Source organism: Bufo bufo, chromosome 10 (genome assembly GCF_905171765.1).
Source record: "Bufo bufo chromosome 10, aBufBuf1.1, whole genome shotgun sequence".
Lineage (NCBI taxonomy): Eukaryota > Metazoa > Chordata > Amphibia > Anura > Bufonidae > Bufo > Bufo bufo.
In genome coordinates, this window is record NC_053398.1 from 139,646,523 (window position 1) to 139,790,701 (window position 144,179).

A 144,179-nucleotide genomic window follows, 5' to 3' on the forward strand; every position below is an offset into this window, starting at 1 on the left:
TGGATTAAAATAGAAAATCTGCCAAAAAAGTAAAATTTAAAAATTTGATCTCCATTTTCCTTTAATTCTTGTGAAACACCTAAAGGGTTAACAAAGTTAGTAAAAGCAGTTTTAAGTAACTTGAGGGGTGTAGTCTACAATGGGGTCATTTATGGGGGTATCCACTATGTAGGCCCCACAAATTGACTTCAGAACTGAAATGGTCCTTAAAAAGTGGGTTTTGGAAATTTTCTTAAAAGTTTCAAGATTTGCTTCTAAACTTCTAAGCCTTGTAACGTCCTAAAAAAATAAAATGACATTTACAAAATGATGCCAACATAAAGTAGACATATGGGGAATGTTAAGTAGTAAATATTTTATGAGGTATCACTTTCTGTTTTAAAAGCAGAGAAATCGAAATTTTGAAAATTGTGAATTTTTCTACATTTTTGGTAAATTTGGGATTTTTTCATAAATAATGGTGAAATATATTGACTCAAATTTATGACTATCATGAAGTACAATGTGTCACGAGAAAACAATCTCTGAATGGCTTGGATAAGTAAAAGCGTTCCAAAGTTATTACCACATAAAGTGACAGCTAAATTAGGCCTGGTCAGGAAGGGGGCAAATGGCCCGGATGTGAAGTGGTTAATATATGCAAATGAGCATCTAGGAGCAACGGGGGCGTTGCCGTTACACCTAGAGGCTCTGCTCTCTCTGCAGCTACTGTGCACTCTGCACTTTGATTGACAGGACCAGGTGTCATGATATTTTCACTTCCTGCTCCTGTCAAAGTGGAGAGGGTGCAGTAGTTGCAGAGAGAGCAGAGCCTCTAGGTGTATCGGTAACGCCCCTGTTGCTCCTAGAAGCTCATTTGCATATATTAAAGCATCATTTTTCTCATCGATGCGGACACATATGAACATGGGACCAACACAGATGTCTTCAGCTGCCAAGTGCACATGTAACAGGTCAGCCAGTGTCATAGGGACAAATCTACTGATAGATGCCCTACACGTTCTTATGGTAGGACAACCCCTTTAAGGCCCTTTAAAAACACCCACCACTGACATCTGAACCACCCAGACCAAAGAAATTCTATCTACAGGACATAGTCCATAAAATGGCTGATATATCCCTCCTTCACTTTGCCTCGGTCTCCATAAGGAACCATATTGTTGAAGACCACGACCTACGTCGATGGGCTTTGGTCTAACCAAACATGGCCGCTAGCTTCCGGCTTCACGGAGCGGCGATCACGTGACAGGCGACAAGGCTTGATCCAGCCGAGGCGTCCTATTGGCTGTCCGGGGAGCACGTGTAGGCGCGCCAGGTGGGCGTGTCCCCTCCCTCTGCCTGGACCTGTCATTGCCTATAAGAGGCGTAGTCTGTGCAGCGCCCGCTTGTCATCGCTCAGCAGCGGTCCTGCGTACTCCTCCGGCTCTCACTCTCCGCCATGTCGCTCACCAGTGACCCCGTCTACCAGAAGCTCGCCAAGTTCTACGAAGCCAACCATGGCTGCCTCAACCTGAGGAAGCTCTTCGAAGCCGACAAGGATCGGTTCAACAAGTTCAGGTGAGGGGGGGGGTCTTCTGTCATGGTTGCCCGTCACCAATACGTCATTTCACTGCCAGTGATGTCACCTGCACCATTGCATGCTATTAACCCTTATGATGCTGGAGGGGGGCGGGGCAGTGCACAGATTTTAGGCTGCATGGTCCTTTTTAAAGTTGCAAAATTTGGGTGATTGAGTGAAAAAAAAAAAAAAAAAAATTAACTGGGGTGTCGTGCAGAAAATTGCTGCTTATCCCTAGCCTAAAGGGTTAATGTATGATGTGGAGTGACTTTAAATTAACCCCTTGTGTTAGGGGAGGGGTGGGTTAAGGTGGGCATCCTGGCATTGGGCAGCGTCCTTTTGGTTTTCCTCCCTCTTCCTTGTGTAACTGACCCTCTTTAACCCCTTCACTGACACACTGTAACTAGCATGGCCGGCTGTAGTCAGTTCTCCCCGGCTTGTTAGAAGCAGAGCTTAAATCTAGGGCCCCCTGATAATTTGTACAAGGAGGGGGGTCCCCAATGCTCCAGTACTCCTGAGCACCCCAGCCCCATGCTTCAGTCCTCTTGGGTGACAGATGTGGAGGCTTTAGGACCCTGCAGACTACCAGTTGTGCTGTGGCTGCAGCGTGTTACTGAAAGGGTTAACTGGTACATTGCTGTATGACTTGGCTATGTGCTGGTAGCGGGGGCCACTTTGGGACAGGTGGGGGGGCCCTGAGGGACAAGTCAGCATCGGTGGCCGGGTCCTGTGTGCCCTTCATTCCTCCTTGCAGTCTGTACGTGCATCCTGACACATCTCGCTGGAGCAGCCGTCACTTGTAGAGGGGGGGGGGAGTGTAGGCCCGGCGTCTCCGCATGTTGCTAGGGGGATGCTGGGAGTTGTAGTTTTGCAGCAGCTGCAGAGCCGTTCTTGGTTCTGACTTTCTCGCTCGTGGTCAGTGGCTAATGAGAGGGCAGCAGTTTATTGATGGAAAATTCCTTTAAGGCAGTAAGAACGCTGGTGGGCTGCCTGGGACAGGGGGATTAGACTGTGAGCTCTTGGGGCCAGGCGTTCTGTAGTGCATTGTTCTCTATAGGAAGTGAAGAGGATACGTTGTAACACTTCTTGTCACAAGAGGTTCTTGCAGGGGCGTCTTGTGTCACCGCTGCTTTCCCCACGTCCCCTCCATCCTCTTCTGTGTGACATACCGCTTATGTAACATGCGGTTAATGTAACTGGGCTCTATGGGAAAAGCTCTGTGTAATGGCTGCTGGTGGCATGGTTTTGTAGGTAGCTCGGTCTGTGGCGGGGGACCCGTGGCCTTTTTGGTCCAAGGGCCACAGTGTCCGATATTTGCACTTAAAGGGGCAGGACCAAGATAAATGAAGAGGAAAATCTCTGAAGACCGAGAGGCTGAAATCATACACGCGATGCTCTGCAGTGTAGAATATGGGAGTTGGGGTAACAGCTGCGCTACTGTGGGGAGAGACGTAGGGCGGGGGCCACGCGGTGCAATACTCGTACTTGTCCATCTTTGCGCCCCCCCCCCCCCTGCTTTATGTGAGCAGCCACCAGGCCCATAGGAGTGGATTTGTCTAGATGGTTGGGGGACCCATAAAATGGTGCCATTGGCCAGGTGGAAACATAACCTCCCCCCCCCCCCAACCTCTCTAGGGGCACAGGTCGTGCTCCTCTGCATTGATTGGTCGCCGTTCCTCTATATTGCAGCTGGTTATCGGGGCGGAGTGACGTTCCGTATACAGCCCTTCTGCTTGGTTATATTTAGCGTAACCTTCACAGTTGCGGTCTCCTCACCCCGGCGGCCGGAGATCACTTGGCAGAGGGGGCGGCTGTGGGGAAAGCTGTGATCTCCTCCAGCGAGGCCGGACTGTCCTTCAGTATTATGTGAAGGATGGTGCACGGCTGGCATGGGGCACGGCTGGCATGGGGATGGGGGGTGGAGCGGGGCCTGATGGCTGATGTATCAGGTCTATAGGCATCCTCCAACCTAGCAAGTATGATCAGGCTCACCCTCCGACTTCTGGACGTTGGCAGACCCCTGTAATCTGCATATGTCATACCATGTCGGGCATAGGCGTGCCGGTTCACGCACCAGCGGTTTGCACGGCGAGTGTTTTTATGCTACTGGTCAAACACAAAAACCGCTCGCTCATCTGGAAACCTGCAGCATCATGTAACCGGCACGTGGCAGACAACGACTGCACGAGCGGGGTGCCGCCAGGTGCCCGCTTATAATGGAGAACAGCCCTGCATTTTTATTTTCAGTTCACTGACATTTAAAGGGGTATCCCATCTTATAAAGGGGAAGGGGGGGAGGATGCAGCGTCATAACTTTCTGTGTCCTTCCTTCACAGTAAGACCCTCAACACCGGAGAAGGAGAAATCTTGGTGGATTACTCCAAGAACCTGATCACTGAAGAGGTCCTCAAGCTGCTGATAGAACTGGTAAGGTCCAGACCCCCCAAATCTTCTCCTCACCGCTGCTGCCTGACTGGCTCTTGAGCTGAAATGCTCTGTGCTGCTCTTCCGTGTCTGACATTCTGCTCTCATTACACTGTTCTGTCCATGTTGCCCGGCCCTCTTCCTCTGTCAGTTCTGGTCTGTAATGCAATTGTTGCGACCGGAAGGAAAATGGAAGGTGAATTTCTTAATGTTGATGCAACAGAGAGGAACCTTACAAAAGAGCCACAGAGAAAAACAGGTGCATGGTGCCATACAGCGCGTGGAGACTCTTCCCTCCAGGACAGTGGTCTCTGACTTTTGCAAAACTGCCACTCCCATCATTGGTTAATGTTCCCCTTTAACATGCATCTCTGGAGTCCTGAAGTTCGGGGTTGTGTAGATTTTATTATTTTCCCTTATAACATGGTTATAAGGGAAAATAATAGCGTTTTTAATACAGAATGCTTAGTAAATTAAGGATGGAGGGGTTAAAAAAAATAAAAAAAATTAACTCCCCTCATGCACAAAAAAAAGTGCAAGTCAGAAAAGTTGCAGAAAGTGGTCCCCGTTCAGGTCTCTGCCTCTTTGGGCAGGTCGGATTCTGTCGGCCGATACTGCTGGCGGCTCTTCAGAAGTGATGCTGCAGAAGAACTAATGTCCTGCTTTTTCCAACAAGATGGGGCAGCATGCCGCACCTCGCGGAGCTCACTGGACGGGTTCATGAACGGTTTATGGAGGAGCGAACTGTGAGCGGGGGGTTATGGGGCCACCACGTTCCCCAGACTTGTCCACATAACCTTATCTGTGGGGAAACTTTAAATCAGAGTGTCCGCTAACAATCCACATCCCCGGGGGGAACTCGAGGAGAACATCACAAACCCCATCCACAGCATCACTAGCGGTATCAGCCAACAGAATCCGACCTGCCCAAAGATGCAGGGACCTGAACGGGGACCACTTTCAGTATCATTTGTCACTTGTGGGTAATTAAAAAAAAATAATAATCCACTTGCTCGTTAATTTTGTTATACTATCTCTGGAGGCGGCTACTTTTTCGTGGGTCGTCCTGTACAATGTAATTCTTTTGGTTCTATTGACAAACAACTACTTTTCCTCTTCCTGTTCTTGCAGTGGTTTTGATACATATTGGGTTGGGTTCACGTCTGCGGGCTGGTCTCCAGCAGCCTGTTCTGGAACAGACTGCCAGAGTTTACCGTGTCTGGCACAGCGGGATACCACCGCATGTCGCCGGATTCCCATTCACTAAGGGGATCCATTGGCGATCCAGCTGCTTACCGGCGTATGTGCCGGACGAAAAGATGCTGCATGTATTTATTTATTTTTCGGCCGAGGGTTGGCATGTACACCGGATACAGTGAATTCTGGCAGTGTTCCCCCAACAGAACAGACTGGTGAAATTAAGGACGTAGTTGTGGACCCAGGCTTGTATAAGATGTAGCCCTTGTAGTCTCCTGATTCTGCCTGTAATCAGACCTCGGATGTCAGATTAGGGAGTTCACCGTTTAGCTTTCCATTCTTCTGATCTGCCAGAAAAAAAAGTATCAGTTCCGTCAGAGATCCGTTATTTTTAAACTAAGAAAGTACTGCATGCAGGACTTAAAAAGAACTGATCTCTGACGGAACTGACACAAACTGACTGTTACTGTAAATGCGCACGTTCAGGTTTTGCGTGCGGACAATCTGCACTGAAATCCACAGGTGTTCGCTGGCAAATCATTGCAGTCAATCCGTTATCAACTGGTGTGGATTTGCATGTGGAAATTCCGCATGTGAATTTTACTGTCCCCGTTTAAGTGAATGGAGAAAATCCGGTCAGAAAAAATGAAATAAATCGACATGCTGCGGATTTTAAAATCTGCATCATAGGGTAAAATCCGCGTGGAAAAAAATCTGCATTGTGTGCATGAGCATTTCTAATTCTCATAGAATACAATATACATGACCTACGGTGCAGATTACATGGGAATCGAGGGCGCAGATGATTATTTAGAATTTTTTATTCAGTAATTTGCAGAGTATTTCATGATGCCTCCTATTCTGTCATTCTTGGCATTTGCCCCACTGCTACATCGCAGTCACACCGGGGACTACAGAGAAATACACAGGGGTAAGGACTGCTGTGTGCAGCTCGTGCATTACATGGATTCGGCTGTCGTTCAGTGAAAAACCGGAAGGAAAATCTGCCGCACGCGCTCCTCCAAAAAACTGAACCTACCCAAGCACACGACTATCCATTTTGCGGTCTGCAAATCGTGAATTTGAAAAACACTAATACCGGCTGTGTGCATCACGTTTTCCGTCCCACGTTTCCCTTTTTTTTTTTTTTGCAGACCAGATGCGGACGGTGCACAGTTCTTTTGCAATCCCATTGAATTAAACTGGTCTGCCTCCGAATGCAAAAATTTAGGACCAAAAATACAGTTGTGCATGCAGCCTTAAGGTGTTGCTGCTGCAGCGATCACCAGTCTGTTGTATCACAGGCGGATCCGCTACAAGCAGGATGATCCTTGATGCCAATGGGCGATCATTAGGATGGCAGAATCTCGATTGTGTCAGTGCCCTCTTCGTGTTGTGTTCTCCTGTACAATATCGTATATTTAACCTTTTTAGTTTGCCCTTCAGCGTTGTGCTAATCGGCCTTTCTCTGCGGAAGGGGGCACTTGGCTCAGACTAACGCTCTATTTTTACATCTTTCAGGCCCGGTCAAGAGGTGTGGAGGCCGCCAGAAAGCGCATGTTCTCTGCCGAGAAGATAAACTTCACTGAGGTACCAGCTGTAACCCATTCACTGCCATGTCCTACCCACTACACGCCTGCACAGCGACTGTCCCTACTGCGGGGTTTGTAGCAGAGTCGTAGCAAGGAGAATAAAGTGATCGGCGGCTGCATACCCAATCGTACACTCGCGGGCTGACTTGCGGTTGGGGATGGGCACCTTTCTGCCTCCGTATTCTTGGTAGAATTAGCAGGGTGTGGACTGATCGGTGTGTTTGGCAGGAGAAGTGCAATCTCACCTGAGGTTGCATTTTCAATGCACAGTGCGGGGCGTGGGGTTCGGCCTCTCCCCAGGTGTGCTCTGTTTGGTTTATTACACTCGACCCCGAGCCAGCACATTTTCTATCCTAGTAGATTGTAGGATTTGGCGTCGGCTTGTTTAAGTTGGCACCGTTCTCTTTTCAGGGCAAAATGACTATGGTCTGCAGCGTATGATGAAGCAGATCAGGAATGCGATGTGTATAGTGACTTAACGTTATCTCTGTAATCTTGGGCTGATTATAGCCCGACTGACCACATAAGTCAATAAGCGCCTTTTACACCGACCCATGCAGATTGTATTTGGGGATGACTATCCTAGTAGAGTCTGGGTGTTTGTCATCAGCAAATCTCCTGTTTCCACTGCAATAACTGCATAAGATGGGAACGTGATTATGAATTCTAGTTCAGCCGATTATCATGTCGTGTGCAAAGTCTATGGGGACCGAATAAACTGTTATCCCCATGCAGTTTGCATTGGGCAGTGTAAAACGCCCATTAAACAAGTACTGAACCCCCCCCCCCCCCCCCCTCTTATGATGTACTATACCACCTGTATGGTTCGCACTGATTTTTAAATATTCCATTACCTCTAGAACCGTGCTGTGCTACACATTGCCCTGCGCAACCGCTCAAACGTGCCTATCCAGGTGGACGGCAAGGATGTGATGCCAGAAGTCAATGCCGCCTTGGGGAAGATGAAGACGTTTTGTCAGGTACAGTGCCGATCCTGGCGTCTACCTCCCGTTTCCGCTCGTCTATCGCTGGCTGACGCGAGCTTCTTGTTCTTCTTCAGAAAGTGCGCAGCGGAGACTGGAAGGGTTACAGTGGGAAGGCCATCACTGACGTGGTGAATGTGGGAATCGGTGGCTCCGATCTGGTAAGGACTGAGCATGTATATCTAGGTACTTGATGATCTGGCCGGCAGAAGACCCTGACTGTCCACTGGTGTCCTTCCAGGGTCCACTGATGGTCACTGAGGCACTGAAGCCGTACTCTAAAGGTGGCCCCCGGGTCTGGTTTGTCTCCAACATCGATGGAACCCACATGGCCAAAACCCTGGCAGAACTGAACCCAGAGACCACGCTCTTCATTGTTGCATCCAAGGTAATGATTAATCTGCCCTCATGAACGCCTCGCTGTGGACCTTGCCCATATCGTACTGTAATGGCCATTTCGGAAAGCTTCTGATTACGTCACAGGGACGTTGCCGAGGTTTTCATCAGTGAGGTCTGGCTGCAGAAATATATAGACTTTCCATGAGCCTTCTGCCCCTTTTCAGACATTGATGGGAGTCTCGGCACTCATGGCCCCACGATCATACCTTTTGAAATGACTGACTTTAAAGGGTTAATCGCATCTTATAACGCAATGTTGTATCACTACTACTCCCACCAGTTCTGAGAATGCAGGTGTTCATCCAGCACTGCACCCCCTGCTTAGTGCGCTCCTGACCACCTGGCTGTAGGGAGGACTGTAGTTGGGCCAGTTCACTTAGAGTACCTAAACTTTTAACTAAACTTTATTAAATCTTCTTGTAAATGTGCAAAGTTTTTCTTGTAATACAAATATTTTATTTTTTTTCTCCCTTTTCAATGTGAAATAGGAGCCTGAAGTGTCAGGTGCCTTTAGCATTCAAGAATCCTTACTCCCATTCAGTGCTGAGCACAGTACAGGCCATCGCTGCTCCTGCCTGTGCCAGTGCTGCTCTCCTAAAGCCTGGCAGACATGGGTTGTGTCGGGCACAGGCAGGGGAGTAATGTCTGTGTGAGCTCCTGTGCCCGCTCTGTGAATAGTATGCAAGCTATTAGCAGAGCTGAGTGAGCGCAGGAGCTCGCCTAAGGCATCGCTCCTCTGTGTTCCCACTGGAACTTTGACGTAGCCCATCTGTGCCCGGCTTTAGGAGAGCAGCGCTGGTACAGGCAGGAGCAGCCATGGTCTGGGCTGTACAGCACCCAGTGGAATCTGTACCGCACTGTATAGGAGTACGGATTATCATGTGCCCATTTCGTATGGTTAAAAAAAAAAAAAGCCAAAAAGTTATCACACTTGAGAATAAGATTTATCTAAGTTGAATAGGGAAAGACTGAAGGAGGCTGAGTGTTGCATCACCCCTGTGGTAGGCCACGAGCATTGAAGCAGGGTTATCCATGTGGCAATATACTTCTGCAGACCTGTAATGACTTGGCAGATTTCTTCTAGCAGGGTGGGGTTCTTGGCATCCCGACATTCATGAAAAGATTTTTTATTTTTTTTTTTCCTCTCAGGTGATAGCATACATTTGCTTTGTGTATTCCTGTTCAGATTTCCACGCCTCCATTGATGAGATTGAAAGGACCTCATATGTCCTCGCTCGCCCCCTCTGTGGCCCCTGAGCTTAGACTCCGTATTCTTGATTTGCCTGAGTAGCTCGCTGCTATGTCCTGTCTATATAACCTCTGGATGGGGACAGTGGATTCTGCATGGGTGTCCCATCCACGGGCAATTAGTCCAGTTAAATACCAGAGGGGCCCATGCAGAACGCTCAAAGCCTCAGATGTCAGATATATAGCTCAATGTAAAATCTGTACCAGGACCCACACAGGCCATGTGCTTGTGCTTGCCCTCTGCATGCACTTGGCCCGTGTGGGTCCTGGTACAGAGTTTACATTGAGCTATATATCTGACATCTGAGGCTTTGAGCGTTCTGCATGGGCCCCTCTATGGTATTTCATTGGTGCCTCTGCTACCTCAGTACCTCATGTAGCTTTCAATTTGCCCCCAGCTTTAAATGCTGGTTCCTGGGGAAATCCATCCTGACCGATCTGGTAACCTAACCCTTCTAGAGCATCATCTCAGCAAGTCCTAACTTTATTTATTTTCCCCTTTTCAAGACCTTTACCACCCAGGAAACCATCACCAATGCCGAAACCGCCAAGGAGTGGTTCCTGATTGCTGCCAAAGATGTGAGTATGTGAGAAGGTGAAAACCGGAAAGCTGTGATACAGATGGGCAGGAACTGTGCCAGGACTTTAAAAGGGATTATCCAACCCCTATAATGACCTCCCCCACCCCAATGCCCAGGCACCTTATATAGATTATACCAGGGCTCGACAAATCCCAGGTCGCCATGGCGACCGGGAATTTAGTCCTGGCGCTTGGGTATTTGTCAGCCCGTTTTCAAAGGTGCCCGGGCGATGGGTGCGGAGCTGCCGTTCTGTCCGGAGGCCGCACCGTTTGAAACAGCTCCGTCACAGCACACAATAGCAGAGACGCTGGCAGCAGGGAGGGGAGGGGCTCGGGAGGAGTGTAATCTGATCCTAGAGTGGAAGCTGCTTCTGCTAGCCCCTCCCCTCCCCGCCCACCAACCAATCAGAGCTGAGGCAATGCAAGCACTAGCAGCTCTGAGCCGTCTGAGTAGTGCAGGGAGTTAGAATAGAAATGAATCGAATGAGTCTCAGGTTAAGAATCTAAAGATCCGATTAGTTAGAGACTCATTCGATTATATGAGTTAAAAGAACAGTCAGACTCTAGAACAGGTTACACTGAGGCTGTCTGCTGATGATTTTGCAGCAGTGATAAGATTAAGGGTCAGGAGCAGAGAGATAAGAGAAGTGACAGATGACACACAGTTTAGATTACAGTTTGAATTAACCCTTTAGGATCAAATTGGCTTCTCAAGGAGATCTATATGTTAAAGGCATCCCTTCTGTCTCATTCAGTAGCTATAGAACTAAGGGTACTTTCACACTTGCGGCAGGACGGATCAGGCAGGTTGTTCACCCTGTCGGATCCGTCCTTCCGCTGTTTCGCCGGACCACCGCTCCGTCCCCATTGACTATAATAGGGGTGGAGCTCCGGCGCAGCACGGCAGTGCATGGTGAAAGGCCGCCGGACTAAAAGTACTGCATGTCCAACTTTTTAGTCTAGCGGCCTCTCACCGCAAACTGCCGTGCTGCGCCGGAGCTCCACCCCCGTCCCCATTATAGTCAATAGGGTCCGGGGACGGAGCGGTGGTATATGTAAAATGGTATACAGCATTATTGGGGGGGGCTCTATGGAGAAGTGGGGGGGGGGGGGGGCACTATGGGGGCACCTACTAGGGGCTTTATGACGCGGCTCTGCCTGGCTCCTAACTTTTTTAGCTGGCTCCTAGATTTCAAGGAAATTTGTCAAGCCCTGGATTATACTTGCCCTGCTCCCTGGCATCCATGTCGCTCCTTCTCCCGTCGCGTGGATCAAAACATCTGGTGATGTGGGGAGCAGCCAATAGCTAGGGAGGCTCATTGCAGTCACGGCCTGGGCATTGGGGGTGGTCATTATAAGGGATAACCCCTTTAAACCAAGCGAGGCTTGACCCTAAAGCTGGCTATATGAAATCTAGCAGTCAACCAGATGCTCTCCAGCCCCTATCCCACCCTATACACATGCATACTTGGATGGTTGTTTCCCCCACAGGCCACTAGTGACTGCACTCGATCACTATGACCTCTTACAATAACCCGGTGTTAATGGCTGTGCCCTGGCATTAATGGCTCCCATATTAATCGAACCTCACATTCGTTCTATGGTAACATTTAGGGATTTTTTGGAGATTTGTGGTCAAATTAATAGCAGTGACTGTGATGTCACTGATCGTTAGTGACTTCATCAGCACCGTCCTGCCTGATCCTGTCCACCAATGAGAACTGTAGCTACATAGGATAATGAGCGCTCCCTACTGGACATTATAGGAATGTTACCTATTGTCAGAGTTGTGTATATTATATTTCTCATGGCATTTGATGTCTTCTCTCTTTCAGCCGTCTGCAGTGGCCAAGCACTTTGTTGCCCTCTCTACCAATGCTGTGAGTGCCCCTTTACGGTATTACTTGCGCCAGCGCTCTCCAGCTGTTCAAAAGTACAACTCCCAGCATGCCCTGATACCTGAAAGCTGTGGAGTCGTGCTGGGCGTTGTAGTTTTTCTAATGGTTGCAGAGCGCTGTGTTACTTTAACCCTTTTACTTACTGGTCCTGTCTGTTTTTTTTTCTTCACAGCCAAAAGTAAAAGACTTTGGGATTGACACGGCCAATATGTTTGAATTCTGGGATGTAAGTATCTGATGGGGGTAGTTGTACTATAAGCTTCTACAGCAGTAATCTCCAGTCTGATGCTGCTGTAAAACGATACGATATCGGAGCATAGTGGCGGTTATACGTTTGCAGTGCTGCCGCAGGTTGGAGAACACTTGTCTAGTGTCTGTTCCCTGCATAACCCCGGCTGTAACCTGACCTGCACCCGCAGGGTTATTCTGGGCTCTGACCTTTCCTGCCCTTTACAACGCGGCCATTCTGCTGTGCACCTAAAGGTCGTTCAGTTTTGCACTGGGGGGGGGGGGGGGGGTTGTATATGGTGACCTATAGTTATCATCTCTTCTTCCCCGTAGTGGGTCGGAGGTCGCTATTCTCTCTGGTCCGCCATTGGTCTCTCCATTGCCCTCCATGTCGGTAAGTCCTTTATTCATTCGGCAGTAGAGTTGTGTCATTTTCAAGAATATTACATTTTAATTTTTCCTTTTACCTTCAGGATTTGACAACTTTGAGAAACTTCTTGCTGGAGCTCACTGGATGGTACGTCTGCTCCTCATCTTGTGACCTTCATCCCTTATCCTATCCCCCATTGTACAAGGAAAAATGTACCCTTACCAAAAAACCACTAGTTACAGGGGATATGCAAACCAATCAATCCTGCACCGATGACATCACTTGGCACAGATTCTTCACATGACTTCTATGTGCCTGCTATATTTTTGTTATACACTATTGCCTACTTTTAACTACATCTCTTAAAACGTTAGTCACATGGCGTAGGAGTCAAAATCCTGGTGTCATGCTCCACCCCCATCGGGTCCTGCATAGTAGTTGATTGGTTTTAGCTGCAGAACTGCTATACCCTGCAGTGCAACCCCGTGGAATTTACAAGAATAACCCACTGTGTAAAATGACCTATTACTAATATTTGGCATTGTTTTATGATTGGGGGGTGATGATGCAATTTCTAGAGCGTGAAGGGGCTGCAGAGCTGATTCATTGGCACTGTATACTGTGCCCCTGTTACCCGGCTGTGCTGGTCCCATTGACTTGAATGAAGCTGTGCTGGGAGAGACCGAGGCGGGTCCCACAACATGAGCCCTGCACCCCTTCATCCTCCAGATTGGTGGGGGTCCCAGAAGTCCTATCCCCCACTGATCATAAAGTAATGGTGTATCCTTCAAGATGGGAATGCCCTTTTTAAAGGACTCCTTTCTAAGGGTACATCCTGCTTTTTAGTTTGGAGCCTGTAATGGAACTTTTTTTATTTGCCTTCCAGGACAATCATTTCAACAATTCTCCTCTGGAAAACAACATCCCAGTCATTCTGGCCATGCTGGGGGTCTGGTACATCAACTTCTACAGCTGTGAGACCCAGGCCCTGCTGCCCTATGACCAGTACATGCACCGATTCGCCGCCTATTTCCAGCAGGTCTGCGCCACTTTATATCCGCCTCCTGCAGAGCGCGCCTGGTCTCACTAGACAACACTTATCTGTTCTGTTTCTTGCAGGGAGACATGGAGTCCAATGGGAAATACATTACAAAGACCGGAGCTCGTGTCAACTACAACACCGGGCCTGTAGTCTGGGGGGAGCCTGGCACTAATGGGCAGCATGCCTTCTACCAGCTCATACACCAGGGTAGGTCCTACAGCCGGCTCGTGCATTGGAAAGAACTTTCATGTTGTGTGTGAGGCTACTTTCATACTAGCGTTTTATTGGAGCTGGCATCGATCGGCAAAAATGCTCCCATCATAATAAAACCGTCTGCATCTGTTTATGAACGGATCCGGTTGTATTATCTGTAACATGGCCAAGACGGATCCGTCATTAACTCCGTTGTGACTCAATGGTGGAACGGATCTGTTTTCTTGTGTCAGAGGAAACTGATCCGTCACCATTGACTGAGTCAATCTCCGCATCCCAGGACGCACTCAAATGCTGCTTGCAGTTCTTCTGTGTGAGTTATGGGAATGCATTTTGGAGCGCTCCGTTCTCAGGTCGGTTTTGTCCCCATTGATGATGAATGGGGACAAAACTGAAGCGCTTTCCTCCACTATTAAGACCCTATGACGGATCTCAATAGCAGAAAGGGAAAGCGCTGGGGTGAAAGTAGCCTAATGCTCCAGTGTATCCTGCCCCATAATATTGTATAATAATGGCGGCTGCTTGAAGGGGTTGGCCAGTCTATTCCTAGCTGTTAAAGGGATTCTGTCGGGCTGACTTTCGATACTGAGATTTTGGTATCGTCATATTAGTCTCCATTATCTCATTAAAAATATACTAGTTTTACCCCCACCTGTCATTTTAAAAAAAAATAAATAAATAGGTTTTATGTATATGGTAATTGCCTTAACATGCATAAGGGGCTGGCCGTTTGTGCCGCGCCGCTGATCTGAGCCTAGCGCCACCCCGCTGTCAATTTATTCACTCCTCGCTGGCTTTTTTTTTCCCTCTGTGCTGTAATCCCACGCATGCGCCGATCACTCTGAGGCTGCTGCCAGGACACCATGTGGGCCCGGACATGTGAGATTATGGCGCACTGAAAAATAAAAAGGCCGGAGAGGAGTGAATAAATTGACAGCTGGGCTCAGATCAGGGGCACAAATGGCCGGAGGGACAGCCCCCTGGGCACTTTAAGAAGGTAATTACCATATAGAACCTATATTTATCAAAAATGAAATGACAGGTGGGGGTAAAACTAGTGTCTTTGTAATGAGAGAATGGAGACTAATCTGATGCCAAAATCTCAGTATCTATAATCAGGTGGACAGAATCCCTTTTACAGTACATGCATGCAGCTCGGAATAAGCCTTATTAAACTCTGCACTGAAGTCTGATTCATTTACACCGGGGACGGACAGGGAAACCAGCGCATGCGCAGTCCATACCAAGTGTAAAAGTACAGAACCCTCGATCAGCAGCCATGCTCGCAGTGGACCTGCGTGTAAACAGGAATCAGACTTCAGTATCTTGTGCTTGTTCCCTGATACTTGTATGCTTATTACTAGCTTGTTACTAATCCATTTTGGCCAACCCCTTTAAAGGCGCATTCGATTTAGAAGAACTAGTCTCGCGCTTTCTGCATGTTCCTGAAAGACAGACTTATGGAAATCCCGCAGAGAACACGGGGGTGTAATCTTCTGCTGATCTGTAACCTTTTCAAATTGGGAAACATTGAAAAAGTGGAGTTTAGCCGAGCAACATTGGTCAAAGGGGTTGTGTATGTTCAAAGTGGGGAGGAAGTCAGCAGAACTCCAAAGAAGTAGAATTACCAGCTTCCTGCGCTCTGTGGCTAGACTCCTGGTTTCAATCTGCTGCAGCCAATTGCCCTCAAGGGGAGCAGGTCACCACTGCGGCTAGCGATTGGCTGCGGCAGATTGAAACCAGGAGTCTGGCTGCAGAGCGCAGGAGCCAGTGTCGGGACGCAGGAGAGTATGCTTCCCTTTGCACGCCTGCCCAAAACGTGCACAAACCTTTTAATCTTTCTGTCTTGGTGCAGACAGGGGAGGCAACTGCTGCAGCCAGTTTCTGTACAGCCAGACACAGGATAAGGGAGGGGGGAATAATATCTAGAGCTAAAGTGTGCGCACTTTGGTATAAAGCCTTTGACTAAGGACATATAGCAGTTATCGGTATATATTTTGAGTGTCTTCTCCTGCACAGTAAATGCATGAACAGGAGTCATTTGATTTGACTATAGTACGATGCAGCTGGTTTATGCTCAGATGTCGCCCTCTAGCGGCAGAATTGTAAATTGCTACATTTTAAGAAATTCTAATTTGCAAGAAGAATAAAATGATTGCCAGCCTGAATATTTTCAAGCACCTACAGATTTGTGTGCTGGGACTTGCAGACCTGCCTCGGGTTAGGTTTTGTCTTAATCTAACTTGAAATTCCTATCTCTACCCCCCCCCCCCCTTCCCCCCCCAGGCACCCGTATGATCCCCTGTGACTTCATGATTCCTGCACAGAGCCAAAATCCAATCCGTGATGGACTTCACCATAAGGTAAGACGTCGCTATACCTGGTAAAGGATATAGAAATAATCTGTGAACCACTGACCCTGGTGACATCATATTTCATGACTGATGGCCATTACATGCTGAATATGATCGGACTGGCCACGCTCATTGATATTTGATAGGGGTCAGTAATGATGGCTGTGTTTTGTAGTCCAGTGGGGAACCCTCTTGTAGCTAAATATGTGGACTGCTGTGAAGAACCCCTGTGACAATCTGGAGGGCTCTGCAGCAATGGTGTTTGACATGGTCAGCCACTGAATACAGCTGATAGAGCTGCAGTCCTATGAAGCATGGCAGCCTGTGCACCCGAGAGCAGAGGAGACCTGCCCTGCTATGGCCGCCTGGCACTTTATTGGGTCTGATTTTCTTATAGCACAGTATTTCTGCAGGTAAAGTTTAGGCTGGTGGACCCCTGTGATACAACCAGGTGGCTTTGCTTCAACCATGGCAGACTATAGTCTGTTCCTTAACTGCCGCCTAACTCTGATCAATAACGTTTTGAGGTTTTTATTTGGTCAGAGGAGATTGAGTTCTTCACTTTCTCTGCTAGATCCTCATGGCCAACTTCCTGGCTCAGACCGAGGCGCTCATGAAGGGGAAATCTACAGAAGAGGCAAAGACAGAGTTAAAAGCATCTGGACTGTCTGGAGAGGCGCTGGAGAAACTGCTGCCACACAAGGTACGTCTGTCCTGTGTATCCCGGGATGGGTTTTCCAGCGGATGTATAGATGCCAGTCACACTCCTAATCCCTCTCGACATGAGCTTTGTGGGATTTTATTGAATGGACTAAGGCATACCACTGACTGTGTAAGGTGACTGACTCATGTTCACCTTAAAGCCTGTCTGTCAGCAGATTTGTCCCTATGACACTGGCTGACCTGTTGCATGTGCCCTTGGCAGCTGAAGACATCTGTGTTGGTCCCATGTTCATATGTGCCCGCATTGCTGAGAAAAAGATGTTTTAATATATGCAAATGAGCCTCTAGGAGCAACAGGGGCGTCGCCATTACACCTAGAGGCTCTGCTCTCTGCAACTGCCGCGCCCTCTGCACTTTGACAGGACCAGGCAGTGTAAACGTGATCACCCCTGGCAATCAAAGTGCAGAGGATGCAGCAGTTGCAGAGAGCATAGTCTCTAGGTGTAACAGTAACTCCCCCGTTGCTCCTAGAGGCTCATTTGCATATATTAAAACATAATTTCTCTCAGCAATGCGGGCACATATGAACATGGGACCAACACAGACGTCTTCAGCTGCCAAGTGCACATGTAACAGGTCAGCCGGTTTCATAGGGACTAATCTGCGGACAGAGGCCCTTCAATTCTTTATTCAGACAGATATAATGTTGGTGTATTGCAGCAGTGTTTCCCAACCAGCGTGCCTCCAGCTGTTGCAAAACTACAACTCCCAGCATGCCCAGACAGCCTTTGGCTGGGCATGCTGGGAGTTGTAGTTTTGCAACAGCTGGAGGCACGCTGGTTGGGAAACACTGTATTAGTGTCCATATTACAGATGCAAATCATGACCCAATTGCAGGTCTAATGATCGGAACCTACAGCCTCCTCAGTCCTTGCAATGCTGGGTCATATCTGTGTTTGGGCCAGGATTTGTGGCTGTAACCTAGTATGAGGCCTCGGCATACGTTCACATGTGGCAGATTTGTTGTAGTAGTTCTGTGATTACTGATCGTTGTGTTGATTCTGCAGTATGTGGCTTTCTACTGCCCCTATCAGATCAGCGGGGCAGTCACAGACCTGTCTGCTGTGTGGCCCTTCCCAGTGTAATGTTACTTGTCATAATGGGACAAGCCCTTTAATAGGAGTCTGATTGCTGGGACCCTGCCAATCACCAGAACTAGGTCCTGTGCTCCCATTTGAAGGGAGCGATGATCACACGTGTGACGCTGCCGCATATAGCCAAGTACTTGTACTCCGCCATGGCTGCTTTCACCCGGGTGTATTCACAATCCGTATATGGCCCAGATTTTACGTACCGGAATCCGCTGCTAATGTGAATGATTAGAGCTATTCACATGAGTATATAATTTCCATCAGTATTTGAAATCTGCATGTCTAAGGTTTGTGCGTATTTGCTTCAAAGTAGGCATATTATAGCCTACGGAATGCATTAAAAATGCAATAAAAGTGTAAATCCTGAAGCAATACTGACGTCCATACGCTCTTGTGACAGTGGCCTTTCTCTGACGCCTGGAAGTCACACATGTGTCTCGGCCCCTCCATTCAGCTAGACCTGCACTGATCAAATACTGATGATGGGTTATTAATATTTTACACTCAGAAGACCCCTTTAATGTTCTGCTAAAGCTTCAACCCAGCATTTTATCACCTGCTTGTTCACGGTTTCAGGCTAAGTTTGTTTTTGTTTCTTTCCCCTTTTTATAGGTATTTGAAGGAAACCGACCAACCAATTCTATAGTGTTCAGCAAACTGAGCCCCTTCATCTTGGGCGCTTTAATCGGTGAGTGTCTTCAGTTATTGTGCAGTTTCAGGCCACGTCTAGCGGTGGCCTCAGGACTGGACACGGATCCCTCGGTCCTTGTTTTATCTGTGACTTAGACTTCATTTTTTGCCTCTTTGTAGCCATGTATGAACACAAGATCTTCGTTCAAGGAGTTGTGTGGGATATCAACAGTTACGACCAGTGGGGGTGAGTATCGCTTAAAGACATTTCACAAGCGTGTGTTCTACTAGAGAACATGGCTACTTTCTCCCAGAAGCAGCACCACTGATGGATTGAGTGTGGTATTGCATCCTGGCTGACTGTTACAGCCCCCAGTACCAGATAAAACTTGTGCTAGAGTGTGGTTTTTGGAAGAAGGCAGCCATGTTTTTCCTGTAAACAACCTATGGATGCCCAACCTGCGGCCCTCCAGCTGTTGTAAAATGACAACTTGCACCGTGCCCCGCTGTAGGCTTTCCAGGCATGGTGGAAGTTGTAGTTTTGCAACAGCTGGAGGGCCGCAGGTTGGGCATCCCTGATTTATGCCAAGGTAAAACTCTGGACATAAGGGCAGAGGCACCCGAGCGAGTTCCATGTGATAAGCTTGCAGCACGGGTCAGTGAGGTCTCACACAGCATTATACTGAATTATAAATGTGTAACCTTTAGTCCTGAAAGCTACTGAATTACACCGACCTAATGTTGTGCGATCCTGGTAAGGATGGGACCTCGGATATGCTGCAAGTAATGCATTGAACTCGCTCATGAGGCTCTGGCCTAATGGCGTCTGACTCTTCTCTGCAGGGTTGAACTGGGGAAACAACTGGCCAAGAAGATCGAGCCAGAACTGGAGTCCAATGCCCCCGTCACCTCTCACGACTCCTCTACAAATGGTCTCATTAATTTCTACAAGGCGCACAGATTGTAAACCTGGAGTCGGCACCAAGTCTTCAGCGGCCGCCATCCTGTGCCCCATTCTCGGCAAAAGGCACTTTCCTGAGCTTTGTCTGTCCTTGTATTTTGTGTCCTTGTGTGTCTTCCTATGGGGAGTAGCCCATGGGGATAATGGATTTGTCCTGTGTGCACCACCTAGATGTAACTGCACTGTTCTAATCACCACAGTAGGGGGCGCTCTGTAATAGCAGTCACCAGAGCCCAGGCTGTAGTGGAACAACATCTCCCCGGCGCTTGGGTCTTGTCCTGTGCAAATAACGGTTTACAGAATAAAAACCATCAAACAAACCAGACTTTGTCTTTGAAGTTCCAGTATCTCTGATCAATTGAGGGATTGGTTTCAGCTTTTGGTAAATAAAAACCACCCCAAAACTGCCAGGAACCTCCCATAAACCGCCAGTTAGTGGTAAAGTTTCATAAGTTACCCTCTGCTGGAGCTATTGGCAACTGCATTTGTAGAAGTTGTGCTACTGTAAAAAGGGCAATAAGACAGGCATTTAAAAAATACAAATCTGAGGGGTCAGCTGTAGCATTTAAGATTACAAAGGGCTTAATAAAATCTGTAAAGGAGATAAAATTGGCAAAAATACAAAAACAAAAGGTGGCAAAAGAGCAAAACAAATCCTAAATTATTTAAATATATAAAAGCTAAAAAAAAAAACACTGAGCAGGTAGGTCCCCTAAATGGTGTAAAGGGGTGGTAGTCACTGAAGATTAGGAAAAGGCAGAGTTACAAAATTATTTTTTAGCTCTGTATATACAAAAGAGAAAGGAGCTGATATCTGTGGCACCGGGGCTGTTAGTACATCCAGTAAATATACTCAATTGGCTAACTATAGATATGGTCCAAGATAAGTATGGTAAATGTGAACAAGGCTCCGGGTCCAGATGGATTACACCCAAGAGTGCTTAACCCCTTAGGGACTGGGCTCATTTTTCACCTTAAAGGGGTAGTCCCATCAGTTTTCATACTTGCCTTTGTCCAGGCTGGATTCGGCTGGGCTTGATTGAAGTTTTCTCCTGGCCAGGCTGCACTTGCGCAGAAGACTGAAGTTTTTATCCCGACTTATCCAGGCCATTCTGAGATGTGTGGTTTTGTTTTTTTGGTCACATATTGTACTTCATGACACTGGTAAAATGGAGTCAAATTTTTTTTTATTTATAAAAAAAAATACCAAATTTATCAAAAATTTGGAAAAATTTGCAAGTTTTTGAGTTTCAATTTCTCTACTTCTATAATACATAGTAATGCCTCCAAAAAATTACTTTACATTCCCCATATGTCTACTTCATGTTTGGATCATTTTGGGAATGTCACTTTATTTTTTTGGGGATGTTACAAGGCTTAGAAGTTTAGAAGCAAATCTTGAAATTTTCAAAAACCCACTTTAAGGACCAGTTCAGGTCTGAAGTCACTTTGTGAGGCTTGCATAATAGAAACCACCCAAAAATGAGCCCATTCTAGAAACTACCCTGTCGGTATTAAACTGATTTTACAAATGTCGTTAACCCTTTAGTTGTGCCATGAGTTATTGGCAAATGGAGATGAAATTTTAAGAATTTAAATTTTTGGGTTAATTTTCTATTTTAACCACTTAAGGACCACAGGTTTATACCCCCCTAGTGACCAGGACCTTTTTTACAAATCGGTCATGCAACTTACCACTCAAATTAATTTTACCTCCTTTTCTTCTCACTGATAGAGCTTTCATTTGGTGGTATTTCATTGCTGCTGACATTTTTACTTTTTTTGTTAATTGAAATTTAACATTTTTGCAAAAAAGACTTTACTTTCAGTTGTAAATTTTTTTTAAAAAAAACCTATATATAAATCTCTATTTATTGTTCTACATGTCTTTGATAAAAAAAAATGTTTGGGGGAAAAAAAATGGTTTGGGTAAAAGTTATAGCGTTTAAAAACTATGGTACAAAAATGTGAATTTCTGCTTTTTGAAGCAACTCTGACTTGTGAAATCTGAAAGGTGCTCTTTGGAATATGGGCCCCTTTGCCCACCTAGGCTGCAAAAAAGTGTCACATGTGGTATTGCCGTACTCAGGAGAAGTTGGGGAATGTGTTTTGGGGTGTCTTTTTACATATACCCATGCTGGGTGAGAAATATCTCGGCAAAAGACAACTTTTCCCTTTTTTTTTTATACAAAGTTGGCATTTGACCAAGATATTTATCGCACCCAGCATGGGTATATGTAAAATGACACCCCAAAACACATTCCCCAACCTCTCCTGAGTACGGCAATACCACATGTGTGACACTTTTTGCAGCCTAGGTGGGCAAAGGGGCCCACATTCCAAAGAGCACCTTTTGGATTTCACACTACTTTGCACGCATTTGGGCCCCTAAAATGCCAGGGCAGTATAACTACCCCACAAGTGACCCCATTTTGGAAAGAAGACACCCCAAGGTATTTCATGATTGGCATAGTAAGTTCATGGAAGTTTTTATTTTTTGTCATAAGTTAGTGGAATATGAGACTTTGTAAGGGGGAAAAAAAATAAAAATTTCCGCTAACTTGTGATAAAAAATTCTAGGAACTCACCATGCCCCTCACGGAATACCTTGGGGTGTCTTCTTTCCAAAATGGGGTCACTTGTGGGGTAGTTATACTGCCCTGGCATTTTAGGGGCCCTAATGCGTGCAAAGTAGTTTGAAATCAAAATCTGTAAAAAATGGCCTGTGAAATCCGGTGCTCTTTGGAATGTGACTTCTATGCATCAACTGGGAACTGGATTTATTGTCTTGGAAATGGGTGGTAAAATACTAGAATCCGAGACCATTTAAAGTGACGCCGGTCCTGCTGAACTCTACTCCCTGTTATCGGCCACTTCAGACTGGGGAGAAGCCAACTGCTCCCTGCGTTATGTGCCTGCAGTGCTGAAATCAGAGATGTAATGTGAAGCCCCTGGCACCCCCCAATCCGGTGCTCTTTGGAATGTGGGCCCATTTGCCCACCTTGGCTGCAAAAAAGTGTCACATCTGGTAACGCCGTACTCAGGAGAAGTTGGGCAATGTGTTTTGGGGTGTTTTTTTTTTTTTTTTACATATACCCATGCTGGGTGAGCGAAATATCTCGGCAAGACAACTTTGTATAAAAAAAAAAAGGGAAAAGTTGTCTTTTGCTGAGATATTTCTCACCCAGCATGGGTATATGTAAAATGACACCCCAAAACACATTCCCCAACTTCTCCTGAGTACGGAGATACCACATGTGTGACACTTTTTTGCAGCCTAGATGTGCAAAGGGGCCCACATTCCTTTTAGGAGGGCATTTTTAGACATTTGGATCCCAGACTTCTTTGCACGCTTTAGGGCCCCTAAAATGCCAGGGCAGTATAAATACACCACATGTGACCCCATTTTGGAAAGACACCCCAAGTTATTCAATGAGGGGCATGGCGAGTTCATAGAATTTTTTTTTTTTTTTTTTTTTTTTTTTGGTTTTTTTCTCAGTCTCCCTTTCCGCTAACTTGGGACAAAAACTTCCATTGACTCAATATGCCCCTCAGCGAATAACTTGGTGTCTTTCCAAAATGGGGTCATTTGTGGGGTGTTTGTACTGCCCTGGCATTTGAGGGTCTCCGCAATCATTACATGTATGGCCAGCATTAGGAGTTTCTGCTATTCTCCTTATATTTGAGCATACAGGTAATGATTTTTTTTTTTTTTTTTTTTCCGTTCAGCCTCTGGGGTGAAAAAAAATGAACGGCACAGATTTCTTTATTCACATCGATCAATGTGGATGAAAAAAGGGGAAAGGGCGTCTGCCAGGACATAGGAGCTCCGTCCAACATCCAAACCCACTTAGCTCGTATGCCCTGGCAAACCAGATTTCTCCAATCGATGTGGATGAATAAATCATTGCCGGGATTTTTTATTTATATATATATATATACACACAAAGTGTTTGCCGAAGTATATGAACACCGCCACCTCCTCAGCTCATATGTCTTGGCAAACGTATCTTTTACTGCAGAGGAGAAATCTCGTCTTGCAGCGCCGCATACACCGACTTGCGTGTAATCTGACAGCAGCGCAATGCTTCTGTCCGAATGCACATCAGTGCTGCAGCTAGTCGATCGGTTGGTCCACCTGGAAGGTAAAAAAAAAAAAACAGGCCGCAACGCAATAAGTTTATTAACATTAACTTTTATAAACTTTTGAAACAGAACAATAACTTTTTTGCTTACCGGTGATTTTTTTTACCTTTTTAGAGGACAAACTTCTTCCCCATGGGACAATGTGCAAAGCACCCAGAAATGTGGTGAAGTACATTATGCACTTTGTCCCAGGTGAAAGGGCCCTAAGACCCCTGTGTGCCTGTCCTGTGTAAGAAATCCCTATGCTAATAGTGTACCTGAGTGTGGAACTTGCGGAAACACTCTCCTATGCATAGGGCAGGCTGGTCAGGACAAAAAAAAGGTGGTGTCACGCCTTATTCCACCCCTGCTACAGACATGACATCTTTTTCTTGGGGTACCAGGATAGACAGACGGGAAGTGTCTGCCATGTAGCTGGCTCACTACATCAGGGACTTGGGGCACGGACCCTCCTGGATACAGGATTTCTAAAATGATCTCTTCCTGGAATTTTAGGAAGGATCCTGTTCTCCCAGCCTTACTGTAGAGAACAAAACTATTATATGCAGCCAATTGTGTTGGTGGTGTATGCATTCACTTGCTGTATTGCACTTGTGTGAAAGGTGCCTTACTGACTCTGCAGAAGTTTTGACCAGTGATGGATCCAGGTGCTGAAACCTTGCAAGAGGCTGTCCACAAATGGTTTTGCATTACATGCAGCTGAACAGGAAGAAAGGAGCACATCCGCTCAGGACTTCAGTGGAAGAGACTGCAGCACGAGGGAAAGAGAAGGTAACAGGTGTGAGGTGTAGAAGGAATGGCAAAAGAACTTTTTTTTTAGTCACTTAAAATAATCAAGTGAGTAAAAGTCTATACAGGAGTTTGGTAGGTACTTCTGCTGGGGTTGGCTAAACAATCCTCAATCTCAGCAGAAGTGCTTCACGCTCAATGGAAAGCGAAGCTGCATCTTCCTTCCATAAGTTATTTGAACCAGAGAACCCCTTTAACATTAGACAAGATGTGAACAGCTCTTAAGGGATGGAAGCTCATGGCTGGGTACTGTGCCCCTTCAATGGCTCTGCTCACATCTGTTGACAGCCAAACAGATCTCAACTGGAGATGGAAAAGTAGTTTTGGTGATGGGACTTCAGTTGCTGAGCCCCATCTCTAAACTTCTACCACCTTTTGCAGTTTTAGCTTCTACACCCAGCAATTTTCCACGGATCCGGTGTTGGTGGCCAGTTTCACCCTAGAGAAGCTCATGTAATTGCTTCCAGAAAGAGCTTCAGCAGAATGGTTTAGAGACTGGAGCAGAATAAACTTTACAGGAACCGAGCTGGTCATCAGTCAGGAGTTCTATTCTCTTTGCTGCCTTGTATTACCATTGTGCACACTGCCCTCTGCTGGACGCATCCTCACATGACACCACCTGCTCCTTCATAGTTTACTCTATGCTGTATGAGGACGTCTGACAAACGATGCTTAATGGACCCGTTAGGGCCCATGTAAAACTCGTCAGTGTTCTGTCCGCTACAAACTGACAATTTTCCTTCCGTGTTGAATCTGGTTTGGAGAAGGACTGTGTTCAGTCTGTTTGGTGACAGTAGGTGAATCTGGCTTAGAGTATGTGCACCTGTGGAAAGACTACTGGCGGACGGATCTATGTGATGGCTGAGGTTTTTACTGGACCCACCGACTCGAATGAGTGAGAAAACTAGCCAAAATAATGCACAAAGCGATTTCCTCCAAATGGACCAATAGTCCATGAAGATTGGACAGATGACCCGGCCCACTGACTTCAATGGGTCATTGTTCAGTCTGTTCTACAGACAAGCAAAGTAACAACCAAGATGAGCATTGAGCTCCCAGTGAGAGCGATATTCAACTTTCCCAGGAGAGGAGACTACAGCACCCGGTAGATTCACTGGGCGGCTACCCGATGGGAGTCATATTGGTTGTCACAGCACATTGCTGGCCGTTCTATTTGATTGCGACCTTTACAATGAGTATTATAACTCCCATCGTCTCTACAGTCACTGGGAACCTTTCCTGCTGGGGGTCACAGCCACAGGGTCTAATGAGCAGCTGATAAATGTCAGTGGCTTTCTGTCACGTGGCTGATTCAGAGAGGAGTCCGGCGGGTTATTTCTCTGACCACATCAAGGCACAACCCGTGTACAGCCATCTTTTCCCGAAGATGCAGGAAAGCACTCGAGATGTTCTAGCACAGGCATGCTCAACCTACGGCCCTCCAGCTGCTGCAAAACTACAACTCCCAGCATGCCTGAACAGCCTACAGCAGGGCATTGTGGGCGTTGTAGTTTTACAACAGCTGGAGGGCCGCAGGTTGAGCATGCCTGGTTTAGCATTAAAGGAGGGGGGGGGGGGGGGGTCACATCAAGATTTTTATTTTTTTTATTGTGGATTTCTTCCAGTATCAGCACCACCCGTGTGCACAGGCCATGTCTGGTATTGCAGCTGGTCTCTGTTTACATGAATAAGGACAGGCTGCAATACGCACTGAACAGACATGGCGGCTTGTTTTGGGAGATAAACAACTATTTTCTAATCCTGTATGGGCCCAGTCACCCAACATCAGTGCCCAGCCCCCTAACCTGTGCACTGGGGATTTACAGAGAGGGGAGAGGGGGGGCGGCTCAAAGGGCTGAAAAGGATGGATGATCGATCAGGACCATGGGCTTCACATGACATCTGATTTCAGCACTGGAGGAACATAACGCAGGGAGCAGTTGGCTTCTCCCCAGTCTGAAGTGGCCGATAACAGGGAGTAGAGTTCAGCAGGACCGGCGTCACTTTAAATGGTCTCGGATTCTAGTATTTTACCACCCATTTCCAAGACAATAAATCCAGTTCCCAGTTGATGCATAGAAGTCATTTAATAAAAGGTTTTATATAAAAAAATAACTATTTAAAAGTCCCGTCTATGTTTAATAACGCACGTAAGATACGCAGATAAAATGGAAACGGTAAAATCCCAACGAAAAGTCTGGTGCTCGGGTTCAGTGCCATTAAAACACGTCTTATAAATGCAGAGTAAAACCGAGCCTACGACTGGTCGATGGTCAGAAGTTGAAGTCCTTCTCAGTCATATGAACGGCCCAAGCAAACTTGTCCCGGTAGGTCTTATTGTAGATCTTCTCCAGGCCGACGTCCCACTTCTTACACCTGCAGGGAGAAAAGACAACGCGTTGTGTGTATAGGAGCGGGTCTAGTAGTGCGCAAGTTCCCTGCGGCGCCGCCACAGGGGAAGTGAAGTATTACGCCGTTCTCATCCAAATTAAAGGGGTTGTCCAGCTGGTCATTTGCAGGAACCGAGCAAGTGTCAGAATGGGATCGGTGAGGTTAGTGGGGGGTTTGAATGCCATTCAGACTGCTTTTTAAGAAAACGATTTACTGGTCAGCCTCCTTTGGGCGAGTTTGCTTCTGCATAGAAGACTATATAGACTCCCACAAGAATTAAGGACTCACCAAGCCACCGAAATCCTGGGGTCCAGATAGTTTAGCTTGGAGGTGCTCAAGGCGATCTGTTTGTTCTCCTCTTTGTCCGTCGCCTGCACCTCCAATCTCATCAGCTGCTCCTCCGCCCTCATGACCGCTTTCTTCTTGCTTTCCACAACTCTGAGATGAAGAGAAGATATGGCGGTCATATGTTCCAAAGGGGCCCCAAGGCACAGTTTTTTTTAGGTGGAGCTCAGCCTTATTTTTTAGAATTCATGCAGAACTCCAGGCCGCCATAAAAATATACCAAACCGTTATTTAAAGGGGCATTCCTGCAAAGAACAGGACGGAGCTAGCGCTCCTCTGTCGGCACTCCGGAAGAAGGTGGTGCTCGTATCCTGGGTTGCAGGCCCGTCCAAGTAGAAGTGGATCAGAACTGACTTTGATGCTCATAAATCTTCACTTTATTGCCATAAGCAGAATACAGGCAGATGTGACGCGTTTCGGCTAAATGGCCTTTTTCAAACGAAGCGAGTGCTGATCCACTTCTACGTAGTCCCAAAGTAGTGACCGGAGTGGTGGTCACCCATGCACACTAGCCCTCCATCTATACGAGGACCGAGTACTTCCATTCTCGTGTTTGCTGGGGGCCCAGCGACCACACACATCCCTTTAAGGGATAGTCCAGTGTTACTCAAGTAAAGTTTTCATATGGTAGAATTTAATCAACATTTCTCTGCCTGCTGACAGCAAATGGAAACGTTTCAGAGGCTGAAAACCGTGATGTACAAGTCACAGGACTACAGATGTCTGCATTTGAGGACTAGTTTTCAGCCACTAAATGTATGCAAGAATTTTCCGTTCACTGACAGCAAGACGGGATCCTGAAAGAGAGGAATAGAAACAAAGTAAACTTTAAAAATTGTATAAAGGGATTGTCCCATTATAAAAGACTTCCGCATACCAAGGTATATGTCTGATTTGGCGGCGGTCTGACCGTTGGGTCCCTCGCCATTCACAAGAACAGGGACCCAGAGTTCCCAGTTAGCTGCCGCCGCACATTCTATCTCCAGTAGCCCTTATTGCGGCGGCAGGTAACTGGGAACTCTGGGTCCCTGTTCTTGTGAATGGCGAGGGACCCAACGGTCAGACCGCCGCCAAATCAGACATATACCTTGGTATGCGGAAGTCTTTAAAAATTGTATAAAGGGATTGTCCCATTATAAAAGTTTACTTTGTTTCTATTCCTCTCTTTCAGGATCCCGTCTTGCTGTCAGTGAACTGAAAATTCTTGCAGCAGCCCCCCACTGCAGCGGCGGCAGCAGCTATCTCCAGTAGCCCCCACTGCAGCGGCGGCAGCAGCTATCTCCAGTAGCCCCCACTGCAGCGGCGGCAGCAGCTATCTCCAGTAGCCCCCACTGCAGCGGCGGCAGCAGCTATCTCCAGTAGCCCCCGATGGGGATCGATAGCAGTCGGCCGCACAAGCATTTGGTCGACAGCGGTAAGACAACCAACCCCCTGTCCTGTTAAGCCACGTGGACATCATAGTGACTGGTCTCCCACTCGGGACCCCTCTCCAAGCCGGAATGGATGAAGAGCCGCTTTATATGACCAGCTTCCATTCTGGTGGACCCGAGACACCCATTCGGTAATTCACCTGAATGGCCGCCATGTAATACTACGGTTTCCATGCAGGGTTTTCCATTTGGCCACACCCTGAGAATATACCCACGTAGTATTAGGTGCCATAAGAATCTATGGTGGCTCAACGGAAAAAGCGCAGTAGTTAGCCAGATTTCAGCTGCCTTCTGCTTGCACCAATTATGATCTAGTGCAAATATGTGGAGTCCAAAGGGTTAATACGCTCGGGGAACTGCAAATCTGCCAGCGAACCACCACCTACAAACTGCTGCAACGTGACCTTTACGTGGCTAATGTGCAGGGTGTTGGCGTCCATTTCGTGGCAGTGCGGGCGTATGACTTACTTCCGGAGCTTCTCGGTGTCATTGTCTTTAGCTTCTTTCTTGGCTTCCTTCAGCTCCTTCTTCACCAATGCAATCTGTTCTTTTTTGGCTTCAATCTGGAGAAACACAAGACATTAAATACATACATCTGGATTTTAAGTTAAAGGGGTTATGCCATAAACTACTTTTACTCTAGCTCCCATTTTTTTCTTTCACATATACCTCATTTGCAGTTTTCTTTTACCCCCCGTGCTTGACTCCTACTTCCTGGTTTGTCATGTGACTGCTGTCCTATCAGTGAGATGTGTCCTGACATCAGCAGATCATGTGACACTAACCACACCCCTTCCTACATCCTGCCATACAAAAGCTCCAATGCAGGACGTAACCAACAGCAACTGAATATCAAAATGGATTTGACCCAGGGTGCGATGGTAGGCGAATAAGGTTAGAATAAGGCAGTTTTGATAAATCGTGGGGCACTATGAGGACATTAGATCAACTGGGGGCACCAAGAGGGAGTATTTTTTTTGTACTGGCACACAAGGTGGAATTTTTCATACCAGTGCACATTATTGGGGGCATTTTTTGTACTGGCGCACATTATAAGGGGGCTTTTTTGTACTGGCGCACATTAGGGGGCAATTCTACTGTTACACGTTATCAGGAACATTATTACTACTGGGGGAACATTACTGGATGTAAGGAGGTATGTGGGGCTGTAAGTTGAGAATTTGGTGTGGGGGTTGGGGGGTGACATTTCAATTTTCCCCTCAGGCAGCAGAAAGGCTAGGTGCACCCCTGGCTGCTGCTCAACCTCATCCGAGCTCTGCTCCTGTTCTGACTGCTCTCTGCTCTCCCCCTCCCTTCTCTCAGTGTTAGGCCTCGTGCACACGAACATATTTTCTTTCCGTGTCCGATCAGTTTTTTTTGCTGCCTGTATGCAGAACCATTCACTTAAATAGGTCCGCAAAAAAAACAAACCATAAGTTACTCCATGTGCGTTCCGTTTCCGTATGTCCGTATTTCTGTTCCGCAAAAAAATAGAACATGTCCTATTATTGTCCGCATTACGGACGAGGATAGGACTGTTCTATTACTGGCTGTTCCGTTCCGCAAAATACGGAATGCACATGGATGTCATCCGTATTTTTTGCGGATCATTTTTTTTTGCAGACTGCAAAATACATAGTCGTGTGCGAGAGGCCTTAGCAGGAGGGAGGGGGAGAAGGTTGTTCACAGCAGATCAGGGTGTGAAAGGCAGATAATACAGGATGCATGGGGTGGCGTTTGTTCGCAATGTATTTTGTGACACAAAATGAATGTAGTAATCACAGGATTCATTTGGTATTTACAGAAATCTTTGTCGCACAAAATGTTATTTTGTGACAATTCATAATGTGACAATAGATTTTGCAACACAGACTTATTTTGTGACAGACTTTGTGACGAGATTTATTTCCATTATTTTGTCATACAGAATGATATTTTGTGATACAGAATTCATTCTGTGGCACGGAATTCATATTGTGACACTTATTTTGTGACATGAAATCAATTCTGTGGGACAAAATGAATTCTGTCACACAATGTTATGTTGTTACAGAATCACAAAATAAATCTGCACACAAAATTACATTTTGTAACAAAAGGCAGCATGTAGGCTGTCGTTTGTTCCCACTGAACTATTTGTTCACAGCGCATTTTATGACCAGGCATTTTGTAGAATTCTGTGTCACAAAAGGACATTCTGTGCGACAAAATGCACTGTGAACAAATGGCGCCCCATAAGGCAGTTTGCAGTGGAAGGCAGCAGCATCCTGGACACAGATCCAGCATGTATCACTGGGAGGACACATCCATATGGGAAAGGTCTGAAACTAGGTGCAGGTAATAAACAGAATATCAGCGGCTTGGAAAATGAAGGGCTGAAGACTGCAGACTTTTTTAAATATTTTTTTCATTTAAGGAAATCACTAAATCTCATACGTAAAAACATTTTTAAATGTAAAAAAAAATGTGTCCATATTTAATGCAAATGCGCTTCATTATTTCCATCAGTGATTGAAAGCCAGAAGCTGAGACCAGTCTACACATAATCCTTCCCGTAGCTGAGGGTTTGCTACATTTGTGTCAAGCCTCTGTTATCCAAGTCGAGACTTCACAGCCGTCCACTGTGGCAACATCAGGACCGGAGAGAAACTGATGCTACCGATTTATTTACCGCACAAGCGGGGGTGGAACTACCGCCGTAGCAGCCACTGCGGGGCCCTAAATGGCAGGAGGACCTGGGCTGTAATGAATGTCCGTCATCCCATTATGGCTCGGGCATCATTCCCCGGCCTGTGCTCCCCCGAGCAGGTGCAGTGACATTATACCGCCTGCTCTGCTGAGGGTCATCTCCCCAGCCTTTCCTCAGTCCGTTTCCTCTCCTACCCTGCAGATGCGATGACATCACTGCATTGCACCTGCTGGAGAGATCGAGATGTGATCCGTTCATTGAAGGAATGGGGCTTGGCGAGTATTACTGTTTTTTTACTTTATTAACACCATAGGGGCTTCACTAGTGTAAGGAGGCCACTACTGTGAGGTGGGACTAAGGGACCATAACTGTATGAGGGCACTTAGGGGCCATAACTACTGAGTGGGTGAGGGGGGGTTTATGGCGAGTGTGGGCGGTCTTTACTAGATGGGGTGTTTGCAGGGAAGTTGTTCAGAAAGGGGGGGGCTTCAAAACTTTGCTAAGGGACCCAGCCTTTTCTAGTTATGCCCCTGACACAAAGGATAGTGTAGACTGGATATACCAGTAAAAAAAAAAAAAAAAAAAAAAAAAACAGCTGCGGGAACTATTAGGTCTCTACAGGTTTGCAGTGATGTTCCCGTTCACTGCCAGCAAGCAGGGGACTTTAAATGATGAGGAATTAAGACCACATCATGCAATACATGAAACTGTAAAAATGTATTAAGACTAAGACATATCTGCAATGTATAACTGCCATCGTGCTGCAGTTACAGAACAGTCGGAGAGCCTCCAGCTGCAGATCACCGATTGGCTACCACAAGTCACAAGACATCGTGTCACATTTCCCCACCTTGGATCTCAGATTTGCCATGGATTGATCAAATGTTTTCGGTGCTGCCCGCTGATGGTTGCAAAGTATAGCAACCGCTCTGTTGGCTCGGTTGTAGGACAGGATCTTTCCCGGGCCGGTGTCCTCCCCTGGGGGGTGAAATAAACCATTAATAAGGCGGTCATAATCATTAGATCAGCATCCGATGCAGAGATCTCTTACCTGGGGCTCTCCGGCTGTTGCAAAACTACAATACCCATCAGGCCCCGATATTGCCGACATTTACCTAATATTTATTACCACTGAATGTGGGGTGCCTATTCTGCCCGGTGCAGTAAGATGGTTTATTTTGCAGCAAGGTTCCCTTCCTTCCGACAGCTGGAGAGGACCGAGGCTTAGAAATAATGTGAGGCCCTTGCTTTCCAGCTGGCACCTACATCATGGCTCTCCACACCACCAGTCACTGTATAGAACTAGCAAAACACGGCTACTTTCTTCCTGAAACAGCGCCACACATCACTAGTGGTTGTGTCTGGTATTGCAGCTCAGCTCCATTGAAGTGAATAGGGCTGAGCTGCAGTACCACACACAACCTCTAGGTGGGGGTGGTGCAGTTTTTGGTAGAAAGCGGCGTCAGAGAATTTCCTGCAGCACTAGGAGCTGTGTTCTGCAGTGCAGTCCCGCCGGCGGAGACCCCGTTTCCTATACGCTCCTGTATACTCCCGCCTCGGGCAGTTAAGTCTGAGTGGTATATATACTGCTTCACCCATGATGTGTTATACCCCTCGCCCGATCCGGGAATTTATGTAAGGCTACATGCACATGAACGTTGTTTGTTTCAGTGTCCGTTCCGTTTTTGTGGGCGGATAGGATGCAGACCCATTCATTTCAATGTGTGCTGTCCGCATCCGTATGTCCGTTCCGTAGCCCGGCAAAAAATAAATAAAACATGTCCTATTCTTGTTCGTTTTAGGCATTGTTACAATGGATCCATTTTTTTTTTTTGAGGATGGCATATGGATGTCATCCGTTTTTTTTTTTGCGGACCGCAAAACACATACAGTCGTGTGCATGTAGCCTAAATCTGGAAAGCGGTACCACTTTATGTTAACAACTAGCCATTAACAAAAGAAGGTTTTATTACAAAGCCCAGTTCTGGTTGTAGAACATGCCGGCGCAGCGCACACACGGGGCGACCGGGGCAGTGATGGAGTCTTACCGTCCGTCAGCTCCTGCAGCTGCTGTTGCAGCGTGACCGAGGCGTTGTACGTCCTGAAAACCTTGGCTGTCAGTCCTTCCATCAGGGACTGCAAGTGTTTGTTCAGCATTGGCGTCTGCAAAACGAGGCGCGAGAGGTTATTCCTTTGATAACTGTCCAACGGCTTCCTTTCACTAAAAGCAAGCAGAGATCTTGAAAACGGCGAAGAATTGATACAAAGTATATGAAAGTTGCATTATACAAATTAATTTATAAAAAAAGTAAAAAAAAAAAAAACAAACCTGTCCAGGATTAGAAAATCATGACTGGACTCTTCCAAAAACAGCGCCACACCTGTCCACAGGTTGTGTGTGGTATTGCAGCCCAGCCCCATCCTCTTCAATGGAGCTGAACTGCTATACCCCACACACACACACACACACACACACACACACACACAGGTGTGGCTCCATGTCTTGAAGAATGCAGCCATGTTTTTTTTTTGTTTTTTTTTAAAACTGTATTCAAGTCGATGTAGCTGGAACTACAACCCCCATGGTTTTGTTTCTGCTCTCTGGGCTCAAAATATTTAATTTCCTTATGTCAGGCACACGAATTGGAGCGGACATATGGCGGTCTGTGACGACGAATAGGAAATCCACCCACATAATATCCATGCCAGGTCAGATAAACCCATGGGCATAATGCTGCGGGGCACCAGTGCCAACCGATGGCTGACTCCATTACTACGGATACTTTACAGAGGAGCCGTCACAATTCTGGAGCAGCATCTATAGCAGCGCCATTCCTTTATTATTCCTATTAGAAGTTCTGAGTAAATTGCTAGCAGTTTGCAATGAAACTGTTACCAGCTGGGGGTGTCCTATGAGCGCTGCCAATGTCAGACTGTGCAGGGGTACCCCCCAGCTGGTAACACTTATCTGGACCTAAATTTACCGGATTTTGACCCGAAGTTCTTATATTACCTTGATCCATCACAGCTAATAAATGACCCATGTTTATGTAATAGATACAAAAGTTTAATAGGTTTTTTTGGGGAACCTAAAAATGATACAAGATCTCGGCCATTAATTGATAGCCCCTTCACCCACCAAGGGAAAGATTTGCATTGGGACCAATTGATGTTTGGATGTTGATTGCCACCAGGGTCAGGTAGCAGAGGTACTATAGGCTCCAGCATAAACCGGCTGCTGGACAAGAACCCAGCAAGGTTTATGCACAACATTGCAAATTGGATTTACACATGAAGGCCACCAGGGCCGGCGCCTCTCCCAGCATCCCCTGACAGCCGTCAACCATGCTGAGAGTTGTAGTTACAGCCACTAGTTGGGAAAAGCTCTCTTTCTATCGATTTGTTGTTCTCGCTCATCTCCTTGGTGCACGAACACTCAGGGAAGACAGGAGCGTGACAATTACACAGTAAAAAGGTCCATTCCACGCGTCACGCCAACTCATCCGCGCCTCCGGTGTGCGCGCCAGTTGTATATTTCTCGCACACCAGGATGGCAACTAAATTAATTTGCAGAGCAAAGTGTATTTCCCTGGATTTGGACGAGCGCCATGTGCGATTATCCCCGAGCAGCGATGACAAGGCTCCTTGCTCCCCAGTGAAGTCGTGGTTATTCTAGCTCTCGGGCGTACACAGGCAGCTCCTGCCCTTTTGCAGCCTCTCTAGGTTTTCTCATGGGCAAGGCATGGCTTTTGTGCACCATGCTGCCCACCAAATCTTCCAGGAGGTGGCCCGAGGGGGTGACTGCATCCTCTCTATGGGACGTCATCCACCAGCTGGTGACAAGGGAGCAGCCAGGAGCTGCCAGCTTTAATAAATCTCCGGTAATCAGCATCTGCAGAGGGTCTAGAAGGGTTAATCCACTCACATTCAGTCTGTCAAACAGATCGTCTCCTTCCTGCTTATTCTCCATGAACAGCTGCAGGTTTTTAAATACCTGAAAAACAAAAAATTATGGCAGAAAATCATTCAGAACAGTCTGATACAAAATGGGCCTGGGCCCCGAGCTGCCGTCTGCCATGCTTCTGGACACTTCTCAATTTACTAAATATAAATTACACAGTATATAAACATATCTACTTCATCCAAATATATGTAACAGAATGCTGCCACCCAGTGCCCTGTCCAGAATGCTGCCACCCAGTGCCCTGTCCAGAATGCTGCCACCCAGTGCCCTGTCCAGAATGCTGCCACCCAGTGCCCTGTCCAGAATGCTGCCACCCAGTGCCCTGTCCAGAATGCTGCCACCCAGTGCCCCCGCCGCCCAGAATGCTGCCACCCAGTGCCCCCGCCGCCCAGAATGCCTCCACCCAGTGCCCCACCCAAAGCGCCAATATCCACTGTCCTTCCACAGAACACCGCCACCTAGTGTCCTACCCGGAACGCTACTATCTAGTGTCCGTCCCCCCCACCGAACGCAACATCCAGAGTCGTCCCCCCCCCCCCCCCCGAACGCCACCGCCAAGTGCCCCACTCAGAAGGCTGCCACCTAGTGCCCCGCCCAGACCACCACCAGTATATATTTCCCCACAATATTGCTATTCAGAGCCCAATAAAAACAGCCACTCAGGGTTCAGTTAAAAAAAATAGCCGGAATTGTAAAGTCCCTTTTGTTGTAGGACAGGAAAGGTTTACATGCTCCTCTTAAAGGGGTTCTCCGGGTTTTTAATATTGATTAATTATCCCCTCAGGATAGGTCATCAATATCAGATTGGCGGGGGTCCGACACCTGGCACCCCCTGCTGATCAGCTGTACGGGGAGATAGCGCGCGCAGTGTGCACGTTGCGTCTACAGTCTCTCTTTCTGGTCACTGTTGGTTTGTCATAGACATAGCAGCTGGGAGAATGACGGGAGACCTGAGGATAGGTCATCAATATCAGATCGGCGGGGTCTGATCAGCTGTATGAGGTGATGGTGCGCGCAGTGTGCACGTGCCGTCTCCGTATGGACAGGTGACCGCACGTCCACACTGCGCGCGCGCGCCCGCCCCGTCTCCTCATACAGCTGATTGGTGGGGGTGCCAGGTGTCAGACCCCCACCGATCTGATATTTATGACTTATTCTGAGGATAGGTCATCAATATTAAAAGCCCAAAGACCCCCTTTAAGTTACTCCCGTCCTTGGGGGACCCAATAAGGAATGGGGGGTAACCTCCCAGTTTGCCGCCACTTAAAACCACATACAGGGAGAGATTTATCAAAACTGGTGTGAAGAAAACTGGCTTAGAGCCCATAGCGACCAATCGGATTCCAATTCTCATTTTGCAAAGGATCTCTAAGAAAATAAAAGATGGAATCTGACTGGTTGCTATGGGAAACCAAGCCAGTTTTCTTTACACCCGCTTTGATAAATCTCCTCCACGGTGTTCTCGGGTGACGGCGCGCCGGGCTGGTACGCGGTTCATAGTGATTTTTACAAAGACCTTAATCTCCAAGGACAACGTATCATCAGGTTTCATAGATGGAATCACTTACCTTCTTCTCTACCGGGACCTTGTTGTAATACCGGATGGAGTCTTTACCCAGAAAGTCGAACTCGACCACGTGCGTCTCTCCATCAAGTTCTGGGTAAAGTTTAATATGCTCGACTCTCAACGAGCAGCAACCTACGGTGTCGGCCGTCTCCCCTTCTTCCTTTTCGTTACCTGCTCTCAAAGCCAGCTGAGGGGGTGACAGTGCAAATCCATTACTATAAAATTAAAGGGGGACTCCATTCTGTCAATAGCCTAACCTCCAGATATTTTTTTTTTTAATCCAAGACCACGTGCAAAGTTCTACAGTTTAATATCGCACATTTCTGGGCCTTTTTGAAGCCTATTTTTTAAAGACCATAGCAGAGGTCACCGGTCATCTTACATGTATGCTTCACGCAGGACAACCTATGATGCTACATAATTGGGAGGGTAGTACGTCAGAAGAAGGGAGGTCTTCAGTAAGATCTATGGGTAAGTGGCACAGGGCTGGAGTTCTTCCAGCTACTCTGTGTAGACTGAATTTTTCGGAAGTCAGACCAAAATCTTCCTGCGCCCCCCTACCTTGTCAATAAAGTATAGCGCTACAGCTCTCTGTCGTATGCGCATCTCTTTGGATTTGAAGTCCTCCCGGTACGTTCTTCTAATTTTGTCGACATGGTTCTTCAGCTTTCTGGCCACTTCATATTTTTCCCAATCTTTTTCACCCTTGGGTTAAGAGAAATTTATAACAAATTTAACAAAGTTCTCCAAAAGGGTCATTAGTTTTATTGACCGTTTTCTTAAGGGGCTTTTATGCCTTTAATAAAATCGGTCCATAAAACTGTTTCTATAACTAAGCCTGGCTGGAGCCCCGGGGGGTTTGCGAGCTCCATCGACCAATCTGACCTCCATAGACAGCAGTGGTCCAGGACTCTCTATGGAGACAACCTGTAGATGGAGGGCAGACTGGCCAATGAGTCCATTGGATCTCTTGGCTGGACTAGTAACTGACGTAGATGCTGTGTCCATCCTGGGTCAGTGGAGGGGGGAAAGCAGGTCTTAGACTTTCCTATGTTGTTCTGCATGTGGAAGCCTTAGCCGATGGTAGCCATCTTGAAAGAAACAGACCGGGAACTATACATGTGCTATTTACAGACAAAGTTCTTGACTTGAGGTCGCCTTAAAAAGACTGATAAGTGTAACAAGAAATCACGGGGCCCCACAGCAAAAATAGTTATGGGGCCCTTGTCTGTCATACATGTGTTATGTAAGGGGCCCTAAACATGCCAATATATTTCAAGACGAGACCAAGCATCACCATCTTTCAAGAGCACCTCATTGCCTTTCAACTCTGAATCCTTAAAACGGGTTTTCTGAGACCTCCGGATAGGTCATCAGTATCTAATCAGTGGGGGGGGGGGGGGGGGGGGGTCTGACTCCCAAGACCCCTGCTGATCAGCTGTTTGAAGTCACAGATGATCGATTCTGGACGCTTAGCCTAGGCCAGTGACATCACGTTCATCGGTCACATGACCTAGGCGACCTTATTAAACAGCTGATTGGCAGGAGATCTGGTTGTTAGACCCCCACCGATCAGACACAGATAACCTGTCCAGAGGATAAGGCTATCAATATAAAAGTCTCGGAAAAGACCTTTTTCGGTTATGGCCACCTTCTGGGCAATTTTTTATTTTTTTTTACGAATGCAGTTTATGCAAAAATAAAAAAAATTCAATTAGTCTTTATTTAAAAATGTTGAGCCTTTTTCAGAGAAGGGTTAAAAAAACCAAAAACTTTTGTTTTCAGAGTATAACTTCTTAGTCCCTTCAGCTGACAGCTCATGTGAAGCCTCATCTTGGATCTCCTGACTTCATAACCACCCACTATAGCTAAACTCTTATCAAACTGATAAGAATATAGCTCAGATGAGTGTTTATCAGTTTGATAAGAGTTTAGCTATCAAGGTTATCAAGTCATTAGATCTGAGATGAGGCTTCACATGAGCTGTCAGCTGACGCCACAAAACAAAAAGGACCGATTTTTAACCCTTGTAACTCAAAAATGGCTTTACAGATTTAATACATAAATAGATTTTAGCCCAAAATTAGTAAAATGCAATAAATAATAAAAAAAAGAAGTCCGTAGCCTTTAAGGGTGAAGATGGGCCCCCTCAGCTCATAGGGTCCATAGTAGCAGCTTTGCTTGCTACAACCTTGTATGCCATGCGGTCCACCTACTCTGTCATGTGGTGAAATTATACACTCCCGGACCTAAACCCGGTCCCGGAGTCTAGAAGACCATAGTCAGTTCTGACTTTAATTCTCGTCAGGAAGGAAAACGGTGAATACTGTTACGATGAGCAATGGGCATCGGCGAACGGTCATAAAATGGCATCACACCGCCCCTCAAATTGGCACTGCTCGAACCATCCATCAGCGCAAGCCTTGGCATGGTCTAATCTGCTGCAGCGCCATGGTAGCGTGTCAGATGTATGGCACCTGCAGCCCTGTACAAAGCGGGAAGCCATTCATCAACTATTCAGAGGGGAAGGGGCCTCGGGCTGCAGCGTGCCAGTTCACATTAAACCCTGGAATCGGCTGTGCAGAGGAGGTTGGCATCCCAAGGAGAAGGATGTGGGACCCATGAGAAGAGTCTGCCCGCAGCATCTGATAACAGGGAGCAATAGATAGCTTCCAAGGGGATAGATGGTAACTTAGCATTTTTTATTGATGCAAACAACTTAAAAGTTAATATTTCAGAAAAATATAGCTGAAACGGTGTCCCTGGGGCCCCAAAGCAAGCACCGTGTGCAATACACAAAATGACACCTTCATTTCGATAGAGGTGCCGCCATCCAGTGCTTACTGCTTAGATCATTGAGTAATTACGTTACGCTCTCCTGGAAATTCTCTTATGTGGCACAGGGGTCACCAAGAGTAAGGGCCCTGTTTTGACTTGAAACCTCCTCCGTGCCAATAAACCAAAATGTATGCCATCTCCGCACCTTAAATACCCGCTTAGCAGGTCACACAAGTGTGCACGCTCCCGCTCTGCTGGCAAACGAGGCGATATTGGAGGTTATTTGACTGGGGAATATCTGAGGCCGTCTCTCTGCAAATGTTAGTGTTTGGCTGCAGATTGAAAATATGACTTCATTTTCATCTATAGATCCCAAGGGGCCCGGAAATGAAGCGAATGTGCTCTGCTGAGCATAGGAAGTGCCGATGTGTGTAGCGGGGCGCAGCAAAAGCCCTGGGTAATAGAATCTCATTTCTAGGAGGATATAAAACCCTAGGATAATATTTGAGGTTCGGTAAGAGTTAATGCCACTTGCCAAAGAAATTAAAGCAACCCCCCTCCCCCCAACTTACTATTTTTATCACCTACTTTTTCAGCACTATTTATTTGCTGCAGAGCTGCACTCCTGGCATTGTTAGAGTTTCACCTAGCTGAAGCAGAACCTGTTTCCAACTCTCTGCCCTTCTCTCATGTTAGAGATTGCAGCAGGGAGGGGGAGGAGGTTGCACATGGAAGATCGGAGTGTGGAGGAGGGGGAGGAGGTTGTACATGGAAGATCAGAGTGTGGAGGAGGGGGAGGAGGTTGTACATGGAAGATCGTAGTGTGGAGGAGAGGAGCATCCAAGGAGAGCAGACCACATAGGCTGTAGATAGTAAAGCGCACACACACAAGGCACATAAGCACACGTGATAAATTAAAACGGAACATGCAGAAACCGAGCTTTTACGGCCCGCTGGAAAGGGGCCATATTTTGGAAAAGGGCAGCCAGTAACCCATAGTACAGTATAAGGCTTTACACCACTTCATACCTTTAATTTGGAATTTGCATTCAGCATCACGTATTTCACCGATCCCTGCACGTTTTCAGTCCACGAAGCTAACCAGGTGACCGTATTGTCATGACGAACTTCTTTCCACTTACGGCCACTAGGGGGCACAGGAATTTTTGAATCTCTGGATGAAAAAGGAGGACAGAAAAAAAACAAAAAAAAAAAAAAATGTGAACAGTCATCGTTAAATAGAGGAATTCTATACATACATTCCGAATTGCAAAAGCTCTGAACTTCCAGCGACAGCCCCTGCAAATTTGGACTGTTCTAGGCCAAAAATGGCCAGTGCTCATGTGAACCCTACCCACACATGGGCATTCCCTTGGGATGGGCCCCGATGCAAGAGTTCAGCTTGGGCCCCCCTTCCCTCAGTGCTTTGTGGCCAGGGGCAGGGAAACACATAGCGTTTCTGCTGCCTGAAATTGAAACGACACACTAGCGCCCCCCCCCCCCCCCAATGAAAAGGCACACTAGCCCCCCCCCCCCTCCCCTTAACAAATTTTTGACCTTACCCCTTCCCTCCAGCCAGAGGTGTAACTTGACCAGCATGCACTTTCTATAATACCAGTGTCTTCGGGGCCCCTCAGGCTCCTGGGCCCGGTAGCGACTGCTACCTCTGCACCCCCTATAGCTACGCCCCTGGATGGGGCCTATTTGTCCCAAATTTACCAACTGCAAGTTAATAAGTATGGACATTTTCTGTAAGTATATCATAGATGGATGTGTTCTATACATGTGTAAAATATTTGAGGAATTTAGGAATATACCCAGTCCACACAATACACATTAGCCTCTGGCACTCCACCCGTTGTAAAACTACAACTCCCAGCATGCTCAGTTCACTTCTATTAGAAAAGCTGAGCATGTGTGCATGCTGGGAGCTGTAGTTGGCTCACCCTTACTTAGAGGGATGGCGGCCGAACCCATCGATTTCAGCAGGACCAGCTGCCTATGCAATCTGTATTGGGATGGATTGTCCCGACTTTCCCTTAGATTTTGGAGGAAGAAAGAGTTGAGCAGAGCTAGATTTCAACACGCCCGATCATTGTGCTCTTTAAGGGTGCAGCTTCCTATTGAGAACAAATGCACACTCGGCCAAAAGCTCTAGCTGTCAGGCACCTTGACAACCTGCACCAAAAACTTCTTCATCGTATAGAACATCGCCAGCATTATGCGGTTCTCTAGAGTGTTGTGGCCGGACTCCTACCCAAGGTCCGAGACGCAAGGAGACGTAATACGGCACCCAAGGCTCGTCCACACGACCATGTTCGAATTCGTGGTGGCCAGCGATGGATACGCGCGAGGTTTGTGCGTCAGTTTTTTTGCTGTCCGTGTGCCATCCATGTTTCACTGACCCTGCACAGCTAAAAAATAAAATTTTCGGAAAGCATCTCTTCCTAATGATCCGTGAAACACTGATCGCATCCGTGGCTTTCACTGACCCATAGACTATAAGTGGGCATGATGGATCCAGACAAAAAGCATACATCTGTGCTACAAACACGGACCCGCGGACCGTGCTAAAACACAGACGTGTGAATACACACATTAGAATTAATGGCGACGTGTGCCGTCCGTGGAACACCGACGTGTGAATGAGGCTGAGGTCTGGGATCCATATTGCCTCTGGTGGAGAATACCTCCATAACTATTATAGCATTAGGTACGTCGACTGCAGTGGTACTGGAAGTCACCATTAAAAAGACAAAAAAAAAAACAATATTCCGTTCCGTGGTGAACGTCTCCCCCATAAAGCCTCCTTATTGAGCGCGCAGGGAATGTAATACACATCGAGAGCGGAAAGAATTTTCCAAACGTTCACCTTCTCGCCGTAAAGATAAACATCCCCTTTATCTAAATGAAACAGGAGCGACGCTTCACACTCCATAATGTAATCTTTCAATCGTATCGCGGGTTATTAAATCTCCGCCGAACACAAGAGCCGCAATTTCAAACAAATTCAACCTTGCAGCTAGGAGCAATGTGTCGGAAGTTCAGACCCAGAAGCGAGTGAATTGGGAATTACCTGGAGGGTCACAAGTTCACGATCTGGTTGAAGGAGTAAGAAATGAGTTATAGAAAGAGGAAAATAAATAAATAAATAAAATATATATATGTGCTTGGCCTATTGTATAAAGACTTCATTGTCCTTTTCTGCTAAATAAAGTCCCCTGCAGGGGGCGCTGTTGTATAGGAAACGGCAGGCCGCGGTGTATTACTATTGCTGGAGGATTTTACACTTCTGATGGTCGGGCTGAAAGAAATGAAAATGCAAAATAAAATCAGAGGTAAAATAATTAGCGTGAAAAAATGTAACATTTTATGGCGTAAAAAAAAAAAAACAACAACTTGATTGTAAGCCTTTGGGATGCACTGGAATTCAAAATACCGTATGTTGTCACATAAGCTTGCAGTGTCATACCGAGCCACTGAGTAGTGGTAGAGAATCAACTGAATTGGGTCTATGAGAAGACCACCCAAAATCAAATCACTGACTTGGGGTCTTCGGAGGGGCTGGGGAGGGGGGGGGGGGGGGGGGGGGGGGGGGGGGGGGGGGGGGGGGGGGGCAGGGACCATTGGGGTTCTCAAAGAAGATGACCAGTATCTTATACTGCTACTGTGGTCTTCTCGAGGAACCCTATTCAGGTCCTAGGGAATCCTGGTCAAGAAACAGAATGAGTGTCTGGGTACAGGGGCGTAACTATAGGGGAAAGCGGCTGCTTTGGGGCCCTGACCCCGAAGGGGCCCATCCAGGATTACAAGATTTTGTCAGGGCCCCCTTAACAGTATTACACTATGAAATTATATACAATGGCAGTATAGAGAGTGTAGGAAACTCAGAGAGCGATCTTTACTAGCCACAGTAATGGGGGCGGCATGAAAGGAAGGGGTTGCAAAAAAATTACTGGGGGAGGGGGGCCCCATTCAAAAGTTTTCTGCGGGGCCCAGTCATTTCTAGCTACACCACCGACTGGGTGACAGAGCCACGTGAGCCAATATGGCTGCCAGTGCTACCTGTCAGATAGGTACTTCCGGTTCCTGAAACTGAAGATAGGATAAGTTAAAGGGGTATTCCGGTTATATAACGGTATAACTACTAAAGTATAGATCTGTGGGCAGGGGTGTAACTACCATAGTGGCCGCTATGGGGTCCAGGGCAAGAGGGGGCCCAGTTGGGATTCTCCCCTCTTCTTCTTGGGGGTGAAAACTTGGTCAGGACTCTTACCCTCTAAACGGAAAAACTTTTGGCAAATGAGACAAAAAATGGCCCAAGGGGGGTCATTGAAAGGAGTTTAGGCGGTAACCCTTCTGTCCTGTGTGGGGGGCCCGGTTTGATCCTTGCTATGGGGTCCTTACTTCTCTATGTACGCCGCTGTTTGTGGGGGTCCTACCTCTTCCAGATAACTATTAGATCTGTGGGGGTTTTACCTCTGGGAGTCCTGGGGCCCCTCACCTATCACAAGAATGGGGGGCCCTACACCCGGTTGGACATGCAAACTGCCGCTCCATTCATTTCTATGGGAGTTCTGGAGACGCGTGTCCTGTGTATGTCTCACATATAGGGTATCAGCGGTCATTTGTGTCTGGGGTTATAATTTAAAGGGCATTTCTACATATAACCCTCAGTCGTCAGAACTGCGGCACCAGACACAGCCGCATGCATGAATGCACTGCTATACCAGTATAACCAGTAGGTAGTGATGCCCTTGGGGTCCCGATCACCCCCTCACTGATCACACAATGACGACCCATCTTTGCAGCCTCTTATCGTACCGATGGAGACACAAGTCACTCATACAGGGATCGATTTGATTTTTGGACATCTGAATGAAAACGTTATGAGGCCTTACTGATCCCCCAGCCATCCCTGCTTAGTATTCCAGCGTTAAACCTGCAGTCTGGTTAATCTCGGCCATCAATACTTCCCTACGGTTTCTCCGCTCGCCTCCTCGCTGCATTTCCAGAGCATCAAAGCCGTAATGATTCTGCCTGGACGGGAAGGAACGCGGCAGCTGAATCATGGAATGGTATCGAGCCGCCCCCCCCCCCCCCCCCTCTGCGTTTTATCTTTGCAGCATTTATCAGCATTCCTTCCACCTTCTCCTCTGACAGCAAATGGTTAAAGGTTTCCGAGAGGAGCCACGACCACAAAATGTCCCAAGATGCCATAACCCCCCCCCCCCCACCCCTCTCACAACCCCCCTTAAAAACCAAAATGACAGGACAAGTGCACAATCCAGAAAACGCTGCAGGACTGTTAAAACTGACATTTAAAAAGGGGTTGTGCAGCACTATTTCATGGCTCACCGTGGGTTAAAAATAAGACGCCATACTCTCTCCCCCCCCCCCCCCCCCCCACTGCCGCTCCAGCCCCTGCGGTTCTCCACTTCCTGTCCCAACTCAACAGGTAGGAAATGCCTAAATCATTGGTGGAAGTGGTGAACTGCCTCTGATTGGCTGGGCATTTCCTGTGTGTCGAGCCAGGACCGGCAAACGGAGAGGAGTCAGGACCAGATCAGTGCTGGAACGGCGATGAAGAACATGGCTTCTTTTTTACATTAAAAACAACAAAATGTAACTGTGGGCAGCCCCTTTAAATCTCAGCTGAGGGATATGGCGCACTCGATAATGCATGCATGTAGTGTAAGGAATCTCCCCGTTCTTCACCTTTAACCTCTCAAGGAGGTATGGATTCCCCGATTCGATTCCCAGGTCAGGGTCACCAGAATGGTCACCAGTAGTAGTTTAGTCAGGAATGGAGCCAAGAGTCGTCACAAGGAGAAAGCGCAGGACACTTCTCTGACTGACTGCTCTCCTAACATACCCCAAAAAGGCACATGAACAGGAGGAGTCTAGACTTCCCTTTAAAGGGAATCTGTCAGCAGTTTTGTACCTATGACACTGGCTGACCTGTTACATGTGCGCTCGGCAGCTGAAGGCATCTGTGTTGGTCCCATGTTCATATGTCCCGGGCATTACTGAGAAAAATTATGTTTCAATATATGCAAATGATCCTCTAGGAGCAACGGGGGCGTTGCCATTGCACCTACAGCCTCTGCTCTCTCTGCAACTGCCGTGCCCTCTTCACCTTGATTGCTAGTGGTAATTATGTTTACACTGCCTGAATCTGTCAAAGTGCAGAGAGAGCAGAGCCTCTAGGTGCAACGGCAACGCCCCCGAAGCTCCTAGAGGCTCATTTGCATATAATAATTTTTCTCAGTTATGCGGGCACGTATGAACATGGGACCAGCACAGATGCCTTCAGCCGCCAGGAGCACACGCAACAGGTCAGCCAGTGTCATAGGGACAAATCTGCTGACTGATGGGCTTTAATTAAAGGGACTGTAAGAAATTCTAAAAAAAAAAATACTGATTTCTTCCAGAAACAGCGCCATTGTCCTGCACAGGCTGGGTCTGGTATTGCAGCTCTGCCCCAATAGTTGCAAAACCATACACAGCCCATGGACAAGAGTGGCGCCGTTTCTGGTAGAAAGCAACCTTTTTTCTTTTTTTACTAATCTCGTACACTGGCTTTAAGCAATCACATCCTGCCATAGGACGCTGCTGCGGAAGGATGCACATGGCGTATAGCTCCGTAACATTCACCCTCTGATAAGATTTTCATGTCATACATTCGTTTCAGTCGCCTTTTAAAAAATTCTTTCAAACGACAAACATGGTAAACCTGGCGGGAGTGCTGGACTGGATTCTATCCCTGCGGAGGAGGGAGCCGTCTCTGTGTAATCCCCTTGTCTGCAGTCTCTGCACCTTCCCGCTGCTCTCTGCATGCCACAACATCTTTCTAATTTGCCTAACTGTCCTGTCTTCTGGGTGAGATGTTTTGACATCGCGGGACGAGTAGACCGCTAATCCCATTTCAGACGTTGCTCAGCAGGCAGAGGAAAAGCACGCGGCGGGCGGAAAAGCGGCAATCACACACTCTGTCCTTGTGAGTTACCGGATGAAGAAAATGTATCACTAAAATTGTCATAGACATAGTTTTATGAAATTTTGTGCATCATTTTGTACAATGGGTTAAAAAACAAAAAAAAAACAAAAAAAAAAAACACACTCCCTTTCCCCACCATTGCCATTCTGGCGCTGCTCCGATTTCTACTGCGCTCAACATGCACAAAAGTGGAAATGAGCGGGGAGCAGAGCAACGCAGCGTCGCAACATATGCGAGAGGGGGCAGTAGGACTTTTCATACTCGCCGGGAAAACGCCTTACTCCTTTAAGTGACCCTTAGAGCATATTACTGTTCGGATTCCTACAGTGTGTAGGGATGAGCGCACCCGTGAAAGTTCGGGTCTCGAACTCAAACCCCATTGAAGTCAACAGGGACCTGAACTTCACTTTATATCGAAAAAGAACATAATCTTTAAGATGGAATGCAAAAGGGAAACCTTTAAAGGGATTCCGTCATAATAGAAGTCTATGGGAGCAGAACAGAAGGTCTCTAAAGGTGTCAGTTTTTGCATTCTGTCTTAAGAATTATGTTATAACGGAAAATAATAAATTCATAAATAGCTCGAACTTCAGTTAAAGTCTGAGTTTAGGACCTACGAACGCGACGTCCCTGGCTTAGGAATAAGGCAATGATCCGTACTGCACCAGAGCTCCGCAACCTCTTCAAACAGCTGATCAGCAGGGGTGCTGAAGCCCATTGATCACATACTGATGACCTATCCCGAGGACAGGTCAGTGGTAAACACTCAGACGATCCTTTTAAAAGGGTTGTGCAGGCTTATTCTTTTACAGGTCTGCGTAGGACCTGTGCATAATACTCAGTGGGCTTCAGACGACTGCCTGGGCAACCCGACCACCCAACGTGCAGACGCGTCCTCTCCACAGGTGATGTCCGACGGGTGGGAGAGCATGCTAGGCAACCCCTCAAAAAAGTTGTCTCGCCTCCGACATTGGGGGCATATCGCTAGGATATACAATGTCTGATAGGTGCAGGTTCCAGAGGTGGGACCCACACCCATCTTCAGAATGGCACAGCCACCCTCAGTTAATTCCTACGGGAGCGCTGGGTCATAGAAGTAAATGGAGCAGTGGCGCCCCTTGGACATTTTTGGCGCTCCCATGAGAATAAATGGAGGGCAGCCGCGCAAGCGAGTCCTTCACTTTACGGGCTCCGTTCCAAAGATAGGTGCGGGTCTCAGGGGTGGGACCCGCACCTTTCAGACATTGGATGGCGATATGCCTCCGCTGTCTGAGGCGAGACAACCTCTTTAAAGCATTTCCACAAAACCCGGAGGAGATCTTCTCCTCTAATGAGCTGGGAGCTGTCCTTGGTTCTGAAGTGGCCGGCTCTTTCCCTTCGACAAGCCATCGCCTTTTTGGAGGATTATGCAGACACCCAACGCGTTTGTCACTTTACCGTTCTGCGGGTCTATGGAGGTGGACAAGAATTTTCTTACTATTGTAGCATTATTGGCAATAATTCTTAAACCACTTAAGTGAATTCCAGGATTTCAAAAGCATCCAGCTGTGATTTTGTATTCCGAGGTCTCTGCTGCCTGCGCTCATACACTCAAGTTTCTTTGCAGTCTAATTTTAATTGCACTTTCTTCTCTCTCTGATAAATGGCTGAACTCCTCCAATTTTTAATAGTACATTTTCAAGATGACGGCTATTGCTTTCCACCCGCTGTCAAAAAACATTATTTTGAATTCCCTTCTAATTCGACCGGACTTTGCGCCTCACTAACCAAAAATATATTCATATTATGCAAAGTTTGTCTGAAAGTTTCAAATGGAAGGGGTGGCAGAGTGAAAGTTCAATCCATCCAGAAGTCTTTAGTGATTTTCTACCAGGTGGAGTCTTGGTGGAAGACACCTTCCAATGGCATTGAGATTGTCAGTTGAATACATATTGATCAGATTTGTACCGCCATCATGTTAGGGTTAGATACAGAGCCTAAACACCTCCGTCTTTCTGTTCAGTCCAACTCTGGGCAGGTCCGTGGCGGTCTCTGGTCAGCCTTACTACTGGCTTGTCTCATGGTGGCTGTACACAGGCCTGCTGCTCTGCAATGCAGGCAGCAGGTCCCTCTGGCTCTACATATGGTTACCCCCCATTCTCTGCCTCAATTCCTCCTCCTACAGTTCCCTCCCAGCACACCACTCGGCACTATCACACTGCCCCAACACAGCACCAATCCTGCACCCCTCCTCCTGATAGCTAGCAACCTTGACGCCATGTTTCCAAGTGACAATTGACCGGGTTTGGGGCCAATGCCAAACACGGCAACTCATCCGCCACAATTAACACAAAAGTTAAAACAGGCCACCAAAATGGAAGGGATAATCACAAAGTGACCATATGGGGACACAATGTACAGTATGAGGAAACCACAAAAATACCTTAAGGGACTCCTTACATGCATAACATACAAGGATGTAATACTTTGAGGGAAAGGGGCCACCAAACACACTCTGCCCTCATTAGTCTGGTATTAGGCCTTATGAGGTGGCCACGATGGGCTGTGCTACATAGTTTCACCTTAGAGATGTATGGGAGCTTTGGAGACCGTGTAGCTGCACAGGCATGCTCAACCTGCGGCCCTCCAGCTGTTGTAAAACTACAACTCCCACAATGCCATGCTATAGGCTGTCTGATAATTCTGGGAGTTGTAGTTTTGCAACAGCTGGAGGGCCGCAGGTTGAGCATGCCTGGCTGTAGCACATTCAGCTTGGCAGTTTCTATTCATCCAGCCACGCAAGATTGGTATACAGACAGTATGAAAATGCCCCTTTGAAGAAAGCCTAGCTATTCCCAGCTAAGATGATATAGGTCAGGGGTAGACAACCTGCAACACACCAGCTGTTGAGAAACTACAACTCCCAGCATGCATACTTGCTCTGCTCTTCTAAGAAGTCACATAGAAATGAATAGAAAAACCTGATGAAGGGGAACTGTTTGTCCCCGAAACGCGTTTTTTCTTCACGTGCCATCTTCAAATAAAGAAGAATTCGATTTGACATCAAGACCGCCTCTACCAGTGAATTTGCTCCATAGCAAAACCCTATTCATTATAGAAATGAATGGAGCATGCTGGGAATTGTAGTTTCACAACAGCTGGAGTGCCGAAGGTTGCCGATCACCGATACGGGTGGTTTGGTAAACGACAGAATGAACGTCTACCTTGGGTACGTGTTGGTTCTTACCAACAATCATTTGCTAAAATGCATTTGTGCAATGTTTGGTTGATCAGGCAGTAATAAACGAGTAAGACCCCGTGAAGCCCCTTATCCCCCCCCCTCCATAGTTTGTGGCAAGAGTTACAATGCCCGACAGTAACCTAAAGCAGGGCAAAAACACATTCTTAATATAGCCCTTGGTTTTACCCTTTGTTATTTTGCAGCCATTTTTTATTACCCTATTTCTTCATCACCTATGGTTTGGCAGCGCCCATTTTTTTTCTATGCAGAGTGGGCTCTACAAGGTGGTCTCCAAATGGATCCAGGGGGCTCAGAAAACCCCTGCAGCCTGGAAACCATTTCCGGAGAGGTGCTGTGGAGTGGGATACAACTGCAATCTCACTTCTCTTTGGCCTCATTCAGACGGCTATGTTTTAGGGACTGTATTACAGCCGGCCTAACTGACAACTAACTAAAGCCAATAAGACTCCCGGGTGAAAGGAGGCCGTCTGAATGAGGCTAAGGGAAGAAAGGTTGCCCATGCCAATCAACGGGTCAAAGCGTTGAGTGAATGAAAGGGGGGCAAAATGTGGGACTGATCTGTAGAGGGCTTCCAAGAGAAATCTGCAACTGCAGAAGAACCCTCTGGGGGTCTGACTGCTGGGACCCCCGCGACCAGGAGATTGGAGTTCAAGTATGCGCTTTGTTGTACCCTTCAACCCCATGACGATGACCGAGCTATACAATGATCCTCTTTCCCAGTCCCATAGAGATGAATGTAGCAGAGACGCACACACTGGACAAAGATTGGTCCTCCACGGTTTAGAGCCTGTGGATCGAGAAGTTGGATGGACAACCTTTGGCCTCCCTTACGCATATATATCTTAATAGAGCATACGGACATCACCAGGACCCCAATTACGAGGCAGATCAGAGCGTCAGAAACAGCCGTCTCCAGTTGGAAGACTTGACGGTGACCATCATTGCTCTACTCCACCGGAACCCACTTACCTGCTGCAGTTGATGATCACATCTTCAGGTAAAATGCGCTTCTTCAGCATACCCTGCTTAGGGTGGTCACCTCTCCCACGGAACAAACTTGGGGGCTCAATTTTAAAGTTTCCGATTTTTTCCCTGTGGTGATCCATGAGACAGAAGCCAAATTCCTCCACGATCTTGGCGTTTTCTTCCTTCAGTTTCTGCCAAGAGATTAAAAATAAAATAAGAGGAAGATTTGTAACTTTAATATCTAAAAGGGGGGGGGACATCTGAGCAACGTGCAGCATAGTCCAGTGATATATCACGGCACTGCATGAATATCCGGTCCCTAATATATATTTATTAGTGTAATCTCAGGATATAAGACTGCGGGTCCCAACTACCACACGTTATATATAGTACCTGCCTCCTCATATACAGCAGAAGGGTCTTCTGGGCGCCTTCGGGCTTGGATGCGACTTCTACCTCTGCACCCACTCTAGTTTGTCCTGTGAATTGATGGTTCTTTCAGGCACCAGGGCCCCGGATGAAACTGCAAGCTAATCTGCACTCGTTACATCCCTGGGCACGCTAGCATGCTGCAGAACATCTTTTAAAAGGAAATTTGAGGAAGGAGGAGCTGCATGCTAATCACTGTTGATGAAGCCTCATCCTAAAAAGTTGGGAGTACCCGCTGGGTCAGGGCAAAATGGTAGCCAGGCAGGGCGGAGGAGAACCGCACCAAGGCAGTAGGGAGGGAGAAACTGAGCCATAGTATGCCGATGCCAGACACTACACTGTATAGGGTTCGGTGCCAGCAGCTGCCCAAAACTTAGAAGCATAAAAAGTTTACTAAACTATGAAGATTTTATAATTCTAGACATCTTATCCAATCAATGTCAGAGGAGCTGAGCTGCAGAGATGTTTTCCAGCTTCCTGGCCTCTCCCGAAGGTCTTCAGTGTGCAGTACGCATACTCCGTTAAGGCTACTTTCACACTGGCGTTTTGGCTTTCCGTTTGCGAGGTCCGTTCGGGGATCTCACAATCGGTCCAAAACGGGTCAGTTTTGCCCTAATGCATTCTGAATGGAAAAGGATCCGCTCAGAATACATCACTTATTTTTCCGTACAGTATTACATATTCAGGAGTAGAAAAAAAATCTAGCCACATTGTATTCCCCGGACGTCTCAGCGGGATCTCATTGGTGGCAGAGGGTGAAGGCGATCCTGGACGCGATCTCTCCTGACATGTCAGTTTTATTAGCTACTTGCACTCCCCATGTAATAACAGTTCTGGAACATCTATTGTTATGACTGTGCTGTACCATTCCTTTATTATTCCTGCTAGAAGTGCTGAATGAATTACCAGAAGTCTGCAGTAAAGGTACTGCTGGGTGTTACCAGTAGCGGGTGTGTCTGACTCTGTCCAATCAGTGCTGCTGCTGTCAGAGTGGCAGGACACCCCCCCCCCCCCCCACTGGTAACACCCACCTGTACCTTTACTGCAAGCTGCTGACAATTCATAAACTTCTAGTAGACATAAAGGAATTGGCCAGCGTGGAGTCATAAGAACAGATGCTCCAGAAGCAGTACTAAAATAGACAATGTCAGGAGAGGCGACGGGTCCTCTTTAAAAAGGGAAGAATTAAAAGGAAAGAAACACTAAAAGTAAACCTTGCCACACAGAATCGGCCATTAATACCAATCATATCAGTAGGTCTTAATTTGTTGTAATTATAGGGAACCTGCAGCGTTTACAGAGCAGGAGGCGCTTAGCAGATTGAGGTACTGTGCACTCTTATGGGAAAAGATTCTGTAGCATTCTGGGCTTAGGAGTCCAGTGGGCGGTCCTCATCACGGATAGGACCACCCACTGGACTCAAGGTCAGAACCAGCAGAAATATTCATGAAGAAATGACAGCTTTTACAAAATCGTTCCCCACAAGCTAATATTTAAGTCTGCTCAGCGCTGCACGGATCAGGCTGGATTTTCATGGTGACGGGTTTGCTCTTAAAAGGGAACCCGTCATCTACTTTATGGTGCCCATACTGACGGCAGCATAAAGTAGAGACAGGCGAGTTGATTTCAGCGGTCGGTCATTTAAAAGTTAAAAGTAAGTGGTTGCCGAGAACCAACATCACAATCATTGCAGACTGGGCCTGGAAAAGAGTCACGGCCTCCTGAGAAGAGTCCTGGTTAATCATGAATTCCTGCTCTCCGGCCCACCTGCTGATGGCTGACAGTCTAATACCGAGTTTTCTCTCTTTCTCTCTAGGAGAGAACTGCCAATCATCAGCAGATGGACGGGGGGAGCAGGAGATTATAATAACCAGGACTCTTCTCAGGTAGATTTGACTCTTTTCAAGGCCTGGGCTGCAATGATTATGATGCTGGTTCTCGGCAACCACTTACCTTTAGCTGATGAGTGACACACCGCTGACATCAGCATTTCTGTCACTACTTTATGCTGCCCTCAAGTTGATGACCGGTTCCCTTTAAGTGCCATTTTCTTACTAATTCGTACTTGTGTAAAGAGCAGTTTCTTTTCCCATCAGGCACTGCACTGGCCACTGGATTTCGGAATTAAAGGGAACCTGTCACCGGGATTCTGTGTATAGAGCCGAGGACATGGGTTGCTAGATGGCCGCCAGCACATCCGCAATACCCAGTCCCCATAAATGTATCAGAGCTGATACATATGCAAATTAACCCTGTCCCCGACTCATCTCACGTACAGGACTCATCTCAGGGTAATTTGCATATCTATCAAATCGTTTTTTATACACAATAAAAGCACACAGAGCTATGGGGACTACTGGGTATTGCGGATGGGTTGCTAGATGGCTGCTAGCACATGTCCTCAGCTCTATACACAAAATCCCGGTGACAGGTTCCCTTTAAATATATAACTTTACAGTAAACATTGCCCCGAACCTTCAGCAGCGGGTGGAAGTTATTTATATTCCTCCACAAACAGCTAATCAGCCCCTGGTAGTGCAGGAACATAATGGGGGTTCTGATTATCCAGACCCCATAGGTGTAAAATCTGCGACTGTCCCGATATTCCGTAACTTTCTATTTACACAGATAAATCAGCAACGCTCAAGAAATGCTCCATGCACCCCCAGCCCTTCATTTCTCCAGAGCCCCCTCCCCACCATTGCTAACCATACAGTTGAATCATACCACTAAAAGATAAATCTACGGGAAACCTACTAAACAGTGGGATATTTTATTGATCCCTTCTCCACTCGCTTTCAAAGCACACGCACAATTCTGCAGCAGCTCAAATAACAGTGACACAATGAAGCTGTCGCATGTCTGACGGCAACCTGGTTCCTAAAGTAGGCTGGATTTTTAATGCAGCTCTGGATGTGACAAGAGCATAAGGCAAAATCCACACAGGACTGAAAAGCAGCAGATTTTTATCTGCAGATTTGCGCAGGGGTTCAACAACTGCAGGCCAGCAGATGGGATTTTTCATGGAAAAACTGAGCACCTGGGAGATTTTCAAATCCGAAGTGGAAAACTTCTGTGGGGTGTGGACTTGGCCTTCGAGGCAACACATAATTAAAATTTCAATTTTATGCAAGTTTACACAGTAAGGTCGGGGGTCAGCAACCAAAGTTGTGAAACTACAAGCCTCAACATGCACACTTGCTCTTAGAACGCCCATACAAGTGAATGTAGCCTGCTGGGAGTTGTAGTGTCTCAACAGCTGAAGCACTGGAGGTTGCCGACCCCTACAGTAAGGTATAGTAAAATCCAGTATCCAACAGATCACCTTGATTACAGACTAAGATTTTCTGGCTTTCTATAAGATTTTCTGGACCATCAACCGTAAATTTGGATTTAATGTGTCGAAACCCATAGGAGAAAATTTTAACACAGAAAGCTATATCAGCCTTTGAATAATTTTTTTTTTTTGGGGGGGTCATTTATTATACTGAAATACGCCTATATTGGGTGCATTTCAGGCGCAGCTGGCGGTGCTATCTGAGACTTCTCCCTGCTCACGCCAGGTCTAAAATTGTGGGCATGGCGTGGTAGGCCCGTCTCATTTACCATTTTCTACGCCCGTTTTAGGCATAGAAAATGGTCTAAATGTAAGACAGCTAGGAAGCAGCGCTGGATACGCCAAAGTTAGGAAGAAGCCGGCGCCTGTTCAAAACTTCAGCCGATCCTCCGCCAGCTATGGGGCTTTATTAAGGCCGGCGTCTAAACCGGCAGTCTTAATAAATGTGCCCCTTAGAGTAGAAATAATTAAAAAAAACATATAAAAAAAATCATATTGTTCTGAGCATGCAGCTCCTACGCAGACCTATCTGCCTTCATGGTTTTAGACCATTAAGATGTCCCTTTTGGCCATTAAGCATTCCAGAATGACACCTACAGCGCAGCGTCAATAGAAAAACGCCTGGCCTTGCCCTTTAATACCCTTGCCTTTTTGGAAATGGTCCTCCGCAGGCATTTGTCACCATCTGAGACTCATGGCTGAGGAATTGGGTGACAGGTGTTACTGTTCATCAGGTTTTAGCAACGCTGGCAAGAACGCGCACAGAGGCTGCCGATATCTGCTCTGCCCGAGATCCAAGCAATTAATCATCCCAGCGGAAATTCACAAATTCCAGGAGCTTTAAAACCGACCCTCATTTATCTTCATCTTCAGGAAGGGAAATAAAAGAAATCCCAACTTTTTGCTGGCAATTCTTTCCACCAGACGCTTAGAAATCGGCATAAAAACATTATTTTCTAATCTGAAGAGTCCATTAGAGTCTGCAATAAGTGATGGAGTATTGCCCCCTCCCCATAGAGACCAGGCAATTGGGGGAAGCTGCATATAGGGCCTTATTTCTGTACATAATGTAACAATGCTGCAGTTCAATATAGACATTATTTATCACCATCATTAGAGGACAGGAAATTAAATGAGACAACTCTGAAAACTCTGTCCCAGTCTACAGGGCAAAGCTGAAAAGTGATCTTCAGAACGGTTTAGGTCCCGTAATGCGAAAAGTGCTGCACTTCCAGTAGCTGTAGAGTTCTGCTGTGCAGTAGTGGTGGACATGGGTCCTGAGGCTCATTTGGTTGGGGGGAGCGGTTCTCCTAGGAGCCCATATATTCTAGGCACAATGCTTACATGAGCTTGTCATGCACTGCTGCCAATTGAGCTAGTTCAATGGGACTTCAAGTTTTAAGTGAACTATGTTAATTGTTATAGATATTTTCAATATCTCTGCTTGCTGTAAGCAATGGGAAAATTCTTGTTTAAATCCAAAGGCTAAAAAATAAAAATAAAAAAAATGTTCTTTATCCGGTCCAATGGACACTGGTGAGCAGCAAGGACATATTTTCAGGCTCAATGGGAAAGGAGTATTCATGGACAGCAAACAGAGATCCTGAAAATGCCTAGAAATTAAAGCTCAAGGTGTATTGGGAAGTCACAGAACTTTCCAGTGTACAATGGTTGCGGATACACCTCTGGTTACATTAATAAAAGGGCAAAGTCATCGATCTACATGTATTTTACCATTTTTTCTTCCTTGGTGCGATTTTTTCTTTCATCCGTTATCCTTTTGTGATAACCAAATATTTCGGTAAAGTCGCACTTTGCCAGATCGGTGATCGCCATTCGCTCCTCCAGGGTCATTTCCTATAAGACAAAACACAGTCATTTGGTTTTTTAATAATGTGCCATAGATATTGAAGTAATATCTGATCACAGGGCCTTTGACCTTAAAAAGGAGCCGCCGTCTCTCCTAACTTGTCCGTTTTAGTAGCTACTTGCGTTTGCAGCAAGACCCTGATGGGAGTGGTAGTGGCCCTGATGATGAGGAGCCACGGCGGACTCCCTCAGGCCGTCACTCCCTGGGGTCAGTGCAGTGAAGGGACACTCCCTGTAGCTGTGGGCCCTGTCTGATGGTAGTTCAGGGGTGCCCATAGGGTTAATGTCCATTTGGGTGCTAAGCAGGGCTCGTGCTGGAAATGCAATGGCCAGTGTGTGGTGTAGGGCTAGTTTCACACTAGCAGCAGGGGAGTACGGCAGACGAACAGCATGTCGGATCCGTCCTGCCGCTAGGTCAACTTGTGCCCCCGGACTGCTGCTCCGTCGCCATTGACTATAATGGGGCGCAGTTCTGGCGGCAGCACGGCAGTCCAAGCATAAGATAGGCAGTTAGATGCAGCAATGGCCCTCTGGTTACTCCTCTTGCTAAAATCTCTGTTACTAAGACCTCTGGCTTGCATGTACAATCTGTCAACAGTAGCTGTAGTGTCCACTAGTCTGGGGTGCATAGGGTGTCTTAACTTGTTTCACCTCTGCAGCAGCAGGGTCTGGATCACCTAGCACTCAGTTAGTTACTTTGCCATCTCTCTCTTGCTGCAGCCATGCAAATCCTCCTCTATTTCTTGCTTGCATCTCCTGGAGCTTTAGGATGTGGCAGAGACTCCAGGACTTGTACATGGAGTATATAGTAGAGGAGCACATTGACACTTCTCCTTCCAAGCTCTCTACAGTTACTCTGACTGGACACTTCTGGAGCTAAGGGGTGAAGCCAGCGCACTCCGTGAGCTTCAGAGAGTGCAGGGCCACGACTTGCCTGCGCAGTTCATAGCATTAACATTACAAAAAATTATATAACAAACCAAACTTTGCAGATACTCCCAGAACCGGGGTACTGCACATTCCCCATGTAATTATACCATTCCTTATTATTCTTGCTAGAAGTTATGAATGAGTTACTAGACATTTGCAATGAAGGTCCAGTTAGGCGTCTGACACTGGCTGCACCGATTAGATAGTGTCCGACTGTGCAGGGACACCCTCAATGTAACAGCCATCTGGACCTTCATTACGAGCAGCTAGTAATTCAGTCAAGTTCTAGTAGGATTTATAGAGGAATAGCACGATGGAGTCATAATTGTTATTACATGGCAAATGCAAGTAAAACATGTCCGGGAAGTTGAAAGGTCCGCTTAAAAAATGATGTTCTAAACTGCAACAAACGTGCTGGAAAACCATGTGTGTGAATATCGCTCTAGTTCAACTTTCAGGCTGAATTTTAGGGTCTGCATTATGACATCACTGGGAGCCCCCGCAGCTGTACGGCGATCTATGGTCATTTCATTAGAACAATTGCGACCGTAATAGAGACGCTAAAATGCGGTCACATTATGGCTGAAATGGTCCTTAAAGGGGTTGTACAAAAATAGAAACTTCTTTATTATTAATAACTAGCTGAAGGACGCGGCTTCGCTCGGGTATATTTAATCTATTTCATTTAATGTTTGTGTCGGTAAAAGATATCAACACTATCCACTATAACAGTGACACCCACAGCACCCCGCCCCCAAAACACTGACCTCCACCCCTTAACACTGAGTGACCCCCCCCCCCCCCAACGGTGCCCCGTCCCTTAAAATTGGACCCCCACAGGGGCCTGCCCCATTAACAGTGGCCTTTACTGGATCGGGGGCGTGTCCTTTTGAACAGCTCACTCTAAGGCTACATGCACATGACCGTATGTGTTTAGCGGTCTGCAAAAATAAAAAACGGATGAAATCCGTATGCCATCCATTTTTTTTTGCGGATCCATTGTAAATGCCTAAAATGGACAAGAATAGGACATGTTTTATTTTTTTTGCGGGGCTAAGGATCGGACATACTGATGCGGACAGCACACAGTGCTGTCAGCATTTTTTGCGGACCCATTGAAGTGAATAGGTCCACATCTTATCCGCAAAAAAACAACAAAAAAACGTAACTGACACGGAAACAAACAACGTTCGTGCGCATGTAGCCTAAGACAGCAGCACTGTGCTGTCTGAGTGCGTGCTGCAGGGAGAAAGTCAGCCTCCTCCCACCTCTGCAGCTGACGAAAGTCCATTTTTACCTTCATTTTTTGAATCCCCGTCGGCTGAGTGGAGGGGGTGTGGCCTAGCACAACCTAGAAGTTGATTTTTAACTTTATTTTTTCAATCAGTCGGCTGAGTGGGCGTGGTCTAACTGCATCTGGGGCGTGTCCTTTCGAACAGCTCACTCCAAGACTGTGCTGTCTGAGTGTAAGCTGCAGGGAGAAAGTCACCCTGCCTCCCATCCCTGCAGAAGTTGATTTTTACCTTCATTTTTTCAATCCCCCGTTGGCTCAGGAGTGGGAGGGGGCGTGACCTAACCAGATCAGGGGCATGGCTCAGCAGGACCTGGGGGCGGGGTTTTAAGTCTTGCAGGTGGACACATTGTGGAAGGGGGCGTGTCTTGGCCCTTTCCTGCAAGAGTGACGCCCCTCTGGGCAACTTACTGGCTCATTTGCATACCAAATAAACTGGATTTTCAGAGGATAAAAACATCTATTGCTGGAACAAAATCACATCTTGAAATAAGGCACTAAGTGCTATTAGGCCATGGCTTTACTTCAATAGCGATTATCCTGGTGACAGATTTCCTTTAAAGCGCTCCTACAGCAGTGAAGGGCTACAAGGCTATTTCTAAATGTTTTCAGGTTCCAGTGGCTACAGTGCAAAGTATTATTAAAAAATACAAGATGTTCCGCACTGTGGAAAATCTCAGAGGACTTGGTCGGAAGCCAAAAGTGACCTGTGCTGGCCAGGAGGATAGTTAGAGAGGTGAAAAAGAATCCAAGGATCACCACCAAGGCCGTCCTGGTGAATCTGGGCTCTGCTGGTGGCAATGTCTCAAGGCAGACAATCCAACGGACACTGCAGAACAAGGAGGACGCCACTTCTCCACATAAGGCACACAAAAGCTCGCTTGGCCTTTGCAAAAGCTCATCTGGACAAAGAAGACGACGTCTGGTCTTCTGTGTTATGGTCAAATGAAACAAAAATGTAATCGTTTGGTCACAATTAGGTTTCCTTCATTTGGCGTAAAAAAGGAGAAGCCTTCAACCCAAAGAACACCATCCCCACTGTCAAACATGGTGGTGGGAACCTAATGCTTTGGGGTGTTTTTCAGCCAATGGACCAGGGAACCCAATCACAGTAAACGGCACCATGAAAAAAGAGCAATACATGAGGATTCTCACCGACCACATCAGGCCGTCTGCAGAGAAACGTGGCCTTGGACACCAGTGGACATTTCAGCATGACAATGACCCAAAACACACAGCAAAAGTGCTGAAGAAACGGTTAGCAGACAACAACATTAACGTTTTGGAGTGGCCCGACCAGAGTCCAGACTTGGATCCAATTGAGAATCTGTGGAGGGAGCTAAAGATCAGGGTGATGGCAAGAAGACCCTCCAACCTGGAAGATTTGGAGCTCATTGCTAAAGATGAACGGGCAAAAATACCTGTGGAGACCTGCAAAAAGCTGGTCTGCAATTATAGGAAGCGTCTGATTGCTGTAATAGCCAATAAAGGCTTTTCTGTTGATTATTGTGAAGGGTATGAATCATTTCGAACTGGACACTTTTTGCTCAAATGTAAATAAAAGCTGAGAAATGTTTTTTTCCCACAATAATGCCTCTTGTACATCGTCGTATTATCTTTTGGGAGACACCTATGTCATTTCCCGTCAAAAAATTACTTGCTGGTTGAATAAAAGTAACTAAGTCAAAATTTGCCAGGGGTATGAATAATTATGGGCAGCACTGTACATACACACACACACCCAGCTTTATATATTAGATTCTGTTGGTCTTTATTGATCATGTCCTCAATGCTGAGAAATACAGACAGATACTTATCCATCAGACAATACCATCAGGGAGGCGTCCGATTGGCTTCAAATTTATTCTGCAGCAGAACAGCCACCCCAAATATCCAGCCAATGTCATTAAGGGCTCATGCATTTCCATGTCCGGTCATTTTTTTTTTTTTTGCGGACCGTATGCAGAACCATTCATTTCAACGGGTCCGCAAAAAAAATCTGAAGTTACTCCGCATGCATTCAGTTTCCGTTTGTCCGTTACGCAAAAAAAATATATATATAACAGGTCCTATTATTGTCCACATTACGGACAAGGATTGGACTGTTCTGTTAGGGGCCGGCTGTTCCGTTCCGCAAAATACGGAATGCACACGAACACGGATTGCAAAATACATACGGTCATGTGCATGAGCCCTAAGAACTATCTTCAGCGTAATGAAGAATAAGGAGCTTCCACAGAGCCCTGATCTCACCATCATCCGGTCTGTCTGGGATTACATGATGAGACAAAAGGATCTGAGCAAGCCTACATCTACAGAAGATCTGTGTTTAGTTCTCTATGCAGAGTTCCTTTAAAAAAAACACGGCGTGCCAGTGAACCTCGAAAAATGGACACCATTTTGAAGGCAAAGGGCGGTCACATCAAATACTGATCGGATTTAGGATTTCTCTTTCGTTTATTCCCTTTGTTTTTTGTTAATTAATGAAAATAAACTATTAACACTTCTATTTTTGAAAGCATTCCTACTTTACAACATTTTTTTCACACCTGACAAACTTTTGCACGGCAATAATATATATACACAAACAAAGCCATAAAAACAATATACTTTGGCAATCCAAAAATGTCCACATCTCCCTAATTATGCATCAATAATAAGATAATGCAAAGTGCTGGATGTGATAAATTAGTGCTAATTGTTACTGAGAAAGTAAAATTAACCAGGAATTAGAACCCGCTAAAAATCCAAGTGAGCGTCGGAAAACCAGAATAATTAAAAATCATAAAGCGAGATCAGACTCGCAGTCAAAAGGTCCTGTCCTCTATAAAGGTTTTAAAGGGTGCGCAATTCCATTTATTTCAAATTATTCCTCTTGGCCGGGAGTAAATGAGATTATAATTCTGAGCCGATGACTATTGTTAGGGCCAATTGATTAAGAAATGGGAAGGAGCACGAGGGGAATTAATGGAGCATTTTACACATGAATGCCACAAGGGCCGTACACATCGCTCCATTATAGTCAGTGCTAAGGAGGGTGTGAATAACTCTTCGCCAGGTCTCTGAGACTTCTATAGAGGAATGATATCTAATTTACATCGGCCACCCAATGAATATCAGGCTGAATATTTTAACTCCAAAAAACTAAAATAATTATAATAAAAAAAAATAAAAAAAAAGTGTGCTATGGTTACCTAAAGTAAGAAAACTTCCCGATTGCAACAGTCATTCACTCCTTTTCAGACCCCCTGATTTTCAGTTTACAACTTGCCCCTAGCTTTAGACTTCTCTCCCAGCTGGATCTGTGTGTCCAGGATGCTGCTGCCTTCCTCCTAAAAACCTATCCTGCATGTGCTTTCCGCCTAACCAAAGCCCATGTGATCTTCCCTCCTTAGACGCCCTCCCCCCATCCACTCTCTGATCTGCAGTGTGCAACCTTTTCCCCTCCTTGCTGCCATAAGCTGTAAGGGCCCTTTCATACGAGCGGGTGTCACGCTGCGGACTCGCAGCGCAGCACCCGGCCTGAACTTCCAGCACTGCCGGGGTCGCATAGGATTATATTGATTTATGATGCTATGTAACCCTTACAGTTCTGGAATGTGTTTGGGATAACAGTGACATATTGCAGTCACTGCTAGGCTACATGCACACGACCGTTGTTTTGGTCCGCATCCGAGCCGCATTTTTTGCGGCTCGGATGCGGACCCATTCACTTCAATGGGGCGGCAAAAGATGCGGACAGCACTACGTGTGCTGTCCCCATCCGTTGCTCCTTTCCGCGGTCCGCAAAAAAAATATAACCTGTCCTATTCTTGCCCATTTTGCGGACAAAAATAGGCAGTTATATTAATGGCTGTTTGTGCCGTTCTGCAAATTGCGGAACGCACACTGACGCCATCCGTGTTTTGCGGATCTGCAATTTGCAGACCGCAAAACACACAACGGTCGGGTGCATGTAGCCTTATCCAGTACATTCAAGACCTCTAAGGGTTTCACAGTCAGGAAGCAAAGGAAAACGACAAAATTTGGAGCAAAGGTGGCCATAGCATTCAAGGGTATGTTCACATGACGTTTTCAGAATCAGCGTGGAAAAAATAAAAAATAGTCTGCCTCCCATTTATTTTTTTTAAAGCATCTTGCCAACCTTGCCCATCGAAACAGTGCAAGGTGGTAACACATCGATTAACCCCATTCAATTAGCCCAGTGCAGACTTTGAGGTTCAGCCTCTTTTTTCTGGCATGGAGTCCACGGCAAACTACTTGTTAGATTCTTCTGCTGAGTATTTTGCCCATGTGAACATACCCCGACAGGCACTCTAAAATCTTGGCATGTATCATTGAGGCAACCCATGCAGCTACTATGGGACCCTAGGAGAGAGGGCATATTACGTTTGTAGTCACCCTCTTTGCTGTTGGGTGGTGAGAACCTGTGAAGGCACTGATGTTGGCAAGGTGAGGGTGAAATTGGCACAATGGTAACGGGCTGTTTTTTTTACCCATTATTTGTCCAAAGGTGGCAAAGGGCAATTTTGGTTACTGATATGGGGCACCATTCCTCTAAGTATACCCCTGTTGGCTATGAAGAGCTGCACAACTTTCAGACATCTAGTCATGGGTGACCAGTTCAACATCATTACAAGTCTATCAGTGTCCAAAAGTAGATTCCATTGGAACTGGTTTCCAGTTGCATCCATATAACGTTGACAAAATGAGGTCAGAAAAAGCCCCAAGGAGCAAAAACACATTGCGCCAAAATATGCCTCGGGACCGGTAGATTTTATGTATACTAAAAAGGCTTTACCGAGGGCAACAAGAAGTGCTAAGTGGATTGCACCAAGGACAGTAGGCATTATTCCACCATGTCAATCTATTATGATTTTGTTTCCTTTAATCTTAGAAAATGTTTCTCTCTTTAGAAATCCTGCTGTTTAAGCAATTGCTCTTCAGTTGTCTAACCAGGGTGACAAATCTGAGAAGTGTTTGACCGGGGCCCATGCTGTGCTGTAAATAAGGTTTAGTTAAGGATTAAGCGATCGGAAGAAGCCCTGACAATAGCAGGAGACATCACTTAACTCCATAGTGTAAATCCTGTAAAACGGTGAGTGCACACAGGACCGGAAAAAGTCCACAAAGGACCTTGAGTCGTGATGAAACCATTACAGAAAGCTTAAAGGGACACAGTCACATGAAATAAGCAGTCAGATCTTCCAGCATCATGTTCTGGAGGAGGAGGAGTTAAGCAGATTCTGTAAAACATGTCACTTATTTAAATCTCTAATGATTCTGGGTTTAAGAGTCCAGTGGGGGGGTCCTATTCGTGACTGGATGCCATCTTTTTATGTACTGTGATATATGGCAGGTTGTCCGCTCCTGGCCTGCGGGGGACACAGAGGGAAGCGCAGAGGCCTGCGAGAGACACACAGTCCGGCGAGGGACGTGCAGAGGCCGGCGAGGGACACCTAGGGAAGCGCAGAGGCTGGCGAGGGACACCTAGGGTGCGCAGAGGATGGGACCTGTCCTAGGTTGCTAATATAGCTTATATGTTTATACAGCTAGACCTGCCAATAACTTTAATACAGTTCCTATGTTTGTGTGTTAAAGACAAAAGCAGAGTTATTCACAGTGACTTCATGTTTGGATGTCATAACTGTTATATATTGTGTTCACAGAAGCAGAAAAGATAGTCTGCCTTTAAGATTCATTGTATGGATGTGAGGTAAGCTCAATGACACAGCAGAAACAGCAGAAACAACAGAAAGCATAGAGTTAAACTGTTGTTGCTGGGCAGCCGTTTTGACCAATCACAGCCAGCCTCCCACACAGCCCTTGTGGGAAATTCCCTAGCAGGAGCTGCTAGAATTATTCACCAGAGAGAAGCTGAACAGACATTCACTCCACTAAGAGCTGTGTTTTATGGAAGCAGAGAGGCCAAAATAGGCATTTAAAACAGTTATATAATGTTCCTACTGTTAATATAGTGATTAGAACTGTATACTGAACGAGTTATATGTGCGTTTACTTACAGTTCCACCAATTTCAAACTACAAAGTTCACAATCCAAATTCAAATTCCATATTGCAATCCAAATTGCATACAACCATACCACATCATATTCAACCAATCTGCAAATAGTTACTGCTAACTGCATATTGCGAATTGCGACCAAATTCAGCAAGTGAACTATTAGTTAGACCTCAGATATACCTCTCAGAGATCATAAAGTGCTTAAATAACTTTAAGTGAGAGTACATATACTCTAGAGAAATATATCCACCATTTTATATGTTGAATGACAAAATTGAACCACCGTCTTATGCATACCGCCATCTTGTGATATCTTTACAACACGTGTTATTCAAATGGACTATCTGCTGCGGAGGTGGCAGTGTTATATATGAAGAAAAGTTGACGTTAATAAAGAAGTTATTTCAAGCATTTGGTGTGCTCTTTAAACCTACTGTTTCCATAGAACGGTGCTAGAGGAATAACAGAGTAATAGACAGTCTGGTTAGACTAAAAGTCAGAGATATCAGAATTCTTCTAATGCCACAGCGCAAAAGGCACTTCATAGTGCCTGCCACAAGGGAAGCACAAGATAAAGACAGTTGGGTGGTACGAGAGATACCATGTGGAGGCACAGGAGACCGGGGCAGGGAGATGAGACATTTTATCTACTCATTTCCCCATCCTCCATCTTGATGTACTGAAATACATTCAGACATATGTTTTCCCATAAAAGAGGCAATAATGCAACCTGCTCAGTTCATCCTTTATAATGATTGCTTGCAGCGTAAAGAAACTTCATAATTACTTAAAAGGCAAAGCAGCAAGATATATGTTTGCCGAGGCAGGCGCATGGAGACTCTGGTGGCCTGGCTGAGATGAGCAGCATAAATCGTCTTGCGCTCACTATTTTATGATTTCCCAAGGAAAGCCGTGCAGCTAAGTCTGCAATTACAAATCTTTCATTTTGTACTGAACGTTCCTGCGGCTGACAGAGAAAAATAAAAAAATAAGTTTGTGCATTTGTGTTGAACACCGGTTTTGTGCCAGAGGTGATTCGATTCCTCATCTGAAGTTCCACCTCCAAGGTCTCTGTAGACCCGAACTCAATCACACTCCTCCGAACGCAGCTGTCCACATTACCCACAAGACTGATGGCTTTTGGACAGCCAGACCAGAGGTCATTAGTGTTTTGCCAATACCTGGACATAAATTTGAAGTACGCCACAATGAGAATGACTGTGGCAGCAAAACACCTGATGAGCGCTACAGGTGAGGGAGCTTCACAGCTGAACAATCCCCAGTGCAATATCCAACAGAAAACTTTTTACTGGGCAAAGTGGGGGACTGGGATACACCGAAAATGTACAGTACAGAACCACCAACGATAAAGGCCATTCCTGAACCTATAACTCCAGCAGCAAGTCATCTGTAGTAACGTGGTCTACAATGAACTTCATGGGGACTGTTACGGTTGGGCCTTGCTAAGTTTTAGGACCCGAGATACACAACTTAGGGCAATAGACCTATCAAAACTGTAAGGACGGGACAGTTCCCCAAATCTACCATATGCATTTGATGGAGTTGTGGTTGTAGGACGCCGACGGTCTCTGCAGTTAACTTTACTGCCAACATGGCAAAAATATATGGTCTCACCGGCGGCCCAGCCAACAGTTTGGGTTCACACAGCTATTTTCTCATGTAAGCAATCCCTTAAAAGTTGCACAACTATGGTACAACTCGCAGGGCAACAGTGGCAATAGTCACTCTTCAGTCTAGCCAAAATTACTCTTCCACTTCTTCATCCTCAGGCAAATGTCTACTGGACTTTCATGATTCAAGGGCAGTAATGCAAAAATTATGTCTCTGCAGGACCTCCTTAAGGTCTACCCATGTCACCAAAGAGTCCCTTCACAGCTTCAACCCATGCAAACCAGCACACCACCTTGGGCCTCCTGCTGCCGTATCCTGGCACCCTTGGCACTCCAGCTCACAAGTTAGTCTATGTCCAGTGCATACTCAACCACCTCTACATTCAAAACGGGGGAACACAAGATCCCTAATTCTTGTAATCAATAGCGGTCCCAGCAATCAGAGTCCCATCCAGTACCATTTGTAAGCAGAATACTCCTTTATGAGCTGCTGGTATCTCCCTTTGAATACTAAGGGGAATCTTCTCATCCTCCCAAACGGTAATCTGGGTATTTATGGCCAACTCATCTGCTATCTTCCTTTATGGTCCTTGAGGTCCCTGATTTTATATAATTTAAATTTTTGGGGCATTTTATTGCATTTAAGACCGTTGTACATAAATTTAACACATTTCATTTATTCCAAATGGTTTTGTTGGCAAGTCGTTATTGAAAGCCATGAAATATTTTGCAGATGTGACTAGGAGGAACTTCAAAGGCAAACATTCTTGGGCATTTAAGCCCCATCCCTAGGAAAGTGCCAAATTCGGTGGGAACACCCACTTCTGGGTGGGGCTTATACAAGCCCTATTGATTTCCAGCCAGGGAAAGTCCAAATTTACTGGGATCATCTCTGAAAACTAGACAGTCCCTGAAAATTTGAGACGGTTTACAACTATGCCATTTAATAGCTATACGGTTTAACCGCAAGATGTTCCTGAATGGGTCCGTGTGCAAATCTACACAAAATGCAGATCAGACACATGCAAAATACGGTTGTATGCCTGAGCCCTAAGAGGGAGTCGTCACTGATGAACCAAGCACCGTGCCTTGCAGGGCTAGCTCAGCCGAACATAATGATGCCTTTCACTTGGTGATCTGCTGCTCCTTTCGGGAGAAGTAGTTCTTTAAATCCACATGCAAATTAGCAGTTAAGTGCACAGAGGGCGAGACCACCCTTGCTCATCCTGCTTCCTCTGCCAGCCAGTCCCCCTCTTTCTTGATCGACAAGGCCAGGCAAGAGGACTATGTAGGAACCTGGTTATGTCAATGAGAGGGAGGAGCTGGCAAAGGAAGCAGGAAGAGCAAGGGGGTGCACCGAGTGGCTTGGTCTCTCAGTGCACTTAACTTTTTATTTACATATGGATTAAAAGCCCTTTTTCTGCAGAATGAAACAGTGGATGACTAAGTTAAAGATATCATTACATTCAGCCATGGGAGGACTGGGAACTTAAAGTGGCCGTCAGGGGTGCACCTACCCTTTCTGCTGCCTGAGGCGAAAACTGAAAAGCCCCCCCCCCATGCCAATTTCTTAACCTAACCCCTTGGCCACAATGAAAGCGCTCATTGCCCATGGCCCTTGCGCTTCCTCTCTCGCCCCTACCTGGTGCTGCCTGAGGTGATCGCCTCACCTGGCCTCATTAGTGGTGCACCCCTGGTGGCCGTGGAAAAAACCTAAAAGTAGCCCCATGTTGTAGGCCAGTCCAAGTTGACAGAAGGTAGGGCAATACAAATAGGCAGGGCCAGCAATACCACAGTGCAGCACAAAACACCCCCCCCCCCCAGTGTACCAAACGCCACAGTGCAGCATTAATTACTGCCCCAGCAGAACCAAATACCACAGTGCAGCCCAAACTACTGCCATCTTCGCCATAGTATTCAACAATATCACCATCCTGTGGAAGACAATACAGTTGAATTCAGTAAGGCACCTGCGCCTGATACTCCTGGCATTAACGCTTAGAGCACCAGACTGTAATGTACCCGGCTGGTGGCTTGAGGACCGCTTGGGTGGCTCCCTGTGCATCAGCCCACTGGGAAATTTCCCTGTAGGGTCTATGGCCAATACGCCCCTGCATTCAGCTGAGCATGGTGCCAGGTATAAGACTGAATTTCCTGCTGACAGACTCCCTTTAAATATTCATTTATTTTACGGTGAGCACGACCGCATTAGTTTTGCCGATCTGCAAAACACCAGTCGTATGCATGCCGCCATTTTATTTCCAGCTCCTGAAGAAATGTCCTATCCTTGTCTGCAAATCAGACAATAGGACATACTCAATCTTTTTTGCAGGGCCGTGACACAGACATACAGATCCGGACAGCACTCATTGTGCCATCTGCATTTTTGGCGACCCCATTAAAAAAAAAAAAAAATTATGGGTCCGCGTCCAATCCGCAAAAAATGCAGATCGGATGCGATCGAAAAACACAGTTCTGTGCATGGGGCCTAAGTTTGCACAGTCTAGGAACTGGACAGGATTAGTAAGATCTGCCCCACTGACTTCTCGCCAAGTGCACAAGTGTGGCCCTTCTACAAGAGCCCAGTAAACCCCACCGCGACTCACTGACTAAACACCATATTTCATCACTGTCCCTTTTGTGGTCTGCAGTTCCTAAACAGCTGACAATGTTTTATCATTGCCGTTTACAACAACCTCTACATTAATATACCAAAGCCATCTGCTGCATGCCGACAGGTCAACCGTCCTGGAGCCTCGGCACATGGCGAACAGCCAGAAGTGTCACTGACCCCGACAACTCCATCTGCAGCCTTCAATAAGTGATCTGTACCTGAACGCCTAAACAAAGAGCGACATATCCCACAAATCCCTCATTCTCGGCTCATATCTGCATCGTTACCATTTTTGTGTCTTTCAGGTTTAAAGAGCAACACCGCCTAAAATCCAAAAATTTTGTAAGTATAGTAATACCGTAGAGGGTACAAATGAAGCACACTCCCTTTACAGAGTAGAGCTGTATCCTTTCAGTGACATAGCTGGTGTGGATTACCCTTTGGATGAGTTCATGGGTGTTGCTATACCTTTAAGTGCTTTCTTTACATACTTGCATGCATTTTGATACACCATGTTTTATATGCAAAGTCATGCAGTACATATGTGCTGTGTGGGTCTTAACAGTGGCACAACTTTCAGTCATTAAAAGTGGTTGGGCCTCGGCTCCACTATTTTCAGAAGTCCCATAGCGGTGAATTGAGAATAGCCACATGTGCAGCCGCTCTCGCTCCACTTCAGATAGAAGGGTCTCAGAGGTCGGACACGCACCTGACAGTTATGTTATATGCTTGCGATACACCATAAATGTCCCAGATGGGACAACCCCCTTAAACCAGGGTCGAGAACTGTGATCTCTGCTGAACTTCTCCCCTAGAGAGGCTACTCACATCTGACCTCGTTGTGCCGCTATGGGTCTCTGAGAGACTACTCTGCCAGTCTGCCCTGCCTCCATGCAACTTGAGGGCTTGGACCTCCTCATGGCCTCTATGCCACTACCTCTCATAATCGTGATTACCCACTGCTGCAAGTACAGTAATCCCAGAGAAGGCAGCATCTGCAAATGGTCTTTTATTCAATGTTATGCTATGGATGGCTGGCACAGCCAAAGTTAACAGTCCCGGCTCAGGTCTTTTCCAGGAGGTTGGGTAGGGATCCAGAATCTGCCCCCGGCTCAGTGACTTGAGAGAGCGTCTCGGGGGAGATTTCAGAGAGAGGAGGGAAGCTGTGCCATGTGCTTCCTCTTCTCAGGCCTAGAACACTTCAGAAACTAAACTAACATATCACTGGAAGATCTACAGAGAGAGAAAGAGGAGATCTGCATGGAGTCAGCAAGGAAACCTGCTACTACAGCCATTCAGACTTTGCTGCTGTGGGAGACATTGTTAAAATATCCTTCACACGCACGTGACCTAGCCAGACGTGCATTCAAAACCCTTTATCCTGCAGTGGACACTACAGGCAGCTAATGCAAGAGTACTTATTGCCCGCCATAGATTCTACTGGGAGAAACTTTAGCAGGAAAGTGTACAAAGAGGGCCGTAACTCCCATCCTTGCCTAAATCCTTACACGGTTACTGGGAAAAAACTGCACGGTGTACAGTTGGAACAGTGTTTTTGCTATAGTTGGGTATATTACAACCACTATGTTTGCACTACAGTAAAGAGACGTTTATTCTTACAACATACACTGACTATTATCCTCCACATGCCCTGCCTTGCATCCAGACACTCATCAAGGGCTCCCCCAGCTACCAGGAGCCCCAGAACCAGAGAGTGCCCCCTAGAGAAGAAAGGGTGCTCCCTCCTTTCAGTGCATGGCCCGAGGAAGCAACAGCCAGAGACACCACTACTCTCATCCTCCACTCTGGCTCCTCCCAGGCCACTGAACAAGCGCCGTGCATAGCACACATTACAGCCTTTCTAGAAGGAATAGCTTTAATAGGCCTCAGGGCAGCCAGACACTGTCCACAGTTCAGTCCAACTCTGGCCAGGTACTCTCTCAGCCCATGCTGATCAGGCAATGGCTTCCAATGTAATTCAGTCTCTGCCACCAGTAGAAGCACACGCGCAGGTGAATCCAACTAGCACTACACAAATTCACTACCTCACTGATGCTGGACTCCAATTCTCTCAACCCAACAGGCAGTCAGGACACTACGTTTCCCGGTGACCAGCGACTGACCGGGTTTGGTGGTGCCACCACATAGAGCAGCCTGTAGATGATTTCCACCGTGGATTCCAACCTTTACAATGCATAGGGTGTAATCTGCAGCGGAAGTTTGGATTCTGCTATGCATGGCCGAACCCAAGGAAGCTGCTGGAATTTTATTACACGTTACCTCAATAGATATCCTCTAGAGCATGAAATGTTCTTCGGAGCGACTGCCTGCTCTGACTATACAGTAGTTTCCAACCTGCATTCTCCATCAGTTGCAAAACCAACTCCCAGCATGCCCCGATAGCTAAAGACTGTCAAGGCATGCTAGGAGTTATAGTTTGCAACAGCTGGGCACTACCACACAGAGGACTCCTGTTTGTTAGGAGGACAATCTGAACAGGTTTCTATATCCTGATGCGCAGGAACAAATGGCCGGAAGCCGCACATCTGCTGAGAATATATCGCACTGCCAGCATGCATTATTTTGTCCACTTTTGCCATAATAGTCCATAAATTAAAAGTAGTTGAATGGAACAAATGAAAAGCTGCTCATTTTATTTTCAAATTGTTCAATTTCGCAAATATTCGATTAAAATATAATCCATGGACCCATAACCCTTGCAGTGCTGGGATCCTGGGTTCACATCTGACCAGGACATCTGCATAGAGTTTGTATGTTCTCCCCGTGTTTGTGTGGATTTCCTCCGGGTTCTCCGGTTTCCTCCCACACTGCAAAGACAGACTGATCGAGAACTTAGATTGTGAGCTCCACTGGGGACAACGAGTAATGACAATGTAAAGCGCTGAGGAATATGCCAGCGCTATATAAGTGAATAAAAATAAAACTCAGAACTTACAACTCATAATGAGAAGACGCCAAAAATGATCACATGCCCAAACACACAGATCTTTCTGAATTAACCGATTAGACTAATCTCTACAACCCTACAGATGTATACAATGTATCCACTGTACACAAGAATATACAGTCATGGCCGTAAATTTTAGCACCCCTGACATTTTTTAAGAAAATTAAGTATTTCTCACAGAAAAGTATTGCAGTAATACATGTTTTGCTATGCACACGTTTATTCCCTTTGTGTGTATTGGAACAAAACCAAAAAAGGGATGAAAAAAAAAGCAAATTGGACATAATGTCACCCCAAACTCCAAAAATGGGCCGGACAAAATTATTGGCACCCTTTCAAAATGGTGGATAAATAAGATTGTTTCAAGCATGTGATGCTCCTTTAGACTCACCCGGGGCAAGTAACAGGTGTGGGCAATATAAAAATCACACATGAAATCAGATAAAAAGGAGAGAAGTTCACTTAGTCTTTGCATTGTGTGTCTGTGTGCTCCACACTAAGCATGGACAACAGAAAGAGAAGAGAACTGTCTGAGGACTTGAGAACCAAAAACGTGGAAAAATATCAATCTCAAGGTTACAAGTCCATCTCCAGAGATCTTGATGTTCATTCGCCCAACATTAGCAAGAAGTTTGCAACCCATGGCGCTGTGGCTAATCTCCCTGGGCGTGGACGGAAGAGGAAAATTGATGAAAGGTCTCGACGCAGGATAGTCCGGATGGTGGATAAGCAGCGCCAAACAAGTTCAAAAGATATTCAAGATGTCCTGCAAGCTCAGGGAGCATCAGTGTCAGCGCAAACTATCCGTCGACATTGAAATAAAACGCTATGGCAGGAGACGCAGGAGAACCCCACTGCTGACACGGAGACCTAAAAAAGTAAGACTACATTTTGCAAAAATGAACTTGAGTAAGCCAAAATCCTTCTGGGAAAACGTCTTGTGGACAGATGAGACCAAGATAGAGCTTTTTGGTAAAGCACATCATTCTACTGTTTACTGAAAACTGAATGAGGCCTACAAAGAAAAAAACTGTACCTACAGTGAAATATGGTGGAGGTTCATTGATGTTTTGGGGTTGTTTTGCTGCCTCTGGCACTGGGCGCCTTGAATGTGTGCAGGGCATCATGGAATCTGAGGATTAGCAACAGATTTTGGGTCGCACTGTAGAGCCCAGTGTCAGAAAGCTGGGTTTGCGTCCGAGATCTTGGGTCTTCCAGCAGGACAATGACCCCAAACATACGTCAAAAAGCACCCAGAAATGGATGGCAACAAAGCACTGGAGAGTTCTGAAGGGGCCAGCAGTGAGTCCAGATCTAAATCCCATTGAACACCTGTGGAGAGATCTTAAAATTGCTGTTGGGAAAAGGCGCCCTCCCAATAAGAGACCTGGAGCAGTTTGCTAAGGAAGAGTGGTCCAAAATTCCGGTGAGAGGTGTCAGAAGTTTATTGATTGTTATAGGAAGCAACTGATTTCAGTTATTTTTTCCAAAGGGTGTGCAACCAAATATTAGGTTAAGGGTGCCAATAATTTTGTCCAGCCCATTTTTGGAGTTTGGGGTGACATTATGTCCAATTTGCTTTTTTTCCTCCTTTTTTAGTTTTGTTCCAATACACACAAAGGGAATAAACATGTGTATAGTAAAACATGTGTTACTGCAATACTTTTCTGTGAGAAATACTTAATTTTCTTGAAAAATTTCAGGGGTGCCAACATTTACGGCCATGACTAACTACCAACATACTGCCCCTATGTACAAGTATATAACTACTATAATACTGCCTCCTATGTACAAGAATATAACTACTATAATACTGCCTCCTATGTACAAGAATATAACTACTATAATACTGCCTCCTATGTACAAGAATATAACTACTATAATACCGCTCCTATGTACAAGAATATAACTACTATAATACCGCTCCTATGTACAGGAATATAACTACTATAATACTGCCTCCTATGTACAGGAATATAACTACTATAATACTGCCTCCTATGTACAAGAATATAACTACTATAATACTGCTCCTATTTACAAGAATATAACTACTATAATACTGCTCCTATGTACAAGAATATAACTACTATAATACTGCTCCTATGTACAAGAATATAACTACTATAATACTGCCTCTATGTACAAGAATGTAACTACTATAATACTGCCTCTATGTACAAGAATATAACTACTATAATACTGCTCCTATGTACAAGAATATAACTACTATAATACTGCTCCTATGTACAAGAATATAACTACTATAATACTGCTCCTATATACAAGAATATAACTACTATAATACTGCTCCTATATACAAGAATATAACTACTATAATACTGCTCCTATGTACAAGAATATAACTACTATAATACTGCCTCCTATGTACAAGAATATAACTACTATAATACCGCTCCTATGTACAAGAATATAACTACTATAATACCGCTCCTATGTACAGGAATATAACTACTATAATACTGCCTCCTATGTACAGGAATATAACTACTATAATACTGCCTCCTATGTACAAGAATATAACTACTATAATACTGCTCCTATTTACAAGAATATAACTACTATAATACTGCTCCTATGTACAAGAATATAACTACTATAATACTGCTCCTATTTACAAGAATATAACTACTATAATACTGCTCCTATGTACAAGAATATAACTACTATAATACTGCTCCTATTTACAAGAATATAACTACTATAATACTGCTCCTATGTACAAGAATATAACTACTATAATACTGCCTCTATGTACAAGAATGTAACTACTATAATACTGCCTCTATGTACAAGAATATAACTACTATAATACTGCTCCTATGTACAAGAATATAACTACTATAATACTGCTCCTATGTACAAGAATATAACTACTATAATACTGCTCCTATATACAAGAATATAACTACTATAATACTGCTCCTATATACAAGAATATAACTACTATAATACCGCTCCTATGTACAAGAATATAACTACTATAATACCGCTCCTATGTACAAGAATATAACTACTATAATACCGCTCCTATGTACCAGAATATAACTACTATAATACCGCTCCTATGTACAGGAATATAACTACTATAATACTGCCTCCTATGTACAGGAATATAACTACTATAATACTGCCTCCTATGTACAAGAATATAACTACTATAATACTGCTCCTATTTACAAGAATATAACTACTATAATACTGCTCCTATGTACAAGAATATAACTACTATAATACTGCTCCTATGTACAAGAATATAACTACTATAATACTGCCTCTATGTACAAGAATGTAACTACTATAATACTGCCTCTATGTACAAGAATGTAACTACTATAATACTGCCTCTATGTACAAGAATATAACTACTATAATACTGCTCCTATGTACAAGAATATAACTACTATAATACTGCTCCTATGTACAAGAATATAACTACTATAATACTGCTCCTATATACAAGAATATAACTACTATAATACTGCTCCTATATACAAGAATATAACTACTATAATACTGCTCCTATGTACAAGAATATAACTACTATAATACTGCCCCTATGTACAAGAATATAACTACTATAATACTGCTCCTATATACAAGAATATAACTACTATAATACTGCTCCTATATACAAGAATATAACTACTATAATACTGCTCCTATGTACAAGAATATAACTACTATAATACTGCCTCCTATGTACAAGAATATAACTACTATAATACCGCTCCTATGTACAAGAATATAACTACTATAATACCGCTCCTATGTACAGGAATATAACTACTATAATACTGCCTCCTATGTACAGGAATATAACTACTATAATACTGCCTCCTATGTACAAGAATATAACTACTATAATACTGCTCCTATTTACAAGAATATAACTACTATAATACTGCTCCTATGTACAAGAATATAACTACTATAATACTGCTCCTATGTACAAGAATATAACTACTATAATACTGCCTCTATGTACAAGAATGTAACTACTATAATACTGCCTCTATGTACAAGAATATAACTACTATAATACTGCTCCTATGTACAAGAATATAACTACTATAATACTGCTCCTATGTACAAGAATATAACTACTATAATACTGCTCCTATATACAAGAATATAACTACTATAATACTGCTCCTATATACAAGAATATAACTACTATAATACTGCTCCTATGTACAAGAATATAACTACTATAATACTGCTCCTATGTACAAGAATATAACTACTATAATACTGCTCCTATGTACCAGAATATAACTACTATAATACCGCTCCTATGTACAGGAATATAACTACTATAATACTGCCTCCTATGTACAGGAATATAACTACTATAATACTGCCTCCTATGTACAAGAATATAACTACTATAATACTGCTCCTATTTACAAGAATATAACTACTATAATACTGCTCCTATGTACAAGAATATAACTACTATAATACTGCTCCTATGTACAAGAATATAACTACTATAATACTGCCTCTATGTACAAGAATGTAACTACTATAATACTGCCTCTATGTACAAGAATGTAACTACTATAATACTGCCTCTATGTACAAGAATATAACTACTATAATACTGCTCCTATGTACAAGAATATAACTACTATAATACTGCTCCTATGTACAAGAATATAACTACTATAATACTGCTCCTATATACAAGAATATAACTACTATAATACTGCTCCTATATACAAGAATATAACTACTATAATACTGCTCCTATGTACAAGAATATAACTACTATAATACTGCCCCTATGTACAAGAATATAACTACTATAATACTGCTCCTATGTACCAGAATATAACTACTATAATACTGCTCCTATGTACAAGAATATAACTACTATAATACTGCTCCTATGTACAAGAATATAACTACTATAATACTGCTCCTATGTACCAGAATATAACTACTATAATACTGCCTCCTATGTGCAAGAATATAACTACTATAATACTGCTCCTATGTACAAGAATATACCTACTATAATACTGCTCCTATGTACCAGAATATAACTACTATAATACTGCAGTACATCATCATCACCTAGTGGACATAACCTGAACAGGTAGGGGGATATTCATACCTGGAACTACTTCCGGCTTCCTGTGAGAAATTGATTTGTCTGACATGCCCCAGTACAATGTTTTCTTTCCCTATAGACCAGGGAAAGCCATAAAACGATTTATAAAAATAAAAAATCCCTGATGGACGGCCTAATGTCTTCCTATGTTCATTACGTGGAAACTGAGATGTCCATGGTCTCCCACCAGCAGACACGGAGTTGTTGATGCAGCAAGACTTTTTAGAAACGTCAAAAGCTGCGCATTACACATCTCCTTTCTGCCTGGCTGATGGCGGGGCTAATTGGCAAGTGTTACGTCCTTTAAGATGTAAGGAGAGATGTGAAAAATATATGAGTACAGAAGTGGAGAGGCAGCAAGGAAACTCTGCCCATGCATTTTTCATGAGCAAGATTTAACAAAAGCAGATGTCTGGCCAGGGGGGGTGCTGCGAAATTCAGCCCTGGCGCTGACAGAAGCATCAGCTCTACTGTAAGAGCAAAGACAGGGACCCGCGAATAGGTCAGGATACCAAGACGCGAGACGTTGAGCAGCAGCAAAAAGAAAATGGCATCTTGACATTCATCAGAGCTCAGCCGGGAGAGGGCTCGCCAATTCCAGCAGCCTCTCAAGCTCAGATCAAAGCCTCTTACTTCAGAAGAAAGAAAATTAGCCGATTCCGTAGTGGTCCTTCCGTTTCTGAGCGATCGTCACCAATGGACTGGAATAATAAGGGTTTTACTCTCAGACGGCCCTTTCGTCTCCCAATATAAATTGCTCAGGCTGACTTTTTGCACGTAGTATCACATATACAGCGAGCAGTCATTGAAGTGGATGAAATTGGAGCAATTAGGAAGTATATTTTTTGAAACTTTTAATATCTTTTTTTGGTAGAACACATATACACTAATTTGTCGAAATTCATTTTGGGTCCAATTTGCCAAAGTTTTGAAAAAAAATTTGATTCAGGTATGAATCCATTCTACTTGAGTCAAATGTCAGTGAGATATTGTCCAGAAACCCAGAGAAATGAGCGTGTGGAGAGATTCTCTCTTCAAGATGGCGTCAGCGAGCAGTGGGGGAGGCCAGGTGTCTAGGGGTCGTTATCTCAACAGTGTCCCTGATGTGGCGGAGACCCTGGGGGCTGTTGCTAAACAGGGCTTTGACTTCCTATGTATGCCAATATTCCACCCACGCTTCAAGAGAGAGTTCCATCAGGAGCCCGCTAAGTCTCGATCTGGACCACAGACTCGCTCCGATCTGCTCCTTTCTGGAAGAGACTGGAACACACTTATTGTGGGGAAGCTTTCAGAATGGATAAAAGCAGATTCACAAATACCATCAATGCGTAAAACATCAGAAGCGGCTCTGCTACAGGAGTTAAATTTCTCCGCTTATCTCGGCCTTCCTGCTTTTCTGATTCCGCTCGCAACAGAGCAAAACAGCAACTTGGCTCGGCTCCTGCTAAATCACATTCACACTGGCCACCATTCCACCATGTTCTGGATAAGAGTACCACTAATGGCTTCCAATGATCTGCGAGAAGACCTGATAGAAAACGAGCCAGCACATGATTGTGATAGTGAAGATAAGGCTGGGGAAGAAAGGACTTGGATTTGGTGGCATAATTTTAGGACACTGTGATTACAACAAGAAAATTGCTTTGGCTATTGAAGTGGGCGCTGATCTGCCAGGTATTAATGTGATAGATCGGTGGTTGGGCGAACCCATCAAGGCAGCCATACTTCCAACCAGCATATTCCTCACTAAGAAAGGATTCCCTGTCCTATCCAAAGTACACCAGCGACTCATCTTCCGGCTGTTTAAGCTGGAGGTGCAGTTTGTGATTTCTGGGTCATATCATCACTCTGAAAAAGATTTCAGTTCGTACTTACAATATCTTGAGTATTTAAGTCAGAATCGTCCGCCTCCAAATGCGTATGAGATGTTCGCCAAAGGATATGAGGACTACTTACAGTCTCCACTCCAGCCGCTCATGGATAACTTAGAATCTCAAACTTATGAAGTTTTTGAGAAGGATCCCGTGAAATATTCACAATACCAACAGGCGGTGTATAAATGTCTGTTGGACAGAGTTCAAGAGGAAGAAAAGGAAACTAACACACAGATTTTGATGGTTCTTGGAGCAGGTCGGGGGCCTCTGGTGAATGCATCAATTCGAGCTGCCAAGCAAGCCGAGCGCTTGATTAAAGTATATGCAGTGGAGAAAAACCCTAATGCCGTAATTACGTTGGAAGGGTGGCATTAAGAAGAGTGGGGCAGTTAGGTGACGGTGGTGTCCAGTGATATGAGAGAATGGAACCCTCCCGAGAAAGCGGATATCATTGTTAGTGAGCTCTTAGGGTCTTTTGGAGACAACGAACTCTCCCCTGAGTGCCTCGATGGAGCTCAGCACTTTCTTAAAGAGGGTGGTGTTAGTATTCTAGGGGAGTATACCTCTTATTTGGCCCCAATATCTTCCTCCAAACTTTAGAGAGCGTGCAGAGAAAAGGACCGAGATCCGGAGGCTCAGTTTGAGATGCCATATGTTGTGAGGTTGCACAATTTCCACCAACTCTCCAATCCCTTACCATGTTTCATATTTCAACATCCAAATAAAGATCCTGTTATTGACAACAATCGTTACTGCTGCCTGAAGTACAACATAAAGCTTAATACCGTACTCCACGGATTTGCAGGTTACTTCCAGACGGTGCTTTATAAGGATGTCACGCTAAGTATTTGCCCTGAAACACATTCTCCAGGAATGTTTTCTTGGTTTCCCATTCTGTTTCCAATAAAGCAACCCATTCCTTTGAAGGAGGGAGATACAGTATGTGTACGGTTCTGGCGTTGTAACAATGGCAAGAAAGTCTGGTACGAGTGGGCTGTGACATCTCCCATCTGCTCTGCGATTCACAATCCCAATGGCTGCTCCTACACCATTGGACTGTTACTATGGTGGCTGAGCCCTTCTAGTAGCAAACTCTTTAATACAGACATGGTGATTCGCGTGATGCTCCAAAATGTACTGCAGCGATTGTGGAGTGTAAAACCTACCAGACGTCTTCAGTGAAACCTCCATGGTTCCCCTCTGTCTTTTATTATGTGAAGCTTAGAAACAATAAATCTAATGTTTACTGAAACCCAGAGAAATATCGGTCTCTCGTTACAATCCAAATTTTTGGTGAAATTTCGTACAAATTCATCCTTAACATATGCCGCCCTTTAATTCTTTACAAAAGAGTAACAGACCCCATGTATTGCATGCAAATCTAACTGCCACCCACATAGGGAGTGGGTCCATAGACCGAATTTTTTGTAGATTCACATAATTTCAATAAGATTTGCCAGAAATCTAAAGGCGCCTTTCAGACGAGCGGGTGTCAAGCTGCAGACTTTGCAGCGCAGCACCCGGCCTGAACCTTCCAGCACTGCCGGGGTCACATAGCATTATATTGATTTATGAGGCTATGTAACCCTTAGAGGTCTGGAATGTATTGGATAACACGACATAATGCTAAGGGTATAATGCTATGCAAGCCCCGTAGTGCTGGAAGGTCAGGCCAGGTGCTGCATTGCGAGCCCGCGAAAGGGGCCTAAGGCTGGTCATACATACCAGATAGTCCATGCTGAAGGTCATTTCCACAAGAATAAAGATTGGACATGTTGAAATTCATCTGCCCGACATATTCCGAAGGAAAGTAAGGATTAATAACTAATACATATTAGACGAGTATCACGGGAAGATCAGAGGTGACTTTATTCTAATGTGCATGTCCCCTCGCCATAGATATTAGATTGTCTGCAGATTCCTCAATCAATGGTCCAGTCTGTTCATGCCTTGGATATAATTTTTTATTAAGTGGCCCCTGGGGATATCAGCTGATTGACTTGGATCCCGTCCTTGGCAAAACCAGCTGGCTTCTGCCACGGGGAAGCCTTGGCCAGCCAGTCAACGTGGTATTACATGGTGGCCGTTCCAGTCCGTATAAACGCAAGGACTGGTCGTGTCCACCAGAACGGGAGCTTTCCTGCATCCGAGCTCACAGTGTGACCCACATCCTTGATGTCTATATGCCCTAATAGGGCCTAGGAATCTGGTTGGTCGTCCTCCCTTTTTATCCATCGCTAACGTTCACTGTGATGTAGTCACCGGTCCTGGAAGGGTGTGGGATGCTCTACAGCTTGGTCCTGCCATCCCGAGCTAATTACCATTTCATTATTAATCACGCAGCTGCTCCACCAGCTTAGGTCTCTCTCTCTGGCGCGCAGAAGAATTTTACAATGGTGTTTAGAAAAGATATTCAGAGTTTTAGACAACTATAACGTAGCAGAAGGCAGATTTTTTTTTATTTTTTTGGTTTTTTTGTTTTCCCACCTATAGTACAGAAAAAAAATACCATCAAAAGGATTGTCCAGCGGAGAGAAAGGTGTTAAAAAAAAATTATTTATACACAATATATGGGATCCTATGTTCCTGGTCTGGTGTCAATCAGTGGCTGGGGCGGGTCACTGCATCTCCAGGCATTTCCTGGGTGTCGAGCTGAACTTGGAAGCACAGACCAGTAAGTGAACAGTGGGGATTGTGAAGTATGGCTTATTTTATGACTTTGTTAACCCTTTATTGAATTTTCCCCCATGGACAGCCCCTTTTAAGGCCTCATAAAAATGGTTAAAAAAACCCTTTTAGGTGGCCATAAAACATCTGAGTACAAACCCAACTCCTCTATTATCATGTACGTTTTATACAGTCACTTACCTCTGAGGATACAAGGCACTTACTGTCCTACAGCTACGAAGCTCAATGCCCAAATACTGCCAAGATAGTCTGGAAATGCCCATCATGTAAATTTATATAAGCTGTGCTCCTCTGGGGTGGAGCTAAATACACTGCCTCTGAAGGACCTGTGTAATCCCAGTCTCCCCCATTGGCGCTGTCTCTACAGACCTAAAACCACCCATGGCTCCTGATAGGTTGACTCTACCAACAAAACGCTCATCTACGGGCAGCTTTAGGGTGTATTCATATGGTGCGGCTGTCGCAGTGTTTGGCGCTCAGGTAATAAAATGCACGGCAGAAGACGCAAACGATCAACACAATCTGCTGCGGTTCCGCTATTAGCACAAGCGAGGCTCATGCAACCACTGCAAATCGTGCAATAACCGCACCATGTGAATACATCCTTAGGTCAACCCAGACACTGACCGTTCCATTTCTCTCCCTCTTAAATACCTTTCGCCAATCCAAAAAGAAGTTATTCCGGAAGATTTCTACGGTGGTGTAGTCATGGTCCAACATGGCAGCAAAGAACTTGGCCACTTCTTCCGCTTGAGCGCCGAGCTGGAATGGCTTTCCTGTGGTATATTTAGAAGAAAAAAGAAAATAAAAAATCATAATGGTGGCATGCAAGTTACAAAAACGGAAGTAAGCACATCGGATTTCACCCCCCTTCCCCCAATCATCTCTGTCCTCATTCACATTAAATCATTGCCAGATCCTGCTTAATTAGCAGACATTTAATCTGATGTGTATGGCCAACTTTAAGAGCATCTGTAAGCAGGATCAACCCTATTAAACAAGACATACTGCTCCTGCTGATAAAAAGAATACCTGTGTGAAAAACGGTTGTGGCGTTTGAGAAAAAAAAATTCTTTATGCAAATTAGAGCTGCGGTGCACTGAGGGGCGGAGCCTTGACACTTGGTGCACTTTAGCTTTGCAGCTTTCCATTGCTGGCCCCTTCCCCTCGGTGCACTTTCCTCATATGCATAAGAAATAAGTCTTTTTTTTCCCGGGATGCCACAACCGATTTTCACAAGACAGGTATCGCTTTAACCAGCAGGATAAATCCTAGCAGGCAGCAGCCTCATTTAATAGGGCTGATCCTGCTTACGGCTGCTCTTTAAAAGGGTTACACCCATGCTATAAAGTGAAAGCATGATGCTAGAATATGCCATCAGTTTGAGGCTCTGACCACTGAGAAGAGGCTGAGGTGGTCAGGGATGCGTCTAGCATTTCTGCTGCCTGAGGCGAAAACTGAAATGACGCCCCCCCCCCCCCCCCCATGCCAAATTCTCATCCTAACCCCTTCCCTCCAGCCTTACTGATAAAGGCATACTTGGAAAACATTACATAAAGTGCTACAAAACCTACTGGTTAATACAGCGATACAGTTGAATATGCAGAGATGAACGCGCTCATTGTCAAAGGCCTTTCCGCTGCCCTCCTCTTGCCCCTACCTGGTGGCCTTGCCTCACCTCATTGGTGGTGCACCTCTGGTGGTGGTGCTTTAGCACTGTGGTCCTCCCACTTGTCCAGACCACATACGGCTCCGGTGGCCACTCCAGCTTAATGATACAGTGCAGGGAAAACATACACGGGGGACAAAATGCTAGATCAGCGCTGCAGTGCCTCCATTCTTCGGATCTGTAGAGGCTGCAGAGGTCGTACCCCCACCGATCATGAAGTGACGGCACATTACTTTATGGCCTGTAGTTCTCTGTATAGGCTTCCTGCTTTCAGGCTGTCGCCGAATCCTCCAGGCAGTGATGTCATCATCCATAAGGAAATTCAATGATTTAGCTATAGGGGATGCAGCAGCCCTGGGGCTCTGGAGTCCGAGGGGGCCCAAAGGCCTTTCTGCTAAAAAAGTGTGGTAGAAATAATGGTCGGGGGCTTCTGCACATTTTGCTTCTAGCTATTGCTTCAGCTTTGGAAATTAGAATTGCTCCAATCTCTCTGCTGAGCGCATAAATCAGCACAGTAAATGACGGAGGTGCTGCAGTCCTCCCCTAAGACGTCAATTTATATTAATCTGTTTAATGAGGCTCTAAATTGCACTGATCACTGGATAGTAATTACGCAGAGAGGAAAACAACAAATCAAGGGTTTTTTTGCACCTCCTTGACGAAGCAGGTCTCCGGCTCAATTTCCTCCGGGGTCTTTTCAAGGAGGGTTGAATTTGAGGCAGGTGAATGCCGATCTATTTCATCTGCAGCTTTGTATCAATGGCCAAATTAAAGGGATCCTCCAACTTTTTTTTTTTTTAACCAAATTTTGGCTCCCCTCTCTCCCTGCCAAACCTGTGGGGGGAAACTTACCAGCTCTCCACTGCTCGGGTCCAGCTTTGTGTACCCCCGTTACGTTTGCTGCGCTCTGGTCCCCCGCTTGTAAGATTCCCGGAAAAGACAGAGGTGGTGCGCGCTGCTGCAGCCAATGACTGGCTGTAGAGGTGAGGCATCTCTGAAGCAGTACGTCACTGGGTCACATGCCACTTTAGGGATAAGTCACCACCGCAGCAGGGGGGGGGGGGGGCGTCATGTCAGAGCGGAAAGGCGGCAGGGCTTGGGCACTAGCAGGGGGCGCGCCTGGGCTCCTTCATGCGAAGAGAACGCCTCTGGATAACGTACTTTGCTCATTTGCATATCAAACAAACTTTTTTCAGAAGATGGAAAACAACAATTGCTGAAACAAGTGTACACTTGGGCATAAGGTGCTATTAGGCAAATACTTTACTCAGAGGTGCACCCAGCCTTTCTGCTGCGTGGGGAAGAAAACTGAAACTGTGCCCTAAACCCCCAATGCCAATTTCTTAACCTAACCCCTTCCCTCCAGCCCTAGTGTTAAAGACCTACTACAAAACAGAGGGTAATACAGCGCCACATACTGTGCCCACTGTGCTTCCCAATACTATACTGCAGAAACAGATAATCCCCCTTCTGCTGCCCCTCGCCTCATTGGGGGTGCACCCCTAGCTTTACTTCAATAGCAATGGGAATGTGACTGCAGGATCCGACTACACAGACAACACATCCACAGAACTAATTGACGTGCAGCGGATTTAAAATCCACACCACGGGTCAGAGGAGGAGCAGGTTCCATCCCAGAGATTTTTCACAGAGTGTAGATGAGATTTAAAAGGGCATCTGTCAGCAGTTCTGTCCCTATGACACTGGCTGACCTGTTACATGTGCACTTGGCAGCTGAAGACGTCTGTGTTGGTCCCATGTTCATATGTGCCCGCATTGCTGAGAAAAATGATGTTTTAATATATGCAAGTGAGCCTCTAGGAGCAACGGGGGCGTTGCCATTACACCTAGAGGTTTTGCTCTTTCTGCAACTTCTGTGCCCTCTGCACTTTGTCAGGGCCAGGCAGTGGAAATGTGATCACGCCTGCATGGTCCTGTCAAAGTGGAGCAGACGGGCAGTTTCAGAGCCTCTAGGTGTAATGGCAACGCCCCTGTTGCTCCTAGAGGCTCATTTGCATAAATTAGAACATCATTTTTCTCAGCCATTTCGGGCACATATGAACATGGGACCAACACAGCTGCCAAGTGCACATGGAACAGGTCATGGGTACAAAACTGCTGACAGATGCCCTTTAAATCTTATCTACACTCTCCGGGATGGAACCTGCTCCTCCTCTGACCAGTGGTGTGGATTTTAAATCCACTGCACGTCAATTACTTCTGTGGATGTGTTGTGGATTTTTGCTCCGACTGCTGCAAAAAAAAAAAATCTATAAAACCCTGACGGAAACGTGGATCACGTAAACGGTCTGACTTGTAACTTGTATATCCAGACAAAACGAAGAACCCGTGAAACCTTTACTCCGAGCACGAAATCCCCAGACGGAACGAGAAAAAGGAAGAATTTAAAAACGGTACCGTCATAGTAAAACGTCACATCTTTTGGCAGCGGCTCATACGGCGGAGCGAACACGGGGCCCTTATGTTCCAGAAATTTCCATTTGATACCGTCTTCATACTTCTCTTCCTCCCACCTGCAATGAATAATACGAGGAAAGCATTATTGCTTTTTCCAGACACCTGCTGGGACACATCGAGAAGACAAACAGCCTCTCACAAAGACTAGATAGATTTGGACGCTGCTAAACCCTTCATTCTGCAGACACGTCCGCGGGATATTTTTACAGCTCCCAAGCAGATCGTTGGCAGGTTCTGAAGGGGTTAGTGGCGGCTTCTCCTTCCTGCAGACTGCATATACAGATCGCTTCTTATTTTTTGAAAAATTCTCAAATGGAAGGAGACTTCATATAGGAACTGGCCCATTAACCCTGGCGCCACCCGAGGCTCTGGTGGCATCATTGCAGCACTGAACATTCACAGCCACGTCTTTTTTTATTTTATTTACCGCCATCATACGGGATAAATGTCCCATAGTTAACAGGTATTTATCTGCAAATAAAAAATAAAAATAGCAGGTGCAAAAGTCCTTAAAGGGATTCTGGATAAAAATCCTCCAAATGTAATGCAGAATATAAACAAGGCAGCACTGCGGTCTTGGGGGGGAAAAAAAAATACGTGGATCCTTTAATGCACCCAATGCAACGTTTCAGCTCATCTCAATGGAGCCCTCGTCAAGCAGTGATAACCGAGCTCCATACACAAGTGATCAGGATGATACAATAAGTGTGAAAGTAGCCTTAATATGGTCCATTTATAATAATAAAGTGCATGTGTGCTAAACACAACCACATCAGTGTATTAAAAACTGTGAGGCGCTCACCCTCTATAATAGAACCCATGTGTGTCTGTTGCGCCTGCGCAGCGTCCTCATCAGGGCTAAGGAATCACTCAAGGTTAATGGAGGCTCTCCATTGCCCAGGCACACGTTGACGTACTTACGCCTGGTGAGATGTCAGTCTCCATGCCACGCCCCAACCGCATCCATAATGTTTAAGCGGTAACCATGGGTACATAATAAACAAAGGATATTACAAGAATACTAATTAACCAGTGTGTCTTTTGTATCAGTTAGGTTACATTTATACTCAGATATACAAGGGGACCACGGTATAAGCCGGAGAGGTGCATGATCCTCAGTCATTACCAAGGACCGTGCCCTCACCGGACTGGGATTGGGTGCGGGGGCACTGTCAATGTCCCCGAGTCCGATCCCAAATTCCCAGGAACCCTTCAAGTGAGGTATTATTCAAACACGGGATCACGTCCACACTGAAAACCAATGTGTATGGAAATCACCAGAGGAGACAAGACCCCAGCAATCTCGCAAGGGGCTCAACTGCCACAGCCCGGCCGAGTGTTGGGGGGCGCAATTAAGAGTCCCCCAACACAAAGCTGGTTAGTAGGTGTTCCAAACAAATAGTGTTGAAAATTATACATTTGTTAAAAAAAAAAGAAAAAGGAGAAATTACAAATTATGGTCAACTGTGTATTCAATCCAGGTGTGGTCATAAAACTGGTCGTAATCCTATGAAAAATCTCAAAACGGAATATAACGCGTTTTATGTATATGCGCTAATTTTGGTCAATAAAGAAGATCTCTTAATACTTCATGGACCGTCTACACCAGTGATCTTGCGCCATAGCAGAATCTTCTTTTCCAGAGGTGGAAGAGGGCAGTGAGCATGTCAGTCCACCACTGAATGCAGGAGAGGGTGGACCAGCAGGACACAGGAGGGGGCACTACCATAGAGGAAAATGGGATGTACATAAAAAAACCTTCAATATGTATCCTTATTGCATGTATATGGGAATAAGAATTCACTTGAAATGCCCTATTCATTGCATAGTAATACTTTTCATGGGATAGCTCCTGCACTGCCTGATCCAGCTCCCTCTAGTGGCTGCTGCAAGCAGTGAGAATTCAAAAAGTCTACTGCTATGTGAATGGAAGTCATGCAAGGGAATAAGGGAGCTCCAAATTCAGTAAAGACTTAAGAATCGCGCATCCAATAGACCTCTATTTAACCCTCCCTCCCCTTTGGGGTGTTAAAAAATGAAAAACCCTACAATTCCTTAAAAAAAAAAGAAAAAAGAGATAAGATAAAAATCATGGCCTACTCCCACTTTTCTCCTGCGTAGTTCTCTGTGGTTCTGGTCCAGTCCTGCTGGTTTACAGACAGCAGTTGTATCAGAGTCAATGTCAATGGGATCCATGGGGCTCCGCTGTGCGACAGATCTTGCACACGATTGTGGCCATAATCAACTGGAGCCACAAGGATGATGTTGAAGAGGGCTCACAATTTTACTAGATCGTGTAACCAGGCTAAAGCCCCCCCCCCCCCCCCTTAGATGGCATAAGGAGAAGGTAGGCATATTGCAAAGCTAGACGATAGCTTTTCCCGGCTTATCAATAAAACATTAAATCGGGGAAGGAATCCACCATCAAGACCTCCTCGAGCTGTCGTCACCACTTGGCTGAGATTTACTCAGCTGCCGAGCAAAAACACAGCGTGTGCCAAACGAGTCTCTGGATGTGTTCGCCATTCACTTGCCAGGCAATGCCAACTCAATTTTTAATGCCGGAAACCTGGAAGCTACTTGTGTATCACACACTGTGCTCTGGGGACCATCTGATTACAGCGGTTAAAGGGGAAGCGTCATGGGAGAAAACGGAAGAATTGCTGTCATTTCCCTGTCTGACTTAGCTGGGTCTATGTGCACATAAGAATATTTTACTGGAAACTGCGAGCAAACGGCAAATTCAACAAAAATGTAAAAGGAGGACCCATCACTGCTCGTCTCCCTGCTTGCAATAAACAGGGGAGGGTTGGAGTTCTGTAAAAAATGCTGGGGAAAGGGGAGGGGGTGGTCATTACTCTGCAGGGGAGAGACTGCCATCCTGAAACCTTTCCTGCCACTTTAGGCTATGAATACACAGCTGTATTTTTGGTTGCAGGTTGCAAGTCCCGTCTGACTTGAGCTCAAGGTAAGTTTCTTGCCCCAGGTTTGTGAGAACTAATAAGTACCGTAATACTTTCTGGATTTAGGATTTGGCTTAGCAAAATCTTCAAAGTGTTCAGAATAGTACAGGTGACTATAAGAAACTTTGTAATACATCTTATTAAAGAATTATGCTTCTCAGCCTCTTACCTCTATTAGCCTCTGTCTCAGTCTCCAGCCTCACACACAAGGTCTATGGAGAGAGGAGGAGGCTGCTGCCAGCTAGTTAGTGATTTATTACCCCTCTCTGAAAAGCTATAGAACCTCATCTTACTAGATATAGTCGAGTTAAAAGTGCTAGGTGCAGCAGAGCTAAGAAACTGCAGTTTCTGTGTCGCTCATCCAGTAGCCTCCTCCTCCCCTCTGGATAGATGTCAATGTTAAAAGCAGGAACGAGCAAAGCAACCTGATAAAAGCAGATAGAATAATTTCTCTTTAACAAGATCTATTACAAAGTTTATTCTGTTCACCTGTACTATTCATTTATAGAAAGCAGTTTTATAACTTGAAGTTACCTCAGTTGGCAGGACTGATGGAAACTGCTGAGCTGGCGCACCGCTGTTTACCTGCCTCCCATTCACTGCGATAGACGTTACAGAAACGGTGGAATACCGGCAGTTTACGTAAACTTGGCCACCTGGTTCCATCACACCATGAAAACAGCAAGACGAGAAAACCCCTTTAATAGGGCCCTTACCTACAATTCATAAAACTGGCGTCTTATTATTTGTCAAAGGTTCCTTGGCTCCCCCAGTCACTGGGTCCCGGATGTGCAGTGCCCCAGTGCATCACTGCAAGGGTTCATTTCATGTTAAAAAGTTAAAGGAGTTAGCCAGAAAATGGATGACCTATCCTCAGGGTAGGTTATCAATATCAGATCGGCGGGGGTCCGGCTGTTTGAAGAGGCCACTGTGGCTATGCTTGGTATTGTAGCTCAGCCCCATTCACTTGATTGGACTAACCTGTGCCCATGTGATGTCACCATCCTAGGACGAGGCCCAAGTGCTCACAGAGAGCTGCGGCCTCTTCCAAAAGCCGATTGGTAGGGGTCCCCGGAGTCAGAGCCACACCGATCTGAAATTGATGACAGGTCACCAATATCATTTTCCCGGATAACCCTTTTAAATGGTGCGGTTTAATATAAAAACACTTATGTCTTTATGCACAATGTATCTTAAATGGTTGATTATGGGCAGCATAGAGTTGGGTCTTGCAGTTACTTAATAGTTGTCAGCTAAATAGATGTGCATGTGTCAGCTCCTACTGACTAGGTCTGAAGTAAAGCCTTGTGCAGAAAAACACCATTCCCAAGACTGAAAAGCTGAAAATGCTGTGAATCTACATCGGGAACAGGAGAAGCAATTCAGTGCTGAGCACCCCCGGGCCCCATTGCAGTTGCATGTCTGCCTCCATGGTAGGTACGCCATTGCCTCTGCACAGCCTAGAGCTATGAAAACAGCTTATTGTATGTATGCTGTGGATACACCATAAAATTAGGGCTACATAGAATATCCCGTCAGCTCTTATGATGTGTATTTTTTGCATTGTAGTACCCTGGAGCAACAGTACTTTGGACTATGGTTGTTAGTGGACATTTGCACCTATTGCTGCTGTCATGCCTTCAGCAAGTTTATTGTTAATTTATGGCTAACTTTCATACAGAGTTAATGTTTTCTGTATAATTCTCTGTTCATTGTGTAACAGCTCCATCTAGTGGCCGTTTTACATACAATTGCAGCTATTCATACTACAAGTTTGGTCTACTTCAGCTTCCTTATCTTACTGATATCATCCCTGCACATAACAGCCATTTTCTTCATTCACAGTCATCTCTGCCTGAGGATAGCACATGGCTTGGAAGCCTCTTGAGACATCCTCCACATCTTAGCTCACAGTAACATCGCTGGTATGTCACATAGCCACATTACAGCCCGTTTGAATCTGTTTTCTTAGGAGGAGTCTGCAGAAGCAAGCTCATTCCCTTGCCTGTATTGTTTTGCGGAGTTTCACAGTTCAGAATATAACCCTTCTGCAGGTATTATATATACAGTACAGACCAAAAGTTTGGACACACCTTCTCATTCAAAGAGTTTTCTTTATTTTCATGACTATGAAGGCATCAAAACTATGAATTAACACATGTGGAATTATATACATAACAAACAAGTGTGAAACAACTGAAAATATGTCATATTCTAGGTTCTTCAAAGTAGCCACCTTTTGCTTTGATTACTGCTTTGCACACTCTTGGCATTCTCTTGATGAGCTTCAAGAGGTAGCCCCCTGAAATGGTCTTCCAACAGTCTTGAAGGAGTTCCCAGAGATGCTTAGCACTTGTTGCCCCTTTTGCCTTCACTCTGCGGTCCAGCTCCCCCCAAACCATCTCGATTGGGTTCAGGTCCGGTGACTGTGGAGGCCAGGTCATCTGGCGCAGCACCCCATCACTCTCCTTCATGGTCAAATAGCCCTTACTTTCAAAGTTTTCCCAATTTTCCGGCTGACTGACTGACCTTCATTTCTTAAAGTAATGATGGCCACTCGTTTTTCTTTACTTACCTGCTTTTTTCTTGCCATTACAAATTCTAACAGTCTATTCAGTAGGACTATCAGCTGTGTATCCACCTGACTTCTCCTCAACGCAACTGATGGTCCCAACCCCATTTATAAGGCAAGAAATCCCACTTATTAAACCTGACAGGGCACACCTGTGAAGTGAAGACCATTTCAGGGGACTACCTCTTGAAGCTCATCAAGAGAATGCCAAGAGTGTGCAAAGCAGTAATCAAAGCAGAAGGTGGCTACTTTGAAGAACCTAGAATATGACATTTTCAGTTGTTTCACACTTGTTTGTTATGTATATGATTCCACGTGTTAATTCATAGTTTTGATGCCTTCATAGTCATGAAAATAAAGAATATTCTTTGAATGAGAAGGTGTGTCCAAACTGTAATATATATATATATATATCAAAATCCAATTAACAAATTCACAGGCTACCACCCATAAAACTTAGCTTTTAATATCCACTTAAAATATAACAGATCCTCCAACACAAACCAAACAACAATTAGTCGTTAGCTATTACGATTAACTAATAGGTTAGCATATAATAGCTACATCCCGACTCGGGGCCATCCAAGGGCATTCAGGAGGTTCCTGATACGGGGCGGCTATTCCGTCTATAGGCAGGGAATAAATAGCGAGAGGGTCAGCTATAGGGACAGAGCCCATAGCTAAATATTAGGCCCAACCTCTGCCATTCCAAGCCCCAAAATCAAGCATCAACCTCGTGCTATATTCTACATTTGTTTTTGTTTGTCATTGTGTTTGTGTTGGAGGGTCTGTTATATTTTAAGTGGATATTAAAAGCTAAGTTGTATGGGTGGTAGCCTGTGGCCTGTGAATCTGTTTTGTTTTGCACTTTAATTCCTCCTTAAAGAAGCACACTGGTTTACTGCAGACCCTGACTCTCTGGACTAATTTCCCATTGGGGTGCACCACACCTTACCATCCCCTCCAAGAGCAGCAACACGTGCTGAGTCGCTGACACCTCGACAGAGTCCGGGGCACCTAACGTAGTGTTTGGACCACCCAATACCCAGTATACTGCAGTATGTACTTGTATTCCCTATAAAATAGTTCGAGGTTTTGTAATAATTTGACACTGCATCATTCCTCAATTATTCCTCCTAGAAATTTATGAATAAACTGACAACTGAGTGCTAACAATCGGTGGTGTGTCCCAGTACACTGTCCAATCAGCGATACCCAAGTAGAGACACCTGTTGAACTAAGAAAATGTTTCTTTTTTAACTAATGTCTAGAAGTAATAGCAGAGGAACAGCCTAATGCAGAATTCTAAGAAAAGCTGCTCCAGAAAAGTATTTTATGGAGAAAACAAGTAGTTAATAACACAGACATGTCAGAGCTGATGACGGGGCGCCATCTTTACCATCTCCAGCGTGCCTGCTCCTCCTCTTCCTTTTTCTTCACCTTCAGAGCCATGGCGGCCTCCTTCTCTTCTTTGCTTCTCTTTGCCTTCTTCTCATCTTCCTCCTTGACTTCTTTCTTTATCTTTTTCTGTTACCAAAATATAAAATACAATTCTGATAGAGGAAGGAGCACAATAACTGGAGCAGTAGACATCATGGGCCAATGCCTCCGTTATCTGGACACCCCCCCCCCCCCCTTCACCTATAAATTCTTTATAGAGGTAGGAAGAGTAAACCCACAGGTCGCCTTATCTATAACATTTACTTCTACCCATTTCCTGACGAGTGACAAGATGGCACAAGATGACTCGCATGCTCCATAACTGAAACTGCAAAGATATTGTATATATCCTCTAATACTCTGTGCTGCTGTGAGCATACTGCATTCATGATAGTGTTAAGGGGTTGTCTCACTTCAACAAACTGCATTTATCATGTAGAGAAAGTTAATACAAAGCACTTACTAAATGTATTGTGATTGAAAAATGAATGCAGCCAGCAAAGGAGGCAATGTGGACAATCACATTGTACACGGCTCGTTTCCAGGGTTTACGACCACCCTGCAATTTAGCAGTCAGGGGCGTAGCTATAGGGGGTGCAGAGGTAGCAGTCGCTACCGGGCCCAGGAGCCTGAGGGGCCCCAAAGACCCTTGTGCCACATAAGACACCGGTATTATAGAAAGTGCATGCTGGTCAAGTTACACCTCTGGCTGGAGAGAAGGGGTTAGGTCAAGAATTTGGCATGGGGGAGGGGGTGCCTCAGGCAGCATGAAGGCTATGTGCTCCCCTGCCACTGGCCACAAAGCACTGAGGAAAGGGGGGCCCAAGCAGAACTCTTGCACTAGGGCCCATGACCCTTTAGCTATGCCCCTGCTAGCAGTGGTGGTCGTGCTTGCACACTGTAGGAAAAAGCGCCATCCTATGCCCACTCCCACGCTCACCAGACAAGGCCAGCAGTTTTTTTCCTATAATGTGCCAGCACGACCACCACTGCTGGATTGCAGGTTGGTTGTAAAGCTTAGAAACGAGCTGTGTATAATGTAATGGAAACTCTGCATGATAAATGTGATTTGCTGAAATCAGACAACCCCTTTAAAGTTTTATTTTCAGCGTATGCTCACATCAGGGGTCCAGGACAGATAGTTGCTATAAGAAACATTTGTCATTACCAAGGATGGCCATACACGCCTTTATTTATGCCAATTCTATTACAGCACCGGTTATACTTTTTCCGGTCCGGTAAAGTGACCGACATGGAGCATGATTTTTTATTTTAAAAAATTTGCTCCACCAAGTAAAAAAAATTATAATTTTGCTATGAGATCTGTGTACACCCCTGTCTACAATGGAATTAACTCTTAAATGGCTATGTACACCTTTGGGGATCGCATTTTACTCATTTTGGGCTGAAAGTCATTTTTTCAATTGGTCTTTATTAGAAATATTGAGCCATTCTGTCACAAAGGGTTAACTGTTTTTCTAGCTGTGTGAACTATACTTGTGCCCCGGTCATCTAATAAACCTTCTCTCTAAATTACTAAAAAGGTCATAAAAATACTTATTTAAGCCACATTCTTACCAGTAAGAAGAATTAAGGTCAGAAACAAGGAGCCCATCAGCTGAGCTGCCCAACAGAACACACAGCCTGCTACTAAAGAATCTCAAGGCTGCACAGAGAAAAGGGCTCAACATTTTAAATAAAGGCCAATAGAAAAAATAATTTTTAGCTTGAAATGACTACAACTCAATAAACAAAATGCCATGTTTTGTGCCCAACTAGTTCATGCAACACTTCTGAGTTTGTGTCCTATCAATAAAGCATCTGGCCTCCATTTTTGCCAGTTTTTTTCTTTTAACAAACTTTGGAATTTTTTTAAAAAAAGAATCCAGAATGGACAAGCCCTATAACTACTCCGCTTTACTCAAAGTAAGCTTTTTCACCTTTCCTGGTTATAAACAGGAACAGCTGGAGGGCTCCATAATGAAGCACATTTTAAAAGGAAGAAAAATGGCAAAATAGAGTCAGCAGCATTCAGAGCGCTTCCTTCCATTAAGTACGCAAACAGTTACTGTGTGCCATGACCACTTTCCTACATTGCTTCCCTACCACAGCCGCTCCATGCTTGCTTTCATTCTCTTTGATGTCTGCAAGCACCTATCCATTAGTCCAAAGTGACCTCTGGAGGGAAGGGGGGGGGGGGGGTCTAAGCATAACAGCCTAAAAAATGACAAAAAAACAACGTAGAAAACAATCTCGCTCCATGAGGGGTATGCAAAATAAACAGCAATGAATGGCACTTATGATGGCGGGGGGAGGGCAGACATTTACATCACTGGTAGCGTGTGGGTTGTGCATTAATGCAGCCGCTGTTTATGCCGGTAAGGCCTCCTGCAGACGAACGTATTTTTTTGCGGTCCGCAAAAACGGGTCCGGTTTTTCGTGATCCGTGACCGTTTTTTCGTCCGTGGGTCTTCCTTGATTTTTGGAGGATCCACGGACATGAAAAAAAAGTCGTTTTGGTGTCCGCCTGGCCGTGCGGAGCCAAACGGATCAGTCCTGAATTACAATGCAAGTCAATGGGGACAGATCCGTTTGACGTTGACACAATATGGTGCCATTTCAAACGGATCCGTCCCTATTGACTTTCAATGTAAAGTCTGGAGTCCCTTTTATACCATCGGATCAGAGTTTTCTCCAATCCGATGGTATATTTTAACTTGAAGCGTCCCCATCACCATGGGAACGCCCCTATGTTAGAATATACTGTCGGATATGAGTTAGATCGTGAAACCTCATTTCCGACAGTATATTCTAACACAGAGGCGTTCCCATGGTGATGGGGACGCTTCTAGTTAGAATATACTACAAACTGTGTACATGACTGCCCCCTGCTGCCTAGCAGCATCCGATCTCTTACAGGGGGCCGTGATCAGCACAATTAACCCCTCAAGTGCCGCACCTGAAGGGGTTAATTGTACTATCATATCCCCCTGTAAGAGATCAGGGCTGCCAGGCAGCAGGGGGCAGACCCCCCCCCTCCCCAGTTTGAATATCATTGGTGGCCAGTGCGCCGCGCCCCCCCTTCCTCCCTCTATTGTAATAATTCGTTGGTGGCACAGTGTGCGCCCCCCCCCCCCCCCCCCCTCCCTCCCTCTATTGTAATAAATCGTTGGTGGCAGAGTGTGCGCCCCCCCGCCCCCCCCTTCCTCCCTCTATTGTAATAAATCGTTGGTGGCACAGTGTGCGCCCCCCATCGGCCCCCCCCCTCCCTCTATAGCATTAACAACATTGGTGGCCAGTGTGCGGCCTCCCATCGACCCCCCCCCCGATCATTGGTGGCAGCGGGTTACTAGCAATAGTACAATAGTAAAAGATTCATACTTACCTGGGAGCTGCGATGTTCGTGTCCGGCCGGGAGCTCCTCCTACTGGTAAGTGACAGTTCATTTAGCAATGCGCCGCACAGACCTGAGGCTGTCACTTACCAGTAGGTGGAGCTCCCGGCCGGACACGAACATCGCAGCAGCCGGTAAGTATGAATCTTCTACTATTGTACTATTGCTATGTAACCATGGCAACCAGGACTGTAGTAGCGTCCTGGTTGCCATGGTTACCGATCGGAGCCCCAGCGATTAAACTGGGACTCCGATCGGAACTCCGCTGCCACCAATGATGATGGGGGGGGGAGATGGGAGGCCGCACACTGACCACCAATGTTGTTAATGCTATAGAGGGAGGGGGGGCCGATGGGGGGCGCACACTGTGCCACCAACGAATTATTACAATAGAGGGAGGGAGGGGGGGGCGCACACTGTGCCACCAACGAATAATTACAATAGAGGGGGGGCGCACTGGCCATCAATGATATTCAAACTGGGGAGGGGGGGGGGGGGTCTGCCCCCTGCTGCCTGGCAGCCCTGATCTCTTACAGGGGGCCGTGATCAGCACAATTAACCCTTTCAGGTGCCGCACCTGAAGGGGTTAATTGTGCTGATCACGGCCCCCTGTAAGAGATCGGGTGCTGCCAGGCAGCAGGGGGCAGTCTTGTACACAGTTTGTAGTGTATTCTAACTAGAAGCGTCCCCATCACCATGGGAACGCTTCTGTGTTAGAATATACTGTCGGTTCTGAGTTTTCACGAAGTGAAAACTCAGCTTTGAAAAAGCTTTTATGCAGACGGATCTTCGGATCCGTCTGTATAAAAACTAACCTACGGCCACGGATCACGGACACGGATGCCAATCTTGTGTGCATCCGTGTTCTTTCACGGACCCATTGACTTGAATGGGTCCGTGAACCGTTGGCCGTGAAAAAAATAGGACAAGTCATATTTTTTTCACGGCCATGAAACACGGATCACGGATGCGGCTGCAAAACGGTGCATTTTCCGTTTTTTCCACGGACCCATTGAAAGTCAATGGGTCCGCGAAAAAAAACGGAAAACGGCACAACGGCCACGGGTGCACACAACGGTCGTGTGCAGGAGGCCTTAATGGAAAGGTTCACGACTATTGCAACCTAAAGTGAACATCCAAAAGTGTTCCTCCAACACAAACACCTATCCCTCTCCGATGAAAGGTTTGTAAATGGAGACTTCTTTTTCTTCCTTTGTTTCACATGATGGCACTCGACAATTGTATCTGTGCGGCAGTGGTTTACCCGCGGCAGTTTTACTATTTGCTTCTCTTTACACAAAAGCTTTTTTATGCGCCATTTAACAGAGAATTCACCAGGGCACAATTATAACCCACTTTAAAAAGGAGTCGCAGACCGAAATCTAGGGTGAGAGTGGCCGTCTCGTACATGGCGCCGGCAATTTCAAGAGCTTTTCTACTAAAAAGTGTGCAATGACTGATCAGGCACATTCGGCATCAGGTAAGATGGAAATATGAAGAGAAATACCTCCAAACGTATCCTTCTAGGGTACACTGAAATAAAGGGGCTGCTTCGGTTAGACAATCCGTTCTTAAAGGGCCTCTGTCAGCAGGTTTGTACCCACGACACTGGCCGACTTGTTACATGTGCGCTTGGCAACTATACCAATAAAACTTGGCCTGATACCGCAACAAGATCAGCAGTTATGTCTAGTAAATGTATAGTTCTTCTTGCGTTTTGATAGTGTTAAAAAAATAAAAAAGTGGGAAAAAAAATAAATAAAATTTTTCGCCATATTTTGACCCCTATAATTTTTTTGGAGATGTGTACGGAGCTGTATGGGGGCTCATTTTTTTGCAGGGCAATCTGAACTTTTCATTGATACCATTCTGGGGTGTGTATGACTTTTTGATTACTTTTTATTTCATTTTTTTTGTAGAAAATTAAGCGACCAAAAGCGGCGAATCGGCCATTTAGACGCTTTTTTCCGTTTTGCCATATGGGGAATATATTTTTATACTATGGGCGTTTTTGCACATCACGACACCCATGATGTGTATTTTTTTTTATTTATTTTTTTTAGTTCTTTTATTTTGGGAAAAAGGTGGGTTTATTTTGGTATTTCTTTTTATTTTTTTACACTTTTTTTTATTAGTTCCCATGCAATCATTAGATTGGTATTCTCATAGACCCCAATGCACTAACTATCATTGGAGTCTATGAGAAAATTGCTTGTTTCCCAAGGAGCCCCACAGGCAAGGGCTCCATAGGAAATACTATGCAGCAGCCTCCTGTCATTAACAAAGACAGGGGCTGCTGCACACACGCTCCGGCTCCTCCGATTACCGTGCGGGGGAGCCGGAGCACCACCAGTGTTTCATGCGCTCGGATGCCGTGGTCAGGATTGACCACGGCATCTGAGGGGTCGGCATTACTGCCGGTTGCGAACATGAGCCGCACGTGTCTGCTATAAGAAGCAGGCCGCCACCCCCGGCTATGGCGCCCGCAGCGCTCAGGAGCGGGCGCCATCTTTAAAGATGTACTGTGCCTGCTCCGGGATGGCGCCAACCCGGACGCGCGTTTCGGCGAACCTTCGTCTGGGGGTTCGCCGAAATGAGTGTCAGGGTTGGCGCCATCCCGGAGGTGGCACAGTTTGGGTAATATATTCTGCCTTGACGATCTACCATATTGACACAATTGCACTTGATTTGGTTATTATCATGTGGAGCAGTGTAAATAGTTGCCAGTGTGCTCTCCTCTGGTGATGTCGCCTTGTCCCTGCATTTGTTTTGTTTGTTTTATTATGGATTGTCCTTTGAATCGTGCTTAATAAATGGTCATTATATTATTCATGCATTCATGCGGTCATTTGCGCTAAAAGCAGCTGAAGACATCCGTGTTGGTTCCATGTTCATATGTGCCCGCATTGCTGAGAAAAATGATGTTTTAATCTATGCAAATGAATCTCTAGGAGCAACGGGGGTGTTACCATTACACCTAGAGGCTCTGCTCTCTCTGCAACTGCCGCGCCCTCTGCTCTTTGATGGGGCCAGGAGTTGTCTAGCCCTGTCAAAGTGGAAAGGTTGTGGCACTTCTAGAGCGAGCTGATCCTATGGTGTAACGGCGACGCCCCCGTTGCTCCTAGAGGCTCATTTACACATTAAAACATCCTTTCTCAGCAATGCGGGCACATATGAACATGGGACCAACACAGATGCCTTCAGCTGCCAAGCGCACATGTAACAGGTCAGACAGGGTCATAGGTACAAATCTGCTGACAGATGCACTTTAACCCTTAAAGGACCTTGCGATTTTCCATTCTTGTGGTTTTCATTTTTCACGCCCTGCCTTCCCAGTGCCATAACTATTTTTCCTTTCACATGGCCTTATGAGGGCTTATTTTCTGGCGGACAAGTTGTACTTTTTAATGTCACTATTTCATATGATAGTAGTGGGGAGCTGAAAAAAAACTTCTAAATAGGGTGGAACTGAAAAAAAAAAAAAATTCTCCCACAGTTTTATGGTATTTTTATGGCGCTCCGTAAAATAAAAAAAATAAAATCACTTGTTATTAAAACATTTTTGTGGGAGGTGAAGTGACAAAAAAAAAAAGGCATTTTTAAATAACATTCGCTGTATGGGATAAACATTGTTATATTTTAATAGTAAGGGTGTTTTTGCACGTAGCGATGCCCATAATGTGTATTTTCTTTTATTGGTTATGTACTTTTATTTTGAGGAAAGGAAGGGCCATTTGAACTTTTAATTGTAAAAATTTATTTTTACTTTTCGTTTAAGTCACCCTGGGTGACCGTAACTGGCAATCATTGGATTACCCATTGTGTTCTGTGACTGCATAGGAGGAGTTAAATATATGCGATCAGCCATAGGGCTGATCACATATCCGCCGCAAGTCTGAAACGGCAGAAACCCAGTGGCTAAAGGTCACCAAGGGGTTGTCCACTTTGGGCTCCGTTGAAATAAGCAAATAACAGGTTTTTCCACCGATTGGACCCTGTAAATCTGAGTGGAGCAAGTGTTAAATTCCCTGGAGTGCCCCCACAGGAGACGTGAAGCCGTACACTATACAGACTGAAATTTTGGACTATCCACAATTCATGGATATACAGTCAGGTCCGTAAATATTGTGACATCGACAATTCTAACATTTTTGGCTCTATACACCACCACAATGGATTTGAAATGAAACAAACAAGATGTGCTTTACCTGCAGACTGTCAGCTTTAATTTGAGGGTATTTACATCCAAATCAGGTGAACGGTGCAGGAATTACAATAGTTTGCATCTGTGCCTCCCACTTGTTAAGGGACCAAAAGTAATGGGACAAAATAATAATCATAAATCAAACTTTCACTTTTTAATACTTGGTTGCAAATCCTTTGCAGTCAATTACAGCCTGAAGTCTGGAACGCATAGACATCAGCAGATGCTGGGTTTCATCCCTGGTGATGCTCTGCCAGGCCTCTACTGCAACTGTCTTCAGTTCCTGCTTGTTCTTGGGGCGTTTTCCCTTCAGTTTTGTCTTCAGCAAGTGAAATGCATGCTCAATCGGAATTCAGGTCCGGTGATTGACTTGGCCATTGCATAACATTCCACTTCTTTCCCTTAAAAACCTCTTTGGTTGCTTTTGCAGTATGCTTTAGGTCATTGTCCATCTGCACTGTGAAGCGCCGTCCAATGAGTTCTGAAGCATTTGGCTGAATATGAGCAGATAATATTGCCCAAAACACTTCAGAATTCATCCTGCTGCTTTTGTCAGCAGTCACATCATCAATAAATACAAGAGAACCAGTTCCATTGGCAGCCATACATGCCCACGCCATGACACTACCACCACCATGCTTCACTGATAAGGTGGTAGGCTTAGGATCATGAGCAGTTCCTTTCCTTCTACATACTCTTCTCTTCCCATCACTCTGGTACAAGTTGATCTTGGTCTCATCTGTCCATAGGATGTTGTTCCAGAACTGTGAAGGCTTTTGTAGATGTCGTTTGGCAAACTCTAATCTGGCCTTTTCTGTTTTTGAGGCTCACCAATGGTTTCCATCTTGTGGTGAACCCTCTGTATTCACTCTGGTGAAGTCTTCTCTTGATTGTTGACTTTGACACACATACACCTACCTCCTGGAGAGTGGTCTTGATCCGGCCAACTGTTGTGAAGGGTGTTTTCTTCACCAGGGAAAGAATTCTTCGGTCATCCACCACAGTTGTTTTCCGTGGTCTTCCGGGTCTTTTGGTGTTGCTGAGCTCCCCGATGCGTTCCTTCTTTTTAAGAATGTTCCAAACAGTTGTTTTGGCCAGGCCTAATGTTTTTGCTATTTCTCTGATGGGTTTGTTGTGTTTTTTCAGCCTAACGATGGCTTGCTTCACTGATTGTGACAGCTCTTTGGATCTCATCTTGAGAGTTGACAGCAACAGATTCCAAATGCAAATAGCACACTGGAAATAAACTCTGGACCTTTTATCTGCTCATTGTAATTGGGATAATGAGGGAATAACACACACCCGGCCATGGAACAGCCGAGAAGCCAATTGTGCCATTACTTTTGGTCCCTTAACAAGTGGGAGGCACATATGGAAACTGTTGTAATTCCTGCACCGTTCACCTGATTTGGATGTAAATACCCTCAAATTAAAGCTGACAGTCTGCAGGTAAAGCACATCTTGTTCGTTTTATTTCAAATCCATTGTGGTGGTGTATAGAGCCAAACATGTTAGAATTGTGTTGATGTCCCAATATTTATGGACCTGACTGTACTTAGCCCTCCAGAGAGACTCTTTGTAGCCACCCATTGCTCCAGCTAAGTTATGGTGGCCTCAAATGACAAATTTCCCTTAGAATGTCCTAAATCAGCCTTGGTGGTGACTCTCCTCAGCCAGCGACTAGCTAAGACGACCTTTCCTGGCACATGCAGTGTTTTTAGCGGGGACCGGAAGTGAATATAAAGCTATTGTAGATATGTTCTGCCGTGCCAACCATTTTCTCCAGTCTCAGGAAACTTCTAGCAGCTTGAAAAATGTAGCAAAAGTGACTCACTCGTGCGCAATACGCGCATATTACATTGCCGATTTTTGCAATCAAGAATATAATGGCGAATTCTCGAATTTATGATTTGCCAAAATATTCGCGACATATCGCAAATTTGAATATTGCCCCTGCCGCTCATCACTACTGAAGAGCAGCAGGGACTAGACCAGCATCTGTAGGACTGGTGGTAGATTTGTGGATGTGAGCAATCTAACATTTAAACAAAAATTAACAACCCATTTTGAATTTTTAATCTACAGAACCCCAAAATAGACCTACAATAATCCTTCACAGTTATCATTGTACAAAGAAGCACAGCCGTTATGAAAATGTATTTTGCAAACTCAAGTACCCAAAGGGTCTGGCCGGGGCCCTGGATTCACCCCAAGGGTCTGGCCGGGGCCCTGGATTCATTGTTAGAGACTGTTCTGGGGCCCAAATTATTTTCAAGGGTCTGGGATTTGAAGGAGTACAACAAGATTTATTGAACAGTTCTACAAAATGTATGAAAGATTAAAAATAATTTGTTCAGCTTGCAGAGCCAGGTAAGTGGCCCTTTACCAAAACGGGTTGAGTACCCTGAAAGGTTACAACTTCTCAATCACTACACTTCTTGTTGAATGGGACAGATTTAGGGGTTGCTAAAATGGAGGCCCCCTGCAACAGTGAACTTCTAGATAAAGGCTGCCCGAGTCGGCTTCCACCATCTATAATAGGACTGAACACACTCCGGCTATCAGCAGCCCCCTACCTTCCCGTCTTGTTTGCTTTTCTCCTTTGCCGGCTGCTCTTTATCTTTCTCAATCTTTATTTTTTTCTTCTTCGACCTGCAGAGAAAATGTAATATGTGTTATTTCTTTGTGCCAGTAATTTGTAATGTTTTCTCATATTCAATATGTTTTTATCAGAGCGCATGCGATGGACTAAAACCTGCGCGGTAATGCTGTTAAATTAAAAAGATGAATGTACCGGGTGATTTGCAATCAGAATGCGATGTTCAATTGTATTCAACCATTTTCCAATGTTTGACGACAGAAATTTCTCTAAAAACAGAACTTCCAAGTTAAATTAGAATTGATTTGCCGTATATTGCACAGCGACACTTGTTTCCTTTCTTTCCCTACCTGACATTATTATATTTCTGCTATTAGACGTATAATCCAGTTTGTGTGTGTGTGTATCGGGTTATTGCAATCAATCACAGCAATTGCTTTTTTTTTTTGGTCATTAACACAGTGGATTTAAAGAACACCGACACCGTGAACTACGTAGGCAAAATGCAATAACCCAACTTTCCCCTGCAACTTGGACTCATTCACACGACCGTAATTTGCGTTTTATGGTCCTGTATATGTAATATGGTGCCATAGCCTGCAGAGGAAGAAAGGCGTTCACCTTGGGGTTTTATTCCATGACTTATGTGAAAAATGGGAATCAGACATCATATAGTAATGAAAACCTCCAAGTAAGCCAGAACCAGCCCTGTACCAGAGATAGATCCAGAGATCTCCCCATTCTTTGCTGCAATTGTTCTGCTAGATTTATTTCAACCTGGCATTTCAGTGGACATGTCCTTTCTGCTGCAGCTCTCTTATCACACTTCAGGGAGTGTGCCCTTTCTTCTGCAGCTTTCCTGGTATCACAGTTCATGGGGGAAGGGGGGTCTGTCCTTTCAGGTGCAGCTCTCAGTCACTTCAGGGATGTGCCCTTTCTGCTGTAGCTCTTCCCATCTCACAGCTCAGAGGGTGTGTAATTTCTGCTGCAGCTCTCTCCCCATCACAGCTCAAGGGGTGGGTCATTTCTGCTGCAGCTCTTCCCCCATCACCGCTCAAAAGGTTGTGTCCTTTCTGCTACAACTCTCTCCCTGTAACGGTCACATATTCTACTGATAGATGTGGCTGGTGGCAGTTGAAGGATGGAACTGAGCATGTGTGACCACCCCAGTAGGTGGACATGCACATTACAATACAACTTAGACACCAGGGGTGCCATTATAATGAACTAAAGATAATCTCACAACTGGAACATTTTTGCAACAAAGTTACAAAAGTAACTAGTTGTAAATGATAAAATTACATTACCATGTTATAGTTGCACAACCCTTTAATGATTACCATTGATCGCCGGAGGTCCCAGATTTTGACACAAGAGGTAATCGGTGGTAAACCTGGCAGTAAGTGCTCTGTCTTCCTGCAGCACCACCACAGGGCGTTACAGACTAGGCAGTCAAATCAATAGATAAGCCTATGTAACGCAGGACAGGTCATCCCGAGTGAGAGACGCTCTTTCTAACCGCTCTCTGGCCATGAGAAGAGAATCCTATATGACTTGCGGTGACCCACTGCTAAAGGGGTTACTGTGATTCATTGATAAAGGGTTAATGTTCAGGTTCACGACTTTACAATGTCTACTGCTTTGCTAACCGTAAAACATGAACTGTACTCCAAAAGTCTATGTATAGGTAGGAAATGGTTAAACTGGCAGTTCTTGTTAAGTTGCTGGGAGACAGGTTGGCCCTACCCCTTGTTAGTAGAGAGTGGAGTAGTGAACAGGCAAGAGAGAAGACCTGTTTGATCTGAGATGCTGCAAAGTGGCCCTAAAGAGAATTTTTCTGCAGGAAAATACCATGTTGGGGAGTGGACAGCTGCGAGAAAAATAAATAAATAAATAAATAAATATATATAAATAAATCTATATCTATCTAAGCATTATGAGAAAGGGAAGCACTGAATATTTACAGAAAGTTGAAGACCATAAAGGCTGTGCTGGACGAAGCATGCTTACAACTTTGGACTTTGCTGCATGTGGTTTGGCTTAGATGCTTCAGTCACCCGTCACACTAATAAGACTGATTGGCTATCCCAGTGTTTCCCAACCAGTGTGCCTCCAGCTGTTGCAAAACTACAACTCCCAGCATGCCCAGACAGCCTTTCGCTGTGTGGGCATGCTGGGAGTTGTAGTTTTGCAACAGCTGGAGGCACACTGGTTGGGAAACACTGGGCTATCCGATCTAGGAACTGCACCCTGCAGAATGTTTGAGAGTTTCTACACCTGTAGTCATTTGGGAAGATTCTACAGTTTTCCTAGAGAGACTGAGGGGGATTAACACCTTGCAAGCCTCTATTTACAGTCTGCAAGAGAAAGCTGCTGTGTTATATACCTCAGAAGTGTGTCTACTGCTTGTATTTGTACTACAACCCCCATCATCTATTCAGTAAGAAGGGGCTTCATTATAAAACCATAGTGGCCTGGTCATTGCCTCCACCATCCGCTGGTCCTACATCTGCCCTCCTGTCTTGCACCCCACTGCCTGTCCATCTAACATCAAGGGCACCACAGCCACCAACAGACAGGAGCTCCCCAAAGTTTAGGGTGTGTCCCTCTACTTACTGCACACACTAGAAAGAGTTGGAGCATGAAATTAGCCACCGACTACGGCCACACTCATTGCCGCAGCCACCACTCCTATCCTCCCCCTGCAGAGCTTCCTCTATTTTTATCTAAAAAGAGGGTTTTCTAAACTGAACAACCCCTTTAAGCTACAAACATAATGCACACTAAGGTTGACAGGAAGGTGGTAGCGCTACATGTAATTTTTAGGATAGCCCTAGAATTGCATGCTACACTCAGTAACATCCGAAAACCCAGCAATTAGGTGCACCTGTAATAATTTATCTATAGCGCCTTATCTTCTAGGTCTCTATTCCAAGGAAAACATTTTCTGCAGTTGCAATTGTCTGTTCTCTTCTGGATGAGCAATCCTAGCTGTGAATGTAACCAGGGTTTTATTTTTATGCACTTACTGGAATAATACATTACAATTAAAGTGTTCAATTCATCGAGGGTAAGCATACGGTACAAGGTAAAAAGCGTCAAACACATCCAGACTAGACAAGGTTTATTTTTGTTCAATTATATGATTTATTGGATTTTTTTTTTCAGAGCTGGGTTTGCTGAGTTCAGTCACATTCAAAGAGATAAAATACAAAAAGGAGGCAAAACAAGTGCAAAGCAAAAGGGGAGTAGTTGTTCATGGTAACCAGATTCCCCCTCATTTTATAGAAGCCCTTTGGAAAATTGAAGTAGCAACCTGACTGGTTGCCATGGACAACTAGTCCACTTTTCCTTTGCGTCAGTTTTGCCACATCTCCCCCAATGATAATAGTTTGCAAGGGTAGCAAATAAAAATACATAGAATCAGGGGCATTATCGATACATATTAAAAAAGAAATTGCATCAGACTGAGCTGACAAGTTTGGAGCAGTCATCAGCTCTTCATTATGGCCTGGCCATCACCAGACAGAATGAAAACAGCCAATATGTGTATGTAGGCATTAAAAAAAACAAAAAAAACATAAAATTCAATAAATTAATAATGGTGTATTAGATATTATCTAACATTAAAAGGTTTATGTTGTGATATATTTATATACACATACACAACAAAAAAAAAAGTTAGGAATATTTGGCTTGTGGGTGAAATTTCAGAATGAACCTAAAATGCCCTCTAACCTTTGCAGGTGAACCTTATGTGACCTTCTGTAAACTTTTAAATGCACATGTCCAACTGTTCAATGTTTCAGTACTTTTTGCACAACTTGCTGTTCTCTAACAAGGAGCTTAACGGCAAAATTCACAACAGGTGTTTGATCCATGAATCGCCCAATAAATTTCCGGTTTCAATTAGACTTGGTATTTAAACAGTCCTCCTCATCATGCTGCTCACACTTTGACATCATGAGACCAAGACGACACCTAACAACTGATCAACAGTACCTCGCCATTGTGAGGCATTGAGCAGGATGTTCTCAGACGGAAGTGGCCACTGAGCTTAGAGTGTCACAAAGTGTCATCAGCAGGTTGTATCAGAGATACAGAGAGACTGGAAGAGTCACAGAAAGAAAGAAGTGGACGTCCTTTGGCCACATACCACACTGATGACAGTTTCATTGTGAACAATGCCCTGCGGAACCAGATGATTAATGCTACACAACTCCAGGCACATGTCCAATCAGCTTTTGCTCTAGCAATCACATCAATCGCTTGTCCCCATACAATATGCATGCTAACGACGTTTGCTACATGTAAATCAAGCTTTAAGGGGTTTTGCGGTAATTATACTCTTTACTTCTGTCCCCTAGCCGGCATCCCCTATTTAAAGCATACATACCTGCCTCTCCGGTCCTGAGTGCTGGCTCTCGTTCATCTATCTGCCAGCCGGTATGGACTGTGCCACCACCCTTGGGGACAGGTCATTGGCTGCAATGGTGCATGTTGCTGTAACACCTGGACGAAAATCACCTAAGGCTGTGTTCACACTTCTGTTACAATTTCAGTTTTTTTACTGCTTCACAGGAGCAGAAAAACAAAAAAAGGGAGCATCTGGAGTGTGAGACCCATCTTATGACCGACACCAACGTCGCCCGATGGACCCCACGGACAAGTATAGGGTCTGTTGGGTTTAACGCATGGCATCCGTTTTGTGCTACTTGTCCAGTAAAATATGAGAATTTCCAATAGAGGCTCCGCTAGACCCTTAGAGGTCTGGAATGTATTGGATAACACTGACATAATGCTGTCAGTGTTAGCCAATAAATTACAGAACTGTAAGGGTTACATAGCATCATAAATCAATATAATGCTATGCGACCCCGGCAGTGCTGGGAGGTCAGGACGGGAGCTGCTGCAGACACATGCTGCGAGTCCGGAGTCTGCAACTTGCTCATCTGAAAGGGACCCAAGATTGCCTACACCACATACAACTGCTGCAAACTGTCAGATTCAACTCACTGACAGCAATCAGGGATACTAAAAACTGTGAGGAAACCCAAAGTCTTTTAGCAAGTAGCAGAGGTTCACATACAATAACGCTTTATTGACAGAACCCCTTTAAAGTTCTAGATTTCATTGGAAGCCACAGATCACTTACTTGATGGCGGGGTCTTCAGTAGCCTCTTCCTGCCGTGCCCTCTTTTTCCCTTGCTTATCCTTCTTCTTTACAGACACAAAGTCTTCATCTTCAGGCTCCGCTTTCACAGTAATGGAACTAAGGAGAAGACGTCAAATATTGAGTACATTACGTGGAAGTGCGAGGGCTGCCCTGGGGGGAAGGAGGGGGGGTCTAGTAGACTTGCAAAGGAAACTTGCTAAATGGAGCCACTAAGAGGTAACACAGCAGGCGTCAGGGTGCAAGGAAGATTATATGGCTATTGGGGCATAGGTACATCAAAAATGGTCGCCAATTCTTTTGCAATGGGCACCCACCTTGCAATGGTGAAGATGACAATGCCACTTAAAGGCTATGTACACGTTCGGGGGGGGGGGGGGGATTATTGCATTTTACTCATTTGGGGCTAAAAATCATTTTATATCAATTGGTCTTTATTAAAAAATATTGAGCTGTTCTGTCAGAAAGGGTTAACTGTTCTTCTAGCCGTGTGCATCCTACTTTCACTTTGTGCCAGTCATCTAATAAAGAATAAGTGTTTATCAGTAAAATAAGAATTGAGCTTTGATGAATGTTTATAAGAGATAAGGAGCCCGTCTGCTAGCTGTCTGAACAGAGAGAAAATTCAGATCCTGCTAGTAGAGCATCTCAGCCCTGTACAGAGAAAGAGACTCAATTTGAGCTTATAATGAGTACAATGCACTAATAAATAAAAAATTAAATAAAAATAAAACTCCCCTCAAAGGTGTACATAGCCTTTAGTATACATTATATGCACTCAGGAGCAGCAAGCTCTGGTGAAATACAAAGAGAGATCACAGTACCTGGGGAGGTCAACTTCTTTTTGGGATTCAGATTGATTCTTTGTCTACAAACCAGAAATTAAGAGTGAACAATTTATAATGGAAGCTAAGACCACTGAGTCATAAGGAAGCAACATGTAATTTCAGCTATATGTAAAGAGATATCTCCCAAGCAGGGGTGCATCTAGCATTTCTGCTGTGTGAAACGGCACCCCCCCCCCCCATGCCAATTTCTTAACCTAACCCCTTTGCCACAATGAAAGCGCTCATTGCCTATGGCCCTTCCGCTGCCCCCCCTCTTGCCCCTACCTGCTGCCTGAGGCGATCGCCTCACCTGGCCTCATTGGTGGTGCACCCCTGCTCCCAAGTAAACAGAACCAATCTTGCTAGCGCCACCTTGTGGAAGTGGCTCTCCAAGAGTCAAAATCTAACTTTAACTAAGCCTTGGGATATGACAAGGGAATATTGTCAAGCCAAATATCCAGCTGTAGACAGGTGTTTCAGGGTGCTTGCCTCTCAGTAATGTGGAGTAGGATTCTGGCTGGGTGGGTGTGATGCCTTGGATGCAGCTTAGGTGGAGTGCTGAAAGTGCTCCATGGTATGGAGACTTATTGGGAAAGGTTCCATAAGGAGACCCAGTACTCCACCCAAGCTTCATCTAAAGCATCGCATCCAGAATCCTACTCCATACCGATGAGGGGCAAGCACCCCGAAACAGCTGTCTATGGGTGGACATTTGGCTCAATAATATTCCCTTGTAATATCCAAAGGCTGGTTGAAAAGTCGGATTTTGACTCATAAGGAGCCACTTTCCACAGGGTGGTGCTAGTGAGATGGTTTTGATTTCTTTGCGAGATACCCCTTTGCATTTTCTTTTCCCATGGAGCATTGCTTTTAAGTCTCTATACCATCTCACGTAAATTCTAAATGTGTCAGGCCACAGCGACCAACCGCGTCCACTTTGTTAAAAAGTGTTGAGGGTGGTAGAACTTCATAGAGTCTCAAATTTGTGTTTAAAAATGTTGTTTATGCAAAAAAAAAAAAAAAGAAAAGGCACACAACTTTATAAAAGAACCAGTTCGCGATAAGCTTATCTTTCCAAGAAGTAGGAATTGTCCAGAGTGGAGAGTGAAGTGCTGCCCTAGCTTTCCCAGATGCCGGAATAGCAAGTCTGTCTAGTTTCTGGGATGATACAAAAAAGTCCCCTTATAGACCACATTCTAGTGCTGGGTTATGGCACCCAGGCCAGAAGGGCAGGGTGCATATTGTACTCTTTGGCCAATTTCCCAAGCCCTTGGTTGTGAAAAATTCAGTTATCTGAAGAGCGGAGTCCCACCCAGTAGCAAGGAGGTTGGGATAAAAAAAGTGCTAAACACTTTCTGAACAAGTGCCACCTAGCCTATGGTATGTACACCCTTGCATCTCCCGATCCTTTGCATAACTAGGTAGTTTTGCCATTCATAAGTCCATAACCCAATTCTGACCATTTCTGGTAGTCATTCAGCAGAGAAGGGTCAACCTATCTTAGTTGCCATGGGTTTGACAAGGGTTTCAGAGCATACAGACTGATGGTTATGACTAAATACATGAAATGTGCCCCCCCCCCCCACATTGGTGCACCAGGTGTCTGCCTTCTCCACCCTCCCCTTAGTTCGTCCCGTTTTCCTAGAATTAGATCTATATAAAAATGTTTTGATCTTTCAAGAATGGTTTAGGATGCTCACTAACCTCGTTCTTGCCTTTCTTCTTCATGTCTTCTTTGCTCTCCTTGTCGCCCTTCGTTTCACCACTTCCATCCTTCGTCTTTTGCTTCTTTTCCTTTCTCTCTTTTTTATTCTCTTTGGCCGTCTTCCCCTCTGACTCCCGAGCAGGTTTCTTTTTCTTCTTGTCTTTGGTTTTCTTAGAGACTTCCTTAAAGGAATCCAGGTCCTCCATTGTCACATCTTGTGCCATTGTTCTGGGAACACAATAAGAAGATACAATGTGACACACTTTAATAGAAGGCAGCATGTTCTAATAAAAAGACCTTCTCAGCTAAAATTAATCTGTACGAAAAAGAACGAGAGCGGGAAAAAAAATGTTTGCCACATTCCACAATGTCAATGTCCCTTGCTACTTTTGTGTAGTCAACTGTCGCGATTTACACCTCACCTGAGTAAACCAAAACTAGTTGCTATAGCAGAGTTGCCCAACAACCTCAAAAGTTTGTGGTTGTTTGGCATTTTATCCCTAGCAACCACTAGTTATCTGACAGCCACTCCATTCTCCGTGCAAGATAGCAGCTGTCAAAGAACGGACTTCAGTTGCCGTGAAGGGTCACTGCCATCATGCCAGCTGCTCCGCTACCTGTGATGGGAAAGGCAAGCTGTCTTTTGACCGTTTCCTGACTAGGAGTATTCTTCCCATCTGAGACAATAGGGTCATATCGCTAGGATATGTCCCTAATGTCTGATGTGTGGGTCCCACCTCTGGGACCTGCCCCTATATCGAGAATGGAGGGGAGAAGGTGGCAGCTGCTCTCCCCCATAGTAGTGAATGGGAGCGCATCGTGTTTGCATGGCCACCGCTCCCATTCATTTCTATGGGGCCGACAGAAATAGTCGATCCTGCGCTTGGCTATTTTTAGAAATGCACAAGCCCACTGTGCCCTCCACCACTTTGTCTGGGACACGCACCCATCAGACAATGGGGGCATATACTAGCGATATGCTTTCCCCCCTTCATTGTCTGAGAAAACCCCTTTAAAGGCTACCTGCACATGTTGCGGATTACCGTGATTTTTCCATGCAGATTTTCATGCACAAAAACCACAGCATAGTATAGCGCCAGTAAAGTGAATGAGATTTGACATCTCTCAGGTATAGGAAATGAATTATTATAGATGGGCACTCTTCATTCGGAACCACCCGGCAGCATAAAGGTCTATTAAGATATTTAATATACGTTCCTAAACAAAATATACTATTATATTATAAGATATAATACAATAGAATCATATGAAGAAACAAGTCAATAGGTCTCTTGCAATATCAACATCCTGTATGGCTGTATAGATATCTGCTAATATGTAATTGTTCATTATTCAGAGATTGACATTTATAACACTTATGTCCACAGTTCCCCTTATATTATTTTCATATATCCTTGAGTTATTGTTTCCTCTATCCTCAGTGGTGATGAGATTCATGTACTCGGTGGATAGATGTATACCGACCGTGGCGTCCCACGTGGTAAAATCCAAGTTGAATTTAAACTATCGCTGTTTGCAGAGGATATCCTTCTCACTGACAGATATTGCATATTACTCTTCCAAACCTATTTAAACTATTAGAGGGCTATGGTAGGCTTTCAAATACAAAAAAAAAAGGAAGCTAACACAATCTCTCCTCAAATTGGATACTTTACGGGATAATTTCAGCTTCCGATGGAACGCCACGACCGTACGTTATCTAGGGGTACAACTATCTCAGACATATGCTTAAATGTATGCCCATAACTCCCGCCCCCCCCCCCCCCCTCCTCCAGGAACTTAAAACTCTTATGAATAAATGGATTCCTCTGCCCATTTCCCTATTAGGTCGTATAGCGACGGTAAAAATGTCCATTTTACCCAAACTACTATATTTTCTGGAAACCCTTTCGGTACCCATACCTGGAAAAGAGCTGCGAGCTCTTCAATCCTCTATTCTAAGATTCATATGGAATGAAAAAGACATTCATAAACAATGTAGCACTCTCACGGCCCTTAAGACACATGGGGGACTGGGAGTACCTGATGTCACCAAATATTATTGGGCTACACACCTGAGACATATCCCAGCTTGGTCTAAACTTTTTGCATACTTCAGATGGATGGAAATAGAAAAGCTATGGATTGCACCAATCCACCCTAACTATTATGGTCTCAGGTACCAACCACACTAATGCCAAAGCTACTAGACCAATGTCCCTCACATATAGCATCTGGAGGACCTGTAAACAGAGATTCCCCTTAGTATCTGACAAATCCTCCAGGATTTCCTTCTTATTTAACCCACTGTTCCCAACAGGCATGCACTGTTCTTTCGATCTTGGGTCTCCAATAAGATATTTTGTTTTGTAGATATGGTAGATTATAGAACTCTAAAAATTATACCATTTGAAATCCTTAAAGCTACGTATCAATTATCAGAAACTTCTAGCTATCAACACTTGCAAATACAGCACTTATTTACAAGTCTATTCAATTCTCCTCAGGTATCTATGCCAACAACATTTGAAAAAGTTATGCAAGCTTTCAAAGTGGTACAGTTACGGAGTCACTTCTTTAACCGAACCCAGCAAGAGGGCGGGACCCTGATGCAATATTCCAATGCTCTACAGAAGATGCTGAATGAGATACAACGACAAGACCAAGGCCATGGGCGCCTTCCGGGAGGTAGATCGGCTTCTCGGAGATCAGTTCATAGTGGGGCTCTCCAATAAATTCTTACAAGAGATGACCCAAATAATGGCCGACATAACATTCTACAGCGTCTACTTAGCCGCCGTAGAGAGAGGAAGAGCCCATACCTGTGGCAGCGAGAGTAGCGAATAGCACGCATGTTACAAGGGACCATCCGGGGTCTGAAGAATCGGAGTCCTTAAAGGATGTGGTCCAGGCCCTGCCGGCAGAATTGAAAGAGCTTCGACTGGAAGTGTCCCAGATGAAGGCAGAACCGTCCCAGCCTCCAGAAACGGTCCCCGCACCTCGTGCCACTCCACCCAGAACAACCCCGGTGAGGGGGCCGGTCAGAAGAGGGCCCCTCTGTTGGGCTTGCCGAAAGTACGGCTATATGGCCAGAGTGCCTAGAACAGGTAGCGTCTGAGCCGAAGTTAAACTTCCTACCGCTGCAGTTGCTGGGCGTCCTGCGGCGGTGCACCAGAAGTTAAGCCCTCTGCGTGAAGAATGGGATCTGTATGCCAGCAGCCCCGTATTAGAAGCAGAGTTGGAAGGCCGAAAGGTCTGCTGCCTAGATGATACAGGGTCAGAGTGCACCCTAATGCCTCTGGAGTTCTTCGAGAGGAACTTCGGGCATATGATGGAGCCCGAAGATGCGAGCGTCATCAGGCTGATGGCTGCCGATAATAGAGATGGATGTTCGAGGGATAGTCTGGATGCTGGTCCAGACTGGATGTTTGGGCAAGACATCAGCAAGAAAGGGGTCGTGCTGGTGGACCATTCGTCCCGGAAAGGAATGGATGTGACCCTGGGCATGAATATACTGAGAGACGTAAACCATCAAATCTATGCCAAGGAAGCGCCGAAGTACTGGCAACGGGCCACTTCACACCGGCCTACCCAGAAGGTCTTACAACAAATGGTGAGAAGCTGTAGCCTGCAAAAGAGTAACCTGTCCGGTCGGGCCATTGGAGATGTGAGGGTGCTCCGGAGGACCCAGTTGAAGATCTCACCTGGGCAAGAGCGAATACTGATGCTGCCAGTGGGGGCTGGATGACGACTGAATGGACTGGAGGTCCTAACCGAGCCTGCTTATCAAGAAGAAACACAGATTCGCCCACTGGTAGCCGGGGCCCTCGCCATTGTGAAGGACGGATGTGTGCCAATACGCTGCTGTAATGTTGAGGACTGCGAGTTAACAGTCCCCGCAAACACCTTGCTGGCCAAAGTTTGTGTCCGAAGGGGGTATTGCTCGACGAAGGGGCTTCACACTGCAGCCGGATAGGAGATCAGCCTGGACCTATGCTGTGGAGATCCATTCAAGGGAAACCCCGACAGCGGAGGGGCAACGGTCGAGTGATCATGGCCAGAATGGGGGTGGACTGAAGAACCCTGACCCCGGGGGAACAAAAGCTTCTGGAAGACACCCTCTGGGAATTTCAGGAGGCCTTCTCAAGACATGATGAGGACTTTGGGTGTGCTACTGCCATCGAACATGAAATCCCAACCGGCGATGCTGCGCCGATCAGGGAACGTTACTGGCAGATCCCACCTAAAATGTATCAGGTGAAAGATATGGTGGCCAGCACGTTGGAGAACCGGGTGATCCAGGAGAGTCAAAGTCCGTGGGCTGCTCCGGTAGTCTTGGTGCGGAAGAAATCTGGCCTTCCTGTTTTTGAGGCTCACCAATGGTTTACATCTTGTGGTGAAACCTCGATATTCACTCTGGTGAAGTCTTCTCTTGATTGTTGACTTTGACACACATACACCTACCTCCTGGAGAGTGTTCTTGATCTGGCCAACTGTTGAAGGGTGTTTTCTTCACCAGGGAAAGAATTCTTTGGTCATCCACCACAGTTGTTTTCTGTGGTCTTCCGAGTCTTTTGGTGTTGCTGAGCTCACCGGTGCATTCCTTCTTTTTAAGGATGTTCCAAACAGTTGTTTTGGCCAGGCTAATGTTTTTGCTATCTCTCTGATGAGTTTTGTTTTTTCAGCCTAATGATGGCTTGCTTCACTGATAGTGAGCTCTTTGGATCTCATCTTGAGAGTTGACAGCAACAGATTCCAAATGCAAATGGCACACTTGAAATGAACTCTGGACCTTTTATCTGCTCATTTTAATTGGGATGCAATAAAAAAATAATAATAAGTCTCTCAAAACGTTGTAGGGTACTTATCGGCGCTGCAGATCCACCGTGTGACGTGGGTCAAGTTCACATAAAGTTCAAGCGTATAGATAATGGTGGTCGCGCTGCCCAGTACACAGAGGTCCGTCAGGTAAAGGTACTGTATATAGGATATCCAAGCTCTTCACAATGCAGCCACACAATAGAGTTCAGGGGTCAATGCACCAGAGGACATCCAAACCGCTGTAATGGAAATTAGGCGCAAAATAGTGAAGTTCCACAAGGATCAAATTCCCAAGGATTTTTATTTATACTCACAAGAAAGTGAATTGTAAAAGCAGATAATAGTTCCTCGTATAGCACCCGACCTAGGTTTCGCCGGTCAGCTTCGTCAGGGGTGGAATTTAAAGGGACACTGACAGGCCCAATAAGCATAATTAGCTATATATATATGCATGCACAGGTCTTCTAATGTGTATTAAAAACATAAGTATAACCCCTGTCCACCTTATAAATACAGCAAACTCATGTTTTATAACCTGATGTAATTGCCCTTCTTTCTGCCCAAGGGGTGGCGTTTCAGCTTCACTTCTGCCCAGCCAGCCGCGCCCCAACCGCCGTTTTGAAGCGCCGCTCAGCTCATCAATATTCACTTCGCTGGGCGGCTTCTGCTGTCCCCGACGTTCCGAGATCCTGCGCATGCCCAATAGAAAGCTATGGGCATCGGATTCACTTTCAGCTTCTGCGTGAGGGTGCCGGGCGCATGCGCAGAAGCTGAAAGTGAGTCCGATGCCCATAGCTTTCTATTTTGCGCCTAATTTCCATTACAGCGGTTTGGATGTCCTCTGGTGCATTGACCCCTGAACTCTATTGTGTGGCTGCATTGTGAAGAGCTTGGATATCCTATATATCTTTACCTGACAGACCTCTGTGTACTGGGCAGCGCGACCACCATTATCATTTTTATTGGGATAATGAGGGAATAACACACCTGGCCATGGAACAGCTGAGAATCCAATTGTCCCATTACTTTTGGTCCCTTAACAAGTGGGAGGCACATATGCAAACTGTTGTAATTCCTACACCGTTCACCTGATTTGGATGTAAATACCCTCAAATTACAGCTGACAGTCTGCAGGTAAAGCACATCTTGTTTGTTTCACTTCAAATCCATTGTGGTGGTGTATAGAGCCAAAAATGTTACAATTGTGTCAATGTACCAATATTTATGGACCTGACTATTAGTGCGTTTTTTTGGGGCATGATTGCTTCCCATCCCAATAGATGGGGGTATATAGTTATTTTCCAAGGTGTGTAACATACAATAATCATATTAAACTGATTAAAAAGGTCTAAAAATGAATAAAAATACAAATCTAAAAAATAAAAATGAGAATAAAGTGGACATATCAAACTTTTTAGATATTAATATTTTATCATCTACTAACTTCTATACACATCCCATAATTCACCCCGAGTCATTTTCTTGTGCAATATTTTCTTCATTTCCCTCTATATTTCCATAATTATTTTATGTATTCTTACAACTTTACATATCTAGACGTGTGGGGTTGGGGCCTCCCGCCAAGGGGAGATCGGAGTGCTGGTATAACAGCCTGACTCCGATTTCCCGTCAGCGAAGGGCACCCATCCCAATTCTTCAGAAAACCGAAGAGTTCTAATTCTGCATAGAGTCCCCCAGGTTAGAGTGTGTCAAAGTCAAATATTCTTCTTGATTTCTGTTGTGACATCCTGGCAATGCGATTTCCCCTCTCCAATGTTTTGCGACCTTCTCGAAGGATGCACATTTTTGGTCTGTTGGATCTCGATTATGAAACTGTTTAAAAAAGTTTTGATAGGGAGTGTTTTTCATAACAATGTTTTATATGTTCAGATATTCTTTGTCCTCCCTATATACTGCTTCTTACAGGGGCACTCGATAATGTAGATGACATCAGTTGTACTGAATGTTAAAAATTCATTTATTTCATAAGAAAAAGATTTTCGTGTAGAACTGACCTTGCTTGTCTTCTTTGGGAATGTAGTATTTTTACAATTACTACATTTTTCGCATTTATAGAAGCCTTTTAGATTGAGCCAATTTTGTATAGAGCGTTCCCCACTTGTGTCAATGGATGGAGCCATTTTCAAACCTAAATTTGGGGCCTTCGTATAGGTTATCTGCAGGGTAGTAGTTATCCAAGGGCCAATAATTTTATCTTTCAGAATATAGTGCCAGTGACGTCTTATACTCTGTTCAATTTTTTTATACTGTATGTTGAAAGGTAAAATGATCCGTATATCATCATCTTTTTCTCCCTCTCCCATATCAGCAGTGTCTACTTCAAAAGTTTGTCTGTCAATATTTGTCACTCTAGAGAGGGATGAGTCAATGACATCAGATGGATACTCTTATAAATTGTTCCCTCCGTTGTTCTGCCTCCTCCTCAAATTTTTGACTATCTGTACAGTTGCTATTAATTCGACGGAACTGCCCGGTAGATTTAAAAGCCATCTAGGTAGATTGCACCTGGAGTACAGAATATAACTATTTTTAGTTACTGGTTTATGGCAAGTACTACAGGTTAATTTAAGATTCTGTACAGTAATCAGTGAATCCAAAAATTCAATTTGATGTTTACTTACAGAAACGTAAATTATTGGGATTGTTCATATCTTATAAAAAGGACTGAATTTCTCTTATTTTTGCCATAAAAATATCAATATATCTCCGCCAGAGTACCAGGTCTGTCCCCAGCTTAGGCGCAGTATGTGCATGTTCCCACTGTGCCATAAATTAGCGTAGCTGGGGGCAAACCTGATACCCATGGTGGTTCCCTTTGTTTGTAATAAATATTCTGTATCAAAATGAAAATAATTATGTGTTAATATGTACTGTACCCTGTCTGCCACAATCTGTTTAACACAAAGCCGACCACTCATCTCTAGCTGTGTTTTCATAGCTGTAATCCCTTGATTGTGGTCAATTATAGCGTATAATGAATCAACGTCCAATGTGCCCATAATCCAATGTGGTTCATAACTTAGATTTTCTATAAATCTTTATAATCTGTTAAATCTTTTATATACGCAAAAGTATTTTTCACTATGGGTTGTAAGATTGTCTACAGTCGTGGCCAAAAGTTTTGAGAATGACAAATATTAGTTTTCACAAAGTTTGCTGCTTAACTGCTTTTAGATCTTTGTTTCAGTTGTTTGTGATGTAGTGAAATATAATTACAAGCACTTTATACGTTTCAAAGGCTTTTATCGACAATTACATGACATTTATGCAAAGAGTCAGTATTTGCAGTGTTGACCCTTTTTCAGGACCTCTGCAATCCGACTGGACATGCTCTCAATCAACTTCTGGGCCAATTCCTGACTGATAGCAACCCATTCTTTCATAATCACTTCTTGGAGTTTGTCAGAATTAGTGGGTTTTTGTTTGTCCACCCGCCTATTGAGGATTGACCACAAGTTCTCAATGGGATTAAGATCTGAGGAGTTTCCAGGCCATGGACCCAAAATGCCAACGTTTTGGTCCCCGAGCCACTTAGTTATCACTTTTGCCTTATGGCACGGTGCTCCATCGTGCTGGAAAATGCATGGTTCTTCACCAAACTGTTGTTGGATGGTTGGAAGAAGTTGCTGTTGGAGGGTGTTTTGGTGCCATTCTTTATTCATGGCTGTGTTTTTGGGCAGAATTGAGAGTGTGCCCACTCCCTTGGATGAGAAGCAACCCCACACATGAATGGTCTCAGGATGCTTTACTGTTGGCATGACACAGGACTGATGGCAGCGCTCACCTTTTCTTCTCCGGACAAGCCTTTTTCCAGATGCCCCAAACAATCGGAAAGAGGCTTCATCGGAGAATATGACTTTGCCCCAGTCCTCAGCAGTCCATTCACTAAACTTTCTGCAGAAGATCAATCTGTCCCTGATGTTTTTTTGGAGATTAGTGGCTTCTTTGCTGCCCTTCTTGACACCAGGCCATCTTCCAAAAGTCTTCACCTCACTGTGCATGCAGATGCGCTCACACCTGCCTGATGCCATTCCTGAGCAAGCTCTGCACTGGTGGCACTCCGATCCCGCAGCTGAATCCTCTTTAGGAGACGATCCTGGCGCTTGCTGGACTTTCTTGGATGCCCTGAAGCCTTCTTAACAAGAATTGAACCTCTTTCCTTGAAGTTCTTGATGATCCTATAAATTGTTGATTGAGGTGCAATCTTAGTAGCCACAATATCCTTGCCTGTGAAGCCATTTTTATGCAACGCAATGATGGCTGCACGAGTTTCTTTGCAGGTCACCATGGTTAACAATAGAACAATGATTTCAAGCATCACCCTCCTTTTAACATGTCAAGTCTGACATTTTAACCCAATCAGCCTGACATAATGATCTCCAGCCTTGTGCTCGTCAACATTCTCACCTGAGTTAACAAGACGATTACTGAAATGATCTCAGCAGGTCCTTTAATGACAGCAATGAAATGCAGTGGAAAGGTTTTTTTGGGATTAAGTTAATTTTCTTGGCAAAGAAGGACTATGCAATTCATCTGATCACTCTTCATAACATTCTGGAGTATATGCAAATTGCTATTATAAAAACTTAAGCAGCAACTTTTCCAATTTCCAATATTTATGTAATTCTCAAAACTTTTGGCCACGACTGTATATACTGTGATAAATTGGAAGTAAACGATCCTATCCCTGAGATGATCGGTCGGCCCGGTGGTTCTTGCAAATCTTTATGTATTTTTGGGTTGCAATAAAACACAGGCAATCTGTTGCGTTCCTAATATGAACTTGTGTTCCCGTTCCAAAAAGTATTTCACTCTCCAATCCTTTTTGCAGTACTCTATAAAAGCTTTATTACACTCTTTAGTGGGGTCTCCCTTTTTGTATGTAGTGTCATCAGACAATTGTCTTACATTCTAGATTATATTTTTCTGCTTCAAGAATCACAATAGCACCTTCTTTATCCGCCGGCCGAATAATTATGTTTTTCTTGTTTTTGTAATTGTTTTAATAGCCTGAATTTCTCGTATCATGAGGTTATTCCTTTTTATTGAGTTATCCTTCATTCTTCTTATATCCGTTTCTACGCATTTTCTGAATGTGGCCATCTCCTGTCAGATATATTTTGGATTTTTGTTTCAATTCAGTATGTTTATATTGTTGATCTTCATATTTATCTATTGATGTAGGGTTTTTAAAAAAATATATTTCTTTAAACAGTCTCCTAATAAATTTTTCCACTCCTATAAAATGTGTCAAATTTATTTAATCTCGCTGTAGGTGAAAATTTCAATCCTTTATTTAATAATTTCCCTTGTGCCTCGGTTAATATAGTGGAACTCAAATTGACTATAGAATTATCCTTAATATTTGAATCAACTACAGTTTGTGATTAACCCTTTTTTCTCTGTCCTCCGTATTTTTTTCGTCCTGTTTCGTACGTGAATTCTTGATGGTATTGTCTGTCATTTCCTGTGTGTAATACGGTGTTGATTGTTGATGTGTGTTCCGTGTATATGGGGGTCTCTGTTGTGGTGTCCTGTGTTCTCGTTCCCGATTTCCATATCGGTCTCGCAGATTGTACTGGAGTTTCATAGGCGACGGGGATTCTGTTCTGGTGAATGCTGTGTCATTTGTTGCAAATGTAATTTGGTGGAGTCCTCTATTAAAAAAAAAAAATGGTGGTCTGATAATTTTTCTAATCTATTTGACCGAAACAGCATCTCATATTTACATTATTATTTTATAATTCTCATATTTGTCTATCTTCTTCCCTTTCAGTGTACTGCTTTGTTTGTTCTTCACCATTATATGGTTTCTAAATTCCTTAATCTTTTTATTCACGATTTCCTGTTCTGTTTTATCTAAACTTTTACATAGTCTCTCCTGCCATGTGTTAAATTCCTCATTTTGTGGAAATTTATCTATTGCGTCTTTCATTTGATTTATTTTCTCAGTTATTTCCTCAAGGATCTGGGTTCTTCTTTTGATAAATCAATCGTATTAGTGCAGTTGATTGTACCATAAGAAAAGAATCCCATTTCTTATTGAATTCAATACTGCATACATTTTGTGCTGGAGTTTAAGAGGGCAATAGACCCTTTGGTATCTTCCCATGTTCTGCATATTGGTTTAATGGCCTAATTTCCCATCTTTGTTTCTATTGTTTCTGCAACAGAGTTTCTAATTTCCCTAAATATTGACAACATTTTTATATGGCAAAAATCTGAAATAGAACTTTTTAGAAGAAATAAACAATAATCCAAATAATTTACATTTCTCTGCAAATGTAAGTAAAAATCAGATTGATTTCTTGGATTTACTGATTACTGTACAGAATCTTAAATTAACCTGTAGTACTTACCATAAACCAGTAACTAAAAAATAGTTAGATTCTGTACTCAAGTTGCCGTTTACCTACGTGTAGATGGCTTTTAAAATATACCGATGGGGCAGTTCTGCCAAAAAGAGGCAGCAGATTTTCTTTACACTAAGGGCTCTTTCACACAAGCTGATGCCATGCAGGTAATCCGCTGTGTGAAAGAGCCAAGCCCCGCTCCGGACAGCAGAGACACGGAGCAGTAACATGATTGATGATGCTTTGTGCAGCTCTGATCTTTTTGCTACAAAATCACGGTGACAACTTTATCTCACTGTAATTTAGTAGTAAAAAGATCACAGAGAGGCACGGAGTATTATCAGTCATGTTAATGCTCAGTATCTCTGCTGGACTTGGCTCTCTTTAACGCAGCAGATTACCCGCACGGCATCCGCTCGTGTTAAAGAGCCCTAAGCCCAATGCATAGCTACACTGACCCAGTCCTGGTCCTACCTCATCCAGGGTGTCGCTGGCGTCGGTGCGATGCTCACTGGATCCAGAACAAGGTCCCTGTGGTCTCAGAGAAAAAAAGAATAATCACAAGGAAGGGATGGTGACTGCCCCTGTGAAATTACCAGCAGGGGGCGCTGTGCTGGTCCTGTAAGACTGAGCCATGCCAATGTATAGCAGGGTAATCTAGGACATTTCCCCTAAGTGCTGCCACACAGTACTAATGCCCACCTTGTGTCCCTTCAAAATAGTTATGCCCACCTTGTGTCCCTTCAAAATAGTTATGCCCACCTTGTGTCCCTTCAAAATAGTTATGCCCACCTTGTGTCCCTTCAAAATAGTTATGCCCACCTTGTGTCCCTTCAAAATAGTTATGCCCACCTTGTGTCCCTTCAAAATAGTTATGCCCAGATTAGGCCGCTCCCTCACAGTAGTTATGCCCAGATTAGGCCGCCCCCTCACAGTAGTTATGCCCAGATTAGGCCGCCCCCTCACAGTAGTTATGCCCAGATTAGGCCGCCCCCTCACAGTAGTTATGCCCAGATTAGGCCGCCCCCTCACAGCAGTTATGCCCAGATTAGGCTGCCCCCTCAGTAAAGATGCCCACTTTTGTGCGCCCTCACTCCAGTTGTTGCCCCCCTTTTCCCTCCAGTCTGCAGCTTTATGGCGGAAAAAACAAAAACACATACTTACCCTGATGACGCGCTCCCACACTCCCATCGCGCTGCTGGCTGTGCTGGAGGCGGATTCTCGGGCCTTCAGCGCTCCTCCCACAGCCAGCAGCGCGATGAGCGCAGAAGAAAAGTGAAGCAGGGAGCGGAGAGGTCTCCCTGCTTCACTGTGAAAACCAACAGCTCGGCAGTGACCAGAACGCCCGGTGAGTGCGCCCTTCCCCCCTCCCCTCCTTGCCTCTGCGCTCCCCCTGCGGCCCCTCATGTTTTAAGAGCGCTCTGACGGGGCCCGGCATTCTCACTGTACTTCATGCCGGGCCCCGTCAGAGCGCTCCAATTACATGTGAGTGCAGTGGGCTCCCTCCCCCCGCCAGGCCAGGTCGTGGTCGCATCCTATGCGACCACGTTCGTTACGCCCCTGGACAGAAACTTTTGAAGTAGACACTGCTGATATGGGAGAGGGAGAAAAAGATGATATACGGATTATTTTACCTTTCAACATACAGTATAAAAAAATTGAACAGCATAAGACGTCATTGGCAGTATATTCTGAAAGATAAAATTATTGGGCCCCAAATTCAGGTTGGAAAACGGCTCCATCCATTTAGACAAATAAAAGAAGAATGTTCTATACAAAATTGGCTCAATCTAAAAGGCTTCTATAAATGAGAAAAATGTAGTAATTGTAAAAATACTACATTCCCAAAGAAGACAAGCAAGGTCAGTTCTACACGAAATTATTTTTCTTACGAAATAAATGAATTTTTAACATTCAGTACAACTGATGTCATCTACATTATCGAGTGCCCCTGTAAGAGGCAGTATACAGGGAGGACAAAAAGGGCTTTTAACAAAAATATCATCTGAACATATAACGAATATAAAAATGAAAAACACTCCCTATCAAAAGATTTAAACAGCTTCATAATCAAGATCCAACAGACATAAAATTTGCAGCCTTCGAGAAAGTCACAAAACATTGGAGAGGGGAAATCACTGCCAGGATGTCACGGCAGGAATCAAGAAGAGGATTTGATTTTGACACACTCTTGTGGTACTTTCACACTTGCGTTATGAGGATCCGGCAGGCAGTTCTGTCGCCGGAACTGCCTGCTGGACCTCGAAATCCGTTTGCAAACGGAAATCATTTGGCGACGGATGTGTCTGACAAATGCATTGAAATTCCGGATCTCCAGTGTCATCCGGAAAATCAGATCCTGTATTTATTTCACATTTTTAAAAGTTTGCGCATGTGCAGACTGGGTTTTCCAGAACACTTTGTACCGGATCCGTCATTAATAAATTTCATTGGGAATTAATGCCGGATCCGCCATTCCGGCAAGTGTACTGGAATTTTGGCCGGAGAAAATACCGCAGCATGCTGGGACTGAAGGGACTGAACTGAAGACCTCCTGATGCATCCTGAACGGATTGCTTTCCATTCAGAATGCATTAGGATAAAACTGAAACTGTTTTTTTTCAGATATTGAGCTCCTGTGACGGAACTGAATACCGGAAAAGAATAACGCTAGTGTGAAAGTACCCTTACCCGGGGGACTCATTGCAGAATTAGAACTCTTCGGACTTCTGTAGAATTGGGATGGGTGCCCTTCGCTGACGGGAAATCGGAGTCAGGCTGTTATACCAGCACTCTGATCTCCCCTTGGCGGGAGGCCCCCACCCCACACGTCTAGATATGTAAAGCTGTAAGAAAGAATACATAAAATAATTATGGAAATGAAGAAAATATTGCACAAGAAAATGACTCCGGATGAATTATGGGATGTGTATAGAAGTTAGTAGATGATAAAACATTAATATCTAAACTTTCTTATGTATTCATTTATATTTTTATACATTTTTATCATCAGGAAAATAACTATATACCCCATCAATTGAGATGGGAGGCAATCATGCCCCCAAAAAAACGCACTAATAGATGAAAAAACGCATTGGAAACGCATTGGAACCGCAATGTGTTTTTTGGAAGATATAAGGCAATATGTGAACAATAGATAAGAAAAGCAGATTATGTGAGGATTTGAAACTATATGATAGAGGAGATATATATATATATATATATATATATATATATATAGCCACAAAGAACTATGGGTATATAAGTGGGTTGGATCTCCTGGGCTAATACGGCCACTGAAGAAAGAATTGGATTCACTCCAAAACGCATTTGGTTTTAATCAGGATATCTTAAAATTCAGGACTCACTTAAAGATCCATCGCGTATGCTGGAAATATAAGGATATATGCGGAGCGCTCCAAGGACAATACTGGTACAACCTTACGAACCTTGTGAATACTCGCGCAATCTAAGCGCAATCTTCTGCAGCACATAGGACGCCGAGCTAGAGCGGCGATCCCGTGAGTCATCGCGATCCAGAGAGTGCTACTACAGTACAGACAGCGCCCGCACACAGCCGAGGGAGACGGAGGTAAAGGGTGAACGGTGTTGTGCATTTTCATACGTATACAATATTATCTAATGACATTATAATCAAAATGAACGCTCATCTCATTGCCTTTAAGAATAAGATCAGCCTGAACCAAAGTTATATTATGTGGCTGAGGAAGCCAAGATGAGTTCATGGCAAGTTCAGTCTATATAAAAAAAAAAAAAAATTGTGACCATAAACGGACATTGTATTTAAAAGTTATTACTAAAGATATGAGACCATCTGTAAGGAGTATGCCAACTCCCTAAAACATATCTGTCTGGAGGGAACATGGTTACTTCATAAGGACTCATGTCCTTGGGCACACCTGCTGTATGAGGTTCAATTTATATATTCATAATATATATATATATATATATATATATATATATATATATCTCTGCATGGTATATTTAGTTTACAACATATGTTAATCAATAATTCATATAATGTGTTATCTATGTGTAACAATGTATCTATATATATATATATATATGTCATACCATGTATTTACCATTTAGAAGCTATTGTAGAAGATATAGAAGTAAGTTTATGTTAATTGGGTTTCTGGGAGAAGTAAACGCCATTTCAAAATAATAGTTATTCATGGATGTAGATAAATGAAATGTACAAGTTCCGATGCCAAGCATCAAAGCCGCTATATAAAACTTTCACCAAGTCAACCTATATTTCAAAAAGATAGGAGAAGACCGTCAACTCCAACAAGTCCAGGATATAGGTAATTAAAAGTGTCAGGAAAAGACCTTCCTCAATGATTTATAGTGAGAAAGGTCAACGAGGTCCTGTAAACATATTAGATATTTAATTTTAATGCTTAAAAGTTGGGATGTTCACCTACAGTACTGCAGTGCCATCTGGAGGCAGATGGGCAACATTATATTATTTCATTATTTGTTCTATACCATATTAGGAGTTGAGATAACGTCATGATGTTATTAGCATGCGAATACACCCACCCTACCTAATTGGGAATCCCTAATCTAAAGGGGATGATTCTTAGATAAGGGGGGGAATAATTACTCGTGTGCGGAGTAGCATGAAAAGGTAGCAAGAGAAAAAAAAAGAGAGCTAGAGAAAAAGATCCATATATCCATTGATCCATCCAATCAAGAAGAAAAACTTTACCAGAAGAAACTTGGATTATTCTTTTTGGATTACTAGGAAAGTTCTTCAGAACTGGTCCCATCTGAACTCTGTCTACCTTTGACCCGGTAACGTATATTTTGTTTACTACTCGTGATATTAATAAGATATTTCTCTCGGTATATAGCCAAGAGTCCCCATACTGTGGGAATATATATTGTTAGGCGCCTCCATAATGCTGATTATTCTCTTAGCAAAGATGCATATTGTTAATGGAAGATCTGACATTATTTGAAAAGAGTTATTTTCCCTAGTCTGATTGCCGAGTTGAATATTTTATCATATTAATATCATATATTTTTGATTGGTCATAGGAAAACAGTCAAGGGATAACAGTTAATTTTCCTGTAAATCCGTGTTTTATTGTTATAGCCTGTTTGATAACAGAAGATCCTAAGTTTCTCTTGGTATATGAGCCCGTTCGTTAAAAGTATGACACTGGTTGTCATGAATCAATAAATCATACTGTGCTGATCAGATAGGGGTGTGTTAACACCACCGTGTGGTACATTTTGGATGTTATGTTGTAACTTCATCATTTGTTTTGCAGTTGTATTGTTTTTATATTCTTTGTTTTTATAATAAACGATTATATATTTTTGCATATACAATTGTCCCTTTGTTTCACTGCTTGCACAAATCAAATTAAGATACTTGATAAAAAGAACTTAGAGGCGTTTTTTTATGTCCGCCTGAAGGATAATATATTTTTATATTTTTTTATCCTCTCTTTTATATGAAGATTCTTTTTCATATAGAAGATATATGACAACGGTACCATTACCACGTGGGACGCCATGGTCGGTATACATCTATCCACCGAGTACATGAATCTCATCACCACTGAGGATAGAGAGGAAACAATAATAACTCAAGGATATATGAAAATAATATAAGGGGAACTGTGGACATAAGTGTTATAAATATCTATCATCTCTGAATAATGAACAAATATTAAAATTACCATCGGAAAAAAAAAAAAATTATATTATATATATATAATATCTCTGCTAATATGTAATTGTCACCTGTAGTGTGACTGTTGGTAATATATAACTGTCACTTATATGGTAAAGTGCAGTATATATCACAGCCCAAAAAAAACTTAGTTTTCTGCTCAAACGTATTGATGTTTTCTCAATTCATATAGTCCACATTCATAGATGTGCTGGTGCACATATATATATGCACCAGCACATCTATGAATGTGGACTATATGAATTGAGAAAACATCAATACGTCTGAGCAGAAAACTAAGTTTTTTTTGGGCTGTGATATATACTGCACTTTACCATATAAGTGACAGTTATATATTACCAACAGTCACACTACAGGTGACAATTACATATTAGCAGAGATATATATATATATACACACACACACACACACACATATACACACACACACACACACATATACATATACACACACCGCTCAAAAAAATAAAAGGGAACACTTAAACAACACAATGTAACTCCAAGTCAATCACACTTCTGTGAACTCAAACTGTCCACTTAGGAAGCAACACTGAGTGACAATCAATTTCACATGCTGTTGTGCAAATGGAATAGACAACAGGTGGAAACTATAGGCAATTAGCAAGAGACCCCCAATAAAGGAGTGGTTCTGCAGGTGGTAACCACAGACCACTTCTCAGTTCCTATGCTTCCTGGCTGATGTTTTGGTCACTTTTGAATGCTGGCGGTGCTTTCACTCGTGGTAGCATGAGACGGAGTCTACAACCCACACAAGTGGCTCAGGTAGTGCAGCTTATCCAGGATGGCACATCAATGCGAGCTGTGGCAAGAAGGTTTGCTGTGTCTGTCAGCGTAGTGTCCAGAGCATGGAGGCGCTACCAGGAGACAGGCCAGTACATCAGGAGACATTGAGGAGGCCGTAGGAGGGCAACAACCCAGCAGCAGGACCGATACCTCCGCCTTTGTGCAAGGAGGAACAGGAGGAGCACTGCCAGAGCCCTGCAAAATGACCTCCAGCAGGCCACAAATGTGCATTTGTCTGCTCAAACGGTCAGAAACAGACTCCATGAGGGTGATGTGAGGGCCCGACATCCACAGGTGGGGGTTGTGCTTACAGCCCAATACCGTACAGGACGTTTGGCATTTGCCAGAGAACACCAAGATTGGCAAATTCGCCACTGGCGCCCTGTGCTCTTCACAGATGAAAGCAGGTTCACACTGAGCACATGTGACAGATGTGACAGAGTCTGGAGACGCCGTGGAGAACGTTCTGCTGCCTGCAACATCCTCCAGCATGACCGGTTTGGCATTGGGTCAGTAATGGTGTGGGGTGGCATTTCTTTGGAGGGCCGCACAGCCCTCCATGTGCTCGCCAGAGGTAGCCTGACTGCCATTAGGTACCGAGATGAGATCCTCAGACCCCTTGTGAGACCATATGCTGGTGCGGTTGGCCCTGGGTTCCTCCTAATGCAAGACAAATCTAGACCTCATGTGGCCGGAGTGTGTCAGCAGTTCCTGCAAGACGAAGGCATTGATGCTATGGACTGGCCCGTCCGTTCCCCAGACCTGAATCCAATTGAGCACATCTGGGACATCATGTCTCGCTCTATCCACCAATGTCACGTTGCACCACAGACTGTCCAGGAGTTGGCAGATGCTTTAGTCCAGGTCTGGGAGGAGATCCCTCAGGAGACCGTCCGCCACCTCATCAGGAGCATGCACAGGCGTTGTGGGGAGGTCATACAGGCACGTGGAGGCCACACAAACTACTGAGCCTCATTTTGACTTGTTTTAAGGACATTACATCAAAGTTGGATCAGCCTGTAGTGTGTTTTTCCACTTTAATTTTGAGTGTGACTCCAAATCCAGACCTCCACGGGTTAAAAAATTTGATTTCCATTTTTTTATTTTTGTGTGATTTTGTTGTCAGCACATTCAACTATGTAAAGAACAAAGTATTTCAGAAGAATATTTAATTAATTCAGATCTAGGATGTGTTATTTTTGTGTTCCCTTTATTTTTTTGAGAGAGATATACACATATATATATATATATATATATATATATACATACATACATACATATATACACACACACAGCCATACAGGATGTTGATATCGCAAGAAACCTATTGACTTCATTGGTTTTTCATATGATGTTTCTATTGTATTTTATCTTTATGATTTTATCTTTTTTATTTGCTAGTTTATTACAGCTAGGCATGTAAACCCGAGTTAGTCTGTCAATGATTGTCAAAAGATCTGTAATTACCTTATAATAACAGCTTTCATTAATGTCCCCTGTTCCTTTCCACTGCTCCCTTAAAAGACTGTTGCTAGGGCTCATCTGTCTTTCCTTTAGTATAAACAGAAGACAGAGGGGCGGTCCTTCACACTGCATGGCTGCATTCGGCTTCAGAGTGAGGAGGCGTGTCTCTCAGTAATCTAATCTGATTGGCTGGCAGGGAGCGGCTGGCTGCAGCAAGTGTGTATGGGAAGTGAGGGAAAGCAGTTTTGGCCTCAGAGAACTGGCAGAGGAGCCATCTTAAGAAGGTCCTCATATTGTAAACGTAAGGGAAAATCTCAAGAAAAACTGTGGTATGTGAAGAAACTAAAGATTGCTTTATGCATAATGCTGCTGCAGCAGTAACATATGCCAAAATTGAGTTTTTGATGAAAACGTGACAGTTACCCTTTAAGTTAGAAGTATATTTTGTTTAGGAACGTATAATATTAAATCTCTTAATAGACGTTTATGCTTCTGGGTGGTTCCTAATGAAGAGTGCCCATCTATAATAATTAATTTCCTATTTTCCTATTTTTGACGGGGTGAGTCATACAGATAGAGCACCTTTTCCAAAACAGTCCGGGTGGGGAGCCGCTTATATCTATTTTTAGTTATATCTCAGGTATACTTGCCGTATATTTTCAGGTGCAGAAATTTTGAAATTCACAGCCTGTCAATTGTTTCTGCAGATTTTTAGTGCCGATTTCACCCTTTTCAATGCAAATCCGCATCAAAAAACGCGTGAAGATTTTGGTTCAGAAACGTAGATAAATCCACACCCATGTGAAGGTAGCCTAAAGGACGCAGACAGTGACTTCCTTGTCAAAAAGCAACCCAATCAAACTAGATTAGAGGTAAAGGAGAGGACTCCTTTTTAAAAATTTGAAATGGTTGCATAATTGGCAACAGAAAATCATGTGGCCAGGATACAGGTAACTAATTGAGCCATGGGCTTAGGTTTGCCTTGTAGCTATTCCGGCTGAATATCCACAAAACAGGTGAGGACCTGCTGCTTTGGTGGCCTGAGTGATATGTCAATGTCCAAGATGGGAATACCCTTTTAATTTAAATCCAGCAGTGAAATTAGACATTAAATCACATACAAACCAGCAGTCTCTGTTTTGGGCTTTCTGACTCTGCCTGTATGCATAGCCCCTCCCTGATCTTACATTTCCTGTATAGACTTCCATGTAACCTGATCTTTCAATGAGCAAGCAGTTGTCTTCAAATATAATTTGAGCAGTGAATTGAGAGTTCGTAAAGAGGAGGAGGGGGAATGGGAGAGGAGTATCTTTATCTGATTAAGAAATGTTGTAATATACTTTGTCACTTGATTTTTCTTCAACTCTACCCTACAAGTGTTTGATTGGGTTGAGGTCTGGGGACTTAGGGGGTTAATCCAGCACATCTACTTCATTGTCAGTGAACAATTTCTTCACCAATCTCGACTCTGCTTTGGGTCTTTGTCTTGCTCAAACACTATGTTGTCCTTTTCATACCCATAGTACTCAAGTGTACAAAGTAGGACACTCACGTATGGCTCAGCATTGAGACCACCATCGATCCTGGTCAAGTATCCAGCACATTTGGCTGTAAAACAGCCCCATATCATCAGGTTTCCTCCACGGAACTTGACAGTTCCTTCAATTTCCCGATCCGTTAGCCCCCTTTTCCCTTCCAGACCCATTTGCACCTATCAAAACCCAGTCTATTGACTTTCATTTCATCGCTCCAAATCACCAGCTTCCAATCTTCTAGTGTCCACTGTTTGTACTTTTTTGCAAAGTCGAGCCGACGCTTCTTATGACGATATTGAAGTCGAGGCTTCTTCACCTTTTTTCAGGCCACTATTCCAGACTTGTGTAATGTGAATCGCACGGTGCTTGCATGGACGTCTGTGATCTCACTATGACGAAGCATACGAGCCGCCTCCACTGCCGTGTTTGTCACACCAGAACTGATAGACCTTGTGATGAGCCGACTTGTTGACTGATATTTTGCCTGGACGTCCACCTCTTGGCTTTGGAATAAATGGACTGACTTCATTTCGTATTCTTACAACTGTCATTGCGCTCACATGATGCAGTTTGGCAATTTTCTTGGCCGAGACACCGCTATCGATGAGCTGGATGATGCAGTTTCTCTTTTCTTGGGAAATCTTCTTCATGGCGGCTCCTGGATTCAAACCAGTGACCTTTCTCTTAGGAATCAACCTAATAATACTGATCTATTAGGAAAGGTGAGAACTGGTTGTAATCTGTAGTATCCAAGAAGAAAGATTGTTCCACCACCAGGAGTAATACAGTAACAATGCAGTTACATGAGAAGAAGCTAAAGAACTAGTTATATGCTAAATAGTAACAAGTCCAATTTATGTATGAGATAGCCAAGATGATTGTCTATAAAATGATGGGAGTCTCGCGTTCTAAGCTGTAGTGGATGATGAAACATGGTGCCTGAAATTTAAAAATTCAAAACATTGTAACCCTTTTGCTCATCAGTGTAAATTATTGTTACGGGTAGAGTCACGGGAATCAAGATAGAGTGGCCACCCGGTCCCCTGTCCCTGCCCTAGGTGACGGAGTGCAACTGGGCGACAGTCCCTAACCTGCTAAGTGCAAGCAGAGAGAAAGACAGCAGGGAAGAGGACAGCCACTGAGAAGTTACAATAAGCAGACAAGAGGTAGAACAAAAACAAAAGGCGAGGCGGGTCAACTAGCTGAGGTCAGTCCAGGAGGTCACATCAGAACAAGGGAAAGAGGCAAAGACAAATCCGTAAACAAGCCGAGGTCAAAATCCAAGAGGTAGCGTCAAGGTACAGGGAGCAGGCAGAAGAGGTGTCAAGAAGCGGATCGAGGTTCAATTCCATAGGTAGCTTAATAACAATAAAGTACACAGCCTATAGGACGAAAATCACAGGCAATCTGTAGCCAGCAGGCCGCCTGTATTTATAGTGGGGAGTGAGGGTCATGTGACGTGGCCAGCGTCACATAACCGTCAGACAGACAAGTTGAGCACCGAGTTGATTTTTAACTCTCCCCCGATAGCAGATGTTGGGGGTGATAATAGGGAAGTTGGATTTCAACAGGCCCAATCCTTTTGTTCTCCAAGAAATAAGCCAGTGGCACAGAGCCTGACCACTCTCCCTGTTCAGGACACATGCATGCTCGGCCGATCAGAGTGGCATGTGTATGGTGGGGTTGGAAGAGTTAGCCGTTCGCCACACTTTAGATACAGTAAGGCTTCTCCAAAAGGAAATCTCTTTCAGGATACGTTTACGTGGACATACATGCTGCTGATTTTTTTCTGTAGAAATGAAAAATCTGCAGCAGAAAAATGTACGAGATTGAAATCACATCCACGCAATGCGTTTAAAAAAAAAAAAAAAAAAAAAGAAGGACTCCTTCTAAAGATTCTGCGCAGACATTCACACATAGCACCAATGTTGCACATGCACCACTCACACATGGCCTCTGATCTTGTGACCAGCGGGGATCCCAGCATTTGGACCCCCACCTACCCCATATCCTGCAGATAGGAGACTGCCCCATGTTTGGTTCGGCCGAGTATGCATGTGTTGTTAATGGGAACAGAGGAATAAACAGCTTCTCCAACAGCAGTTTACCTCCAACGAGACTGATGGATCATGCATGATGAAATCCAACATGTACAATCTTTTTTCTCCCCTTGTGGGTGCTACTTTTTAAATGCAACGTTCAAAAAAAAAAAAAATAAAAAAAAAAATTGGCGCAATTGCCTCTTTTTTCGCACCACCCTCAAGACTTTTTCAAATGGAGGTGTGGCAAGGGTGGGAAGGGGCCCTGAGAAATTCATCTTCATTTACACCAATTTTCTGGTGTAAATTAAGCCAGAAATCCACAGCAGCTCAGAACGGTCGTAGATTTCAGTTTAGACCAGGCATCCTCAAACTGCGGCCCTCCAGCTGTTGTAAAACTACAACTCCCACAATGCCCTGCTGTAGGCCGATACCTGTAGGCTGTTCAGGCATTCTGGGAGTTGTAGTTTTGCAACAGCTGGAGGGCAGCAGTTTGAGGATGCCTGGTTTAGACGTACAGACTGCTGGAGGATGCCCCCAATGTATGCCGCCTCGTCAGGAATGTGGTGCATCCTCTGGCAGTGCAGGAGATATCAAAACCACCGCAGAAAGTGCTCGTCTCGATAACCCCCCCCAATATCGTCTCGGTCATGTGTGTCCATTCCATTTTTAAGTTTCGCTCCACTCTTAAGACCCCAGCACTTTCCAGAGTGATTACAAAGCTAGTTTTGCAAACTGCAACCATAAAAATTAATTTACATAATTGTCCCATTCCTATAAGCACTTTAATTAAATTGTCAGGCTTTTCAAGGTCTCTTATCCGGACGCCGCTCCTCTGTCATATTCTCGTTAAACTCGATGGTTTATTATTTTCGTCTCCCGATTGTGGCTTTGTGCCAAGTTTGTGTCCCTACGGCATTTCTTAGATCAAAGCTCAGCAATTCCTGACTTTTTGGGGGGGAACTTGTGCCTCTAATAGCACATCACTGGTATCCTTCATAATGAACAGAACCTTCTGCAGGCGCGGCGATGGGATTTTATCACATTTTATTTGTACACAGCAGATCTTCATTTGGCCTCAATTATTAAATCATTAGGGATACTGTAGCGGGGTTTGATCTTAATCTGAATCCGATCACGTCCCGCAGACTTCACAGAAGAATCATTTCAAAGGAGGGAAGAGGAACACAAACAACCACGCAGAATATTTCCAGCCATTACTATGGTGCAGTGAAGAAGAAGTGCTTCATTTCTTACTAATGTTAGGCTGGTGTGAAAGTAGCCTTTCTATTTTCCGGTATTGAGATCCGTCATAGGTTCTCAATACTGGAGAAAAACGCTTCCATTTTGTTCCCATTCATAGTCAATGGGGACAAAACTGGACTGAACAGAATAGAAAGCTCGTTACGTTCTCATACCGGAGAGCAGCGCGCTGCGGTTTGCTTTCCGTCCTGGGATGCGGAGCAAGATGGATCCATCATGACCCACCGTGCAAGTCAATGGGGACGGATTAGTTTAACTCTGACACAATCTGACCCTAGAAAACTGATCCGTTACCTATTGACTTTTAATGGGAGTTCATGATGGATCCGTCTTGACTTCGCAAAGCAATAACTTCAGCTCATCGGAGCCAATACATTCTAATACTGCTCCGTACAGTATTAGAAGGAAGTTTTATGCGAATCGACTTCAGACTTTTTATCCGAAGTCAATTCGCTCATCCCTAGCTGCTACATCTACAGGGGACCATCCTTGTTTCATGATGTCTCCGCACGGTGACGTCATCGCGCACATCGCAGGTCCTGTTCAGTGAAGATAGAAGCTGCTGCAGCGCGATCAAGTGGATGAGGTGAGATTTTTTTAACCCTTAAATCCATTTATTATCTCCACACACAGAGTTTTAGGCAAGGTGCTCAGTGACGATGGCCGCCCTGAACCTGGGGGGGGGGGAAACACACATGTTCCCTGCATGGCCTATTAAAAAAAATGCACCGGCTTGCGCAAGGTCCAGGAGAGTGTCCCTCTTTTCAGCCACTCTCACTTGGTGAGGAACCTTGTCTCGGACTCAGAGGCAGATTGGCCATAGATCTCGCAGGGAAATTTCCCGGTGGGCCCATGCATAGGGGGCCGCCTCTGCCCTCCTCACGGCGCCAGTGGAAGTTTTTTGGGGATGTATTTGGTGCTGCAGGCAGCAGTACTTTGTCATGGACTGTGGTATTTGGCTCTGTTAAGGTGGTATAATGTGCCACAATGTGGCCTGCCTACTTGCGTTGGCCCTGCCTTCCATCAATTTGGGCAAAACAGGGCCACTTTTAGTATTTTTTCCAGGGCCACTTTATGTCCTCCTCAGGTCCGCCAGCAGGGTACATAATGATCTGATGCTCAGCGGCTGCAGGTGCCCTCCTGATCAGTATTGCCATCCTCAGGATGGTGATACAGGTGAATGCTGTGGCGAGGGTGGCAGTATTTTGTGCTGCACTGCGGTATTGGGTTATGGTGGGGCGGTATTTTGTGCTCCCTACTTCTTGTGTTTCCCAGTCTTTTGTTGACTTGGACCTGCCTACAACATGGGACCCCCTTTTTTTCCCTGGGCCACTTTAAGTTCCCAGCCCACCCCAGCAGTCAGCGCGCACACAAGCCCCTCAGTAAGTTTTCCCTTGGGCCTCTCCACCAAATGCCTAAATTCTGAACCTTTCCTGAAAGTACCGAATCAAGACTGCACTCGCTGGCACAAACGATGCCAACATACTATATTCACACTAGAGAGCCAACATCGAGAACCTACAGAGAAGCCACATAATAGTGACTCCATCTTACCATCACATGCCCATAAAGCAGTGCCCACGCAACCACATAAAAAGGGCCGTGCCACTAAATGTTCAATGGTCCTCAAGGAAATTCTCAGAGGTGAGAGACCGCCGGGCACCAGAGGCTTCTAACGTGGTGAATTTGCAGAGAACAAAGTGCCTTAATTAACGAAGGACCAAAAAGAATCTGTCTGGATTGGACGTGCATCGTGGCTTCAAATACCAAGGCTATTCATGTCACCTAGAACGGGCACGGTGCCCAGCCCTGTCATTTAGAGCGCTCCCTCATCACAATGCAGGAGGTGTCATTACGGAGTAGATGCCCGGTGCCCATCAGCCAATGTTTATAGCGGGACGACAGACAGGGCTGGAGAACATGCATTTACGGATTACAAATGTGCATTCCTCATAGCCCAGGTAGAACGGCTCCGTGCGTGCATGATAGGGCGAGCTAGGCACGGTGTGCCACCCTGGATTCTGTGCGCTGCCTGTATTTTATATGCCTCCCTGGATTCTCCCCTACAAGCATTGCTTTTAGAGCAGATTTGAGGACGATCCTTATGAACCAGCGCGGGTCAGGTATGGGCTACAGTAAAAGCGCAACATCAACCGTATTAAACCCGGCATTGTCTGGTGGGGTTGATCCTGCTGATTAAAATGATACCCCTCTTGTAAAAAGAAGCAAATGAGGGTTTCAGTGCACCAAGGGGTGCGGTCAGTACTGGAAAGTCAAGGCACACTGTGCAGCTAGGACGCCATGTGAACAGACCTTTTGGGCTCATGCACACGAATGTACTTTCTTTCCGTATGCAGAACCATTCATTTCATTGGGTCCACAAAAAAAATAACTAAGTTACTCTGTGTGCATTCCGTTTCCGCATGTCCTTAGCGCAAAAAAAATTATAGAACATGTCCTATTATTGTCCGCATTACGGACAAGGATGGGACTGTCCCGTTCCGCAAAATACAGAATGCACTTGGATGTCATCCGTATTTTTTTGCGAACCGCAAAATACATATATAGTCGTGTGCATGAGCCCTAACACATACCTCCAACAGAAAACTGTAATGCAATATGAACAGACCCTTAGGGTTCTAGGTCATGGATTTTACCACATGCAGATGGGAACAGATGGGAAAAATTATTTTCATAGGAATGTATTAGTGCCGGAACCTGCATTAAAAATACTGGAATGCCGATAAAAGAAATTAAATAAAAAATAAATGTTGGATCCGTTTTTTTCGGATGACACCGGAAAGACGGATCCGGCATTTCAATGCATTTGTAAGATGGATCAGGATCCTGATCAGTCTTACAAATGCCATCAGTTAGCATACGTTTTGACGGATCCGGCAGGCAGTTCCGGCGACGGATTCCTCTGCCGCAAGTGTGAATGTAGCCTTAGTCCCGTTGGGGATAAATCTGAATATGGATCCACAGCAGAAACACAAAAATACCCTGAGGCAGAACCAAATCCTTACACTTTTTGACAATGATTGGCCGTAGGGGGCATCGGTAGGAAGCCCAGAAGCGCGAGCTTCCTTTTTTTGGCATTTAGATGCCGTGATCTCGCTCGATCACGGCATCTAAAGCCTTTAATTACCGTGATCGGCATTATTGCTGTTCACGGTAATTAGTCGCAGGTCTCTGCTGTATGAAACGGCAGAGACCTGCCGGCCATGGCACCCGCTGCACGTGCGAGCGGGCGCCATGTTTACACATCGCTCCAGCGCTATACATGTACGCGCTGGTAGTGAATGGGTAAAGGGGTTGTCTATGATAGACAACTTTTTTTTTTTGTTCTTGGAAGAACCCTCAACCATAAGCTGATCACAGGTTGTCCCGGTGTTGGGCAGCAATCCGAAAGAAGCCAGGAGAGAAACGTACAGTTCCTGTATAGTGCCCCCACAGGGGAAATGAAGTATCATCAATCTCGAGTCCTCCAGAGCAAGAAACGATCTAGATAGCTATTCTCTGGTTGGCACAAAAATAAAAAAAATGTCAACCTAATGAACATTTACAATGGGAAACACAAGATCTTTGTTTTAATCTTCTCTTCCTAATCCAACCCAGACCCGGCGCCTGCCACGGCATGTAGTTCTAAGCAGGGGTTTTCAGAGGAAATAAAGTCTCTTTTTATTACAAAAACTAGAAATGAAACCGCTCATAAATATAGGATTTTTTTTTTTGCCACCAATCACAAGCCTTTCAATGCAATGACCCCGGATCTACCCGCGGTAGGACAAATCGCATTATAAAACCGGTATAACTTTACAGCAATCATCTGAAGAACATCGTCCCTGCAGCTTGATTACAGGTAATATCCTGAAAGCGCCTGGAAAATCTATTTTTCTCATTAAATCCACATTCGGTTAGAAAGGCTTGTGGATTTTCTTTTCCGCCCAGACACGGCTGAGATGACCCGGCCGTGGAATGATGCACTCAGCCATTTCAGTCTGCAAAAATCAAGGGATTCCTGGAGAGGCATTTAAAAAAGTTTATTTTTAAGGCACGCCGTATAGTTCTCTGCAGCGCTTGCCTTTAAAGGGGTTGTACAGGAGTGGTATATCGTGGCTGCTTTCGTCCACAAACAGCGCCCCCACCTGTCCATGGGTTGTACCTGGCATTGCAGCATAATCTCACCCACTTTAAGGCGGCTGGCCCATCTCATACATTGGTGGCTCTCCCCAGAACAGGCCCCCACCCAAAGTGAATAAGGGTGCACTGCGCAAGCACGACCACCCTTCATTCATAGCCAGCGCTCAGCTATTTTTTGGCACTCCCATAGAAGTGAATGGAGAAGAAACCGCGCTTGCGCAGTGTGTTCTCCATGCATGAGTGCGCTTGCTCAGCTCTTTTCTGAACTCCCATAGAAGCAAATGGAGAACACGCCGCTCCCCTTCTCTTTGGGGGCCCGCACCCATCTGCATAGGATAGGTGAGATGGACCAACTCCTTTAATGGAGCTAAGCTGCAGTACCAGACTCGACCTATAGACATGTGTGGCACTGTTTTTGGAAGAAGGCAGCCGCTTTAATCAATGTATATATTTTCAAATATAGGCTACTCATTGTCAAGATCTCTGCTTGCAGTCAGCAAAGGATAACATTTCATTTAGGCCTGTAATTTTGGGCCGCGTCCAATTAATTTCTATGGGTTCGCAAAAAAATGCGGACAGCACATGGCCGTTCCGCCAATAGAAAACGTCCCATTCTTGTTCATTTTTTTGCGGATGAGACTAGCCAGTTCGAATAGAAAAACGCAGCATGCCCACGGCCGATATCTGTATTTTGCAGATTCGCAGTCAGGGGTAACGGCCGCGTACACGAGGCCTCATGCCAAAATTCCTTTACGAAATGAAACAGCTGAGGGTTTGCTACAATTGTATCCAATCCAGACAACTGTTGTCTGTGAGCTGGTCACCTGCGCTGATACATTGTGGCAAACTGGTAGGACAGAAGAGACAATTCAGCTGCTCACAGGGGAATGACTGGATACAACTGTAACAGACCCTCAGCTTTGAGCAGTACAGGGTTACGGACGCTGAGACTTCGTTCACATCCGTTTCAGATCCCAACTAGTGCCGCATGCTCAGACGTATGGGCCCAGATGCCATACAACAGGAACGGGCCCACAAAAAAATGACAATGGCGCCACTGGAGTCCCGCATGCTTAGGGTTTGGACGACCCACCCGCATTCATAGCGTTGTAGAAAGTGCTGGCACAATGGGGGTCATTTACTAAAAAGGCCATATCACATAAGGCATAAGGCTGGGTGCATAGCAATATTTGGTGCCTGCACCGAAAAATCACATCCCTCCTACATGTGCGTACATCGAGTCACGTACAATCTAGACCGACGCGCGCCTCATCTACGTACCTGTACGATTTGTATAGAATAGAAAAACGAACACAAGACTCCTATAAATGCAATCCTCACTGACCTGCTGCGCACACAGACCCCAGGAAACACACACCAGGCAGGGGATTAAGGGAGGATCCCCTATTATAACCTCCTGCTGCCTAATTTACTTAACCATTCGTTGCCAGTCATGTTCCATAGGGTGCGTCTACATGGTGATTTTGGCTGTGACAAACATGGAGTGCAGCGGGGCTGCCATAGGAATAAAAGGGGTCGCAGCACAACTCTCATGCTTGCTGCAACCACGACACTCGAATCGCAAAAGATCCAGCAGTATTGGATATTTAGCGGTTCTCGTGTGGCGGTCACAGAAAACATGTGAGTCGCTCTGCGACCCCATTCATTCCTACACTGCAACACTTGAGTGCGCAACACTGACACCAGAATAAGGCCTCATGCACACGACCGTTGTTTTATTCCGTGTCCGTTGTTCCGTTTTTACGTGATTTTCTGCGGACCCATTGACTTTCAATGGGTCCGTTGAAAACTCGGCTAATGCACCGTTTGTCATCCGCGTCCGTGATCCGTGTTTCCAGTCCGTCATAAAAATATGACCTGTCCTATTTTTTTTACGGACAACGGTTCGCGGACCCATTCAAGTCAATGGGTCCATGAAAAAACACGGAGGCGCACAAGATTGTCATCCGCGTCCGCGCGTCCGCGTCCGTTTTTTTCCTATCATTTGCATGGCAAACCTGACTCAGACTTTTTTTTGCTTTCCTTCATGTCTGGTGATCCTCCAAAAATAAAGGAAGACACGCGGAAACAAAAAAACGGAAACGGATCACGGAACAACGGAACCCCATTTTTCAGAACGGGACACAACAACGGTCGTGTGCATGAGGCCTTAGGCATTACTAAGACCGGAACCAAATGTCCACAAATAGAATATAAACAAATAAAAAGTGCAATAATATGAGTAGAAAGAAAATGGGAGTAGTTGTTATTTTAGGTTTAGATGTATTTTTATATATATTCACTCTACTTTTGTTGCTATAAGGCCTCATGCACACGAACGTATTTTATTTCCGTGTCCGTTCCGTTTTTTTTTTGGGAACAGTATGCGGAACCCTTCATTTTAATGGGTCCACAAAAAAACTGAAGTTACTCCGTGTGCATTCTACTTCCGTATGTCCGTTCCGCAAAAATATAGAGGATGTCCTATTATTGTCCGCATTACGGACAAGGATAGGGGCCAGCTATTAGGGGCCAGCTGTTCTGTTCCACAAAATACGGTATGTACACGGACATCATCCATATTTTTTTGCGAATCCGTTTTATGCAGACCACAAAATACATACGGCCGTGTACATGAGCCCTATGTCCGCATCGTTAGACCTGCTGTTGGGCCGATATTTGTGACAATAAAGCCTCATTCACACATCCGTGTCCGCCAATGGGTCCGCAATCCGGAAGATACAGCTCGAAGGCATGGAACGGAAGGCCACAGAAGCACTACGGAATGCTTCCATGAAATTTCGGTCCGTGCCTCCGCACCGCCAAAAAATAGAACATGCTCTATTTTTTTGGGGTGCGGGTGGATCGCGGACCTATTCAAGTTGAATTGGTCTGCGTTAGTGTTGAGCGAACTTGTGTTTTAAGTTCGGCGTCTAAAGTTCGGGTTCAGGTTATCGAAGAATAACCGCTACCACGGACCATAACGGAATTTAGAATCCATAACGCGATTCTTCGATAACCCGAACTTTAGACGCCGAACTTAAAACATAAGTTCGCTCAACACTAGTCTGCATCCGTCATCAACGGCCGGACGGACGGTGCCCGTGCATTGGAGATTTCTGCCACGAATGTTGGATGTACACAACTGTATTTTTCATCCTCGTACTTTCTGTGTTTCTTGTGGAAAGCACTCTGACCAATCCATTTCCATGGGGTCATGCGCACATCCGTTTTCTTTTTGCGGATCTGCGTGGCCACTCCGCAAATTATAGAGCATGTCCTATTCTTGTCTGTTTTGTGAATGAAAATAGCCCTTTCTATAGATGGGAATGAGAAAAATACGGAGTGCATGCGGGAGGTATTTGTATTTCGCGTATCTGTAGTTTGTAGACAGAAATATAGACACGGCCATGTGCATAAAGCCTAAGGCTGGGTTCACACCTGAGCGTTTTACAGCACGTTCCTACGCGCTGTAAAACGCTCAACAGGCAAGAACCAATGTTTCCCTATGGGCATGGTTCTCACCTGAGCGTTTTACAGCGCGTACGAACGCGCTGTAAAACGCCCTGCGCCCCAAGAAGTACAGGAGGTTCTTTGGGGCGTATTGTTGCGCGTATTGTGGCAGTTTTTCATTGGAATAATCACACAAACGCGCGTACTACGCGCGTTTCCAAAATACAAAAACGCCCCAAAAACGCCCGATAAAAACGCCTGTAAAAAGCGCTTATCGAAACGCTCAGGTGTGAACCCAGTCTTAGGGCTCTTTTACACGAGCGAGTTTTCCGTCCGGATGCGATGCGTGTAGCACAGAACCGGGCTGAATCGTGACCCAGTCATTTCAATGGGTCTGTGTCCATGAGTTTCATCTTTCCGTTCAGGAAAAATCGCAGCATGTTCTATATTGGGCGTTTTTTTTTTTTTTTTTTAATACAGCCCTGGCCCCATAGAAGTAAATAGGGCTTGCAAGAAAAAACGGATGTCATCCAGATACAATGTGTTTTTCACCGATGGTTGCTAGGAGAAGTAGATTATTATTTTTCCGTTTTTCTTCACGCATGTGAAAAACAGGTGCAATCTGGAGAGAGAAAAAACGAACACACAGAAAAAACTGATGCAAAACCCTGAACAGATCCTGACATGATCCGTATCGCTCGTGTGAAAGCAACTTTAGGGTAACCCCCCCTCCCCCCCAAAATAAAAAATGATGTGGCAATCACTCACGCATTTATTGATTCTACCCATTTTAGTGGAAACTTTGCAGAATCTACACCAAGAATTGCTGTTTTTTTCACACCGTTGTTTTAAAAACCGTGACTCCTCTGCTGGTTAGATCTTCACTTAGGCTCAGTTCAGACCTGAGCGTTTTACAGCGCGTTCCTACGCGCTGTAAAACGCTCAACAAGGAGAAACCAATGCTTCCCTATGGGAATGGTTCTCACCTGGGCGTTTTACAGCGCGTACGATCGCGCTGTAAAACGCCCGACGCTCAAACAAGTACAGGAGCGTTTTTTTGGGCGCTTGTCGCGCGTTCCCGTACATATACTCTCGGGAACACGCGACACTGTGTGTACGCTTGTCTCTGTATGCGCGATTGTAAACGCCCGTACAATCGCGCATACAGAGCGCTCCTTTCAGAACGCTCAGGTCTGAACTGAGCCTAACAGCATGCTGGTAGTTAGTTTAGTGGTCTGAAACCAAAGGACAGGATCCCTTTAACACAATGTATTACTATTCGCGAACGATTGCTTCACGGAGAAAATATCTGCAACACAGCATCTAGAATGTGGCAGAATTTTCTGGACTTTTTCCCCCCCATAGGGAAACTAGGAGCCCCCGCGTTGGTTGTGTTGTATACTGCAATCGTTGTGCATGATGCCGCATACCGTGATAGACATGAAGGCCTCTCACACGTAGAGATAAGAGATGAGCTTGATATCATCCGATGTATGTTTCAGTGTCTGTAATAATCTGCAGCCTTCTGCAATTACAGGACGGGGCGAAATATAATGGCATTTCATCGTCATTAAGAATGATTGGAACACAAATTATAATTTAAATTGAAAGTCTAATCTTCTGCAAATTAGACAGATTAATACAATGAAGACAATCGCTGCGCTAATGGATCGCCGGCTCAAACCTTTTCTGATAATAGTTACAATTTGTGATTAAGCGACTTGTCTCGCAAACTGACTTTGTGTTTGTTTCCTCGAGAGGAAGAATATTGTAAGACGCATCGCGTTATCCACTAAAGAAGAAGCTACTAAATACAGAACCCGTTTAAAGAGGACATGTCCTTTTGGCTGTAGATCTCCCTATCACAGCTTAGGAGGTGTGTCCATTCTGCTGTAGATCTCCCTATCACAGCTGAGGGGACATGTCCTTTCTGT

The 144,179-nt window shown here is 44.9% G+C and overlaps 4 protein-coding genes across 4 annotated transcripts; 2 read left to right on the forward strand and 2 right to left on the reverse strand.

Moving 5' to 3' along the window:
* Nucleotides 1–1,319: 1,319 nt before the first annotated feature.
* Nucleotides 1,320–19,812, forward strand: GPI (glucose-6-phosphate isomerase). Its single transcript, XM_040409437.1, has 18 exons — nt 1,320–1,557; nt 3,895–3,985; nt 6,701–6,769; nt 7,632–7,751; nt 7,832–7,915; nt 7,996–8,142; nt 9,909–9,980; nt 11,817–11,861; nt 12,052–12,105; nt 12,441–12,501; nt 12,581–12,624; nt 13,364–13,516; nt 13,597–13,726; nt 16,019–16,095; nt 16,661–16,789; nt 18,513–18,588; nt 18,711–18,777; nt 19,374–19,812. Exons 1-18 carry the CDS (start codon nt 1,439–1,441, stop codon nt 19,495–19,497), a joined length of 1,662 nt encoding a protein of 553 aa, XP_040265371.1. The 5' UTR covers nt 1,320–1,438; the 3' UTR covers nt 19,498–19,812.
* Nucleotides 19,813–26,667: 6,855 nt separating this feature from the next.
* On the reverse strand, nt 26,668–92,780 carry LOC120980372 (DNA topoisomerase 1-like). Its single transcript, XM_040409439.1, has 14 exons — nt 92,674–92,780; nt 85,680–85,795; nt 82,247–82,368; nt 56,298–56,420; nt 50,801–50,988; nt 40,620–40,764; nt 37,374–37,517; nt 36,814–36,999; nt 35,207–35,275; nt 33,330–33,444; nt 32,132–32,259; nt 29,061–29,155; nt 27,106–27,255; nt 26,668–26,802 (listed from the first exon to the last, which is right to left on the reverse strand). The coding sequence occupies exons 1-14, from the start codon at nt 92,724–92,726 to the stop codon at nt 26,700–26,702; spliced, it is 1,737 nt and encodes a 578-aa protein (XP_040265373.1). The 5' UTR covers nt 92,727–92,780; the 3' UTR covers nt 26,668–26,699.
* LOC120980373 (protein arginine N-methyltransferase 5-like) lies at nt 78,057–79,440 on the forward strand. Its single transcript, XM_040409440.1, has one exon. It carries the CDS (start codon nt 78,581–78,583, stop codon nt 79,277–79,279), a length of 699 nt encoding a protein of 232 aa, XP_040265374.1. The 5' UTR covers nt 78,057–78,580; the 3' UTR covers nt 79,280–79,440.
* A 10,093-nt stretch (nt 92,781–102,873) lies between the features above and the next one.
* On the reverse strand, nt 102,874–110,840 carry LOC120980089 (nucleolar protein 58-like). Its single transcript, XM_040408961.1, has 4 exons — nt 110,616–110,840; nt 108,909–108,952; nt 108,067–108,183; nt 102,874–102,964 (listed from the first exon to the last, which is right to left on the reverse strand). The coding sequence occupies exons 1-4, from the start codon at nt 110,838–110,840 to the stop codon at nt 102,874–102,876; spliced, it is 477 nt and encodes a 158-aa protein (XP_040264895.1).
* Nucleotides 110,841–144,179: the final 33,339 nt, after the last annotated feature.

Excerpts from the sequence above, each read along its gene's own strand:
- GPI (XM_040409437.1), top strand. The coding sequence starts at position 1,439 with ATGTCGCTCACCAGTGACCCCGTCTACCAGAAGCTCGCCAAGTTCTAC. Across the intron at positions 12,106-12,440 it reads ATATGTTTGAATTCTGGGAT|TGGGTCGGAGGTCGCTATTC; the intron begins GTAAGTATCTGA and ends TCTTCCCCGTAG. Across the intron at positions 13,517-13,596 it reads TCGCCGCCTATTTCCAGCAG|GGAGACATGGAGTCCAATGG; the intron begins GTCTGCGCCACT and ends TGTTTCTTGCAG.
- LOC120980373 (XM_040409440.1), top strand. The coding sequence starts at position 78,581 with ATGATTGTGATAGTGAAGATAAGGCTGGGGAAGAAAGGACTTGGATTT.
- LOC120980372 (XM_040409439.1), bottom strand. The coding sequence starts at position 92,726 with ATGGCTCTGAAGGTGAAGAAAAAGGAAGAGGAGGAGCAGGCACGCTGG. Across the intron at positions 37,000-37,373 it reads CGCTATACTTTATTGACAAG|CTGGCTTTGAGAGCAGGTAA; the intron begins GTAGGGGGGCGC and ends TCACCCCCTCAG. Across the intron at positions 27,256-29,060 it reads GACACCGAGAAGCTCCGGAA|AGTTGTGGAAAGCAAGAAGA; the intron begins GTAAGTCATACG and ends TCTTCATCTCAG.
- LOC120980089 (XM_040408961.1), bottom strand. The coding sequence starts at position 110,840 with ATGGCACAAGATGTGACAATGGAGGACCTGGATTCCTTTAAGGAAGTC. Across the intron at positions 108,184-108,908 it reads AAAGAAGTTGACCTCCCCAG|TTCCATTACTGTGAAAGCGG; the intron begins GTACTGTGATCT and ends TCTTCTCCTTAG. Across the intron at positions 102,965-108,066 it reads ACTGAAGACCCCGCCATCAA|GTCGAAGAAGAAAAAAATAA; the intron begins GTAAGTGATCTG and ends TTTTCTCTGCAG.